Raw genomic sequence first — 123,458 nt, 5'->3', positions numbered from 1 at the left:
CTCCTCCAAGGCTCCACCCCCACGGAGCATGGACGGGACTTTCCACCAACATACCAACAATCGTGAGTGCCACTTCGGCCCAGCTCTCTGTGGAGCTCCAGGGGTCTGGTACATGCCACCTCCTGGACATCTCCTTGGGGGACATCGACAGGCTCCTCACACTTAAATATTCAACACCCAATACAGCTTTGCTTTCTATCAAATGCATCAGCAAACTTCTAATCTCCAGTCTGGAAACTTCAAAGTCGCCTTGACTCTCCCTCTCCACTTCTTGTATCAAGTCTGTCAGGAAGGCCTGTCAATTCCCACTCCGTAACTCTTACATCCACCCACTCCCTTCATTCCCGGAGCCTGTGTTTCCTTCCCTGCCCTGGTGGTTCTCCAGACCCCATCCCAGTTCAAACCCTCCCTTCCACCTCCACCCTGTGCCTATTGCCACCTTTTCTTAGGCATCTAGCTGGTCGTGTAACTCCTCCTTGAAACCCTTGCATGGCTTCCCAGCTCCCTAGGATGAAGCCCAAGCTCCTCAGCCTGGCATTTGAAGTATCTCATGGTCGACCCTGATTGACCTTCCACGTGGGGCAGCCTCTGGTCCCCAAGTACACGTCAGTGCTTCCTCCTCCTCCACTTGGTGCATCCTGTCTCCCCTTCCAGGCTGACTTCCCTCTCCTCTCCCTTTTCTCTGCCCACTCCAAATGCCGGTGCATTCTTCCTGGGCCAGTTCTGCACGCACCCTGCCCCGCCCACAGGGGACAGGGTAGGCAGGAGGGGTCACTGGGTTCTGGACTGAGTAGCCTTTGGCCGTCTCTCTCTTCCCTAATTTGCCATCTGTCCTACCATCTCACTCTCCTGCTCAGGTTTGTCTTTGACTGGATCACATTTTCCTCAAGGACAAGCCGAGGCCCCTTTCACCTCGGCCCCTGTCCCTAGCCTTTGGACGGCTTCACCAGGTACAGGTGAGAAGTGCCGACGGAGGAGAGTAGGAGAGAGACAGCTGAGTGTGGAAATGAGATGGTGTACTTCAGAGCTCAACGCAGGACCACACCACAGCGAGCGGCAGAGGCTGCAGGTGGGCGTGGGGACACAGGAGAGGTAGAGGCAGCGGCCTCACTGACCTGTGGGAGCCCACCCCCACCCGGAGCAGCCTGAGACCATAAAGTGTGAAACAGCCCTCAGTTCTCCAGGGAAAGCTGGTAACTGGCAGAACATGAATTTCACAGAGGGTTGGCCTGTAAAGCCCTGGGTGACGCCCTCTGGCTGGGGGCCAGGATGGGCCCACATCTGGGCCTTGGCAATGGGGTGGGAAGCTCAGGGAGACAGTTCAGTGCTTCCCCGTCTCCTCCTTGGTTAGGAAGCTGCTACCTGTAGCTCCAAGGACAAGGGCTGGAGGAGTACCATGTCCTTGGCACAGGCCTGGCATAGTTCCCTGGGCTCCCATACTAAGCACACCCCCATCACACCATGGGCAACAAAGCTTTTGCTGACAAAGAAACAAAAGGCTACCACAGCCTCCAGACTAAAGTGGAGCAGCTTAAACACTGCTGGAAGGTGGCTTTGGGGACCCAGGACCCAGGGTTGAGTCTGCTTAAGGTTCCAGATCAGTCAGAGCTGCCCCATGAGGGAAAGGACGGCCCCAGGTGAGAGCAGTGAGCTCCCTGTTCCTGCCGGGCAGTGGATGGAGCAGTGGAACAGATGGCAAGTTTAGGGGGGGAAGAGGCAGCTGAAGCTTGGCCCCTCAGCCCAGAATCCAGTGACCCTTCCTGTCTACACTGCCCTGCGGGTAGGGGGGGGGGAGGCTGAACTGGCCCAGGGAGGGTGGGCAGAAAAAAGGAATAGGAGAGGGAAGTCAGCCAGATACTTGGAAATGCCTTCTGGCTAAGGTCAAGGTTATCTCCAGGGATATGAACCAGGCAGCATATGATGCAGCAGACTCCAATCCCTCATGCTCCAGATGGGGAAACGGAGGTGAGAGAGGCCGAGTAAAGGGCAGGGCTGGGCTTCGGACCGGGGACTTTTAGCCACTGCCCCACCAGGCCACCTTCTCCCCTTTGTAATCCTCCACCTCTCTCTGCTCTTCCTCCTCACCTCCCCCAGCTGGGCAAAGGCCCAGGAGAAAAGGCTGTGGATACAGCTTCTGACTCTGGGAAGGAATCTCTGGGAATGCGATTTCAGAAGGGAGAGGTCAGGGCAGAAGAGGCCCCTGTGGCCGCATACTCTGGGGAAAGTTTTGCTCTCCCTCAAGCCCTGGGCCCAGCTCCCGCCCCCACCCCTGGCAACCCAGAACACCAGGATCCTCCTTGCCAGGAGACCCTGAGCCACCCACTCATTCCTAATTACCTCTCCCCCTTTAAGTCTCTGCACCTGGTTGGAGGGGCGGGAGGAGGTGTGATTCAGTGGGATAAAGGCAGCTGCTATATTTGAATAATTACATAAGCCAGGAGGGAGGCAGCTGACGTGTGACTCTAAGATCAGGAGGCAAGTTGAGGCTGGCTGGAGGCAGAGCCCCCTCGCTCCATCCCCAGGCTGCAGCCCGGGCTCAGACCTGACTCTAAAGGGTCCCGGGGATTACCAGCCAGTTTCTGCACTGCCAGACGGCAAGGGAGGTCTTCCTTAGAACTAACCACACGAGGCTCTGTTCCCTCTCCATCTTAGGGAAAACAAAAAGAAAGAAACCTCCTGGCTTCTAGCAATTCCAAGGTCAGACCTAGACTAAGCCCCAGATCTTCCCTGTGAACTCTCTCCAGAAGGAAAGACAGAGCTGAAGGGACAATTTGCCACTAGAATAGGAAAAGAGTGCCTGCCGGGGAGGCGTGAAGCCTTGGCTTGACTGTACCATCTGGGGAGGACCTGTGTTCCTACGCCAGCCACCCCACTTACTCGTTACCTGATACTGTTTCTTTCACCTGTAAAATGGGAACAAACGAGGGGCTTCCTCATAGGGTTGGGTTTAAGGATGAAACAAGATGACACATGCAAAGCCTTAGCCCAGCAGGTGGTGGGTGCTTCCTAACGGTGTATCAGTTTCTATCATTATTGTTTCAATGCTAAGATCTGGCAAGAGACCTCCCAGGGCAGGATCCCGTGTTGGAATGGCCTCTTTGACCCAGTGGCTGCTGACCTGGCAGCTAGGCCAGACTTGCTGTGTGGCCCTGGGCAAGCCTCTGCCCTCTCTGGCCCGCAGTCTCTAGATGATCCCGCAGGTGTTTGAGAGGACTCACCCCCTCTCCTCCATTACTGACTTAAGGCATCAGAAGCTGCAGTGAAAGTAAACTTGGCCAGGGCGGGGTGTCCTGGGGGTGACAGGAGGTGGAGGCTGGTGTGGCAGCCAGCGCTGGGCAGCAATCAAGGCCCCCCTCCACAGGGCCTCGTGGCAGCTCCTCCTAGGGGACTATGGGGCCCCTCCCAGGAGAAGGCAGGCTGTGCCCACCCGGGCTGAGTTGCCATGACACTGGTCTCCATGGTGCCAGGCACACAGCCCTCCCCTCACTCGGGAGGAGGTACAGAAAGTGGCAGGAGCTGAGGAGGTTCGGACCCTGAACCCCTCAGCCTGTCCCTCTGTCTCCATCAGCTCCTGCGAGGTGCCGGTCCTGGGCCCCTCAGGAGGAGGAGCGGGGAAGGGCAGTTTCCACCACAGAGGGTCGAGAGTGGCAACGAGAGGACTGAGGGACTGCTGTGGAGGGAGGCACAGATGGGAGTGCAGAGAAGTGGCAGAGGGAAGGGTAGGAAGAGCTGGGGAGACAGGCTGGAGTGGGAAGGTGGGCGGTGGGGGAGCACCCCCATAGTCAGGGAAGGGAAGCGCCTCCCAGGCTGACAGGCAGTGGGAGGCACCATCCAGCCCACCTCTTTGGTCCCAGCATTTTGAGGTGGGTGGCAGTGGGAGGACAGAGTGGAGAGGAGCAGCAGGAGGGAGGCGGGGCAGTTTTCCTAGAGAGCTTTGTGTGTGGGGGCGTTCACACATGTGCAGTGTGTGTGTGTGTGTGTGTGTGTGTGTGTGCAGGCTGAGGTGTGCAGGCACGTGTGTGCCAGGCAAGTGTGTGTGGCACATGTGCGCCTGTGCTACTGTGTCTCCAGGGTGATAAATACAGCAGTAGGAGCTGTAACCAGGGCAGAGAAAGTGCGGAAATTTCCACAGGCTGGAAGTGGCATGGGAGAGGGGACAAGCTAGGGCTGAACCAGCTGGAGTGACCAGGAAGCCCTTTCTGTATATGCAAATGACCAGAGCACACATGCACGCATGCACACACACCCTAATGCACTCAGTACAGTAGAAATAAAGGGCAATCCAGAAGAGCTTCCTGGAGGAAGTGTCATTGGAGGAGGGATTGGGAGGTTCATGCCAGCTGTACTTACATGTGTATGAGAGAGACAGACATTCCCCAGATTAGGGTCTCGGTCACTTAGGTCACAGAGCTGGCTAAAGGAATAGGAACTGCTCATTTTTCTGGTGGCAGAAGACTCCAAGGAACCCGTTTGACTGCATTCTGGTCATACTTCAGAGGTGGGAGGTACAGGCAAAAATCCCAACACCAGAGGCATGAGGGACAGGCCCTGGAAGGCTCCTGGGGGCACTAAGCTCCAGCTACAGCAGGCTGTTCACTGCAGAGTGACATCGCTCTGCCTTCGGCTCATGCCACTCCCTCTCCTGGAGGTGTCTTTCCCTCCCAACTCCACCTTCAGTAATACACTTGTTTTTCTAGCCTGACCTCACCCATGGAGTCTTTCCTGATCAGTACCCCTCCCCAACAGAAGGACCCCTTCCTTCCCCCACACCGTAAACTCACCTGCTCCTGCTCTGTGTTCAGCAATGCTCTGCACACAGTAGGTGTTCAAGAAATGCTCATTGAATGAAAACATATTGGGCCTGGAGAGGATTCTGGATGTCATGATGTCCCCCCAGACATATTTGGGAAGGGATTATCAAAGGACAGTGCTAGGTACTTCCACTTATTGGCTCGTCTATCCTCCCAGATGAGGATAGGTGCAGGCACACTTCCACTTATTGGCTCATCTATCCTCCCAGATGAGGTAGGTGCAGGCACACCTCGGAGATATCGTGAAAACAGCTCCAGGCCAGTGCAATAAAACAAGCTTTGCAATAAAGAGCCATAATCTTTGCTGGTGGAGGGTCTTGCCTACAACTTGCAAAAAGCACCTCCGTGAAGCACAGTAAAACAAAGCGCAATACAGCAAGGCATGTCCCTGTATCAATGTTTCCACAGCACAGACGAGAACACGGAGGACCAGAAACCTTGGGAACCAGCCACATCTCCACAGCTTGTGGGTGACAGCATCGGCATCCCCACCCACTTCTCGGAAACAGTCAGCTGTGGACAGGAGGCTTGGGGGCTATCAGAGCATGGGGGCAGGAAAGAAGACCCCTTCCAATCTGGCTCAGGGGGAAGAGAGGAGGGAGAAGGGTCCATCTTCTCCTCTCCTGCCCCAGATTTCCTGCAGAGCCCAGCGGACTCCTGAGGCCCAGGCGCCCTTGATGGCCGCTTTGCAGAATGGGCTGGTTGAGCAAGGAGATGAAAGAGAGACAGCCATCCTACCCATCCCAGCCTCCTTTCCATCCACAGTGCCCTGACTCACCACAGCTTTCTCGCCCAGGGCTCCCCATGGTCCCTTGCAATTAAGCCCAGACTTGAGCCGACCCTTGAAGGCCAGTCCTCCTCCCAAACACCCTACCCCACACCTGCTCCAAGTCCCACTGCTGCACATGCCCCAATCTTCAAGGCCAGCTCAGCGGCACCTTCTCTTACAGGAAGCCCCCCACCTCTCCCAGAGCTGCTCCCTACACCTCAGCAGGTCCAGCTCTGGGCTCCTCAGCCATTCCCCATCCCTCCACCCAACCTCACACAACATGTGAGCCAACTTCTCAAGAGGCCCCATCTCTAGGAATCCTCACGGCAAAGGCCAGCAGAGCCTCTTGCCCAAATCCGGCCAACACTGCTGTCATTGCCATAATTCACTCAAGTCCAGGCCCTAAAAGCTCCTGATGTCAAGCAAAAGCACCTGAAAGTCCTGACAGTTTAGATCCCTTTCCCCAGAGAACAAGTGGGGCCACTGATGAGAGCGAGCAGAGTTGGAGTAAGATGAGGAGCTGGAATGAGCAGGTGGGAGACCACCCCAAAGTGGGGCAGTGGGAATGGACCTCAGCCCAGGTTCAGGAGAGCTGTGTGACCTTGGGCAAGTCGCCTCCCTTCCCTGGGCCTTACTTTCCTCCTCTGCCAGGAGGAGACAGTGCATAGAGCACAGGCACTGACCCACAGTGGGGGCTTCTAGATCCCAGGAGTCCGAAGCACCTCCCTGCACTGTGGTGCTTCTCAGAATATCATCTTGGGGTCAAAGAGAGGGACAGGTCCCACCCCACAGTGGGAAAGAGCAAGACCTGAGCCAGGATGACCACACTGAAGCCCCTTAGAACCTGTTCTGAGACCCAGCATTGAACTGTGGCTGCCCCCTGGTGGCTCAATGAAGTCACTGCAGCCAGCCCCTCAGCCAGGGCAGGGACATTGGCAATTTAGCAGAGGGGTGGACCCCAGTCTCAACCACCTTCTCTCTGAGCCTCAGTCCAAGGTCAGATCCAGGGAAGAATCCCAGCCCCTGAACATCTGGACAAAGATCTGCCCTGCCTGTAGGTGCAACGTCACCTGGCCTAGGACAGGACAAGAGTCAGAGACTCAAGGGGCTTAGGCCCAGCCTGTGAACTGGCCAGGGGACCAGTTCCAGTCTCCTGGTGTCCACCTCCCCTTCGCAAGGAACAAGGAACCTGGATCCCAGGTTCCCAGGATCTGCACCCAGGCCTCCCTACAGAGCTGAATCACATGAGTCAGAAGTCATGTGACCCATCTTCCATCTCTTTGCCCAGCCCCACTGGCTGAGACTGAGGCTGGGAGGTCAGCCTGTCTGCTCGCTGGGCCCCTGGAGAGAGGCCGGTAATGAGACCAGGCAGAGGCAGGAATGTGGTGTCTGGCATCTTCCCAGGGAGTCCCAAATCCATCTCTGAATGTCTCCATTTGCCAGGGCCTTGTCTTCTCGGAGGAAATGACCCGGCGGTGCCCAGTGAGGGCAGCTTCCCAGTGGGAGGCAGGGCCCACCTCTGGAGGGGCCGGCAGGAGGGCCAAGAGTAACCCGATGCTCTTCTTCCTAATGTAACAACGCTCCTGTGACCCTGTGACCTTGTGTCTCAGAGGAGGTGAGGGGCTGCCCCGAGTCACTGACTGGCCGCACTCAGGCTCCTGCTCAGGAACAGGGGGCTCAGTCCAGATGGGGGTCTGTGCTGGTCGGGGTCAGGACCGGTACTCCCCACCCAGCCGCACTGGAACACAGAGGGGACGGCGTGGAGTCAGGCTGCGGCTCCGCCTGGGGCAGGGGAGAGCGGCTGAGCAGCTCGGGGCCTGGGGCAGGAGAGCGGTCCTGGGGGTCCCGGGCTTCAGGGCAGCAGCACCCGCCTCTGGGCCTCCGGACCTCTCCCCACACCGGAAACCCCCAACCAATCACAGGCCTCACAGCACCATAGAATAAAATATACAGATATATTTATATTATCAAAAAAAGGTCCCCAAAGTGGGGAAGGGGCACCAGGCAACCTGGGCCCTCCCAGTCAGCCCAGACCAGAAGGTGGGCTGAAGTCCCCGAAGCCCACTGCTGGCCTGGAGAAAACTACCAGGAGCTTCCTCCCACCCCCGCTGAGTGTTCCTTTAGAGCATCGGCTTTCTGCTGTTCTGGGGTTTGTGGCAAGGGCGTGTGCTCCCTTCCAGCGGGGGCCCCAGAGCCTTGAGCCTCTGAAAGGATGGTGTTCCCCCAGAGTTCCTGACTGGTGCCCATCTCTCCAATCTCTCAAACTCAGGGTGGGTGGCCCTGGTGGGGGGCAGACCAAGCCAGGGGGCTGACACCTGGACAGAGCAGGTGAAGGGTTCCTCCTCAGGCAGACCCTGCTGCCCCCACTCCCCAGCCGGAGAACCCCTCGCTGCAGTCTGGATGTGGAATGTGGGGTGCCACTTCCTCATGTGCCCCTGCGGGCTCACGGCAGGCATGCAGGGCATGAGGGTGTCTGAACACGAAAGCTTCCAGGCAGCAGAATCCCAGAGCCAGGGGCCGGCTGCTGCACTCACGCGTTTCTGAGGAGCTGTAGGGAGACACAGAAGCCCAGACTTTGTAAGCACTTTGTGCGGGCTGATAGGCGCCGCGCGGACAGGGGACTCCCGTGACCATGTGAACCAAAGGGGCCTGTCAGGGCTCCTCTGGGGACACAGGAAAGGGCCCAAGAGCATTCGGAGAAGCGAAGACTGAGTAGGTGGGTCGGGTGAAAGGCGGGCTCCAGCCCAGCCCCCAGCCCCCTGCCCACAGGGACGGAGGGCCACTCACAGAAAGGGGGTCCGCAGCAAAAGCAGCCACGCTCCGGCGCATTTCGTTCTCGGTGCCGCGGAGGGGGATCAGCGACACGCTGCCCAGCCGGACCTCAGGCACTGCCCGGGACACGCGTGAGGGCTCCGAGGGCCACACCAGGCCATCGTGCTGGCGAGGGGAGGGAGGGAGAGGGACATCAGGACCTGGGCTCAGCTTCAGCCCAGACACGGGGCTCCAGACCCACCCTCTCTTCCCAGAAATGAGTCCGGCTGTGATCCGAGGTGACACCCTCAGCTTTGATCTCGGCGATATGAGAAGCAGCTGTTAAGAGAAATGACTGCATTCCTGGCAACCCAGCCAGTTGTGTTACCCAACAACTGTCCAACACCCCCCCCCCCCCCCCCCCCCCCCCCGCCCCAGACACGCCGCGCTCCAGGAAGGCAGCACGGAGAAGCAGCCTGCCCCTCCCACCGGAGCCGAGAAAACTGCTGAAGCTCCTCTGTTTCCCTGCAGACCCTGACTGCCGAGAGGGCTCAGCCCAGGCCTGGCACACTTCTGCCTCCCTTCTCCCTAAACAATTCTGAGCTCTCGCATAAAAACCTCCGTTTTAAGTCCACCCTTCTGCCCCTGCTCCAAGCCCCCGGGCGGCCCCCTCACTGGCCTCCTCATGTCCACGCACCGCCCAGACGTCCGTCCTCCCCGCTCGCCACACCCAGCATGCACCCACAAACCCAAACCTGCACACCACTCTCTCTTGATTAACACTCTCCCTTAAAACTGCCGCCAAGATCGAGTTCTGCTTCCCCAGCATGGCCTTCAGGGGTCTTTGAGATTTTCCTCCTGACTCCCTGTCCAGAGCCTGGCTTCTCCCTTTGTGGCCCACTGGACAACCGGCAGCTCTCTTGCCACACCTCTGCGTGAACTGTCCCCTTTGTCAGAAGCCAGCCCACCCCCTACCTTTGCTTGAACATTCCCCCATCCCCCGCAACACCCTCTCCCCAGTGCCCTCCCCATGCACCCAACCAAAGGCAGGGGTCTGCACCCTTTGTTTCTAGCACGCCTGGCTCTGGGATGGACCAGAGTGGGCATAGGGAAGGGTTTGAGGAGTAAAAAAGCAAACAAAATGAATTAAAAGCAACTCAAAATTTCCTTGAAGCAACTGGTAGCCTGAACAGGGAAGCAGCAAACACCCCTTTCCTCACAAGCAGTGCCTCCTGGGACCCGCCCACACCCCACCCCCGTGCTCTGCACCAGGTACCTGCACGAAGAGGAAGGTGGCGAACCACTCCCGGAGCTCCATCTGCGTCTCACAGCAGAGGTACCTGCAGGGCGAGGTTCGGGTCTGGATGTCGCCAGGGCCCTGGCTACGCAGGGAACACCCTGCCAGGCTCCCCAGCCCAGGGTCTCGGGGCAGACTACAGATCCAGACGGGGGGGGGGGGGGGGGGGGGGGGCACTCAAGGGGGATGGGCTACCATCTCTCCCTGGCCTGGGGTCTCAAGATGGGGCCCTGGCTCACCACTGCTGCTTCTCGTGCTTCTCTGTCTCGTGCACCACAGTTAAGCCCCAGCTGCAGAGGAGGGGTGATGGGTCACTGGACAGACCCTGGAGGCCTCACAGCCCAGGCCCCCGGGACAGAGCCGGGAAGCATGGGGCAGAGCTGGGGCCAGAGCCCAGGGCCACTGCCTCTCCTCTCACAGCCCCTACCTCCCTCACAGCCCCCCCAGACCCAGGGCTCCCCCACTCCCCACCCCACCCCACCCCATCCCAGGCCTGCCTCGGTCTCTCAGATAAAACCACGCACAGCCCGCAGCTGAGAGGAGAAAGTTGGAACACCAAGCCTGGTGGCTCCTTAAACTTATAACAATAATAATGGCTATGTATCACTTCTCAACTTTTTTACACACATAAAACCACCCTTTGAAACAACTATGCCATTATTTCCCCCACTCTACAGACATGGGAAGTGAGGCACAGGAAGGTGCCAGAGACAGCAACAGGGTTTGAATCCAGGCCAGTGGTCCCCAGACGGCAGCAAGCATCCCAGTTCCCTGAATGCCTCATTCCGGCACAGACGGCCGGCCCCACCCCTGGACCCACAAGTCCGCAGGTCTGGGTGGTACCCGGGAAGCTGAGTTTCTCCTGTGTTTCCAGGTGCCCCTGGTGCTGCTGGCCGGGGAGACCACACCTTCAGAATGACGGAATCAACCCGTCAAGGTCAAAGCCCCCAGGGCGAGCCTTCCCCCAGCTGTCCCCGTAGGCCCCAGGTCCAGCTCACCAGGTGGGCGGCCGGAGCTTCTTCTTCACTCCCAGGTACACTTTGAGGCTCTTCACGGGCCACTCCTTCTCTGGGCGGTGACTCTGGGGGCCAAAGAGGTCAGAGGGAGAAGGCACATCGCCCAGTCAGGATGGGCTTAGGGCGCTTTTCCGACTAGGCACCTGCCTCCCTCCGGCCTCCCTCGGCCCTTTTTGCATCCCAGCACCAGGAAACCTCCCAGACCAAGCCCTCCCCGTCCACACTCCGGCCCAGTAAAGCCCCCAGGCCTCTCCCCCTGCAGCAGCACCAGACAGTCAACCCTCAGTCCCCGAGGCGGCCGTGCGTCCCAGTCCCGGAGGCAGAAGTCTGGCACCAAACTGCACCAGGGTGACATCTGGGAGCTTTGGCTGGTTGCTGGCGCCTGTCTCAGGTTATTTACCCCTCTCCCGCTCCCTGCCCCGCGGAGGCTCCAGGGTTGACTGTGCGAACAGAAAGCTGTGGGGCCAGCAGTCACTAGCTCTTTGGTTCCATGAGGGGAAGGCTAATGACTCAAGCTGAAGCGGAACAGCTCTTCGGTAGACCAAAGGAAGAACTTCCCGAAGGTCTAGGTCAGGAAGCGAGAGACCAATGTACTGGGGAGGGGCACCAGATGGCTGACATGCTCACCTCTGGCCCCGCCTCTGCACATGGGTCTGGGCTTGGAAGGCGCAGGCTGGCTCAGAGGCAGGGGCGCGGGGGCAATGACCCCCCACCAAGGAAGAGGTTGGTTGGAGGTCAAGCTAATGAGCCTTCTTCCTGCTCTGGAAGCCACCTGCTTGAAGCCCTGCCCCCACCAGGCACCCCAGAGCCAGCAGTGGTGCTGGGGTGAATGGCAGGGTAGGGGGACTCACTTACAACCAGAACTGGGGGTCAACGGTTGAGCCATCTCCACTATGTTCCCTACCATTGCTCCTGGCGCCCCCAGGCATGGCTCCTCAGCAAGGACAGAAAGAGGGAACTAGGGGAGGGCAGGGATGGTGGAGAATTTCGGGAACTGGCGGGCTCCCTGTGAGGCCAGGAAAGGATGGGTTGCCTAGGAACCCATGGGGACTGCACCCTGCTGTTGCCCCAATCCCCCCTAATGACCAAGGCACTGACAGTGACACCCTATGTATCCTGCACATGGCAGCTGACCTGATGATGGTCATGTGCCCAAGAGGACCTGGAGCAAACCAGGTTGTAGGCAAGGAGGAAACTGGGTGGGGAGAGGGGTATCAGGGCTGCAGATGCGGGAGGAACAGGTGTGGGGAGACTGAGATGAGGAAGAAACCTGGGCGCAGGCTGGCAGGGAAGTGAGGCTGAGAGCTGAAAAACTCAGACTGCACGTTCGAAGAAAGCAGGCAGCGGCACGGTGAGACTGAGACGGGCTGTGGAGGGAACTGGCTGCAGCCCCAGGCCACGGGCACGGCAGAGGAGAGGGTTCGGAGGCACCAGGGGAGGGGATGGAACTTGGGCTTCAGGCTCAGGCTGTGCGTGCCAGGGGAAGCGAAGTGGAGGCAAGGAGTAAAGCCGATAAAGAGTGAGAGCAACAGGCCCGTGGGTGTGGCAGGAATGACGGTTCCAGTCGGGAGTGGAGAGAACTGTGGGAACTGAGGAATTCAACCCGGGCTGTGGCTCCTCGAGAATCTGAAAAACAACCCCAGGCCTCTGCGTCCTCCAGCTCCCGTGTGCATGGCACACGCGTGGCACATGCACGGCTGAGACGGGAAGGCTGAGGGGGTCTGGGCGGGGGTAAGGGGAGCCTTAATCAGTGTAATCTTCTCTGGTCCCCAAGGAGTTCTTTTCTAACCAACCAGCTCATGTTTTCAGCATCTCTGAGGTCTGAGGTCATTAGCAGAGAAGGAAGTTCACCCTTTGATGATCAAAGACATCTGCTAGAACCAAGATCTTTCTAGAATGTGTCTTTCCCAGGTGCCTAAGGGTCTTTAAGGATGCGAGACTCCCAGGACAAAGCGAGGGTTCACATATCCTGAATACTGAGGATTGTCTAAATTGTTCTGTCCTGTTGCTCCATACACCAGCAAATACCAAAACTACCAGCACCTCGGCAGCCAAACACCCCGTCCTGGGGCTTCTGTCAGGCCTGAGGGGCTGGCTGCCAGTGGGGCGGGCACCACTCACCCTGCACTTGTCAGCCCCCCGCTGCGGAGTCCTTCCTTCCTATACTTCAAGGAATAAAAAGCTCAAGCTTTGATGCTCACAAATCTGGGTCTGAAACCCAGCCTGACCTGGAGGCGGCCTCAGGCGCGTCACCCAAAGCCTGCTCTCTAGCCTGTGCAACGGGAACAGCACCCCTCCTCCTAGGGCGGCAGTGAGACTGCAAGTCCCAGTAGGCTCAGGGTGGTTCCCCAAGCCTGGCTGGACAAACGTTCCGTCTTTCCTTTTTGTAGCTCTCCTGCCTTCTCTCCCCCATGCCTAGGGGTCAGCTGTTGCTTCCCCAGGTGCCTTAGCCATCCTCCCGCCCCCTGTCCACACTCATGGGCTTGGTTAGCTCCAAGGGGCTAGTGCCCCTAAAGGGAGGGGGCCAGGGAAATAATACCCCAGGACCCAGGGGGACTGATTGGAGGGGTGGACAGACTCAGAAGGAAGGGTGTGATCACAGAAGGAGGCAAGGATGGAAGAGGAGGCATTCCCCAGAAGGGTCAGCAGAGGCCCAGGATGCATTAATGGAAGTATGATGTGCAAAGAGAGGGAGGCAGGGTCTATTCTATCTGCTCTGCTTCCCCCACGGCAGCCAGGCCTGTCCAGTTGTTCTCAGGAGACAAAAGGGCAGGAAGGGCTGGAGACACTGGTGGGGGTGGGGGTGGGAGCTCAGGCTGGTCTTCTGGGCTTGGGAACACATTTCTGCCGTCTGTCTCCACAGGGCATCTATGTCCTGTCACCCCTGAGGCACAGCTGGGACCCACAGGGGTGTCATATTTTCGGCTGAATCTGAGTGGGGACCTTCTCCTGGGCAGAAGGACCCCTGCAGGCTGAGCACAGCCGCATGGGAGGAGTGGACCAGCTCTCCTCTCCCAGGGTATGCAAACAAGAGCTGGCCAGGGAGGCGGACAGGCTTGGAGACTAAAGCCTCTGCAGCCCCACGCTGGCATTTTAAGATCAGGACAGTGGAAAGGACATTCTGACAATCCTGGAATTCTCTCCAGGGTTAAAAAGAAGTGGCCAGGGGCAACAGGAGATGAGGATCGGTACTCTAATTCAAACCTAGGAGCCTCCATTACTGGCCCCACAGCCACCAAACTGAGTCCTTCGGAAAATTCTAGAGCATCATATTGATGGGGGCTCCCACCTTGGGAAAAGGAACTTGGGGACAGGCTTGGGGATGAAGGGCAGGAGCCTAGGCCACAAGCCCCAGGGTGGGGCCAGTGCTGACAGGCAAGGGGGCAGGGAGCCACGCCTGGAGAGGCCAGGAGCTCTGGCTGTGTCCCTACATTCCCACCAGGCTCCCTTGGCCCCCAGGCGGTGTAAGGCAGCTGGCAGTTGGCCCACAGCTACTCACGGTCTCAGGGACCCCGTTCCATGTCCTCTGGCTCTGTTTGATAGAGGATCAGGGTTACAGAAGAAGGAGGCCCGGGTCCAGGGCCAGGACGGCGTGTGGTATGGGGCGTGGCAGGATGTGGATGTGTGTGCAAAGGATGCTGGGGAATGGTTGCCAGGATGGAGCCTGGAGTGGGCCAAGAGGGGTATGGCCCGAGAACAGAAAGACACACGTGGGCCACAGCGTGGGCTGTCACCATGCAGCATGTTCTTGCGCGTGCCGTAAGGCACAGGCACAGGTGGGCAGGCACGAGCCTGGTGTGATGGCACCTAGGTGCCAGCACCTACCGGGACTACAGAGCAGAGCAGGGCGGCCACCCTGGCCACAGCGTGCACATCCCTGGGCGTCTTCAACTCTGCCCACTGCCGTGTTGGCCCAAGACCCCCCACAGGGATGCCCCCCACCGCACACCCAAGGGAGCATCCGTGCGTGGGTGTCTGTGTGCACTCAGGCACAGGTGCCCGTCGCGAGGCAGGGCCCAGCGGCGCCACGTACCCGGATCTCCTTGTACAGCCGCAGGTAGCTGCTGTTGAGGATGAAGTAGCGATCGTGGAAGCCCCCCGAGGGCAGGCCCAGGCCCAGGAGGCTGCGGTCCTCCCGGAACTTCATCATGCCGTGCTTGGTGTCGCCCACGTGGCTGGCTGGGGGGGAACTGGAGTGGGCATGGACTACGCCAACCCCTTACCAGGGGCCTGACCCCCAGGGTAGGGTCCAAGATGGAGGAAAGTCCCCATCCTGCCCTGGCCTCCGAAGGAGCCTGCCCATCTGGCACCCACCGCCTGAGCTGCTCTTCCCCGACCCCACCAGGTTCCACCCCAGCTCTGAATGGAGGGACCCCCAGCCTGCCCGGCCCTGCAGGCACCACCTGCCCTGGCACAGCACCCGGCCCAGCACAGCACCCAGCCCAGCACAGCACCCACCCCGGCACAGCACCTACCTAGGTACAGCAGCATGGCCTCCATGGATGGGTGTTTCTTCACCACCAGGTAGCTGTCTGTGCCCAGCCCGTGCAGGATGGGCAGCACCTTCTCCGCAAAGTGCAGGGGGCGCTCTGGGGGGAGGTCACACCCCGTCACCAGGGCCACACCTGCCAGCAGAAGCCGGCACAGGGACACCCACCGCCCACTCTCGCCACCCACCGGCACCACTGCATGTGGCACTGTGAGCGCCTTCCCATGCCCGAGCCTCAGGCACCACGCGTCCTGCCGGAGCCAATGCTGCTCCGACCCAGGGCGTCCAACTGCAAGCCAGCGAGCTTTCCTGTTGTCCTCAGGAGGGCACTCGGCACTCCCCACCAGCCCCACCCACCCCCCCAACACCACCTGCTCCCTCGCAGCCCCCTCCACAGGTCGAATCTCTGTAATGCTGTCCGTCTCCAGCGCGGCCCCCGACCATGTTGCCTCTTCTCCTCTGACGACCACTGTGGCCTTCAAAGCTGCCCCCTGCCTGTGCTCTCAGCCCCCTCTTCCCATCTCTCTCCACCTAGCAGCAAGGGGCCATCTTTTCCAACTCCCCATCACTAACCCTCCCCTGGCCTCACACTGTTGCCGAGGCCCAGGCCCCAGGTGGCCGCCTCTGCCCCTGCGTCCCAGCCCCACTGGGTGCCACCACCCGCACACCGCCCCGACATCCAGCTCGCTGAAAGGGCGCTGCCTCCGGCCATCACGGGGCCTTTGCCCATGCTGTTCCCACCGCCTGGAAGCACTTGCCACCCCCTCTTCACCAAGTAACCTCTTTCCTTCCTTCACAGCCTAGTGCAGGGACCCCAGAGCCGGAGACTCGAAGTTCCGGGGTGGCCCTTGTCTGCCCAGCAGCCGACACAGCCGTGGCCGTGCACTTCCCGACGTGGTCGCAGGATTGGAGCGTCTACTCTGCACCACACTGACCCCAGGAGGGGAGGGGCTGCCGCCTGCCTCCGCAGCCCAGGGCCTGGCCCTCCTCAAGCACCACAGCACAGGAAGAGAGACCCCCGCTTCACTGCCGACAAGGCAACCCTAAAATGCCTTTATCCCGGCTCCCTTTACCATCACGGCCCCTTCACGATGCCATCCCAGCTACCCCTCCCTGCACCAGCAGCCCGGCCACCCCTCTGGCACGGCCGTCACCGCCCTCTACCCCCTTCACCGCCAACAGGGTCGCCTGCAGTTCCACTACCAAATTCAGGGTCACTGCCCTTGCCAGCAACATCACTGCCCCTCACACCTGGGAAAACATCCTCGTGGCTGACACCATCTGCCCCCTCTGCTGTCTCTCCAGCCAGCAGCACTACAGCCGCGACCTCAGGCACCGGCGGGACACTGTTAGCGCCACTGCTGACCTCCCGGGGCGACAGCAGCATTCGTCATCCACAGCCCCCTTCACCGCCACTGTCCCCACCCTTCAGGGTAGGGAGGGGGTCAGCCTGGACACACTGTCTTGCACTGAAGCCGGTGAGCACCCACCTGTCTCCTCCCGCTCATTGACCTCAAAGCAGGTCCAATAGTCCTTCTCCCTGACGCTCACGCTCCTGCGGTCCAGGATCTCCAGGGTGAGCTCCTCGGCTGTCATGGATGCCGGGATCTGCAATGACCAAGGAGGTCAGCCTCCCCTGTCCCCTGCCCCCACCACCCTGTGGTGTGATCCAGGGGCTGAGCCCACCCCTCCCAGGGCCCTCTGGAGTCTTGGGGTGCAGGGCTGTGTCTCTGAGTGGTCCTGACGAGATGTGTGGGGAGACAGAGAAGGGACAGGCCAAGTGCTGCCCGGATGCCGGGCCCCAACCAGGCTCCCTTTGGGACGGACGCTCTGTTCCCCAGCCCCCACCTTGATATGCTGCTCAGCCTCTGCCTTCTTCTCCTCCAGGTACACTGTGCAGATGAAGTCACCGGCATGCTGTAAGGAGAGAGGGCTGGATGCCTGGGAACTGGGTGCAGGTGGATGGCCCGAGGTCCCCACCCTAGGCCCTGTCCTTCACCTGGGTCCCACTGGCAGTGCCAGCCACACGCATCTTCACAATGGCAGTGATCTCCTCTCGCTGCTTCCTCAGCTCCTCCTCGTCTACCTGGGGAGGGGGAAGGACAGAGACAGACGGTCACTGCCGCCCAGGACGCTCAGCCCTGCCCTCCACCTCCCACTGGCGAAGGACGCACGCTGAACACCACCACATAGTGGCTGATGAGGTCTTCCACCACACGGCCGGCCTTGTAGTCCTGCCCGTCGGTCTGGAAGAGCGTGGGCCCGAACACAATGGCCAGGTTGTGTGTGTTCATCTGGTTTGTGTCTGAGAAGCACTGGACGCTGGACAGAGAAGGACGGAGTCTTTGAGTAAGGAGTCCAGCCCAGAACTTCCCCACCTCATCCTCCCGGTTCCTGACAGGTCCGAGGCTGGAGTGAGCCCACGAAAGGTTCTGGTCGGAGCAGACTGCTAATTAAGGGGAAATGGGGACAATCTTTGTGGCCATGTCTTGGGTCCTTGGAAAGAGTAGGGCCAGAGAACTGGGAGACCTGGCCAAGGTCCCTGGCCCCTAACCGAAACCCTCCCTCCTCTCCCAGGTGCAGAAGGTAAGTTGTCAGACACAACGCCCAGGACTAGGGCACATCATAAGTCAGCACTCAGTCCCCAGGCCCACCTGCTTCCCAGGGGAGGCAGGCAGCAGGGCTGGGCGTAGAAGAATCTTCTCTACCTCCTCCCCCCAGAGCCTCTCAATAGGACCACTCCTCACCAGTACAAGTGGCTGATAAGGGCCTTTACTGTGGCCCGGTTGACTGGGGGCAGACGTGCCAGGAGCTCTTGGTACCTGGAGACCTTCTCTTCCTCATCCTCAATCTCTGGGTGGGGGGAAACAGATCAGGTCAGGTCTGCCCATCCACCCCTCCATCCCAACCCTCTGGCTGTTCCGCCCGACACCCTAGGGAACAGTACTCCCTGATCCCTGCAGGTCAAATCCTACCAGGCACTCAAGAGTTGCCGGCTATGTATGGGGTGGCAACAGGAAGGAGAAACAGGAAGGAGGGACAGGACCGGAGCCTGTCCACTGGGGCATGTTTAGCTCAAGTGCACAATGGGAAGGGGCCAGAGTGCTGAGACGGGAATGGCCAAGTCAGGGCACTGCCCTGGATCTCAGGCTAGACACGATGCAGGGCCCACCTGAGGCCTCCAGCCAAGACAGGCGCTGGGCTCGAGTGAAGAGCCCGTCAGGCAGGTCTCGCAGGAAGCGTTTGAGTGCGGAGGAGACGTCGTCCACATGCTGCTCGCCCTCCTTGAGTCGCACAGAACGCGCATCCTGACGCAGGCTCTCCAACAGCCTCTGTGTCTTAGAAGTCTGTCCACACTTGCGGTAGATCCCCTCGGAAGTCAGGCCTGGAGAGGGGCGGGGCTGAGCTGGGGGCGTGGCAGAACTGAGGGGCCTATGGCATTGGTCATGGGGCGGGGCCTCGCAGCCCCTTTCACAAGGATCCTGGGAGGCCAGGCTTGGCCTCTAGGGGAGGAGATGAATGTCACCCCGGGCGCACCAGAGCCTGTGTCACGGGGGCTCACCGCACTGCGTGATGTAGTCCACACAGCGGTACACAATCACTGGGATGTCCGAGTCCCCCAGCTGCTGCTCCGACAGTGTATCCCCAGAGCTGGCCGCTGCTTTCTGGATGGCTCCCAGCCAGCCTGTGAAGTCCAGCCGCCGCTCTCCCTGGATATACAGTGTCCTGGGCCCGGGATAGTCAGTCACTTGAGGGTCTACCGCTGCCCTGCCCATCCCAGGCTAGTCTGACTGCCGCAGGCTTCTCAGAGCCCCTCAGGGAGGCCACGGCTCACCTCCTGCGCTCCACCAGCACCAGCACCTGGTTCTCACCGTCCCCTTGGATGGCTGTGGAGGAGCCGGTAGAAAGAAGTGACTCCCAGGCCTTGTTCATGATCCTCAACCTGCTCCCTCCTGAGTCTCTCTGAACACACACCCCTGAACCCACCCACCAAAGGCAGGGCAGGACATGAGAGGGCAGGTTGGCTACTTCTGACCAGGCCAGGGTAGTATTCAGACCTCCAGGGAGGGGCTGGGGACATGGGAGCCCAGGATACGGTCAGGGCCCAGGTCTGGGTGCACGCACAAAGCTCCTGCAGTTTCCGCAGCTGCAGTGGCTCCTCACAAGTTCCCTCTGGGAAGATGGCACGGAGCTCAGAGCCCGTGAGGGAGAACCAGCCCTCCTGGGGCCGCTGTAGGCTCAAACCAGCTTTGTAAGGTAGGCGCCCCAGCCGCTCAAAATCCCGGGCCAGCAGATCCTCGGCCAGGGGAGGCACGAACGCCTGGTGGGGGAGGCCAGAGATTGCATCAGCCATCAGCATTGCCAGCCTGGACACCTCTGTCCTTGGCTTGTGGGTGGGTGCCCACTGCCCACACAGCTGCCTCCTCTCCTCTTCAGGGTAGAACCCAGCAGAGTGAATGAACTTGAGTATATCATGCCCCACATCATACCCACTCAGGTGTTCCCTTCTCTGGGAAACCTTCCCACATGCCAGAGAGGGATGTCCCTTCTCCCCTTCTCTACACCCCCAAGGTTCCAAAGCATCCTCCCTCTCTGTTGTAGTGCTGATTATATGTCACTGCTATCCGGACCCCATGTGTCTGCCCCGTCAGCATGGCAGCTATTGAAGAGCCAGGGCCAAGACTGATCCATCTGGGTCCACAGGGCTCTGAGGAGCGACTGTCAGGAGCTGCACAGACGACTGATCGATGAACAAGGGAATGATGAAAGAGTCACAGACCCTCAGCGCAGGGGACCCCAGAGGGCACCGGGCTCCAGTCCCTAGGCCAGAGCGCTCCTCTGCAGGCTCCTTGCCTCCTTCCTCCAGGACAAGGAGATCACTCCCCCTGAGAGCAGTTCCGTTCATCCTAAGATGCTTGTCACTCGTTATCAAACATGTATTGAGCACCTACGGAGTGCAAGGCTCACATAGTTGAGACAGGGCTCCTGACCTCCCCCCGGAGTGCTGTGGATGATGGGAGGCCCTTGGCCTGAGAGCCAGCACTGTGTCGACTGCCCTCCATCCTGAGGGAGCAGGGATACATGGGATCCACCAGGAAGTCCCACCACACGCCCTGTAGGACTCCCTCCATACCCTCCTGCTAACCCAGGCCCACCTTAGCAATGCACTTGACCCACTCACGAGCCAGATCCGCACTCTCCAGTCCAAATAGGTATAGTCGCTCTCCCTCTGTGTACACCTCAAAGGTGTGCTCAAAGCTGCAGATACACAGGCCAGGGTTCAGGCCCTCCCCATCCAGCCCTGCCCTCCACATCCCTGGTGTTCTCTGTCCCGCCACCCATGACTCTCCTTGTGAGCACCCTCATGTGGCCCCCTAAGAGTTGGTGGGAAAGCCCTGGGCTAGACCCTCAGGATACTGGCTCAGCCCCTGAAGAGCCCTCCCTTGCTGTGTGACCCTGGGAAGGTCCCGCCCCTCTCTAGGCCTGTTTCCCTGTCTTCCCAATGGGGGCAGGGGAAGAAGGGTTGGACCTTACAGCAATAATAGTCTGTGACTGTGCCCAGGGGTGCTCACCCATGGAAGTCAGGAGGGGGCACTGCCAGGCACACAATCTCGCTGGCCCGAATCTCCCCGTTGGGGGTCACTGCCCGTTCATTCTCATAGTAGCTCAGGACCCCGTCGCTAAGGACACACCAGCGTCGGCTGAACTCTGGGGAGAAGGTGGTCAGGGGAACCATGATGGAGCCACCCACCCTCACCTGAAATCCACCTCTGCGTCCTCCCTGGGCTCCCACACCCACCTGATCCACGTGCTCTTCATTCCAACTCACAAGCGCCCACCCCGTTCCACCCTCCTCCCTGCAGCCCCGCCAGCCCATCCAGCCCACGCCTCTCCCCTGGACCACTGCAGCGGCCTCGTCACCGGTCTCGCGCAGCTTTGCTTCTTCCAAGATTCAAAAGTGATCTAGCAGAACCCGATTCTGTCCTTCCTCTGCTCCAAACCCTTCCATTACCCACCCTCCTTGTCCTCAGGACAAAGTCCATGCCCCTCAGCCTGGTATTCAAGGTCCTGCCGGGTCTATCTGTTCCCACCTCTCCAGCTCCTCTTTGACCACTCCTGGCCACATGCTCAACCTCCCTGCTTTTGCTCATCCTATTCCCTCCCCACACCTTTTATCCTTCAAGCCCTGTCCAAGGCAATTAGAACCCTGGCTGAGTAGCTCCGCTGGTTGGAGCATCATCCTGATACACCAAAGTTCCAGGTTGGATCCCCAGTCAGGGCACATACGAGAATCAGCCAATGAGAGTAGTCCGAGGACTTCCAGTTAAGACGGTGGCAGAGGAGGCAAGATGACAACTTGTCTCCTCACACAACCACATAAAAATTACAACTAAATTATACAGCAACCATCACTCTATCACTCAGAACCACCAGAAATCAAGTTGAATGAAAGTCTGACAACTACGGAATTAAAGAAACCACATCCACATTCACTCAGACCGGTAAGGGGGGCAGAGATGTAGAACGGGCTGGCTCCACGTCCACATGTGGTAAATAACAATTCAAGAGGGATCTCTTAGGACCGAAGAGTCGCAGCCCCACACCAGGCCCCCCAGCCAAGGGTTCCAGTGCCAGGAAGATAAGTCCCCACAACTTCTGGCTGAAGGGCCTGAGTCAGTGGAAGAAACTGCTGGAATCCCAAATCATTCTTCTCTAAGACCCCCCACACAGACTAACTCAGATTTATTCCCTCTGAGCTCCAGCACTGGGTAACAGGTCCTAAAAGGCAACAGTGGCATACAGAGATGAACCGAAGTGTCTGGCATTAAGGCAAAAGCTGGGGGACAGGTTTCTCTCAGACAGAAAGGCAGGCAAAGGCCATTGTCCCTTTTCTGGACCTTCACCCCACAGAGCCACAGAGCTGGCAGGCTGGTACCAAATGTGAGACTCCATCAACCTGGCTCACACTGTTTGCCTCACCCTGGAGGTCCCCCAGGACTCTGTTCCACCCAACTTACAGGTCCACCCAAACTGTTAACCATGGCTTTTCCATACGAATGGTTAGTCTTGGTTCATGCTTCACAACTTCCTAAATACTATGAAAAAAGCAACAGCTAGCATCAGTGAGCCCCAAGCCCCTGTGCCTCTTGCTAAGAGGCCCCAGGCCCAGCACTAGCAGCAGCCAGGCTAGATTCACAGCTTGGCTTTGCCTGGGAATCTCCAAACCCGGCACAAGTAGCGGCCATTTCAGATGGCTTTATAGCTCAGGCAGGGTGGCCCCAGGCAGACCACAGGTAAGGGCTGACCTTGGCATATACCACCTGAGAAACCCAGGCCTGCACATCCAGTGGACAGCTACAGATCATGTCCGAGCACCACCACGCTGCCCCTGCACAGCTGATCCTCCACAGAGGGTGGAGGTTGGTGGTCAGTGGTCGCAGCCAGTCCTTGCAGCTGCCTGACCTAGGTAAATCCCTCCCATTGATTTGCCAACAGCAATCAAGCCTCAACAACAAGAGAAGGGAGTACTCAGCCACACAAAGAGCACACCTCGAGTACCCAACTTGGGTGATAGGGGAGGCTGTGCCACTGGACTCTATAGGACACCTGCTACATTAGGACACACTACCAAGGCATGGAGTCTGAGCAGCTCTACCTAATACATAGAAACAAACACAGGGAGGCTGCCAAAATGATGAGACAAAGAAACATGGCCCAAGTGAAAGAACAGATCAAATCTCCATAAAAAGAACTAAACAAAATGGACATAAGCAATCTATCAGTCTGTCTATAAGCAACCTGCACAGTTCAAAACACTGGTTATAAGGATGCTCAAGGAACTTAGTAAGAACCTCAACAGCATAAAAAAGATCTAGTCTGAAACAAAGAATATGCTAATTGAAATAAAGAACAATTTATAGGGAGAACTACAGTAGAGTGGATGAAGTCGAGAATCAAATCAATGATACAGAACACAAGGAAGCAAAAAACAACCAATCAGAACAAGAAGAAAAAAGAATCCAAAAAGCAAGGATATTATAAGCAACCTCTGGGACAACTTCTAGCTTTCCAACATTCACATCATAGGGGTGCCAGAAGAAGAGAAAGAGCAAGAAATTGGAAAACTTTTTGAAAAAATGAAAGAAAACATCCCTAATTTGGTGAAGGAGATAGGCAAGTCCAGGAAGCACACAGAGTCCCAACAAGATGGATGCAAACAAGCCCACATCAAGATATATCACAATTAAAATGCCAAAGGTTAAAGTTAAAGAAAGAATCTTAAAAACAGCAAAAGTTAGTTACCTACAAAGGAGTTCCCATAAGATTGTCAGCCGATTTCCCAAAATAAACTGCAGGATAGAAGGGACTGGCAGGAAATATTCAAAGTCATGGAAAGCAGGGACCTACAGCCAAGACTACTCTACTGAGCAAAGACATTTATTTTTTTAAAGATTTTATTTATTTCTTTTTAGACAGAGGGGATGGGAGGGAGGAAGAGAGAGAGAGAAACATCAGTATGTGGTTGCTTCTCATGTGCCCCACACCAGGGACCTGGCCCACAACCCAAGCATGTGCCCTGACTGGGAATCAAACCAGCGACCTTTTGGTTTGCAGGCTGGTGCTCAATCCACTGACCTACACCAGCCAGGGCAAAGATATCATTTAGAACCAAAGGGCAGATAAAGAGCTTCCCAGACAAGAAAAAACTAAAGGACTTCATCATCACCAAACCATTATTATATGAAATGTGAAAGGGACTTATTCGAGAAAAAGATGATCAAAACTATGAACAATAAAATGGCAATAAATACATTATCTCGCAACAATTGAATCTAAAAAAAAAAAAAACTAAGCAAACAAAAAGAACAAGACAGAATCATGGATAGGAAAGCTTTGATGGTTGCCAGATGGGAGGGGGACTGGGGGAATGGGTGAAGAGGTGAGGGGAATAAGAAGTACAAAGAGGTAGTTACAGAATAGCCATGGGGATGTGAAGTACAGTACAGGAAATGGAGCAGCCAAAGAACTTATTCGCATGACCCATGGACATGAACAATGATGGGGGAATTGCCTGAGGGGATGGAGGGTGCTGGGTGGAGGGGGGTAACAGGGAAAAACTGGAACAACTGTAAAAGCATAATCAATAAAATATAATTTTAAAAAAGTATCAACCAATGAATGCAGAAATGAGTGGAACAATACATCAATGTTTCTCTCTCTTTTCCTGTTTCTCTAAAAATCAATTTTAAAAAGCCATAGGAAGCTTTCTATGCATCTCTCCCCCTCCTACACCCCATCCTCCTTTGCCAGAAGCACCCACTGTGTTAAACTCTGCCTCTTGAATAGACACTTCTCCAAAGAGGACACACAGGTATCCAATAGACATATGAAAAGTTGCTCAACATCACTAATCATTAGAGAAATGCAAATTAAAACCACAATGAGAGATCATCTCACACCAGTGAGAATAACTATTATCAATAAATCAACAAACAACAAGTGCTGGCGAGGATGTGGACAAAGGGGAAGAACGCTTTTGCATTATTGGCAGGAATGCAGACTGGTGCAGCCACTGTGGAAAGCAGTATGGAGTTACCTCAAAAAATTAAAAATGGAACTGCCTTTTGACCCAGCAATCCCACTTCCGGGAATATATCCGAAGAAACCCCAAACACTAATTTGAAAGAACATAAGCACCCCTACGTTCATTGCAGTGTTATTTACAGTCACCAAGATATGGAAGCAGCCCAAGTGTCCGTCAGCAGATGAGTGCATAAAAATAACTATGGGACATTTACACAATGGAATGCTACTCAGCTGTAAAAAAGAAAATTTTACCCTTTGCTACAGTATAGGAGGACCTGGAGAACATTATGCTAAATGAAATAAGCCAGTCAGAGAAAGACAAATACCATATACTTTCACTCCTATGTGGAATCTAATGAACAAACTGAACTAACAAGGAATATCAGGACAGACTCACAGATGGAGAGCAGGATGACAGCTGCGGGGTGGGGAGGGAGTGGCGGGATTGAGCAAAAAAGGAAAAAGGACTCATGGACATGGACAACAGAGTGGTGATTGTAGGGGGGAGGGAGGTATAAGGGGGCTAAATGGTAATGAAAAAAAATACAATACAAAAATACTAGAAAGAGCCCTGGCTGGTGCAGCTCAGTGGACTGAGTGTGGGCCTGTGAACCAAAGGGTTGCAGGTTTGATTCCCAGTCAGGGCACATGGCTGGGCTGCAGGCCATGTCTCCAGTGAGGGGTGCAAGAGAGACAACCACACATCGATATTTCTTATTCCTTCCCTTCCCTTCTCTCTAAAAATAAATAATAAAATCTTTTAAAAAATACTGAAAAGAAATACAAAATAAAAATAAGAAACCTCCATCTCTTACAATGGCCCTAAGGAGTTTAATAAGATTCCATAAGGAACAGAAATAGGAATCTGGGCTGGCAAAGGCAGGAGAAAAGAACAGAATGCCAAGGCCATTCAGATGCATTTAGCTCATAACACTGAGCTTTGCATTGGCTCAGGGCTTTTGGGTACCCAGGACAAAAAGGATATCTCAGGAAGTTACATAAATGACATCATCAGCCAGAGAGAGGTAGACTTGGACAGTGCCCCCGGGGCAGTGAGGTGATGCACCGCAGAGCTCCAAAGAAAGCTCTCTGGAATCAGAGGGCCTCATCCGGGAATGCTGAGAGAAGCAGTGTCCCCACAGCAGATGCTGCCTCCCCATCCTGTCTACGAAAACATGGCATCGCCATCTGAGGGTGGCTGTCCCAGAACCAGCCCCCCAGGCAGGGCTCCATCAAGGAGAACCAGCCCCGCCTCAGGCACACTTTACCCTGCAGACATCTGACCAGGGCCACTGCGTGCTAGGCACTGTTCTAGGCTCTGGGGGCCTAGAACATGGGGACCAAGAGGAGCGTATGTTTCAGCAGGCTCAGAGAATCAATAACAGACCTGCAAACAGAATAATGTTAGATAAAGGGCATGAAAGGAGGGTAAAAGGAGGGTGAGTAGGGAGTGCTATTTCGGATTAAATGGTTGGGGATAAAGTCTCTAAGGAGTGACCTTTCAAACAGAGACCCAACTGAAGCAAGAGATTAACCATGCAGGTATTTGGGGAAAAGCATCTGGGCAGAGGGCACAGCGATGCAAAGCCTGGTGGGAGTGAGTATGCAAAACTGAGAAACAGCAAGGAGGCTGCAAGGCTAGAGTGGAGTGAGTGAGGGGGTGGGGTCAGGAGGCAATGGGGTGGGGCAGTGACAGGAGGCCCTTGTGGGATTAAGGACTGGAATTACTCAAAGCTGAGGAGCAAATGGGAGGTGGAGATTAAGAGAGGGGTGGTGCTTTAAGCTTAGTCCTCAATTGTCCCAGCATCTACCGGCTCCAATTACCAGATGCCCACCCAGCACAGGGCCCATACCCAGTAGGTGCTCAATAAAGACTTCTTAGCCTAAAGGAAACAGGCAGTACTGTGCCCCACACACATCCTGACCATCCCATTTATTATGTACCAACTGTGTACCAGAGACCATATCCAGGAAGCCCTCCAGGGTGATAGCCAGAGTGTACATGGAGCCCTTGTGAGTCCACCAACCTGGCCAGCCCTGGCTTCTCCGGCCCTGCCGCCATGCCAGAATGCCACCTTCCCAGGCACCCACCTTCCCGGGCACGGCGGTCCTGCAGCAGCTTGCCAGCAGAGGCGGTTTTGTAGAGGAAGCCGCTGTGGCTCACAGTTGGCAGGACAATTGAGTAGTGCTTTTCCAGGGGCTTCATCAAATCCAGCCGAGGCACCTCTTTTGGGAAGCAGGGGAGAATGGTTGGTCATGCTTGCCTCCAAGGGCTCCTCCCTCACCCCACCTAGGCTGGGCACCCAAGCTTGCATTTGAGTCTCCAGGCCCAGTTCCCCTGACTCGCACCCTCGGGCTCTCACTGCCACATCCAGGATTTTGCCGCAGCCATTCTCCACCTCTCCCCACATACCCAAATTCCACCCTGCTCCCAAGGCCCAGGTCCAGTACCAGGAAATCTCCTGGACTCCCCAGTGCGGCCCGGACCACCCTCCTCTCCCTACTGTCTGTCCAGGCAGAGAGCCAGGACACTAGAATGACTGGGGCCTCGGGCAAACTTGATAACAATCCTCAAAGGGAGGTTATCCCAGATGATGCAAAGCCTAAGGAAGCAGCCTGGCTTCAGCCTTGCTCCCAGCGATCCCAAAGCCCAGGCCAGCTTGGGTGGTCTCCTGTGCCTCCCTGGACACCTGGGCTCTCTCCAGCCCAGCATGCCCCACCCACCCGTGGCCCTGAGCCCAGAGCCCTGGCTGTGGAGCTCCACCCTCAGTCCTAGAATGTGTCCCCAGAGGCCAGCCCTGGGCCATGACCAGCAGAGCTCACCCCCACTGCTCCCTCCTCACCCACCCCACGAGTGGGAGCCAAACGTGACCCAAACTCAGCAGCCGGGGCTGCTCTCATGGGTCACCTGCACACAGAGAAATGCCACACCCACCCCCAGCACACACACAGCAACACAGACTCACTCTACACACCCCCCTAAAGCCCTCGGCGCTGAAGGCCCACACTGCAGGTCAGGGAGGGACACACAAACACACAGAGATGCAGCAACAGAGACACAAAGGGCCACGCGCATGAAGGGGAAGCCAGATGTACCACCAGACACGGACATGCAAACCCAAACACCCCAAATCACACAGGTTGCTTCAGGACCCTTGAGGAGCTGCACTTACAGCGCCACGGCTCACACTACGGCACGTAATCATGCCTCACAGGACAATACATAGCCCCACGGGCCCCTGGCCGGCATCCCCTGCAGAGGACCAGACCCCGGCAGCAGGGAGGCCCCATCCCTCAAGGAGGACTGTCCCACCAGCTGCTCACCCGTGGTCCGGTTGTTCCGAAGGAATTCCATCTGCAGTGTCTGCCCCGCCTGCTCTGCGAGAGCCAGGGGTGTGGGGGCCTCAGGGTCCCCTGAGAAGCAGTTGACCCCAGCGCCACAGCCCAGGAGTGCTTGGGTCTCAGCCAGGTCTGTGGTGGTGACTGCAGCACACAGGGCCTGGGAGTGGGGAGAGGAGGGAGGAAGGGTCAGTCCCAGCAGGAGTGGGGCCAGTGGGGGAGGGGGCAGTGAGGGGAGAGGTAGGAAGAGGAAGGAGGCACCCAGGTCTGGGGGCCCATCTCACACTGAAAGGAAGAAGAGGGATGAAGAAAAACAGAGAAGAGGGGAGGAGGAAGAGAAAAGCCAAGGGGAGAGAGGGTGGGCAGGGGTGGCCCAGCAGAGGCCAGGGTCCCACCAACCCAGGTCTCACCCCTGCTGGCAGCCCCCAGGACCCTGTGAGCTGCCAAGCCTGCTCTCTAGAGGATCTCAAGCTCCCTCTGCCTTGTGGAAGGGCAGAGGGGGGTGCTTTGTAACTAATTCCTCCCACATTTGAATTCCTCGCCGCCTGCCCAGCCCTCCCAACCAATGGGAGTTGCCGCCCCTCCTAGCTGGCAAGTCAAACTGGGCTGGACTGGGGGCTGGACGCCTGGGGGTTCCTGGGAGGTGGAGGCCTGGCTCCCACTGGGCTTCTAGCTGGACTGAGCCTGCCTGGGCGGGGCTGCCTTGGGGGAGGGGCCGAAGGCCAACCAGAGGTCATAAGTGGCATCTCCCTGCCTGGGAGCTGGCTACCTCCTGCTTGGGCAGAGCCAGCCAGGGCCTGGGGCTCGGCTCCCAGCCTGTCAGGGTCTGGGGCCCAAACAGGGCCTCATCTTGAGTCGGGTGTGGATGGGGGGGGGGGGGTGGTCAGAGCAGCCAGCTGTTTTTCATGAGCCTGACAGGAAATAGCATCCCCATCAAGTTCACTCCTTTTGGCAGGATACAGAAAGAGCAGGACAGGGTGCGGAGACAGAGGAATCAGCTGGGGAGGGAGGCAGACAGATGCTGGGGACATGGTCTTGGTCCAAGGTTCAGGCCTGGCTTCTCCTTGCTTTGCCCCAACTTCCTTTGTGGCTTAGGTAGGGCCCTTCTGTCTGGGCCAGCTCATCACTCAGAGCTGGTGGAAAAGATGGGCTGTGACAGTGAGGAATGTGGGGACAGGAAGAAAGGAGGGGGCTTCAAAGGGCACAGTGTAGGGAAAATGGGGTGCTTTTAAGGGGATGCAGAGACCCAATGAGCTGACCTCGTCCAGTTCCTCCTGGTTGCCAAAGAGTGGGTGGTAGCGGCGGTACTTGCCCTCCAGGTATTTGGCCTCCAGGTGGCGCCGCCGGGCAGCAGGGCTACTGCTGGGTTGCAGAGCCTCACTGGGGGGCACGCTGGCTGCCCAGAAGTGGTTCCCAGCACCATTGCCCAGCTGTAAGAAGAGCTGTGGGTGTGAGCAAGAGGTTAGAGGCAGCCTATGACCAGGGGCCCCATGCCCTGCAAAACTTTATGGCTGGGAAGCCAGGCCACCAGCCCCCTCTCTCATCCAAGAAGCTGAGGGGCAGCCTGCTTGTCAGTGGCCTTGGGCACTCCCTTATCAACTCCAGACCTGAGCCCAGTTCCTCAGCTCTCTGACAGGACCGGAGGCAGACAGTCTGACAGGTGAATACCCCAGGCCTGGCACCTGGTCCGGGGACTTGCTGTCCCCCCCCCAGTCCCACATCTGGAATTCTGTATTCCTTAGGCTACCACGTCTTGGGGGTGGTGACTGACCTGTCAGCCAATGGGGTGGGCAGGGGTTTTGGAATCGGCTCCCCTCCCTGGTATTCCTCTAGGACATTCCATGGGGCTGGGCCTGCAGCTCCACCCCAACATGCCCCAGAATCCAGCCACATACCCCTGCTCCTGGCCCCACAGGACTGAGCCCCAAGATCATCAGCTGGGCTCCTGCAGGGGAAGGGGGCAGGAGCGGACTCCGGAGCAGTGCAGGGGTCTAGCACTCAGGATACTAGTTTATTCAGTCTCTCACTCTGCTGGTTATCTGTTCCACCGCCATTTCCTGCCCCACCCCACCGCTGCAGCTTTGTCAGGTCTGTGTGGGGTGCTGGGGTCACAGCAGAGAAAAGAGCAGAAACAGCCCCTGCCGCTACTGACTCACTCAGTAACTTCGGCCAAGTCATTTTCTCTCCCTGCGATTCAGTGTCCACATCTGCAAACTGGGAACTCCAACCCCAACTCACGGGGGATGTGACACTCAAATTGCTGTGAGCCTGCAGCTCGGCCGGGGCTGTCGGGAAGGCCCGGGTCCGGCCGGCTGTCTCAGGTCCTGCCCTGTAACTACTCCACACAGCAGTGCCTGGGGACCCCAGCACAGACGGGCGTAGATGAGTGTGCGCCCCTAAACGTACAGGTTCACATACTAAACATACTGGCGCACGTGAGGAGAGATGAAGTAATTATTTTAGGTTTTGCAGGACACCAAGTTTCTGTTGAATCGTCTTTTTACCCTTTTTTCAAACCCTTTAAAACTGTAAAAACATCCTTAGCTCACTGGCCAGTTTGCGACTGCCAAAAATCGACTTTTCTAAAATCCACACCCACTAGATGATCCCAAAGGTCTCTTCTAGTTCTAGGATGCTAGCATCTGTGAGATGAGGGAGAGGGGCCAACAGCAGCTGGACCCCAAACGCAGGTGCCAAGCGGGGTTCCCCCACCTCGATGAGCGTCTCCGTCCACACCTTCCTGTCCATCTTCAGACTCCGCACCTTGGAAATGCCGGCGCCCATGCCGCGGTGCTCCCCTGTGGGCAAAGGCTGGGCTGGGTCCTCTGGCCCTCTCCCTCAGGCAGCACTCCCGTCCCCTCCCCCGCCCCCCCGCCCGCCCCCCACACCCAACCCCCAGTGCTCATCCAGGGGCAGGCAGGCAGAGGCCACAGGCAGGACCCAGGGGCTGGGCCTGCAGCTCCGCCCCCACACAGCTCCAGAAACCAGCTACACGCCACTGCTCCCTCTGCACCACAGGGCTGAGTCCAGCAATCAGCCCCTGGTCTCCTGCAGCAGCAGCCCCCTGCCCCTACAGCCAGTCTTGGCTCCCTGCAGGCCACTCTCCACACAGCCCAGCAGATCTCTTTAAAATGCAAATTCCCACCCTGGTGGTTAGAGCATCTTCCCACCCTGATATTAAAAGGTTGCTAGCTGGTCGGCAGATCCAGTCAGGGCACATTCGGGTATCAACCAACGAATGTGTGGGTGGGTGGAATGACAATCTCTATCTCCCCCATTCCATGTCTCTGAAATCAGTTTTAAAAATGCAAATTCTACACGCATGCTCTTCCTCTGGGGAGTAGCCAGCAGCATTTTCCTTTTCCTCCCCTCACCCCAACTTTTTTCTGCACAGGCGCCATCTCCTAAACTCTAAGGCAATGGGCATGTGGCAGCTTGCCCCAGGCTGGTCCCCTGAAACTTCCCCTAAAACCCCCTCTTCTCTGACTTCCCAGGGAGCTAAGGCAGCCCAGCCCAGCCCAGCCCTGTTGCTTCCTCTATGCTAAGCCCTTCCTTGTTTTACTGTCCCCAGCTTCAATGAATGTATCCTAAAAAAAAAAAAAAAAAAAAAAAGCAAATTCCCTTGCTTCAAATCCCTCCGAACCCCTCCGATGGCTCTGCCAGATTGGGTCTAAATTCCTTACCTGTTGTTCCTCCAACTTCATCTCATGCTTCCTCACATCCCACTAAGCCACACTCTCCTCCCTCTTCTAATCCCCCCCCCAGCACATTCCAGCCTCAGGGCCTTTGCACTCACAGTTCTCCTGCTTGGACTCTCTTCCCCCATCTCACCAGGGCCCCTCCTGACATTCAAATCTCAGTGAACACAGTCACCTCCTGAGAGCGCTTAGCACAAACATATTTGCTGCCCTGCACTTGTTATTACCTGATCCCTCTATGGATTTGTGTATGTTTTTCAGCTTCTCCCTCCTAGAGTGTAAGCTGCCTGAGAGCAGGAACCTCGATTGTCTGCTTTAGGGACTAACCTCAGAGCTCAGGACAAAGCCTGGCACATGGTGGGCTCTTAGTAATAAATCTCCGTGGAGTAAGAGGGGAGGGGAGTCAGGGCTGAACAGCATGCAGCCTCACTCAGCTACAGGGCCCGTGAAGGACCGATGGAGAAGGGCGGGGGCTGGAGGCACTAGGTGCCCGGAAAGGCCTGGCTCTGGCTTTGGCCTCACCTCCTCTGCGTCTGTCCACCCCAGTCGGCCTCACCCTCCGTGAGCTGGTCCCCGATCCAGTCATTGCTCTTCTGCACCCAGACCTCACAGCCCAAGGCCTCCTGGACACCCGCCCGCCCGAGAGGCTTCAGGGTTTTTCACCAAACCCAGAAACTCCCCCAAACTATTTCTCCTCCTGGATCCCCATCTCCAGCCACCCAAAACTGCCTCCGGGACACTGTTAGCTCCCAAGGGTGCCAAGTTCCTGGCACCTGACACGGCACAGACCATCAGTAAGTGCTGGCTGAATAGACACATGAATCTCGAGTTCCACTCTCTTTCTTTCCCCTTCTCCTCACCTAAGTTGTCAAGGGGAATTTTTCACCATAGATCCTAAACATCTCTTGGATTCTCTCCATTGCTTCCCCAAACCAGGCCTTTTTTCTCTCTCTCTCTCTCTTTCTTTCTTTCCTTCTCTCTCTCTCTCTGTCTGTCTCTCCCTCTCTCCCTCAAACTCAGCTTCCAAAGAGCCAGACCCCCCACCCCCACCACTGCTTCCCACCCGCCCCCAGATGAAATACCAACTCCTCCCTCCTCCTAGCCCCTGCCAGCCCCTCCTGCCTGGCTTCCTTCCACCCCTCTGATGGGAGAGGGATGCTGGACCCCAAGAGGCCTGGGCTAAAACTAAGACTCACTTACTTGCCAGATGACCCTGAACCAGCCATTTTCCCTGCCTCTCTGTCTGTGCCCCAGTGCCCCGCCCTTGACGTGAGAAGTTAAACCCCTGCCCTGCAAAGTAAGGACGGAGCTTAAACCCCAGTGGGAGAGTGGGATGGGCACAGGTGCTCGGCACACGAGTGCAACCTCAGAAACAATCTCTACTATCTTCACCCCAGCCCCTCCAGCCAGATGAGACCACCTACTCCCAGACACAGGGGCCCACCAGCCCCATCATGCCTGGGCCCAGACGTCCCCACCTCCCACAGACCTGCACAGCGCTTGCAGATGACGACACAGAGGTTGATGGAGGCCCAGTCGGGCTGGGCAGCCCCGCAGTCAGCACAGAACCTGTTGGGGGCCACGGCCCAGATGCGCTCAGCCACCTCTGAGGTAGACAGGGCCTCGGCAATGGCTCCCTGCATGGCCTCCAGCCACTGCTCCTTCTCCTGTTCTGATTCGGCTGAGAAGCTGGGGACACAGGAATGGGGGAGGGAGGCCAGTGGACAAGGGCTCAGAGGGATCTGGGGGCAGCATAAAGGGGCAGAACATGAAGTCGAGGGGGACAAGTGTTGGGGGCTCATGGTCAGAAGAGGGAGGCATCCTGGGTCTGTGAGGAGGTGGGCGTGGACAAAGGCAAGGACAGCAAGAACCTGAAAGATGTGTGAGGGACGGGGGCATCCCACAGGGACTCTGGCCCACCCAGGGGGCAGAACAGGCTGCTGGGAAAACATGATACCTGGGCTGAGACTTGACAGATGACAAAGGTCTGGCCAGGTAAAGAGGTGGAAGGACATTCTAGACAGAGGGAACAGCATGTGCAAAGGGGCAGGATGGCACATGGGAAAGCCCAGGACCTGTGGGCAGGATGGGCAGACTGGCAGAGAGGGGCTGGGAGAGAGACGGGCCAAGCCTGTGCTAGGCAGACGAGCTCAAAAGGCACCCACAGGACAATGGAGAAGTGGTGACGGGTTTTAGTGGGAAGGACAGAAGGGAACAGAGATGTCTTCCACTCCGGCTCTTTCTCTCCCTGTCACCCTGGAGTGGCATGTGCACATTGAAGATTTGACTCCATCTGTGACCCCCACCATGTCCAAAGAAGACATAGCTGCTACAGATACAATGGATGTTAACACTGCTTTACAAGGGGTGCCACAGGCGACCCTCATCTACAAAGGCCTAGCAGTGGAACCTGCAAAGCTGCTAAGGCCTTAGCCAGGTGCTAAGCCTGTCTGCACGCACTTGCCTCCAGCTGCATGAGCAGACGAGAGGGGACAGCAGGGTGAGTGGGTTGTGCAGGAAGCCAGTACAGGCAACTCTGGGAGCAGTGTGTCAGGGAAGGGAGGGCAGTGATGGCCAGTGGGCGGGGGGAAGGGAGGGAGGCTGATTTCTTAAAAGGAAGGGGTCAGAGAAGACAGGGAGTGGAAGTAAATGATCAGCAGGGGTGGGCAGGGCTAGGAAGGGAGGAGAAATCCATCCTAGAAGAAGGGGCAGCTTCCCACACATGCAAGAAGCAAACAGTGGAGGAAGCACAGACAGGTGTGCGACAGAGACTCACCTGAAGATTCGGTAGGGGGTGGTGAGATCGAAGCTGCGCCGGTCCACTTCCTTCACGTTGCCCACGCTCATGTCGATGAAAGTGATGCCGATGCCCAGGTGGTACTCCTGGCAGGCAGGTGGGGAGGAGTGAGGGCATGGCCTACAGGATGGAACTCAAGGCCCAGGAAGGGGAAGAGAGGAGGGGAAGGTGGTACTGTAGGGACTAGAAAGTGGCTAGGAAGGAGATTAGGGAGGGTTCAGGAACCTGGGCATGGGAAAGTGGACCTAGGCTCAGAGGCCAGGTAGCAACAGGATGAGAAGAGGGGCAGGCAAAGGTCTGGGCTTGGGCAGAAGAGGGAAAGAAAAAGGATGGTGCTAAAGACCAGGTGGGCAAGGGACAGGCTGAGGGACCAGGTGGGCATGGGGCAGGGGAGAGGTGTAGCAGCCTAGCCCACCCATTCTCACCTCCAGGTTCTTGTAGAGTTGCACTTGGTCCCCAACCACTGCCACATACAGTTTATTCTTGAAGCCACGTAGCTCCAGGCTGCCAGCACGGTCAGGCGGCTCTGAGCCTTGAACACCCGACAGAGAAGCACTAGGCAGCCGGGCATGGGCACGCTGCTCGATCACTGCCTGCTGCAGGGCCTGCATCCACTCCTTCCGCTCCGCTGTGGGCACAGGGGAAGGAGTGAGCCAGAGCCCAGCTTGGCAGGAGGCCCCCGAAAAACAAGCAAGCCTGCCCAGACCGGCACACCTATCTGTCTATCTCTGAGATCTCAGACTTGAACAACCTCAGGCTCCAGTCCTAGCTGTGACGCTTAAAACTGGGCAAGCCGCTTCGCTTTGCCCGTGTGAGCCGGGTTCCCCCTGTAAGTGGAATGTGGTTCCGAGGGCTCGTTGGGTGCTTCAAGCACAGAGCCAGCCAGAGGGTGTCCCCTTTCACTGCCCCCCACCTCACAGAGGGTGACTCCTCTCCGGGCTTCATGCAGGGGAAGCAGAAGCGCCCTGGTTCCCCAGCCCTTATCCAGCCAGACTGCCAGCCTTCTCCCTGCCCCTCTCCCCACCGTCACTCTCTGCCCGGAAGGCAAAGGTCCGGTTGTTCGTGATCACTTCGAACTTCTGGTCCCCGATGGCAGTCACACGGGAAATGCAGGCCACAGAGATAAAGCGCTTAGAGTAGGCATCCTGGGGAAGAGAGAGGAGCTGTGCTGCCAGTCTCCCTTGAGTCCCTCGACCTCAGCTGAAATGAAGGCTATAGCCCCATCTCCCACACGGACAACCCCTATGCTGGCCGTGACCGCAGCCCACAGCTGGCCGATGGGCCAGAAGAATACAGGTTAAGGAGTCAGACTAGAGCTTGGTGAGGACTCATCTGGGGAGGGACGCTGCCTGGGTTCAATGTTGGGCCAGGCTAGAGCAGGGGATTTGCATCAGGGACTAATACAAGCCTTACCTTGTTACTGTCAAAGTACCGCAGGTAATTGGCATCCAGTCTCACCCATCGCTTCTGATATATATATGATCTGGAGTGGCAGAGGCAGAGGGACAACGGAGCAAAGGACTGGGCATTAGGGGAGAGACTCCAGGATTACCCCAGCCTGCTCTGGCAGCCACATACAAAGTTAGGAAGAGCCAAGTCCAGGAGAGGAAGGATCCCAAATGCTCACTAAGATGGACTTTACCTACAGCAAGACTGACTGAAGTTAGACTCAAAATAGGACTTCCCAGTATTAAAGATAATAAAACATAGGTCTTGTGGCAATCATCAGCGGTTAGAGTCGGCATGGAGGGAGTCCTGCTTAAATAGCTCTGGCCCCCCTGGTTTTCGGGTCCAGGACACCGGGATACTAGAGCAATCACACGCCGTGCAGAGCACTAGCAGGACCCAACAGGCCTCACTCACCCCTGTGGTGGGTTCTTGTCCAGCCAGCCAGCCTTGATGGCCTGTGTGGTGGGGGTGGGGCCCCCAGGCAATCGGTCCATGGGGTGGGGTGGGAGCTGGGGGATCGGGAGGCTGCCGGGCAAGGACGAGCTCAGGTTGCTGGTGTGCCATCCACCGCTGGGAGAAGGGGACAGGGAATGAGGGGGGACCACGGTGAGGGCCTCGGGGAGTGGGGGCTGAGGAGATGGGGGTGCTGGGTGGGACAGCCACCCAAGAAAGGTAGACACTCACTTGGGGACACCCTCGTAGGCATGGTCATCCTCTTCTTCATCCCCTTGGTCGTCCCCCGACAGCTCCTCCCCCTCGCTCAGCAGACTGGCCACACGCACGGCACGTGGGACTGGGTTCACTGGAGGCTCCTCCTGCTCCGCCAGACCCACTCAGCGTCATGCTTCCTTCCAAGCCCCAGATAATACCCCCCCAGAGGCTGCCACGCCCCTCCTGTCCACTCCACTCCGGCCCCACACAACTTAGCACTTTCACTTCCATTTCCTCACACTCCCCGCTTCCCACTGGCAGGCTGCACAGGGCCCCAGGGAGCCAGGGCCACACCAGGCCCAATCTGAGACAAAAACCCAAACAAGCAAACAGAAAGACTCAGGATGGAGAGTGAAGACACTCCGCGGGGGGGGGGGGGGTGCCACAGAACACAGAAAGTGAAACAAAGACGGTGGAACAGATGCCCTGAAACAGCTATGCTCCGAACACCAAGGGAGAGAAAAGGCCACACACAGCCACCCAGATGCAGCTGAAGACTGGGGCTGGAGCCACAAGCAGACCCCCCAGGTTTCCGGCCCAGCACTGGGACCTGGGACCCTGTGCCTGACCCCTGACCCTTGCATGGCAAGACAATGAAGAGGGGAGGGAACTCTCCTGGGACGGTTGCCCATGCCCTATCGAGTGGTCCCCAGGGCCTGAAAGGCAGCGGGCAGCCCCCCACCCCCCGCCCCCACAGGCAGCAGACAGCCCAAACCCTCGCCACCACCTGCCCCACCTTGGTCATCGTGCCAGCTGGGGCTCCTGGCCCCTCCCCTGGGGCCTCATCGTAGTCAGAGTCATCTGGGGAGAAAGAGCGGTGGGGGAGGCTCAGAAGCAAGGAGCCTGGCTTCCTCGCCCCCAGGCACCCGGGACTGGCATCACAAAGGCCACCCTCAGCCCAAGAGAGACACCCCACAGCCTGGCCTGCTTAAAAAAAAAAAAGAGGCACAGGGGACAGGAAGTGCTATTTATACTCTTAGGGCCGCACAGGACGGCACTGGGGTGCCTGGACACCACAGGGAGGTCTGAAGGGCGGCAAGCTAGGGGGTCGGGGCGGGGACTGTCTGAAAAGGGCTGTGAAAGGAACATGAGTGAAGAATCAGGAGGAGCAGATGATCTGAGGGGCAGCAAACCAACCATGAGCACGGAAATACCCAAGGACTGTGAACCGTGGGCAACGCAGAGAGTCTGCCACGTGCCCACGCCAAACAGTCAGTAGGCCAGACAGGTGGCTGCTGTCTCTCCTGGAGAAGGAAGAGAGGGATGCTTACCTGTGCAGGGCCACACGGCGGGTCGTTGGCAGGGCCCGACAGAAAGGGGAACGCACACCCTGTGTCCTCGAAGACACCTCGGGGGCCAGAGCCCAGGCGCCCACCCAGGGCCCGGGGCCCGGCTGTGGCACTCACCAAACTCTGGGAACAGGCGAGGAGGCTTTGGGGGAACCTCTGGGGGGCTGGGAGAGGGGGGCTGGGCGGGCTCCCGGGGGAAGCTGTCCGGGGGCTCCTCGGGTTCTGGCTGGGGAGAGGGTGACGGTGGCGGTGGCGATGACAGTAACTCCTCCTCCTCCTTGCAGGGAAGGCTGGGAACAGACGGAACATTGGGCAACGAGGGATCAGTCAGCTCAGCGCCGCTGAGTCACCGAGGGCCTCGAGAGAGGCAGGGCCCGGCTCAAACCCACGGCCCGGCTCACCTGAGCTCCGCAAAACTCACCGGCTCCCCAAACTCAGACGGGCTGCCTCCACCCAGCCCTCCTCCACTCATCACCACCACCCTGCCCCCGCCCCTGCCCCAAACGCTGCAAGCCCCCCAAGGCCTACAGCTTGGCTGCATCCCTGTGACACCGTCGCCTGTCCCCAGAGCTCCAGCCTTTAGCCACACGCGCCCAGCGCCCACCGGGTCCGCACTCTAGAAGAGGAAGGCAGACCAGAATGGGTGTGGGTGATTTACATCCTAGCCTGGGGAGGCAGGGAAGGCTGGAAGGCCTGAAGCTTGAGCTGAGCTTTTAAAGATAAGAAGTCATTTGTTGGCAAACAGCAGGGGCGGGGTGGGGGTGGGGGAATGAAATGGGCATTGAGGCCCAGGAGCAGATCAAAGCCTGGGAAACCAGGTCCTGAGGCCCTGAGTTGTGGGTCTCTCTCGTCAAGACCACCTTCTCTCTCCTCCCAGACACAAATGCTCACTACCCGCAGACGCCCTTGGACCTCTCCAGCTCGCCTGGTCCCACCGCACTCCTCTGAGCACCAGCTCCTCACCTCTGCTGTCAGCCCCTGGAGCCCTGCCCTGACTCCCAAGGCCAGGTTCAAGGTCCCCGGGCTCCCCCAGGCACAGTGCTCCCGTCCGCCTGCCTCGGCACAGATCACACTGCTCCCTGAAGGCTGAACGCATCTCTCTCTGGCACCAGAGAGGTGGCTCTGAACCCTGCCTCAGCCCTAAATTCCGTGTGTCGTAAGTCCCTAACTTCTATGAACCTCATTGTCTTCTTCCGTAGAGCAGGGACTGTACCTCCAACCTGGCGGGAGGAGTGGAGGATTGACCAAGTCAAGGAGTGTCATACAGGAAGCACAGGGACCCCCCAGCTGGCGTCTGCGCCCTGCAGCCCTGGCCCCACCCACCATCTGCGACCGTCCAGCCAGGCCGGGCCGAGGAGGAGCACCGCGGTGCACGGTGCATGGGCAGCTTTCCCCTCCGGTGACTTTCAGCCTGGCTGATTGCCTAATGTTCCTGGCAGTGACTGACAGTGTGACTACTACAAAAGCAAGGGAGGGCTGGAGTGTGACCATGACGCTGGCCTTTCCTCCTGCTGCTGCCTCTCCCGGGAATACCCTTCTCCCTGGTCTCTGGCTAGGGAACACCTACTCTCCTTTCACTCCCAACTCAGGTCCCCCTTCTCTGAAAGCCTTTCCTGACACCTCCTGCATGCTCCCCCAGTCCCTGCCTGTGTTCAAATAAAATGTTTAAGTGTCTCCCTCCTTTGTGCCAGGCTGTGCTGGCATCTAAGCCAGAACCTGGCCCCCGAATCCACAGTCTATGTGCTTCTCAGTACTCGTGGCTACTTCCATATCACCCTGCACTCAAATTGTCTCCTCTTCTCCATGTGTGGGCAAGGAATGATGGAAACTCTTCCTTTCTGTGTGAGAAGCTGACCCCCGCTAGCTTCCTCACTCTGTTCCCCTAGAAACCTGCTAAAGGTGGCAGGTCACTGTGTTCCGGGCCAACACTGCCTTTGGCAAAGGCGGCCAGAGTGAGGAATTGCACTGGGCTGGGAGAAACTTAAACGGTCTCCACCCGGTGAAGAAGCAGGAGCCTTGGGCCTCTCTGAGTGTGGTGGCTGGTAGCTGGGCACGCCCCATGCAGGGTCCTGACACCACCCCCGTGGGGGGGGGGGTAGAAGACATATTGGCCCCTTGGGGCAAGAATTTTTAAGTCAGGGTGGCTCCAACACCTGTCCACTGTGAGTCTCAGTCCCTCACCCCTGAGCTGTCCCCTGAAAGACCACAGAGAATGGCTCCTGGGCGGCCGTGTGGGCAGTGGCAGTGATGCTAAGAGGACCCCACAGCAGAGGAAAACCTGTCAGTGGCCTGGTGGCCAGCTGATCCCTCCCTATATGCTTCTCGGGGAATCTGATGCCAAGTGGGCGTATGGTGGTCTTGAAGGCATCAGTGTTCAGCTGGACCTGAGGAGACCCACTGGTAGGTACTGCCCAGGCTATCTCCCCCACTTGACCCTGAGTCTCTTTAAGGCAGAGGCTGCACTGGACATGATTCTTTATCCCCACAGCCCGGTACAGGGCCTGGCTGAGTCATCAATAAGAGCATGTTGAATGGATGAATGGGCAGACAGGTAAGTGGATATGGTGTCCACGAGGAAGGGAGGAAAGCAAAGGAAAGGAAAGGAGGAATGATGACCGAGAGACTGAGTCCCTGCAGGCATGACCTGCAGTGTGGCCGCAGCTGGTCAGGTATAATGCCCTGGGAGGGCCCTCAATGGGCAAAGCAATCTGTCACACACAGCCTCCCAGACTCCAAGGACCGCGCCCCTCCCCTCAACCCTACCCTGCCGCCGCCGAGGGCCGGGGCTGATGAGCTGAGAGCAGAGCTCCCAGCGGTGGGGCCAGGACCAGTCAGGCTGGTGCAGGGGAGATGGGGACAGGTTCCGCCCCTTCTAGCCAGGCAGGGCTGAGTGGGCCTGGCTCCCTGACCTCCCCCAGGCATGAGGACCAGCACTGAGGGGAAGGTAGTGGCAACAAAGCCCCCTCTGAGCCCAAGCCACCTCGGGCCTCCTGCCTCTGGCTCCCAGTCCTCCCGTCACTGTCCTGATCATCTTCAAAAGACCTGACCATCCCAAGGCCTCCCCAGCATGTGGGCTCCTGAGGCAAATGCCACACTACCCCATTCACTATGGTGGGCCCAGCACTCAGCAGGGATCAGTAAACAAGTGAAGACCTAGATTAATTCATTTGTATTAACGTGTGTATGTGTTCCTAGCCATCTTCTAAGTACTTCACATGAGTTCATTCATTTACTCATCACCAGAACTCTCTAAGGTATGGCTTACTGTCCTCCCCGCTTTACAGATGAGGAAACTGAGGCTCCGAGACACAAAGTAATCTGCCCTGCATCCCGCAGCTGGAATTAGACTACCCAGGTAGCCAGGTAGTCTGGCACCGCAACCTGCAAGCTCAACCACAGCCAGGATCCGAGGGCTTCTTGAGGCCGGCCCCTCACACCCCACCCTGACTCAGAATCTAAGCTGCTCTGGGGCTGACGTTTGGTGCCAGAGGGGATGTGATCACAACTCTGACGACTGCTGTGACCCTGGAAAGAAGGGAGAAGGGGACAGGTGCAAAGGGATCTTCTTCTGGCAGAGCCTTTACAGGAAAAAGACTGTGTGCCAAGACGGTGGGAACAAGGAGATCCTTCATGAACCTCCATACTTCATTCTAGCCACCTCCTCCAGGAAGCCTCCTGGCTGACCCCTGCTTGCCTACCACAGGGAACCAGGCCATGCTGAGTCAGGACTGAGCCCAGAAAAGGAGAAGTGGAGTCCGGATGGTACAGCAGGGGATGGGAAAACCCCAGGGGAAGGAGCAGAGGCCACAGAGTGCTCTTTCCCCAGCTGGAGTCCTGGCCATGCAGTGCCTGCATCTGATCCCTCCGCCCCAGCTCCAGCTCCAATCTGTAGCTGAGGCCTCGCCGGGATGTTTCCCACTAACCTGTGACCAACTAGACGAAGAGATCAGCCCCAACCCTAAGCATGTGCTCAGCAGCCCTACCGCCAAGCTTGTGTTAGAACAGCTTCCTCTTCCTCACTGCCCTCTCTCTACCATCTCAGTCCATGGAAAGCCCATCTGTACTCCAAAATACAGCTCAAGGGACCTGGCCTCTAGCAGCCTCCGAGGTACCAATCCAGAGCTGCTCTCCCCCTGCCCCCACCCTTGGCTCCCCTGCTCCTTCAGCCTCTTTCTCCTCTATCCAAGTGACACGTGGACCCATCTGCTCTCCCCTCTATGCCCACAGCAAGACTGGGCACTCGTGGACAGGAGTTGATCCACCGCAGTCTGGGCCCTCAGCCTAAGGTTTGTCTCACTGGATTAGGGCAAATTACACAGAGCCGCCCTTACACCTCGGGGTTGGGGCACATGTGAGGGACCCAAACCAGAATGGGTAAGAGCAGGGGGACCACACAATTGATTGCATAAACCAGAACATTCCTGAGGGCTAAAAGAGGCACTGTTAACAACCATGTCAGGGCACAGGTGTAAACAGGGCCGGTCTTGGGCAAAACGAGATGTGCGGCCATTCCTGCTAATAGAGCTTGGGAGCCAGGCGGACCTGGGCTTGAGTTCTGGCTTGACCACTCAGCAGTCTGAGACCTCACAAAGCAGGTCACTTCATCCCTGAGCTTCAGTTTCCTATGTGGTCTGCTTTCAGGGTTACTATTGATCGCTCAGGAAGGAGAGCCACTCCCATATGTCACCAGCACAGATTTCTCACCCTGGCTGTCGCTGAAGGTGGCTCAGGCCCCACAGGCTGGGCCAGGAACCCACCTGCTTCAGAGCCTCCTTTTCCAGGGCGGCGCTTGGCTCTCCCTTCACATCTTTCTGTCTATATCAATCTCTAGCAAATGGAACCAGGTCTCACCACAAGTGCAGGTGGGCCACAGAGCACGCGATCTGACTACCTCAGGCTGGCCTTGAATTCTTCTCCCACTCCATTCCAGCCATCCTTGCCTGAGCTGCATTGCACAAATGCATACCTCCAGGTCTTTGTGTGTGCTGTTCCTTCCACCTAGAATACCCTTCCCTGTCCAGCCACCTCCTACTCCTCCTTTAAGAGATCCAAATCCTCCTCCACTTCATGCCTCTTCTCATGCCCCAGGCTGGGCTGGGGCCCCCTTGGGGCTCCTCTAGCCTCCACACTTCCGGTCACTCAGTAGAGTTGTGTCTGGCAATATCTGCTTCACTGAACTGAACAAGGACCAAGGACCAAGGACCCAGGCCTACACCCTGTCCTGGAGTCAGGACCTTCTCCCTAGAGCCTCACACAGGCCTCAGAGGGACCCAGGCCAATCCCAGCCCCTGGACTCCCAACAGTAGGGCCAAGAGATGGGGTAAGGCCCAGTGATCTGGGCACCCCTGTCTCCTACCCTGACCTCCCCTCCCTACAAGGAAGCCTTCCCAGCTGCCTGCTTCCTCATTTGGTCCCTGGCTGCACAATGCCCAGGCCTTAGTCCTTCGCTTCTTACTTCCTCCACACAGCTACCCCTGTCCTTCTTTCCCCATCGTGAGGTCCAAAGGCCACCGCCTCCAGCATGGTTATGCTCTGTTAACTTCTGCTCAGGCCACAGCACAGAAAACCCTGCCCAGCACTTCACTTGCTTAGACGTGGTATCTGTAGCTTTCTCGCATGCTGTGAGCCTCCTCAAACTGAGCCCTCTCCATGTGGCAGCGCCACCCAATGCTGAGGGGGCTTCGGCAAGAATGCTGAGTGACTGAGAGTCACCATCCCCTCATGTGCAAATCACTGGAGAAGGTTAGCAGTTCCCTCACTTTTCCACAGAGCAATGCCCCATTAACCTGGCATCTATCCTTGCAAGTAAGGCTTCACCCAGCTTTTAGCACTTCTCCCTGGAACAAGAGCTACCACTTGCTAAGTACCCACTATATGCCAGGCATTCTGCTGGGGGCCTTTTTTCATTTAATCCCCGCAATGACCCAGATCATCAATTTCACTGTGCTCAGACATGACTCCTCCTCCAGGAAGTCCACCCAGCTGCTCCCCTCTCTAAGCTCACACAGCCTGTTGAGCCCTTCGTGGCTCATCTACCACCAGGTCTACCACTGAGCTTCCTCACAGGCCAGCCCTGCTGTCTGGGCAGGAGGAGGCGGAGGCCTGGGTCTGCATTGGTAGCTCTATGTGCTTCCCAGGCCTGGCCCTATGCTGCCTCCAGAGGGTAGCAGGGGGAGGAAATTCAGCCCTCAAGGAGCTCACACTCTACTGAACCCCTTCCCCTATCCAAACTGCCCACCAGGGCTGGCCTGGCAGGACAAAGGGCAGACACCCGCTGAGCCCTGTGGAAGATGAGCCAAGGGGGCAGGGCAGGGCTGGGTGCACCGACAGGACCTGGTGAGAGGCATCTCTATGTCCCCAGTGACCCAAGCACAGGGAGCAGGGCTGCTGAGTGCATTAGAGAACCACAGAAACTGTGTGTGTGTGGGGGGGAGCCCTGACTCCCAAAACACAGGCACTCACCACACTACCAGCCCTGGGGAGGAGCGGTAAGGACCAGACCAACCAATTGCCAGCCCTCCACAGGTTTCCCTGCCATCCTGAACTGGGGCAGGGGGTGAGGGGTAGGAAGGGCAAGGGTGTTCAGGCAGGAGCTGCCCAGGGCCACAGCACCCTTGAACTTGACTTTGAGAGAAGCCCATTTAAGCCTCCTGAGAGAACCCTAAGTGGCATGCCGGGAGCTAGAACTGAGATCAGCGCCAAGTCCCTAGAGGGCAGAGGCCCCACAGGAGAGCCATCTGTGTGGCCTGGCAAACAGGTTCCGTGGGCTCCCAGTGGACCCGGGAGACAGGTTTACAGAGAGATGGAAAACTGGAAAGCCCAAGGCATTGTGAAGGAAGAGGAAAGGGGAGAAAAGGAAAGAGCAGGAGAAAAACCAAAAATGTGGAAAAAAGGAAAGAGAAAATTTGAAGAGCAAAAAGAGGGAATGGGGAGGAGAGCACCACAGGAAACAGCGCAGAGGAGACAGGCAGACGAAGAGGGGCTCCTGCCTCCACGGGGCCCTGCCCTTGGCAGGGGCCGCCCCTCCCCCCAGCTGCCCCTCGCTCACCCTCAGACGCCTGCCGGGTCCTGAGGACTCCCACAGCTTTGGCCAGGTGGGGCCAGCATGTGCCCAAGTATGTTGTGTGCCTGCCCCGGCAGCTCCCGGCCAACCTGGGTTGGTCTCGCAGAAGCTTGGCACCTGTTCCCTGGGTGTGTCTGAGACTAAATCTGGGTCCAGGTATGGCTCTGCGTGCCTGTGTCACTGAGTGCCTCTGATCACTTGTGTGAGTGTGTGTTTCTGTGTATAAACTGTGGATCTGTCTCAGAGGAGTGTGTGTGTGTGTGTGTGTGTGTGTGTCTGCATCCAGCCCTGGTTTCCCTTGGCTTCCTGCTCTCCGCTTCCCCCAACCCCTGCAGCCCTGGTCAACACACACTTCCTGAAAACACTGACTGAGAAAGAGAGAAAAGTCACCCAGAATCCCCCGGGCCAGACACTTCCTCCCGCCCCGAGGCCACCCCCCTCCAATCCCCACCCCAGGCTGGAATGGAACAGACCACCCCAGTGTCATCTAGCAGGGACTTACTGAGTGGACGCCCAGGAAGCTCTGGCCCTGGCTGGCCCCTCCCCACCCCCAACAAAGAAGCCTAGAGAGGCTGGGAAAGAGGCTCTTTGAAAGGAGCAAGTTCTGCCACGGCAACAAGTGATCAGCCTTCAGGAAGACCGGGGATTGGCTGGTCTGTGGGGCAGTCAAAGGCACAGGTAGGAGGCCCTGCAGTGTTGACTCCAGATGACAGCTGCCCTCTCCAGGCAAGTACTCCATCTTCCCCAGGTATCTCCAAGCATCCAGTATCAGGGGAGGAAACTGAGACCCAGATCAGTACAGGAAGGCTGATCAGTACAGTCACAGAGGTGAGGTGACCCTGGAACCCTGGATCATAACTGACCCCTGTGTCACTCTCAGGGAAGCGGGCTCAGAGGGTTCACATCAACGAAACTCAGAGCTGGATAGACTGGGCCCCCAGCCCTAGAGCAGAGTCTGAACATCGGCTTCCATTGGTGGGTCTACATAACTCTGAGCAAATTTCTCAGCATCTCTGGATTCATCAGCAAGTTCCCTACCAGAGTCTGAAATAAGCCTGTGGGGACCACCCAGGCCAGACAGAACGGTGAGCACAATTCTAAGAGTCCTGCCCCAGTTGAAGCCAGGTGGACAGGACCCTGCCCCTGCTGGTTTTCTGCCTGTCTCCTCCGAGGGCCTCTCCCTTCTGAGATGTCTGGACTAACGCAGGTTGGGTGGTGGGACAGCACCTGGCGTGGTGAGCCTAGCACCCTCTAACCCTCTCGTTCGGTGCCCCGCGGGCACTGAGGGCAGCAGCACAGGGGCTTACCAGGCTCTGTCCGCTCACTCTCACAACAGACACTTTCTCAGTGCCTGTCAGGCACCTGGCACTGTTCCAGGTGGTGGGGACTCAGCAATACAGAAAACCAAAAAGGCTCTCAGCTCTAATGGAGCTGATGTTCCCGGGGACTCCTCTTGACCTCACCCGTGCACATGTACACATACATGCTGGTTCACACCTTATGATACATAAATACCACACTGGCCACTCCACCACCCACCCAGAAATGAGCATTCAAAAATGGACTCACGCTGTTGGAGTTCTCACCCCAGGAGCACGCACCAGCATATGCATGTGCACGGGGGCCTGGGGAACTCACAAGGCACCACCGAAATGGTGAATCAGGATCACATACCACCTCCCTTAGAACCTGTCAGATGTGCAAATACAGACACATGACTCCCCTGACAGTGTGCACAAACATGCAGACCTAGGGACGTGCACGCACAAACTGGCCAGGCACGCCCTCATACGGAGTCACTATCTGAGGAATATACACATGCACACACAGCATACAATTCCCAGTTCCTCTGGGAGCCTGGTGACGGGCTGCAGTTAGGCAGAAGTGTTCGCTCAGCCACCACATGATCTGATGTAAGCGGCCCTAAGATAGAGTGAGGTTCCCATCACCAGAGGGTGTGAGTGAGAACAGGAAGTAGGACTTTTGCAAGAGGGGCAGGACAGGTCAGGCTGAGCAGTCTCCCACCACGCACCGTGGAGCCTAGGGTCACAGGAACGGGGCGTGAGGGGATGGGATAGCCAACCAGGCTCCATCCTGGCTCCTACCCTGACCAGCTTGCACCTGGTACACATACGTGAGGCTCCATCTGCCGTGAATTTTTCTACCACTTTAAAGCCTCTGTACAGCCTGGGAGCACTAGGAGCACAGGTGCCCACAATTCCCGACACCAGAGGCCCCAGAACACAGGAAGTCAGGCTTGGTAGCCCACCACCATCTGCCTTAAGGAAAAGCCCCAAATTGTGAGGAGTAGTTGTTTACGGATTGTCTCGGCATGGACTGAACTTCGGGAATGACCGTCTCGCTGCAAGGAGCCAGATTCCTAACCATGGACACATGGCCTCCCCCGCAGCTTGGCTACATGGCAAACTTCAAACAGGCTCTGAGAGCGGGGGCTGGCACCCTGGGGAGCACACAGACTTTTACTGTACCCAGCAAGTCTTCTGAACTCAGCGATCAGCACCAGAAGGACCATGACAGGCCAAGGAGGAAACCTGATGGGGAACCAAGCCCAGAGGGACAGCTCCTAACAGGAGTCACAAAGTTAGCTGGGCCTGCCCCAGGGATCCCGCCTTCTAAGCAGGAATCCAGACCTCCACCACTCCACTGGGGGTTTGCCTGTTCAGCCTTTGTGAACTCCCCGTGAACAGGGCCCTACTTCCTTCCCTTGTTTACCCATTCCTATGCCCCCAGAGACAGACACACAGACACCGCAATCCTGATGATGGAGTTGAAGGAAATACAAAGTACTCCTGCATGCAGGACAATAGCCACTAGAGGGCAGAGTAGCACCAAGAAACTCCCATCTCGGCTGGGAGTCAGGCTCCTCCTGGGGGACCCTAGCACCATCCCCAGTTACATGAACCAGGGGAAAGCCACAAACCCTTCCTTTGCTTCCACCAATCAAACTTCAAAACACCACAGCCTGTCTTGCCTTCAAGGCCCCTTACTCAACGCCTTTCTCTGGGTGGGGAAAACCTCCCAGGCCCTCCCCACAAAGGCTCCCTAAGCATGAACTTGCCATAGATCTAGTCAGTGCCCCCCTCCCTTCTCTGAGTCTGTTTCTCTGCTTGAAAACAGGACACAAATCCCCCAGAAGGCTTGCTGCAGGGATCAAATGAGATCATGTAAGCAAAGCACTCAGCACAGCCCAACAATAATACAGGGGCCAGGAGACCTCTCACTGCACATCTCTTCCTTTTCCAAGAAGTCTTCCCAGATTAGGCTGACTAGGTCTGAGTGCTGCAATAAATCTCCATTACACCCCTGAACACATATCCAAGCCCATATGGGAATGCTCCCTTCCTGGGTGGGCACCCCAGCAAAGCAAGAAAGGGAGGGCACATGTGAAGGAATTTTAAATGAAATGTCCACAGAAATAGGAGGAAACAAAAAAAAAAAAAAAAAAAAAAAAAAAAAAAAAAAAAAAAAGAATACCAGGAGCCAGGAGGGGAGAAGATAATTCTGAGGAGAGCAGGTAGGCTGAGGCCAGAGAAGCGTCCCTAGGGTTTGGTGGCCTGTGGCAAGAGCAGTAAAAAGAGGAAAGACGGCGCACAGCACCAGACCCTGGGCCGGTGCTGCTCCCTGACAAGCTCATCACTTGAGACTCCCCGCTTTCTCCACATGCTGCCTCCTGACTCCAGCACGTACCCTCATCACCCACAGGGTTTCACACACAGCAGGCCCCAGCCTGAACTCTAGACTTCCTCCTGTACTAACTTCTGTCTCTGGGCCCCCAGATCAGTGATGGCACCGGTGTCCACCTAAGACAGAAAAGACAGAAACCTGGACACCCCCCTGTGGCTCCCCATGCCCTCTCCACTCACACCCTGGCTGTCCTCAAGCCCTGTCCACTCCAGAAACCACGTCTCACTCCAGTCTGCCTGCTTCTCTCACACAGCCTGAGTGCCCCCCCCCCGCCCTGTGTCTCATTCCTCGCCTCAGTCCTCTCCCAGCAACCTCAGCAGTAGCCAGAGTCATCCTTTTAGCACTCAGCTTTCATCAGAGCATTCTGCTTAAAACCCCCCAGGCTGCCCACCTGGCCTTCGCAGCACATCCCACCAGCACCATTGACAAGCCTCACCCTCACTCGCCCGACACTTCAGCCACAGCGTCTGCCCAGAGTAACCCAGAAGGTGCTTCCTACCTCTGAGTTTTGCACACGCTGTTCCCTCCACTGAACTGCTTTTGTTATTACAGTGCTCAAAGCCACAAACTCCCCTTCCACCCTCCAGGATCCTTTGCTTGTGTACCTCCCATCCGGGATGGCATCCACTCACCTCACAGGTGGACGGGGGGACCCAGTGCGAGGAGGCACAGGTGGAACACTTAGCTCTGCCAAATGCCGCTTGGCAGGCAGCGGGGGCAGCACAGGGTTTGGGACGGCTGTGGATGGGGCAGAGAAGCAGGCAGGAGGAAGGCAGCTCCTCCGGGGTGGGATGGGGGGGATGGCGGGTAGTCCCTCATCTTCTCCAGCTGTGGGCAGTGGCTCAGGCGGAGTGGTGGGTGCAGGGGGTGGGCGGAAGATATGACGCTTCATGGGCACGGGCCGTGGGGTGGGGCGGGGGGCCGGGGTTGGGGGTGCATTGGCACGGAGCAGGCCAGCCAGGATGCGGCGGCGGTGGCCCGGCAGCAGCACGCCCATGGCCACCAGGCGAGCATCACTGAGGCCTTGGCAATCTGTGGCCCGCACCAGTCCGTAATGCTCGAAGAGCCCGGTGTACTGCTCCAGGTGCAGGGCCTGCAGCCACTCAGCCACCGACAGTGCTGCATCCCCCGCCTCTGTCATGGTTCCTGGCAGTGGAGGCCAGCCAGCAGGGCTCTGCACAGACCTGGAAGAGACAGACGGGCACGGGTCAGAGGCAGTGGCATGGCCGCCCGGGTGCAGTTCCCCAACCAGCCTCCTTCTGTGGCTCTCCCATGCCATGGGCTCAAGGTCTGTCCTTGAGCTTTCTCCCCTGTGCCCCATGCGCCAGGCAAGGCCAAGTACTGCCGGGACTCTGGACACAAAGGCTTTTCCCTCTGCCTGAAACCAGCCACCCCCACCCCACCTCTGTGGCCGCCTAGCACTCAGCTCATGTCTCCTCTAGGAGGCCCTCCAGGACCTCCTGAGTTGGTACCACCCTTCACTCCTATCCACAGCCTCAGCTACACTGAGAGGCTGGCCAGTGTCTGTGTCTTGCACACACACCCTTGTGCCCCCTGCAAGACCCAGGCAAGGTCCCAATTCCTTCTGAGGGCCAGGTACCAGTTAAGGGCCAGGCAGAGTGGCTTAGTGAGTACAGTTGGGATTGAGAAAGATCACTGCTGGCCCAGGCTAGGGGCCGAGCCTCACCGCATCTGCATGGCCTTGGAGGGAGCAGGACGCTCCAGGAGGTGAGTCAACCCAGCACCACACAGTCTGATGTGCGAGACGGCCCTGTGAGTGAGCGACCCCTCTCACCACCAAGGGGGAAGAGGAGTGATGTATGGGAAAGGCCATTCACTCATTTGTTCATCCAAAATAGCCTTGCACTGGGCAACGGGGACTCGGGTCCCACCCCTGCACTCGAGAGCTCCTGGCCTGGCCAGAGCCAAGAAACAGATGACGTAAAGAGATGATGATTAACAGACCAAAAGGGAAAAGTCATGTGATCGCCTCCACAGACACAAAAGAGGCACACAGTAAAACTCAACACCCAGTGTACTTAACAAGTAAAAATAGAATGGTACTTCCTTAAACCAAAACCCAGCATCTTGCTTAATGGAAAAGCAGTAGAAAAACTTCCATTAAAGTCAAGAATGAGACAATGTTATCCATTTCACTACTACTACTATTAATGTTATCCGCATTGCTCTGAAAGTTCTAGACACCGAAAATAAATAAGAGATGGGGTAAATGCGGACAACTGTATTTGAACAATAAAAATGTTTTATTAAACATTTTTAAAATATTTATTTATTATTAAGTAAATAAATAAGAGGTTATAAAGACTAGGAAGAGATAAGTGATCTATTAGTTACCAATAACATGAATTTTAAATTGGAAAATCCAAGAAGCTCAACTGAGAAACTATTACAAACAATAAAAGAATTTAGTAAAATAGTTGGGTTCAAAAATAAGGTAACAGAAATCGATACTTATAACCAATAGCCAGGTAAAAACCAGGATGAAAGGCCCTGTTTACAACAGCATCACAAAATCTAAAACGCCAATAAACTTAAGGAGAAGGGAGCTCTGCGGGTGGGGGTGGGGGGCATCTGGAGGGTCACTAGGGGCAGAAAGAAGACCTGGACCGGCGGAAGCACACAGTACGCACCAGCACAGAAGACGGCAGAAAGATAGCAATTCTCTCTCATTTACAGATCTGCACCATCCTATTAAATACATACAGAATTTTTTTTTTTTGAGTTAGACAAGCTGACTTGAAAGTCAACGTGAAAAAACAAACAAGCAGGAAGATCCTGGAAAACCGTGGTAGTGGGGGGTGAGAGAGAGGAAGGGTGATGGGTGAGAATCAGCCTCACTACCTAGTACATACAGCGTGTGAAGCGATGGTAATGCACACAGTGCGGGCGGCCCTCTGTACTTTCCATCCACAGCTGGGAGTCCGCAGACACAGAGGACTGACTGACTGTGTGCACTGATCTACGCTATTTTCAATAAGAGACTTGAGCACCCGTGGACTTTGGTATCACAGAAAGTTCTGGAACCCATTCCTTGGCGGTACCCAGGGGTGACTATAACTGTACATGTTACGAGCACCTGGACAGATAGATTAAACAGAACAGATAATTCAAAAACAAACCCAAATATATATAAGAATGTAGCATACAATGAAATGAATTCAAACTAGATGGATTATTAAGTTGTTGAGATACCTGTAGAGCAATCTAGAAACAAACTAAGTTGGACCCCTCCCTACCTCACAACTTAACTTACAACAGGACAAATTACAGAAGAATCCAAGATTTGGTTATAAAAAGAACCATAAACGGATTTTAAGAATCATCTCAGAGAGCGAAAGCCTTTTGGAAATGACACAGACCTAGAAGGATAAAGAAAGAGGTGAAAAATTCAACTATATAAACATCAAACATTCCCACATGATAAAAAACACCGTAAGCAAAGCCAAAAGATAAATGACAAACTAGGGGCAATCTGCTGTTCATATCCCAAACATAGTTTCCCGAAAACTGAAAATCGCCTAAAAATAGGAAACAGATCAATAACCTGAAAGAAAAATGAGCAAAGGACATGGACAGAGGAATCCACAGAAAGGAACTATAAATGGCTCTGAAACAGATGAAAAGAACTCCACTGCCCACACGCAGTGGCGACAGGCAGGCTGGATGCCCCCCGGGAAGGGCAAGGCCACAGCAGGTGGGAAACCCCAGAGCTCCTGCCCTCGCGCCCGGCTGTCCCCGGACGCTCACCCCACAGTCACACTGGCACACACCCAAAGTGACACTTACAGACAGTGTGGCTATAACGCCGTGCAGAATAACAAAAGGGCAGAGACTGTCAAAACATCCATAAAACAGAGAACAGTTAACTAAATTACAGTGCAGTCATACAGAATACTGAGCTGCTATACAGCATGAGGAAACTCCTCCAAAATATGCTGTTGGTAAGTGACTAAAGGAAGGCACAAAACAGTGTGTATAACATTCTGCCTTTTATGTAGGGGAAGGAAACACCAGGGGAGAGGACAGAACAATGCGCATCCAGTGGCAGATGCGCACGAGCTCTCTGAAAGGTGCAGAGCACACCAGGCGATGCCGGCTGCCTGGAGGAGGGGGAATGCGGGCCAGCAGGCCACAGGAGCAGGCGCACAGCCAGGCTGCCCTGGGCCTGAGGCTGATACAACCCAGGGGTCCTCTTTAAGAAAAAGAATACCAAGTATCTTAATTTGTCATTTCACAATATATATATCAAATCATTGTTATAATGCCTGAACCTAATATAATGCTATGTGTCAATAAAATCTCCATGAAAATTTTTTTAATTAAAAAAAAAAAAAAAGAATACCTTACTTTCGTACAGATTTATAAAAACACACGACTGCAGACACACACGGGCGGGCCCCGCCCTGGAAGCCCACCTCGGATTGGTGGGGGGCCTTTCCACTCCACATATTTTTCCATCACCTAAACTCTGAAATATGTGAATATTTTTTAAAAGGTTAATGAGAGCCCCGAAGGAAGACACAAACAGAAATACACTGGATGTCTTGGATAGGCCAGCTCTCAACATAAAGCCATCGGTTCCTCCAGAGTCAAGCTACCTCTGGAAGGATGAGGGTGGAAGGAAGGGGAAGGGACTAGTCGAGGAATATGTGTGAACGACCCATGGACATGGACATGGGCAAGGACCGGGTGGGGACTGTCTGTGGGAGGTGGGGTAGGATGGGATGGGCAGAAGACAGCAAAGGAGAAAAATTGTGATAACTGTAATAGAACAACAATAAAATATATATTATGAATGAATGAATAAATAAATGAATAAAATTTCCCAGTGGCAAAGTCTAAAGTACATGTAAGCCTGGACTGATGTGGCTCAATAGGTTGGGTGTCCTTCTGCAAACTGGCAGGTTGAAAGGTCACCAGCAGGATTCCTGGTCAGAGCTGGTTGCGGGCCAGGTCCCTGATCGGGGGCGTGTGAGAGGCAACCAATGAATGTTTCTCTCCCTTTCTTTCCCTCTCTCTAAAAATAAATAAATAAAATCTTTTTTTAAAAGTTTAAAAAATAAAGGGCATGTCAAATGATACTAAAGATTTATCTGTAAGTGAAAAAGCAAGACGCAGAAAAGTGTTTTATGATGTAAACAACTGGGTAAAGAAAAAGAAAACATTTATGAGAAAATGCTCATCATCCCTGGTTATCAGGGAAATACACATCAAAACCATAACGGGCGTCACCTCACACCTGCTGGAAAGGCTCCTCTCAAAAAGACGAGAACGGCGCGTCCTGGAGAGCCCGTGGGGAGAAGGGAGCCCCGTGCACTACACTCCTGTCAGGACTGTGCACTGGTGCAGCCACCATGGAAAAGAGCACGGAGGTTCCTCAAAAAATTAAAATAAGACTACCGTATGACCCTGCAATTCCTCTTCTGGATATTTACCCCAAAACATGGAAACAGTTATTCGTAAAGACATAGGCACCCCTATGTTCCCTGCAGCCTTATTTACGATAGCCGAGACATGGAAACAACCTGTATGTCCACCGACAGGGGAAAGGGCAGGGAAGGTTCGGTGCTTCTGTACAATGGAATGTTACCCAGCCATGAAAAGCATGAAATACTGCAATTCGTGACAACAGAGGAGGATCCTGAGAGTATTATACTAAGTGCAAAGTCAAAGAAGGACAAAAACTGTACAATTTCACTCACGTGTGACATATAAAACAAGTAACAACTAAACTAACAAAGCACACAGAAACAGACTCGGTGATACAGACAGCAGAACGGAGGTCACCAGAGAAGGGGGGTGGCAGAGGGTGAACTGGGAAAAGGGGGAGAATATAAGGCAATAGAACAAAACTAGGCTTGGGGTGGTGAGCATGCAACAGAGAATACAGATATCAAAATACAATGTTGTACACCTGAAATTTATATAATTATAAATTATTATACAGTTAACCAATGCTACCTCAATACCCTTAACTTCAGAAGCACAAGAAAACACAGGTGTAGCACCCATACACAGAAGGCCTCCGATGCGCTGCGTGTGTAAGAAACGGCCTTTGTGGAGGAGTGGGCACTGGCAGCTGGGAAGGCAAGAGAGGGAAGGTTTCCTTTCACTATATCCTGTCTCTTTTCAGTTTTGTACCATTTTTCAAAAACAGAAATACAGTTCAAGAGAAAATGTGATCATCTGGAATGAGAAAGAGACGGTAACTCACCAGGCACAGAAGGAAATCAAATAAGCAGATACACATCCACACACCCACAGACTCATCCCGAAACCCCACCCCCCCACTGGTCCCCGCACCACCACCACCTGTTCCCCCCCACCCCACCTCACCCACCCTTGGAAGTCTGCCTGGGAGGCTCTTCTCAAAGTCTCTGGGCCTCACCCCTCTCTCTGCCTCTCAACCTGCTTTCAAAATGGGAAACGGGCCCTCAGGTCTTGCCTCCAGTAAGCCTCCTCCCTGACCTGTGTTGGGGCTTAGCCCGCCACACCCAGCCCACCCCCCAACCCCAACTCACCTGCTGGGCTGCCCAGGACACTGGTCCTCCCGGAGGGCGCAGCTACTCTGAACAGCAGCTCATTTTGGCCTGAGGCGGAAGCTGCAAGGACAATAGAGGAGAAAGTCCATGAGGCAAGGCCCTTTGGAGCTGGGAGATGCCAAGAGGAAGAGGAGGGAGAAGGGGATGGGGAAGGAGGGTGGAGGGAAGAAGGCGGAGGAGGAAGGGAGAGAGGGAGGGGGAAAAGGCAAGAGAGGGAAGGGAGTGAGAGATGGGGAAGAGGGCAGAGGGGGGAAGAGGAGGGGAGGGTGCAGGGAGCCTAGTGGAAGCCAGGGCCTTCTGGTGGGGCCTGAGGAGGCCAGCAGACAGGCCTGCCCAGAGGTGCAGGCCTGTCTTAAAGGGGAGTCAAGACTCCTCACTGCCTGGCCCTGCCCCAGGGCCAACGGTAGGGAGCAGGGAGTGGGCTGTGGTAGAAACTCCTGGCCTGGCCAGGAGGCTGGGCACGCCCCCAGAAAGACCCCAGGGAGGAGGCGCACACAGCCCCACGACTCAGGAGGCAGTTCCCCACAACACAGGGCCTGTCAGAGAGGTGGGAGAGCCTGGGGAGACCCAGGGAGGCAGAACCCTCTCCACTAAACCTGGAGGTCAGGGGATGGGGTAGGAACAGAGGGGCTGCAACTGAGGCAGGGGCATGAGACCACAGAGGCCAGGGGACAGGGGTCAAAAGAAGCGTTCCCAGCCCAGAGAAGGGAACAAGCCATCCCTGCAGGCACACCGCCAGCCAGCGAGGACTGCCGGGCTCTGTTTGGGAGGGGGTGGGGCGTGCAGGTCCTGGGCAGAGCCACCTTCCCGGCCACAGGGGCAGGGTCAGCGGCAAACTGCTAGGCTCTGCACGATGGCTTTGTAATGTACTAGTCAGGTATTTATCTCAGGTGGACTCAACCATTATCTCTCAGGACGCAGCTAAAATAGGGGTATGTTTCAAAAGTGAATATTTTAAAAATAAATTTTAAGTAATTTGTACTTCAGAAAGAATTGGCAAAAAATGGTAATGCTACTCAAATGAGAATTTAAAAAATAGACAACATAGTCCTTCCTGTATGCCAAGTACCTAAGCACTCTGTATCAATTTGTTTAATCCTCATAGCAACCGTATGAGGTACATACCTTATACCATCAAGATAAGGAAACTGAGGCACAGAGAGTTTAAACAGCTTGCCCAACATCGCACAGCGAGGACAGGGGCAGTGTGAATACAGCATGGACCCACAGAATGAAGTGTGCCGTCTCAAACACACCCTGGAGACCACCGGTCCAGACGGACGTGTGGGTAAACGTGCCTCGCCTCCTCGCACAACCACAGGCAAGAACACAACTAGACTAGAAAACGAGCACCACCCAGAACTCTCAGCAAGTCAAGCTGTGTGGAAGTCCAACAACCCAGGATTTTAAAAGCCACACTGACACAGATGGTAGGAGTGGCGAGACACGGAGACACGCAGAGAGGTGCAGCGGTGTGGAGAGGTGCGGAGTGGAATGGAAAGGGGCAGAAACAGGGAAGGGTGGTCCCACATCCGCAGGTGGGGGGATAAAAATCGGGAGGGATACCTTAGCAGTGAGGGATCCCAGCCCCAGACCAGCCCAGGGTTCCAGTGCCAAGAAGATAAGTCCCACAACTTCTGGCTGTAAAAACCAATGGGGGTTGGGAGGCCAGAAGAAACTGCAGGATTCTCATGAGACTCCTCTTTTTTTATTATTTTATTTATTTATTTTTAGCAGAGGAGAAAGGAGGGAGAAAGAGAGGGAAAGAAACATCAGTGTGTGGTTGCCTTTCACATGCCCTCTACTGGGGACCTGGCCTGCAATCCAGTCATGTGCCCTGACTGGGAATTGAACCAGTGACCCTTTGGTTCACAGGCCCATGCTCAATCCACTGAGCCACACTAGCCAAGAAGAAACTCTACAACAGACTTAGGACTCATGCAGACCTACTAACTCTGGCATTCAGCACCAGGGCAACATCTGGAAGGGCACCTCTGGCATGTGGGCAGGAAGTGAAGTGACTGACAACTGGGCAAGTGCCAGGGAGACAGCTTCCTCCCGGGAAAAACTCCAGAGACCAGGCAGCGGCACACTCTTCTCTCCAAGCCCTCCCCCACACAGAGCCACAGAGCAGTGAGACAGGTTGCACCACCCTGGTGATTACCTAAGGCTCCACCCCATACAATTTACAGGTGCCTTTTGTATAATAGGCCATGCAACTAAGACAGGGAGTCAAAGCAGCTCTACCTAATACACAGAAACAAACACAGGGAAGATGCCACAAGGAAGAGACAAAGAAACATGGCCCAAATGAAAGAACAGAACAAACTCCAGAAAAAGAACTAAACAAAATGAATATAAGCAACCTGTCACAGATCAAAACACTGGTTATCAGGATGCTCCAGGAACTCACTGGCTACTTCAACAGCATAAAAAAAGACCCAGGCAGAAATGAAGTTTGCATTAAGTGAAATGAAGAAAAATCTATAGGGAACCAACAGTGGAGGGTATGAAGCCAAGAATCAAATCAATGATTTGGAACACAGTGAAGGACAAACCATTCAATCAGAACAGCAGGAAGAAAAAAGAATAAAAAAAAAAAGGATAGGCTTAGGAACCTCGGGGACATCTTTAAACCATGCCAACGTCTGAATCATAGGGGTGCCAAAAGAAGAGGAAGAGCAAGAAATTGAAAACTTATTTGAAAAGCATAATGAAAGAAAACTTCCCCAATTTGGTGAAGGCAATAGACATCCAAGTCCAGGAAGCACAGAGAGTCCCAAACAAGAGGGACCCAAAGAGGAACACACTGAGTCACATCATAATTAAAATGCAAAAGATTAAAGATGAATCTTAACACCATGCCCTTTTCCTTTCTTGGAGAGTGAATAAAAACTTTACTCTCTACAAAAAAAAAAAGAGAGAGAGAGAATCTTAAAAGCAGCAAGAGAAAAACAGACAGTTAACTACAAAGGAGTTCCCATAAGACCGTCAGTTTATTTCTCAAAATAAACGTTGCAGGCTAGAAGGGACTGGCAAGAAGTCTTCAAAGTGATAAAAAGCAAGCACCTACAACTTAGATATCCAGCAAAGCTATCATTTAGAATGGAAGAGCAGATCAAATGCTTTCCAGACAAGGTAAAACTAAAGGAGTTCATCATCACCAAGCTGTCATTATATGAAATGCTAAAGGGAATTACAGTATATAAGAAAAAGAAGATGATCAGCCCTGGCTGGTGTGGCTCAGTGGATTGAGTGCCGGCCTGCGAACCAAAGGGTCACCAGCTCCATTCCCAGTCAGGGCACATGCCTGGGCTGTAGGCCAGGTCCCCAGTAGGGGACACTCGAGAGATAACCACACATGTTTCTCTCCCTCCTTTCCCCATTCTCTAAAAAATAAATAAATAAATCTTAAAAGCAAACACTTTAAAAAGAAGAAGATGATCAAAATGATGGACATTAAAAAATGGCAATAAATTCACAACTATCAATCTCTGAATCCAAATAACAAACTAAGCAAACAAGCAGAACAGGAACAGAATCATAGATGTGGAGATCATTTGGAGGGTTATCAGCTGGGAGGGGGCAGAGGGACCACAGAGGACAAGGTGCAGGGATTGAGAAATACAAATTGGTGGGTACAAAATAGACAGGGGAGATGTTAAGAACAGTATAGGAAATGGAGACGCCAAAGAACCTACGTGCACAATGCTGGACATGAACTAAGGCAGGGGACTGCTGGAGGGAATGGGGGTACCAGGTGGAGGGGGGCAAAAGGGGAAAAACTGGAACAACTGTGATAGCATAATCAATAAAGTGTATTTTTTACAAAATACACACTGGAGCTCTGACTGATGTGGCTCAGTGGGTGGGCATCACCCTGCAAACTGAAAGGGTGCCGATTTGATTCCCATCCAGGCACGTGCCTGAGCTGCAGGACAGCCAGGTCCCTGGCTGGGGACCTGCAACAGGCAGCCAATCAATGTTCCTCTTGCCCATCAGTGTTCTTCTTAGTACGGAACCCCCCCCCCCCCACACACACACAAGAATATAAACAATCTCAATAATTTTTTCTACTTATTTCATAATGTAACAATATGTTGGCTATTTGAATAAAATATATTATTAATATTAATTTCATGTTTCTTTTAACACGTACTAGAAAATTTTAAATTGCACTTGCCTCAAATTATATTTCTGTTGGACGGTGCAGCTCCAGACTCTTAACCACTCTGCTCACTGCCTCTCAAAAATGACAATTAACACTAACTGAGCAACTGAGCCCCTGCTATACAGGTTGGTTCGATGTGGACTGCCTGATGATGACCTCAACCCCGCTATGGGAATGACCAGGGCTGGAAAACAGGAAACCACTTCCGATCTGCAAAGGGCTCAGCCCCATCCTGGGCCTCTCTCAAGTTCCTACTCCTGCACCAGAGACTTCAGGCCAAGGTCAGACTCAGCAACTCCGCACTTACAACCCTCTAGGATAGCTCCATTCCAGACACTGGGAGCAGGAGCCAGACCTCAGATCTGCCCTCCAGGAACCTCAGGGGGTGAGGGGTGGGATCAGATATCACCCAGCCAGCAGAAACAGCCCACGGGGCCCTCACCAAACCAGGGGTCAGGGAAGGCTTCCTGGAGGAGGCAGCTCCTTAAAAAAAGAAGTTTGGAGCAGTGCCCTGCTGAGCCATGCCACAGCCTGAGGCAAAGAAAGAATCAGCAATACTGAACTTCTTTATTTAAAATTTGGATATTTTGTTTATCTTGGGCTTTTTTCATTTAATATTGACTTTTAGAAATATATTACTTATCTTGATTACTGAGTTCGTGTGTCCCCTTCCTCCACGGGTTTAAGCCCTTCAGCTGCTGTGGCACATCACTGAGTTTCCACCCCCAGAGAGGCCGGGACCCAGTCAGAGGGGAGTGCTGTCCTGTTGTGACAGCATGGCCACAAGCTGGGGGATTCTCCTCCATCCCCGTCCCAGAGACCCAGCGCTTGGGACTCAACACCCCTCCATTCCACCCTGCGCCTGCCTCTCCCCGTCGCCCTCCAGCCCTCCTCTGCTGTGCCAACCCATCCTGCCACTGCTCAAGGCCTCCCACAGTCCCCGTGCCCTCAAGTCCAGCCACTGGGACTGTCATTCGACCTGCTCCAGCCCTGACATTTACAGATGCAGAAACAAACACCCACAAGGAGGAAGTGACTTGCCCAAGTTGCCTGTGACATACCCCAAGCCCCAGCCAGGCTCAGCTGGCCCACAGCATCCTCCATTTCGGGGTGTTTTTTTTTTTTGCAACAGGCACCAGCTTGGTACACAGGAGCCCCCGAAAGTTTCTTCACCTTCAGGTACTAACTACATACTGCCTCCTCCAGACAGTTCTCCTTGACTGCCCTTGGGCTCTTAGGCCTCAGAAACTGGGCCATGCAGCTCAGAATTGCTTCTGTTCTATCTCTGGTTGTTCTATTTGTGGGGGTCTATCTCCATCCAACCCCTAACCTGGCCTGGGGTGCCCTGTGAGTCTGCACCCCTTTATGTGCCCCCTGCCTCCACAGTAGAGCTCAGGACCTGACTAGGCTCACAGGGCACTCAGTCCCGAGGCAAGTGAGGGTCATCTGGAGTCTCTAACCCTTTTTCAGGTCTGGCCGCGTCCCTCTTGCTGGAGCCACAGCGGTCACCCCTCTGTCTCTAACCACCACTTTAACCCCCAAGGGCAGAGTTTATAACCCCCAAGGGCAGAGTTTAAACCCTGTCGCCCCTTCTCTGTCCCCACGCGGCGTGTCACCAGCGCCATCCCTGCCCACTGCTGAAGAGACACACCAGTTCTGACAGGCCAGCAGGAGGGCGGCCCAGAGCCTTCCTCAGGGACAGGCACACACCGTTTCCTTCATTCACTAAGTGTTCACCTCGCACCCAGCCGCTGCCAATTTCCACCTTCATCTCAGTCACCCTCGTAACAAGCCCAAGGCCTGGTATTTTCACCCCATTTCATGGAGATTGTGTGAGATGAAAATCCACCCAGGGCAGGTGCTAAGGGCTAACAGGGCCCGTAGAGGATGTGACCACTGCCATCCGGTGAGGCGGGCAAGGCTTCCAGAGGGCACTCCTGAACGGGCCTTGAAGGGCACAGAGGAGTGTGCCCTTCCAAGCAAAGGCGTGCCCTTCCAACCGCGTGTGCAAGGCCCAGGGATGGGTTAGGACCTGACAATGTGGCCACTGGGGGTTTCAGTGGGGCAGGAACAGAGAATGTGGAGAGACAGTAGTGACATGCAGAGAGGTTTGGAGACCCTCCCTCGGGTGTCCACGCAGCCTGCTGACCACATGGATGACAGCACCCGCTGCATTCTGACCCGCACCAGTGGGTCTGGCCTAGGCCAGGGCAGCCTTGCTGGTCCCAAGTCCTTCCACACTCACAACTGGAGGCCCCGCAGCCAACACCCTGCCTCAGCTGCATCTTCAGATCACCCCTCTACACTGAGCTGGGCTCTGGGTTCAAGGGAAGGCCCACAGTGTGGGGAAGAGGAGCGGGGGAAGGCAGGCTCAGGGGTCCAGACCTGAGACCTGAGCTTACCCACCCCCACCATTTTCTCCCCTGCACATCCCCCACCCCAGGCAGGCTGAGCAGGGACCCCAGCGTCCAGACCTCAGGAAACCCCTCAGAGCTCCCCACACAGGAACTGAGGGCCCCACCCATTCAGCTCTGGCCAGGCCACACCCCACCCATACCGCAAATGCACACCTCACACCACCAACAGGGACACACACCTCCCACCGGACCCAGCAGTCACACAGATTTGCACGCATGCGCTCGAACACACACACACACACACACACACACACACCCCCTTCATTCCCCACTCTCCCCACCAATAGCTGGACTTCGTACAACTGCACCAGGCACCCCGTTGTCCATTACTCCCCTCCCTCCAGCCCAGTCACCAGGGGATACCTATGGGCAGGGCCACCCTCAGTCTGCAGGGTGTTCTCAGGACTCCACTAACGGAGGCAAGGCACCTCGGAGACACTTCCCTTCCAGATGAGGAACTAGGTGGGGCTGGGCTCCCAGCCCGGAGGGTGCAGAAGGGGCTCCTGCAGCTTTGCAGAAGCCAGCTCCCTGCAGCCCGGGCGAGGCAGCGAGCAGGTGCACAGCCGCCTGACCCCTGGGCTGAGAAGCCCATTTTCTGTTTCTCAGGGACTGGAGGCAACTGCAAACTGGTCCCAGGGAGGCCCCTGCCCTGCCCCAGCCCCGAATCTCTGCCCTGTACCAATTTTCTGCCCCATCCCATCTGTGTTGTGGCCACAGGTGTCCCAGGAGCAGTGGGGGAGGTCAAGAAGCAGCCCTCAGGCCGGCGAGGACTGAGTCGGGGGCCCCCAGGGCCTAGGCGCATAAAGAGCCACATCAGTGGCGTGGGCACCACTGGCAACGCCCTGGGCTCCAGGCCAGAGCCCCCTCCCTGCAGAACACAGGGCCAGTCCCGCTCCAGTCCTGGCTCCACCTCCTCGTACCTGAAGCCCTGCGCAAGTCAGGTCACATTCTGAGCCTCAGCTGCCCCCTCCACAAAGCAGAGCTGTCATCCAGATGACTGTGACATGTCACCAGGTGTGTACTAGCAGACACGTTGGTCATCTGCTCTCTCCTACGCTGCTAAGACAGACACTTCCGGTTCCTAGCCCCAAGGGGCCCTTGGTGTTGATCTTGTAGCCAGGCTCTAGTCTGGACCCCCTCAGCACCCTGGAGCTCTCGCTTACCCCAGACACCAGTGATTACACCACACCCTGTCTCCCGCCGTGTTCCCCCGCCGGGGTCCAGGACCAGACACCCCACTATCCCCTGGACCTCTTCCTGGGTGGGCTCGGGCACCACACAGTGCCCATCCCACACTAAATTTACCAGCTCCCCTCTCCGGATAAAGCAAGGCTGCCTCCAACCTACACAGGGCCACTGAGCAAATCAAAAAATGCCTCTTGCCTCAGGAGCCCCCCACACCAGGGCTCCCGGGAGGCACCCCCGGGTGGTGCACAGCATGTACACCCCCACACGGCAGGCTCGGCGATGGGCAGGGTATTCTAACCACCTCCTTGGGGCAGTAAATCGAGTTTTACCAATGACCAAAGGACATCAGAGACTAAGTGCCTCCTGGCTGGTGCGGCTTAGCGGACTGTGCGCTGGCCCGGGCCTGGGAACCCAAGGGTGACCGGTTTGCTGTCCTACCCGGGCACGTGCCCGGGTCGCAGGCCAGGCTGCGCAAGAGGCAACCAATGGATGGATGTCCCTGTCGCACACTGTTTTTCTCCCTCGCTTTCTCCCTCCACTCCCCTCTAACAGTAAATAAATAAATAGAGAAACCTTAAAACAAGAATAAGACTCAGTGACCGTGGACACCCCTGACCTCAGTCTCAGGCCTGGCCCTCATTCCCACCCTAGTCCCGAAAGACTGCCACTTCCTGCAGCCTTCAGGTCTGTCCTGCTCCAAGTCTGTGCAGCTGGGAATCACTTTATAATTAGAAGACAAAATGAGAAAAGTATTTAAGTCTGTTAGAATTGAGTTTGTTCCTCAAAGTGTTATTACAAAGCAGCTTTGTGATTTTAGATACAACACGAACAGACCACCAAGAGAGCTGCTGTAAGCAAAACTGCCGATTCCCTGGAAGGGAGAATGAGAAACTGAGACCCAAAGCCTGCTCCCACCCCCCGACCAGCTCACCCTCCCAAAGGTCTAAGGTGCAGTTTATCAGGTCTCCGCACCGGGGACCCAGGGGCAAGGACAAAGTGGACTTTCAAATGGGAACCGGGCTGAGATCCATCAGTAAACACAAGAGCCTCTGGGTCCCTGCAGTCTGTCCTGTAACAGTTTCTGACCCCACCCCACATCCCCCCAAACCCCACCCAGGAGTCCCTCATGCCTGAGCCCCACTCGGAGAGGGTGAGACAGGGAGTAAGGCGTAAGGATGCAGTGCGAAGGTCTGAAGTATCTCGATGGCAAATAAACGACACTGAAAGTCACATGGTCTGGTTTCTAGGCCTTGTCAAAGAGTCTGTGACATCTGAATCCCCCTCAGCCCTACCGTGGACCCCCCACCCCCAGATGGATCACTCGGGCCATGTCCTGGACTTTCCCCTAACTGCCGCCTCCTTACCACGACGCTGACACTGACACATTCCCTTCCTCTCCATCCCCACTGCCCCCGTCCACCGCAGGCCTCCCCAGTCCACCTGGACCCCTTGGCTCTCCTCCCTGCCTCCTGCCCTTCCCCCACCCGCAGCCAGGGCACCCTCTAACCTACACCTCCAACCTGCCACAAGGCAGAGTCCTAACTGGAACCCTAAACCCACACCCCTGACTCACATCCATCTTTCCCCATGGCCCCCCCCCCCGCCCCCACTCCCTCTTCAGGCCTCACTCAGGCCCTCCCACCTTAAAGGCTGACCCAGCCAGACCCACAGCGCCTGTGGAGACCTGGGGCACTCCCACCAGGAGAGCCCGGCTCCGCACTGGCCCTGCACTGGCCCTCTGCCCTCGGTCACAGACACACCCTATTGGGCTGGGGACTTCCCAGGCAGGGCAGGGAGTGCCTCCCCAACCAAAACTGCTGGCCAAGGGGAAGCCTGAGGTGTTCCAGGTAATTGCGGGAAGATCCTCCTCTGTGACCACTGCCCCCTTAACACTGTAAATAAGGCAGAAACAGGAAGAAAGAGGCTAACCACAAGGGGGGTGGGAGTGCACTGCGGACAACAGACTCCCAGGCAGCAAGAGTGGACAGTACCAGAGCCACATGCCAGACCCCCCCTGCCCACTCACCAGAGGAGTTGAGGGCCATCCCTGGCCCTGACAGGGGAGGGGAAGAAGGCTGCTGGACTCCACCCTCTGAGTGACCAGGAACCTGACATGCACCCGCCTGGGAGAGAGACTTGGAGGAGCGGCCCAGGAGAAGAGACCTGAACTCGTCCTCTCCCTGAGTGGCCCCTGAAACGGAGAAGCCGGAGCCGGAAGATAAGCGGCCCCACGCTCTGGCACCTGAAAGGGGAAGCGGCTATGCTGGTGGGTGGAGGTGACCAGATGGGCGGGGGCAGGGCCAGAAGGGAGAGAGGGAGAGGGGACCAGCCCCACTGGCCCAGCCTGCAATTAGACGTGTGACCTCAGCCTCCTCCGCAGGGTAATCAGACAGCGGATGGGAAAGATCCGGATGAGGCCCCGCCTCTCCAACTCAGAGGGAACATTCTAACCCACTTATCATCCAGCCTTACCTGCTTAAAGATCGTGGTTAGGGAGTGCTTACCACCTACCAGGCATGTGCTAAACACGTTACATGGATTGTTTCACATAATTCTCCCGGGGCGTCCAAGCTTGTGGCGTCTCTGGCCCACAATGGAAGAAGAGTTGTCTTGGGCCACGCATTAAATATACAAACACTAACAAAAACTGATGAGCAAGAAAAAGGTTTTAAACAGGCTTACTATTTTGTGTTGGGCCACATTCATAGCCACCCTGGGCTGCATGTGGCCCGCGGGTGGCAGGTTGGACACCCCTGCCCCGACAATCTGGAAGGCGGATGGTTTGCCCAAAATGACACGAGCCAGAATCAGACCCACGGGCTGCCTGGGCCCTGCTTCCACTCCATCTCCGCAGAGGGCACCAGACAGGCAGGGAGCGGGGCGGTCGGGCAGGCTGAGAGGGCCTGGGGGGCCACGCTGAGACACTCTCCCTTGCTGACCAGGCAACAGGACGCCATGAAGGGCGGCAGGGTGCCCCAGACCACACATGGGGTGACAGACAGGCAGGCAGGCAGGCAGGGGTTCCTCCTGCTGCGAGACTTGGAAATCCATGGCTCTTCGGAGTCCATTTCGTCACCTGCACAACGGGGATTGTGGCAACTCCACTTTGCAGGCTTGTGAGGAATAAATGTAGGCCCTCGAAACAGATCCCAGTCTGACCGGTCATCACTCCCGGGGACGTCCCACCTGCCCCAGAGAGAACGCCAAAGCCAGCACAGGCATGGCCCACCAGGCCAGCAGCTCCGTCCCTGCCGCCTCCCGCCCCCCTGCTGTTACTCCACACGCCCCACCTCAGGGGTGGGCCCTGGGGCTCCCTCTGCCTGGAAGGCTCTGGCAGCCACCAATGTGACTCACTGCCACACTTGCCCAGCACCTGCTCGAACACAAGGCCTGCCTTCCACGGCCATCCTCCCTAAAAAGTGCCCCCACCAGTCCCCATCCCCCGACCCTGTGCCATTTCTCAGCATCCCACTCACCACTACTGAGACACTGTATTCTATATTTACTGTTCACTGTCAGTCTCAGCTGGAGGGCCGGGACACTGTTTCATTCACAGTTCTGTCCCCTGTGGCTAGCAACGCCCAGCCACAAGGAGAACGGACGAATGGAAATCTACAAAGGCCTGGCTCACTGGGGTCAGGAGCTTGAGTTGGGACTCGGGCCTGTGACATGGGTAGGGAGGGAAATGGTCGGCTGAGTCAGGTGTCAGAGATTCGATTCTGAGAGCCCTTGGCACCCTCCATGGCTAAGCCTGACAGGTATTTCTGCCTTTGAGGCTGCCCCAGCCACTTCCTGCTGTGCTGGCCCATAAACACTGCTGGGTTGGGGGCCCCCTTGTTCACAGGAGAAAGTGCTGATTCTCAGACCCCCAGAGCTGCCCACCCCTACACTGCCCCCCAGACCAGGTCGGAACTACCTGGACTTCCAGGAGATTCCAAGACCAACACCCCCCGCCCCCAACTCAAGGCCTCTCCACTGCTTGCCTACCCTTTCCATAGCTCCCCATCACCCACGGGGGTTCAAAGGCCTCCACCCTCTGGCTCCTGCAGCTCACTCCTCCTCTCCTGTCCCATTACCCCCAGCCTCACTGCCTGGCTCTTTACCTCCAAGACTTACTTGGCTTACACTATTCTCTCTGCCAGGACCTCTCCACCCCACAACCACCTGCTCCTTAGGCATGTAGGGACCACCTAGTCTAGCCTTTCCCACTTTCAGAAGGGGAATGGGAACCCCAGAGAGAGGCAAGAACCTAAGCAGGGCCATCCAATAAGTCAAGACCAAGGCCCTCCCCAGCCCCACCCCAGCCCCCTGCTCCTTGAAAGAACCGAGAGGGGGAGCTTCTCTCAGGTGACTTCCCAGATACTGAAGCAACCCCCTCCTCCTAGCACATTGGCCAGGTGGGCCCTGCACTGATAAATGTGGGTTTTCAGGCCACAGGCCGTAGAGGCAGGTAAGTGTCCTAGTTCACATCCTGGAACAGAACCACCAGACAATCACCGGATCTTCAGCCTCCCTGGGCCTAGCAGGCCCATCTTTAAAGCTGAGGAGAAGACAGGGGAGCAGGAACAGCCCCAGTCTTAGGGGAAGGGTAGGCCTTTCACTGAGGCTGTGGCACCAAGCAAGAAAGGCCCTGCCCCAGAGCTGCTCCGCTGTCCTCTGACCCTCTGACCAGGCGCAGTCTCCAGCCCTGCCCTCAGGGCGGTCCCTTTCCCCCACCAGGCTCGGGAGGCCTTTGGGAACAAGTTGTTGCATTTTACCGCAGGCCCATCTGGAGCAAGGGCCCCACTCAAGTGGGTGAAATCTTCACCCAGCTCACCTACCAAGGGCTAAAGAGCCAAGCACTTCCTCCCCCCACCCAGCAGGACATCAACTGCTGGTCACACCCACACACAGGGAAAAGCACGGGACCTTCAAGGGTATGTGTGGACCCAAGAGTGCACAGGTACATGTGCGCGCACACACACACACACACACACACACACACACACTCACAGTGCCCCCAAAGGGCTGTGGAGTAGGAAGGGGCTCCTTGAGCCAGGACATCGTCCAGGATGGGGTGCATCTCCTTCACAGGAGGCAACAGGCCTCCCCTCCAGGGACAGGTCCCCCTCTACGCCCAGGGCTCTTTTTGGGCAGCTGCTGTGCCCACAGGCCCAGTGGGCACCAGAAGCAGCTGGGGCAGGTGCTGTGAGACACTCGAAGGCTACAGGGCTCTGGGCTCTGTTCGCTACTCCAACCCCCAAGACTGGCCCTGGGCCTGCAAAACCACATCCTGTCCCCAGAGGACTGGTTTTTGCCCAGCAGTGTGGCCCAGACCTTGCTCTGTGACCCAGCCAATCACCAGCCCTCCTGGGGAATCCCATCTGTCAGTCCTATCCTGGTATCCAGGAAGACAGTTCCACCACCATCGAATGAAAAGGAGGCTTGGCCCTGTCTGTCCCCTCCCCACCAGGTCCCTTGCAGGGCCTGGTTCTCAGATTTCTTGAAAGCAGGCAGTTGGGTATGTACACTGGGGTGGTGAGTTAAGAGAGCACACACAGCCTGGAGACCGACTCGCCCCCCAAGCGGCCCTGAGGAACTCTCCAGTCCTCACCTGTGTGGCGCCAGCTGACCAAGGTGTGGCAGAGTCTACCTAGCTCTCAACTCAGGGTCCACCCTACCCGATTTGAGGGTTTGAGAGTCATACCACAGACTCATATGATGTGAGTAATTTGAGACTTGTAGAACCTAGAATTTTGGAAATTTGGAAGCTGGGAATCGCAGGCACATAAAACCTTAGAATCCTGAATCCCTAACACCTAGGATCTGACTCAGAATTCTAAAATTGCAACTGCTCCATATAAGGAGAGGGAGGGTGAGAGTGGAGAGGCATGGAGAAGCCCCCCACCTCAATCTGCCTCACCTCTCACCTGCCCTGTGTAGTGGGTTGCTGTCCACACCTGGGGCTGATGGACCTGGGAGGTTCCAGGGGCTGCTGCTCCCTCCCTGAAGCTCCAGGGAAGCCGAGTCCACTGGAAATAAGTGACCCAAGGCCTTTCGCTGAGCCGAAGGTCAGGAGCATACCTACCATGAACTCCTGATTGCAGGCCTGACTGTAGGCAGAGCCCCGGCCCTGCATTATGGTAGGAAGGAGGGGAAGAAAGAGGGGGGGGTGCCCAGGGGCAGGGGGATGCCCTCTGGAGTGGTAGGGAAGGGGGCAGGGGGGACTCAGGCACCTGGGGAAGAAATATGCAGTGGTAGCTCAGCCCTGCTGCTGCCCCCTCAACTGCCGCCCCCCACCACCATCCTGGACGCGGACCCACCCCAGCATGGCCAGGAGGAGGGATGCCAGGCTGCCCAGGGGGCTTGGGCAGTTAAGATTCCAGGTGACCTCTGTCTCTCTGCCCTGAGAACAGGGACAAAAAGTGGCTGAGAGAGGTCCGAACCCTCCTCTTCCTACCACCTTTGGCTCACAATCTTGACCCCCACAACGAAGATAACAAGATAACGAAAGGTGAAAGATTTCACCACAGCCCTCCCTCCTGGGGCGGGCTCTCTGAGCCCTGACTCCTCCTCTGGACCCCTGTGACCCTGGGCACCACACTCCTGACCACAGCTGGTCTCTGCTTCTTGCCCTCTTAGTTCCGGAACCATTTTTTCTAGGTTTGTTCAATTAGTCACTGACACCCAGCTGATCTCAGGCACCTTGAGCAGAATCAGGCCCCTGGTTTGGTCAGGAAGAAAGGCTTGGGCCATACAACAAGGAAGGTAGGCAGTGACTGAAGGCACCTCAGGGTGTCAGAGTCTCAGAAGGCCCTGATCAGGCCTTAGGCAGGGGGGTGGAATGCAGGCCTCGGAGCCCCCCGCCTGGCTCCCAGCCCCAGCTCTCCCCTTTCCTGGGCTGAATGACCACACATGCAAGTCACTTAGTCCTACTGATGTCAGTGTCCTCATGAACAAGATGGGCTCTGGGAGAACCGCTGCATTCAGCAAAGTCAAGCGGACAGGATGAGAGCAGGGAGCAGACCTCAGGGGGAGCTCATCCTAGGGCTGGGCCCACAGAAGCTGAGGGCTTGACGGCCACCAGCTCAACCTGCAAGCAGGGGGCCCTCACAGGCATCCCATCGCCACAGCTGGTCACCAGCAATGTCGCCGGAGCAGGTGGCCCTCCAGTCCCTGCCTGCCACCCCGACTGGGGTGGGACCCAGGGTGGGACAGGGTTTGGATCCCCTCTGGGCTGCAGTGGGAGCAGCGGGAGCAGCACTCAGGGTTCTCTCTCTGAAACAAGAGAAACCCAGGCTCAGAGCTCTACTATGGAGCAGATAATCCTACGCAAATCACTTAACCTCTGCGGGGCCTTAGTTTCCTCATCTGTGCAGTGAAAATGGTAAATGAAACCATGACATAAAATACTTAGCTCAGTGGTCCTAGCACAGAGTAAGCTTCCGAGAAACAGTAGCTACCACTACTATCATTACTACTATTTTTTTTAAAGACTTTGTGTATTTAATTTTTAGAGAGAGAAGAAGGAAGGGAGAGAGGGAGAGAAGCATCAATGTGCGAGAGAAACAGACTGGTTGCTTCTCACACATGTCCAACTGGGGACCTGGCTCATAACCCAGGCACGTGCCCTAGCTGGGAATCGAAGCGGCGACACTTCAGTTCATAGGCCGGTGCGCAATCCTCTAAGCCACTCCAGCCAGGATTCACTACTACTATTTAATAATGTGGTTATAAAACTGATAGCTTAACTCCACATGCCCTTCCAGCTACTCGGATTGTCCCAATGGTTTAGGACGGATGTCCTGATTATGGAACAGACTTTTCCCTTCTGGACATACTCCAAAGGGTGAGCTGGAGAGAAATTCCACAGGAAGGTCATGCAGAAGGCCAACCATGCACCGCCCCCCACCCCCAGGCTGTCCCTGACACCTGGGTCGGCTGCCTCTTTGGGCTATGACTGTCCACTCCGGAGCCCTGGTTGGAATGCACAGGTCTGGGGCCTGACAGGGGTGAGGTTCAGCGGACAAGATGTCCTCTCTGGGCAGGGCTGGGGGCTCTCAGGAGTCAGCAGCAAGCCCTGAGCCTTATCAGGAGCACACTTATAGGGGATCTCTGAGGACCCCCATATCCTTTTGCTGTTCAGACCATGGGAGTGGCCACCCTTAGTGCAGAACCCCTTCCTAAAACACCAAAGACCCCTCTGCACAGGGCTGTGGAAGGAATGAGTCTGGCCTGACTGGGACCAGAGGAGGAGTGACAGGGGCTGCCCAAGGGAGTGGATTCTGCTTCTGAGGGAGGGCCCAATCTGCTGGGCTGAGGTCACACCTTGCTGCCTTGGCCACCACCAGGGGAAAGCCCCTTACTGAGTGAGACCCTGGACTGAGCTCATGGGGTGAGGTCAGACTAGGGAAGGGAAATTCAGGCCAAAGCAGTAAACAAAAGCTTGGATCCTGATTCTGCCTCTATCACTTCTTTGCTGTGACCTTGGGTAAGTGACTTTGCCACTCTGTGCCTCAGTTTCTTTCTCTGTAGATTGAAACCTAACTTCCAAGATTGTTTGGAGGATGAAACTGGTTAACATACATAAAGGTGCCTGCGTCCTGGTTGGTGTGGCTCAGTGGACCGAGCATCAAAAGGTCAAGGGTTCGACTCCTAGTCAGGGCACATGCCTGGGTTGCAGGTCAGGTCCCCAGTTGTGAGCGTGCGCAAGGCAACCAGTAGATGTTTCTCTCACACATCCATGTCTGTCTCCCTCTCTTTCTCCCTCCTCCCACCCCATCCCTAACAGATAAATGAAATTGTAAGAACAAGTGCAGCAGTGCTGTGTGCATGTTCACTGTCGCTGTCATTCCAGCTGAAGTCATTACTCAGCTCTGAGTGTCTTCCCCTTTTACTGGAGTTTCCAAGATGGGCCAGACTAGGAGTCAGGGTCAGTGTGGGCTTCCACCACAGCTCTCTGTGTAACCCTGGTCCAATCTCTGGCCTTGGCCTCAGTCTCCCCATTTGTGAAAAAAAGCTGGGCCAAGCGGTCACTGACTGACCATGGCCATATCTGCTCCAGCCTTCCTCCCACCTCATTTCCTCCTTCCTTCTCCATTTCCAGCTCCTGTCCTATTGCACACCCCCCGCCCCTCCCCCGCCGCCACTGCAACAGAAACCTTGGAAGCCTAAAGCAGGTTAAAAGGCACAGCTGGTAGGCAAGGGGTACCAGACCTCAAGCAGCCCAGGGCCCATCCCAGGCCTCTAAGGGTTAAGATCCAGAGTGAAGGGGGGTGGGGGGAGGAAGAGGCAGGGTCAGGGCTAGAGCCCAGGGCCTGCCTCCCCTCCCCCTACCTTGGGAACAGAAGCTACTTGTTTGGGCATCAGCCGGCTGGCTTTGAGCTTGGCCAAAGGGAGAAGGGGATGGAGAGGGGAGAGCCCCTTGCCCCTCCCCCCAACCCCAGGGAGAGTAGAGGGGACTCCCTTCTTCCAGCTGATGCCCAGTACTGGGCTAGTCCATCACCAGTCCCTAGGACTCTCCGAGGCCCCTTACCCCTCTGAGCTGACCCCTTCCCCTAAGTTCTGCCTTTTCTTCATTCAAATACTCACTGCTGGGGGCAGGATTAGACTCAGGCCCAGCTCCGGCCCAGACCAGGCTCTTTTCGGAGCATGGGCTTACCAGCCCATCCTGCAGATGGGGAAATGGAGGCTCTGAGGAACTGAGATGTCTGGGGGTGTGCAATCACATGGGGTGTGGTAGCAGCACAGACACTGCCCCAGGTCCCAGACATTCCCTTAGCGCTGCAGGCCCCTTCCCCGCAGCGCTCCAAGGAGGCCCTTGCTAAGCTGAGCCACTACACAGCACTGAAAAGCTAGGCAGCAATAGGGCAGCCCACTTCTGAAGCCCCAAAGGATCTGGGACATTTGGAGGAGAGAAAACTTTGGGGGTGGGGGAAGACAAGCAACCTGCACAAAGGGCTGTGGCTTGATGTACAGACAAGCATGACTGGACCCTGACAGGTGACGGGGGTGAGGCTGGGACCAAGCAGGTAATGCCCCAGTGAAGCCTGGGTACAATCTGAGCCCTTGGTGGCCTCTGCCAACTTTCACCTTCCCAGTTGTCAGGACTCTGCCTGGGACAGGCCCCTCTTGCCCTACTCCAGTAAGCAAGTGGCAAATGGGGAAGCAGAGTCCCCAGGCCAAGGTCTGGCCAATCCCAAACCCGCCATGGGACAGGGGGTCAATTCTCTCTACACCTGGCCCCTGACACCCCTTCACGCCATACCCATTTCCGTGCCGTTCCTCAAATATTCCGTGGAAGTTCCTGCCATTGCACAAGCTATGTCCTCCTCGGGAGGGTCCTTATCCTTGTGAATTGCCACGTAACTGCTGAGGACCATTCCAGTCATCTCCTTCCTGGACCTCCAAGAGCTCCAGTCCCTGATCCTCAGTGCCTATCTGCATCTGTCTTTGTGACTCTTCCAGTATCCTTCTACCCTGTAATGAGCTTACTGGGAGGTCTCCCCTAGCCTGGGCACTATCTGCTGTCTGAGGACAGGCATCCTGGGTGCCTCTGTCTGGACCTCAGTGCTCACGCAGTAACCCGAGTACCTCTACATATCTGCCTGACCCTGCAGCCCTCCCTGTCCCCCAAGCCTGAGGATGAGGGAAGGCTCCCAGGGCAGGAGCTTTGGGGGATGGTGTGCATACGCCAGAAGCCATACGGTGATGGCTTTTAACCTAAGTTCCCCCGAGCACCAAAAACACCTCTGGCCATCTGGGACTAAACACCCACACCATGCCCTGCAGGCTGAACTCCAAGTCTGCTCTCTCCAGTCCCAAAAACCCACTGCTGCCTTGACCCCATTCAGTGTGAACACAAACCTCCTTTTTCCAGCAATTGGGCCAGGTAGGGGCTCTTGGGAGTCCATGCCACCATTTACTGGTGGGGAATTGGGGCGCAGAGACCGGAAATAGTCTTCCCAAGGTCACTGCCCAGGTCCTGGGCACAGGGTCGTTGCCATGTGCAGAGCTGTAGGGGTCCCCGCTGTCGACGAGGTGGAAGCCTTCATTTCACAAATATGAAAAGCAAGGCGTCCAAGGAAGGGCTGGCTCCGGATCCCGAGAGCCTTCATGCCATAGGGCTGAGGGCTGGAAGCTCCCGGTCCCGCCGGTTCGCCCTCTTGCCTACAGTCTGACCAGACAGCGCACCTTGAGGAGGCGATCCTATCCCCACCACTGAATAGCAGAACTGAAAACACAACCCGAAACATCCGCGGAAGTAGGTGCCGGCACAGAATCATCGCGGGGCCTCGGCGTTCCCTTCTGCGGAATGGGAAACTCCGGGCCACACTTGGGGAAGGAGCGCAACGGGGAGGTCCCGGCAACCACACTGACCTGTTCTGAGCGAAGACTCTACTCGGGGACCCGGCGTTCCGGAGCAGCCACAGACTCAGCCGCACCAGCTAACTCGCGGCCTCAGGCCGGGCGCGCCCACCCCCCCGGGTGCTTCCGTCCGCCCCACGTGACGCCCTAGGGAGGGGAGGGCGGGGCAGGGGCATGGACACGCCCCCTCTCTGACCCGGCTCTGTAGAGTTCCGGCTCGCTCAGCACTAGAAGGGTGTGTATGTCTCGCTGGTTCCTCTTGCTGCTACTCGGAGGTCCGTTTCTGTCTCCTGAGGCTCAGGTTCTATCTCCACCCCCACCACCCTCTGAGACTCCATCACTCCAGAGTCTCCCCGCCTCTTGCTACTCCTCTTCTGGTGACTGTGCCCCAGCGGAATGAGCCACACCCCCCTCCCAGGAGCCCCCACCCCCAGGGTGTGAAAGACAGTAGAACCTAGGTCTCTAACCTTTTCTAGGAAGTCCTTCCCCACCGCTTTCTCTGAGGCTACCTCACTTCTCTCCCTGGGCCACGCCCCCAGAGGCGGGGTGGTGGGGAACAGGCCCGCCCAGAGTGCCTAAAGATCCTATGGCTGAAGGCTGAGACCTAAGGCCCTGGCACACAGGCACCTTCGCTGGCCTAAAGAACGGGATATTCTCTACCACTCTGCAGGCACACACACAGATGACGGTCCTGGGCAGGCATTCCTGGTTCCTGTGTCCGGGGCACTTTTGGGGCCAGCCAAGCCAGAGATCTTACTCTACCTCTCCGAATGCCCTGTGGACACATTTGGAAGAACAGCCCTCGCTGGAGTGGGACATGAGGGTTTACTCATTGAGATTGGGAGTCATTAATTCGAGTACCTACACCTACTGCACGCCAGGCCCTGTGCTGAACAATTCACTCCTTTTATCTCAATCCTCCTCTGCTTGAAGGCAAAAATCATCACTGCAGGTTATGGATTAGAAAATGAGGCTCCAAAAATTTCCCCAACTTACCCCAAATTACAAAGCCAGTATTGGGCAAACCTGGGGTTGGAACCCAAGTCTTGGTGAGTTATAGAACCTCCTGCCTCCCACTGGCCCTTTACTCTGCCCCTCCAGGAAAGTCCACTACTCCGTCTTCCTGACGAGGCTGAGGCAAGTTGCTTCCCAGGAGGGAGGACGGGGCCATACCTCGGAGAGAACTTTCTGGCCCCAAATTCATATCAGGTGCAAAAATTCTGGGGAGGGCAGAGCACAGGGCCCTTCTCCCAGCCTGACAGCAGGGTTGTCCCTCAGGCAGCAGAGGGCACCTGGGGGCCACAGAGAACAGGGGAGACCCAGGCATCCTTCTAGACTTCAAAGCATCAAGGTAGAACACAGGAACAAGGGCCTGGCATCCGACCACTGACAGGGGATTAGGGGCCCTCATCCTTTTTGTTACCACAGGCTGGAGGTCTTTTTTTAAAAATTGATTTGAGAGAGACAGACAGACAGAGGGAGATAGAGGGCAAAATGCCCACCAATTTGTTTTTCCACTGATTTACGCATTCACTGGTTGATTTTTTTTTATGTGTCATAACCAAGGATTGAACCCAAAACCTTAGCATATCAGGATACTGCTCTAACCTAATGAGCTATGTGGCCAGCCCAGAGGTCTTCAAAATGACCTAAGGAGGGCTCAAATAACAGGGCCTGGTCCCTTCAATGCACTGGAGTCTGATGACTCTCACCTCAACTCCAACCTCCCTCCTCCAGAACATATTGCCCCAACCTCAGCCCTGTGGTGTGAGACCCAGGGACCTCTCCACCTCCCTTCCCTGATGCCTGGAGAGTGTCAGGCCCCCAGCCCACACACTGAACCCTGGGAGGCTGAAGGTCACAAAGTAGAACCTCCCTCCCCATAGAGCTGAAGGTCACATGGAAGAAGCCCACCCTCTGACCCCTGCTGCAGGGCCTCTAAGCCAGATCTGCTCCTTCTCTCAGAGCAGTGAAAGACAGTCAAATAGCCTGGAGAGAATGGCAGAATGAACATGCAACCAGGACAAGTGGCTAGAAAGAGTGAAATAATGGCCCAGCCAGTGTGGCTCAATTGGTTGGAGCATTGTCCTGTGTACTGAAGGGCCTTGGGTTCCATTCCTGGTCAGGGCACATGTCTAGGTTGCAGTTCAGTACCTGGTTGGGGCACATGCAGGAGGCAACCCATCGATGTTTCTCCCCCTCTCTGGAATCAATAAATACATATTTTAAAAATTATAAAAACTGCAGTGAACTACTGAATAGACACAAAGGGAACAGAACAACCCAGCCCTCCACTTACACATGGGGAGATGAGGGGATGCCTAAAGGAGCAAAGGTCAGGGGATCAATGAAAGCATTAACAAAATGAGCCGTAGAACAAGGGGGCCAAGGGCAGCAGGCTGGCCCAGGCAGGTGGGGAGCAGGCACTGCGACGAGCCAGTTGAGGCTGTGGGATTGTTTATTAGGGCTGTGCCCAGCCAGGCCGCAGCGCCAACCTAGGCCTGAGCCCAACGTCCTCAGGAGGCGCAGGGGATGTGGGAGGGGAGAAAGCGCGGGAAGAAGATCTGCCACCCCCGGGCTCTGCCCCATCTTGTCTCAGTCCCTGTTGTGGTTCCGGGCTCAGGTGAGCGAGGTATCATCGTCGCTGCCCTCTCCGCCAGCGCCACCCATCCTCTCCTCCCGACTCTCAGCCACCGCGCTCTCATCGATATTCTCCAGTGAGTCCGCATGCTGCACCGACAGCTCTGACAGCGCCAGGCTTGGCAACGGGCTTTGCTCCGGGTGCAGCCACGGCTTGAAGTGAGGCTGATGCTTCTGCTTCCACTCAGGGTACTTGACGCACGCCTTGTACATCTTCTTCATGGCCTGTGGACCCACAGCACTGCTGAGTCAGGTGAAATAGCGCAGAACAAGGCACGCCCATGTCCCCTCCTCTGCTGCCACTCAGCCCCAGCTCTGAGCATTCAGAGTTCTTGCCGGTTTCATAACCCCGCCCCCAGCCCTAACCACACCCCCTGACTCCCAGTCTCCATCTCTGACTCTACCCTTGTGGCCCCAAACCCTCTCCACCAACCTCCATACCCCCCAAAGTCCCAAGGCCACTCACCTTGGGAGCCAAGAACTGAGAAGATTTATTCACCACCCACTTGGGTAAGGAGCCTATGAGAGCAGAACAGGGTAGTTAGAAGAGAGGGGAAGAAGCAGCCTCAGGGACCTAGCCCCTGCTTCCAGTCTGGGGTTTCCAGGGAGGCCACCCTCTTCTCCATAGGGGTGGGGGATGAGATAAGTCCTACAAGACTTCATCATCCTCACTCCCTCTTTCCACCTCGGACCTAGGCCCTCAGGTGCAACTCTTTGTCCCGCCCTCTTCTGCTGAGCCCCAGGGGGCTGCAGGGAAGAAAACCACAGGGTCCTAGATAACGGATGGGTTGAAATCCTGACCCATTGAGCTCCTGTCAGTTACCTCCACTCACACTAACATCCTTCTCATACCCAGCCCCTCTATGGTGAATGGTCCAGATGCTTAGCCCCTCCTTTGCCTGTCCTTCCACGTCCCCTGCCCCAAGAAGCCTACCTGCTACACAGGCCTCATGGCTCAGCACCCCAGCCTGGCCTGACTTGGAATCCACAGCCCAGCTCTCCACCCTGTCTCATTCCCAAGTGTCCGCTCTGCCTCTGACACCCAACACACTCACTCAATGAGATGCTGGGGAGCCTGGGGCCTGGGCACTTGGCCTTCGGTGGGGTTCAGAGCATACCCAGGCAAAGGTGCTCAGGGCCTACCCATCCTCCAGCCACTCATCCATTCACTCACTCCACATTCACTCCATGATACCCGCCCTGGACCAGCCCTGGGGACCCAGAGAGAAACAGACTATATGGGAGGTTCAACCGTACACCAACTGCTCTGCTAGAGGGGCACGGGCCCACAGAGCAGGGAGCCATGACGCCTCTGGGTATCAGACAGAGGAGGAGACACCTGAAGTAGCCCTGAAGGGATGAGGAAGGGAGGACAGGTGTTTCTAGGCTGAGGGACAGGTCTGCCTAGACAGGGAGATGGGAATGTGTGCAAAGGTGTGAGGAGGACCCAGGAAACTGGGAGGGGGCTTAGACTCTCCACTCTGAGGGCAATGCAAAGTCATAGGAGAAATTTAAGCAGAAGAGAATCATGAGGAAATAAGTATTTTTGGAAAAATGCCGCTGGTAGCTGTACGGACAGACGAGGTGGATGAGTATGGAGAGGAATGCCAGATTCAGGAGCTATTTAGGGGTAGAATCAATAAGAATTGGTGACTAGGTTTGGAAGCTGAGAAGAGGGAGCCTCGCAAGACCCCAGGTTGTTGGCATAGGTGACTGCAGGGGAGACTCAGGAGAAGAGGCAAGTCAGGAGGGGAGATGGTGAGTTCAGCATTGGACACAGGTCCTAGAAGACATCCTGAGGGGCATGTCTCGGAGGTCAGTGGCCACACGCATCTGAGCCATGTGCTCAGCAGGCCCCAGAGCCTTGGGAGTGGCAGAGCCTTCCCAAGGGGAAGAGACCTGAGGCTGGAAGATCCAGGCCTCTGGGAAGGGCAGAGGTTGGGAACCAGCAAGACAGCAGCCAGCGAGCAGGGAGCAGGTCAGAGTGCAGGGGTGTGGGCACCCGGGAAGACAGCTCTAAGCTTCATCATGGGGCAGTGGCAACCACCTTAGCCCTTGCTTCTCAAACCACTGTAAAGTCTCAAACCTTGGTTCAAATGGTGTTTTGGATCTTTGCCCCAAAATACAAAACAGCTCCTAACAGAGGCCTTTCTGGATCCTGAGGAGATCAAGTCCCATGCCCTGCAGTATAGGGGAGGATACCATGGTAGTCTGCCAGGGCCAAGCCCTCACCTTTGGGGTCCACCTGGGCCAGGTAGGTGATGACGCAGCTCTTGGGCCCCGTGCTCTGGATGAGGTAGCCCGTCTGGATGGACACAGCCCGGACCAAGTCTTTTCGAGGTGGGTATTTCTGGGGATGGAAGGCACAGGGAAGTAAGACTCAGGGCGGGGGCAAAGGAGGTGTCTTTGTGAGCACATACACACACACAGTTAGTTCACACCCCTGGCGTCCACTCCAGGCCTGGCCCATTGCTGGGGTGAGGAGAAAGGGAGGAGTCAAACTAGGTCATTCTTACCCTTCTTAAGCTTTCCCTGTTACCCTTTGGGAAGACCCCAGCCTGGGGTCAGGGTTTATGAGCACACAGACAAGCACACACACGCATGTGCACACACACACACTCTCTCTCATCCTTGCCCAGACTGGCTGTACCTGCCTGTCCTGCCTGTCATGGAGATCGAGGCAGCCCAGCCTCAAGGAAAGCCGGGAGCCCTGCCCTCACCTCTTGCTCCCCACTTTCCCAGCCAGGCCAAGCCAGACTCCATCCAACAAAATCCAACCCATTCCACCCACAGTGATGGCCCACACTGCCCTCTCCTTAGCTGCTTGAGAGCCCCAGCAGGGAGACAGGGCCATTATTTTCACTATATCAGAAGGAAACAAGCCCTGGCTGGGTAGCTCAGTTGGTTGGAGCATTGTCCTGATATGCCAAGGCTGCCGGTTTGATCCCCAGGCAGGGCACATACTAGAATCAATGAATGAATATATAAATAAGTGGAACAACAAATCGAGGTGTCTCCCTTTCTCTCTCTCTCCTTCTCTTTAACACTCTCTAAAAATCAAATAAGAATAAAAAATAAAGAAAAAAAAGAAGGAAACTGAGGGCCTGTGGGAAGTCACAGGGAAGCCATGGCAGCAACCGGGGTCCTCTCTGTGTGCAAGGCCTGCAGGGCCAGCCCTGCCTGGCACCTTCCCCTGCCCACCCAGCAGGGAAGGCACATCAACTCACTGGATGTTTGACTGAGTAGTTCATAATGATGTAATCAGTGCCCATGGGGAGCCAGGAGCGAAGGGTGATGACATCACGGTTCTTCAGGGGCTTTGGACACCTCCCTGTGGAAGGCAAGGGACAATTCAGCCAGACCACTGGCCTGCCTGCCTGCAAGGGAGGGCACAGCAGAGGCCAGAGCCACAGGGATGCCTAGTTAACTTACATCTCCCCTGGACCAAACAGGTACCCCCCCACACCAGACCACAGTCCCAGACCTGGAACTAGGAAAGAGACAGAGCACAACCCTCTCCCCTCCTGTCTCCAGCCATCCCTGCTCCTCACAACCTCGCACAGTCCTTACCTTGCTGGCCTGGCCTGTTCGTACGTGTGAGTGTATAAGACAACAGGACTATTGTGGTGTGTGTACATGAAAACATATGGCTGCAAACATGTGGCAGATGGCTGTGGGTCATATACGTGTGTACCAATGTATTTGTGTGGACTGTGGACACATGAACATGGGAGTGCACATGTGTTTGTATGTGTGTGTATGTGTGTGTATGATGTGTGTACTCAACTGTCTGGGAGTGGACAAAGATGTCAAGGAGGGCAGCCCTACATCTCAGCACTCAGGTCCCTGGGCAGCCTGGCCCTGGGAGCCATCACCAGGAGGGAGACGGGAGGAGGCGGCTGGGCTGGAGGTAGGGGCAGCCTGCAGGAGGCGGGGCAGTGTGCCGGGGCCTGCTCACAAGAGTAATAGCCCACGTCGGCATTGACTGTCAGGCGAGCGATGTCGAAGGTCTCAATGACATTGCTGTCCCACTTCTTTCGGTATTCAATGTCGTGTAGGACATCATAGAGTGTCTCGGCTGGCACATCACGGCACTCCATCCGGCACTGCAAGACAGACACGTGGGTTGTCAGGATCACACAAGGCTCAAAGCCCTGGTACCAGGGGACCAGAGAGCAGACGGGCAAAGCAGAGAGGAAAAGAGGAACGGGAAGCATCAGTGACCTCTGAAGCCAGCATGGGCTCACCACTTGCTGTGAGTCCTGTCCAACCCTCCCAGAAGCCACCTGTGCCAGGAGACAGCAGCCCCTGTTTCCAGAGACTATCTCCCCCATCCTAGCCCCCACCAAACCTCCCCATTTGTCTTAGTTTCCTCCTCCAGGGAGCCTTCCTGAATTACCCAGCCAGACTTTCTGGACTCCCATACACTGAGTCTCTGTATATCTGTGCCCTCTTGGACCCTTGACCTTCACGGTTGGAGGCTCACAGCTGATTCAGCACAGAGGCTGGTATGGACACATGTGAAATGAAATGAAAGCATGAAGGAACAAACGAATGCCTAAATGGCTGATTTCCTTCCTCCATGGTTCTTACTTATCACCAGGCCATACTATTTGTCCTCCCTTCTTTTTTAATCCAATAAACATTTTTGCTTTTTAAAAAATTATTTTATTGTTGTTCAAGTACAGTTGTCTGCATTTTTAAAAAAAATATTTTGATTTCTTATTACTTACTAAACCTGTCTTCAAAGAGCTTTCCATCCAGAGGAGAAAAGAGCCAAGGATACCTTTTTAAAAATTTAGCCCACATAACAACTCTGCCAAACAAGAAATCCAAGGAGGAAACTGAGGCTCAGAGAGTTTAAGTGAGGTAACCTGCCCAGGGTCTGCCGGCTGGTAAGCAGCAGAGGTAAGGGATTTACTCCAGATCACGTGCCTGGAAAGCGGGTGAAAACAGAACCACCTCAGGGTTCTCCGCTGCGGACAGACACATGGACTGTCAGGGACACGCCAGGCTCAGAGTCCTGGTGCCAGGGGGCCAGATTTGGGCTCAGCAAGAGGAAACTCAGTCCACAGCCTTGTTCTGTAATTCCTTTACCCGAAAGCCCAACCCCCAGAATCAAGTTCCCCTCAGCAAGGGAACAAGTTTTCTTGCAGTTTAGAAAGGTCTCCGGGAACTGCATGTTTAGATGGTGCCAGGGGAAGCACACACACTATGAGGGAGGGTCACACCGCCTTGCCTCGAATCTCAGGTTAGGCCTCGGCACCGCTACCCATGTGAGAGGCCACAGGAAGGACACATCACCACCTACTGGGGGTTCTCGGTACCCATGAACTCATCAAGCCCTGCACAGACTTCACCTTACAGAAGACACAGAGGACAGAGGAACAAACTAAGTGTCACCATGAGAACAAAACCAGGTGGTGAGACATTCTGCAGGGTCACTGGTCCAGTCTTTTCTACAGATCGTCGTAAGGAACTAGGCTAGACTAAGAGACTCAGAGGACACGGCACCAGACAGAAAGTGTGGTCCTGGTGTGCATGCTGGCTGGGACCCAACAGCTGGAAAGGACAGATCTGGGACAACTGGAGAAATGTGAACATGACCCGAGTATTATATGTGCCAAAAACTGCTGAATCAAAATGGTGGAGATTGCTGCCTGAAAAAAAATATGCAAATCACACACCGGAATGCGTGGTGTGATCTCATTTGGGTGGAGGGTAATAGATGCACAGAAAAAGCTCAGGCATCACAATCGCTAACATGTTAACAGCAGTGATCCCTAAATGATGAGAATATGGTGTTTATTTTGTTGGGGTTTTTTCCTGTTTGTATTTCTAATTTTCTAAAATGTATAGCACTGCTTCTGGAATAAAGGAAAAAAATTAAATAAAAACGTCCCCCAGGGAGTTGTCTCTGGAGCATGCCCACATCCTTCTCTCTCTCAGGCGCATAGCTTTACTTTTCTTCCCTAAACTCTGAGGGTCCCTACGAGACTTGCAAGGGAAGCAGCGGGCAGCAGCAGCTCATCCTGGGCTCACCCCCTGACCCTGTCTCCAAGGCCCCTTTTCTCTGACCTTGTAGTGAGCTTACAGCAGCCCCACCTCAATTTACTTCTTTTTATGTTTCTTACGATTCGAAGCACAGCTCCGCTGCCCAGGCTCTCCTGTTGCTTCTTCTGCCCTAAGCCTTTCCTCTATTTCACTGTCCCCAGCTTTAATAAATGTACTCGCAAAAAAAAAAGTTCCCTCAGAGATACTGAGAGGTGCACTCACCACTTGCCAGGTACCACCCTAATAGGTGCTTTATATACATTACGGCATTTTACTCTTACAGCAACACTCTAAGGTAATAGCCCCATTTTAGAATTAAGAAAACCAGAGTTCAAGGACAGACTTCAGCCTGCAAACACTCTCCCTCTGTTTGCTTTCCTGCTCCATGAGGGGGCATGACTAGATCCAATCATTGAACAACCTGGTTCCCGCCCTGTGTGGACAGCAGAAAAGCCAGAGATGAAACTGGGGCCTGTCCTTGAAAGGCTTCCAGTGGAAACAGAAGACCTACTTGAAAGTGAGGAGGTTCCCTAAACTGCCCAGTGGGGGCACAGAGGAGGTCAGCTCCGTGGGGTGGGTGAGGGGCCAGGCTTCATGCAGAAGCTTAGTCTGGACGGTAGGTGTCTGCCAAATGGCCCTGGCAGAGGGAGCACCCAGGGAGCAGGCGCAGAGACAGATGAGAGGGGGCCTGCAGGGAGCCGGATGAGCTCCATTCGCTCCAGTCCCCGTGGTGTGGTATATAGCCCAACACTCAAAAGGCCCTGGTTCCAGGTCCCCTTGGGGAAATACGTGATTCTGGGGCTGGGTCAGAGTGAGTATAAGATGAGCCTGGAACACTTTATGGTGCTAAAAAGGACCTACCCACAGAATGCCAGGGACCTCGCCCGGAGGACACGGAACCAGCACAACGAGCTCCCGTTGGTTTAGGTGGCCAGCTCATCAGTGCGTGTCTGGCGCTTTCCCAGTGCTCGCTTTAAAGTGCGCGTCCTGGGAAACCCCTCAGACCAGGGCAGACGAGGACAGCCGGCCGCCTCCCATGGGCTAAAGACGGGACATCCAGGTATTAAAATAGATAATAATGATCGTAACAAATTGTATTCCAGTGAATAAAATAGGGAACCAAAGTATATACAGGTGTGAATAAATAAACTGAATGCTTAATCAGGGTATTTACATAGTTTCAAGGTACCTTCCCATCAAACACTGATACAAAGGGAAAATAAGTAACTTCATGACAGAGAAGCCTGGCAGATCCCACCTTAATCAAGCGATCAAAGAGAACGTCATAGTAACGAGCATCACTACTAACGATCAGTAAGTGAGCATCATCAGTGCGACCGGGTGCCGCGGGACAGGACACAGCGAAAAGAATATAGGCACCACTGACGCGGCATTTCTGCCAAAGATGGATAAATCTAATCATAGGGCAAGTCAGACAAAGCCAAAATGAGGAACTTTCACAAAATAACTGGCCTTTAAGTCAGGGTCATAAAAGCCAAGGAAAGACTCAAGAGCTGTATCAGGCTGACTCATGAAACTAACGAGACTAATGAAACCTGAGTGCGTGAGGGCATGAGTGCGTAAGTGAACAGCGCGATGGGAGGGGCACAAGGGGGGGAGGGGCACAAGGGGGGGAGGGGCACGAGGGGGAGACGGGAGAGGGAGGAGCCCGCAGAGGCTGACCTGGCATCACCGGGATATTCCAGACAACCTTCTAGTCAGCAGCCATGTGGTGGTCCGGGTGCCGCACCAGACACCCAACACACATTCACCCTTCACATGTGCGAGCGGTGTCATGCCTGTGCTGCAAAATAAAACCACTGAGGTACAGGAGAATGAGCGACCTGCCCATGTCCGGCAGCCAGAAAGCGGCCTAGCAGGGATTCAAGACAAAAACAGACCTTCCTGGACTCCTGACCATCAAGGAGCACTCAGGTGTGGCTCCTGAGGAAACCAGAACTACTCTGAATCCAAGTGGGGAAGTTGGTTTGGCTTTGCAAGTCCTCAGATGTGTTATGCTGGACGGCGCATGCGTGGGGGGGCCATGCAGCAGGATGATACTCTGTGGGAATGCCTCTTCCCTGAGGCCGGCCCCAGGACCCCGGGGCCCAGCCACGGCCACTGCTGAGTGCACACTGAGTAGGGGCCCTCACGGCTGGGATTTTGCCCATTCTCAGTTGGGCCATTGGACCAGAATTGTTGTGGTTTCGGGACCAAAGGCCTCCCTCTGGCACAGCAGGCCGTGGGCGGAGCACGCATAGCCCCAAGACAGACTGGGCACCTGTCGAGAGTCAACTCTGCATAACATTTTATCTTCAAGATACAGATGGAAACTTCAAAGGTTTCCCAGCTGGTGGCAGACTCTCAGGGAGGACGGCCCTGTTGGGGCGGGGTGGGGCGGGGGCACTGGGAAGGTAAGAGCCCTGGCCGTGGTGGCCTTCCAGGTGGGGACACTGAGGCCTGGGTGGCGGTCTACAGAGCAGAGAGTGTCCGTGGGCTCCCACAGCCCAGAGCGACTGGCCTGGCTCCTGACCCAGCTCTTTCCACAGCCCCAGGAGGCCAGTGCGGCTGCGCCGCCAAGACCAGTAAATTACATCTAGCATTGTTCTTGCCTGCAGGGCCAGCTGCCACATCAGCAAAGACAAGGTGTAATTCTAAGAGGCTTTGGGATGCATGTGTGGGGGTAGGAGTGAGTTATTGGAGAGCACCTGGTGGATGGGGCCCATGCATGGAAAGCACATCCATTGGGCCCTGGGCAAGTCCATCACTTCCGGTGAATACCTGGGAGCTCCCCCTGGAATCCAGAACTAAAGGGGAGGAGCCACACTGGGCTACAAAGCCCTTAAAGCCTGGTTACAGCAGGGAGACTGACAAGCAGCCATTTCACAGCTGAGAAAACTAAGGCCCAGGGTAAATACAGACTGTGACCCCTGTACTCCATTCTCTCCAGACCTCACAGAGGGGAGAACTGTTACTGCCCGGAGCCCCTGGTCCCACCCCAGCTCCCAGCACCCTGAGTCCCACAGAGCCATGAGCAGAAAGCACTGGACAATCTAGGCAGGCCATCAGGGAGACTCCTGCAGACTTTGGATCTGGCAATCCCAGGTTCTGATCCTCTCCTTGGGCACAAGATTTAACTCTCTTGAGTCTCAGTTTCCTCATACGAAAAATGGGGATACCTGCCCTGGCTGGTGTGGCTCAGTGGATTGAGCTCAGGCCTGCGAACCAAAGGATCACCAGTTCAATTCCCAGTCAGGGTGCATGCCTGGGTTTTGGGCAAGGTCTCCAGTAGGGGGTGTGCGAGAGGCAACCACACATCGATGTTTCACTCTTTCTCCCTCCCTTCCCCTCCATAAAAATAAAATAAATTAAATCTTTTTTTAAAAAAGGAAGAAAAGTAGGGATACTAATAACCTATGGCATGGGGATGTTGTGATTACATTCAATGAGATAATTTCCATAAATACTAAAATATAGTAAAGAATACTCAAATATACATAGCAAATACTCAAAACAGGGTAACTGTTATTGCTCCTGTGGGCTCCCTCAAGCAGCTGTTCACCCTCCCACAGGCCAGGACTAGGTCACACGTGCGTCCTTTATTTTGTGCCCTCAGCACCTCTCTTGCCTCACTCTGGCCCTGCCCCTCCATCCATCCACTCACCACTTTTGGGAGTCCGCTTCTTGCAGGCCTGCAACTGGGAAGCGTGGACCCAGAGACAAACCGGACCTGGGCCCTGCCCCAGAGGAGCCCCAACAGGTGGGTGGTAGGAAAGACACAGACACAAAATCCCCACAGAGAATGTGCAGTGTTGGGGGATGGCGGGCGGAGGTGAGGGAACCATGGGAGCAGAGGGTGAGGGAGTCTCAAAGGAGAAGGAGCTGAAGTTTCACAAGGGGACAGGACACTTCAGACAGAGACTGGTGGGTTCAAAGGCCTGGAGGCTTCACTAAATATGTACAGAGCAGGGCCCAGGGTCGAAGCTGCATCTCACTCTCCCCCTCCCCTCTCCCCTATCCCTAGTGGGCACTTCTCTGGGAGACTTCCTAACACTTAGCCTTAGAGGAGGGTCTCCATGGGAGGAGGGAAGGGGGGGCAGCGGTACCGCCCAGGACCCGGGGAGATGGCTGACCTGAGAGAGGGGGAAAGAAGTCAGTCAGGTCACCCCCATGGGGCTGTGGTATGGCCTTGAGGGCCAGAGGCCAGGGCAGTAACAAGCAAACTGAGACGGACAAGTGAACTTGAGTCTGGCTCCCACTCCGAGACCTCACACAGCAGGTCTCCAGTATCCCTGCCCACGGGCTATGTGGGGCACCTGGCATAGTCCCTCCCAAAGTCCCTCCTCCACCACGACTCTTTGGGTTGCACTGGGGAAACTGAGGCCAGAGAAGGGTAATGGGGTCATTTGGGTTCAACCCCTCAGGCTGTGCTGACTTCTCCCCATGCTGCATTTTAGCAGTTTGGTAAAAGGAGTAACAGGCAATTGCCCTTTCCCAACAGAACCATATTCAAATCAGAGGAAGTCCTCCTAGGCACTAAGTAACAACTCAATCCAGCCCCAAGCAACAGCCACAACCTCGATAACCACTACCATGTGCTCAAGTCACTAATTTATTATCCCACAAAGGATACAGCAGCACAGACTGTGCTGCACTGGGCTACGGACCCCACAGGGGCTAAAATTTAGGCCAGACCACCTCTGCCAACTGTTACAGACACCAAACTGCATCCTGTGGAGAAACCATCTCTTACCGTCCCGGTACCCCCAGTGGGTGTCATCATTTCCATTTTACAGATGCAGACAGTGAGGCCAGAGGGTCATAATGACTGACCAAGGCCACACGGCTAAACAGTGACGAGGCAGAGAACCAGAGCCTGCATGTGCCTGACCCCAAAGTGTCAGGACATTCTGCCACTTTCATCAGGGAGCAAGACTGGCCCGGCTGCAACTGGAGACTGTCTGAGCTAACTGATGGTTATTATGCAGTGCTCACTGAATTCAGAGGGCTTGCTCACCAGGGAGGCGAAGCCCAGAGGTTCTTCGTCTGAATGAGGTCACTGACTCCTTGCTCAGACTTCACTGGATTCAAAGGCAGGGCTGCACTTGCCCAACCCCCAGCAGTCCCAGCTCTGCAGCTCTACCCCTGGAAGCCCCTCTGAGAACCTTTCAGCCATGGCGTTGCCCCGTCAGGCCTGGCCAGGCCCCACAGGCTTACAGTCTACTCAGCAGTTCCAGGAACTGTCTGGGTTGGACAGGCCTCTGCCCCGGCCACATCCTGCCTGGGGGGCCCTGGCTTGGGCAAAGGACTCCAGCTCTGTGTCCCAGTATCTCCATCTCTCACACAGAGATAATCCTCCCTTCAGAGTAGAGCTGTGAGGATTAAATGAGGCTTGGATGTAAAGCCTCAGCAGCTGCCCTTCCTCCAGCCCCGACTCCAACAGCTTTCCTGACTTCTCAGGCCCTGCTCAGGGGACCACGTTCCTTATGGTCCCCAAAGGGCAGCCAAGATACACAGGGACAAGGAACAACATTAAGAACAACAAAAAAGCCCCCTCTCTCTCCACAGAGCAGACCAACAAGGAGCGGGTGGGTGGCCTTCTTATACCAGGGCCCAGTACAGACCCCCTCCCCGCCCCCCCCCCCGCCCCCGACACACACACCACCCTCTCCACCACAGCCAGACACCACACCCCCTCCTGTCCCACGGGGGCTGAGAGATGCTGAGACCAGCTCCAGGGACCCCTTCTCCCTGCCTGCTCTGGGTTCTCCACCCAGGGCCTGCTCACTGCCTGCTTGCTGGCTTCAGGGCCCTCCACTCTGCCCTTCCCAAAGCCCACAGGGCCAGCACTGAGACAGGCTGATAGAGCCCCTGCCCTTGCTTCTGGGTTTCTGGGGCCCCTAGAAGGGAGACCCCTCTCAGACCTTCCTCCATGCCCTCTGATGTCTGGACAGCAGCACTCGGGCACTGACACCGGAGTTAGGGGAAGCAGTGGTGGGGTGGGGGCGGGAGGAGAGCGGTCTACTGATACTCCCAGGACCTTCCTTCGCTGGCTCCTTTCCTATTTTGTCTTCAAACTTGGCCCGGCTGACCCCTGTCCAGGCAGCCTGCCCTGTCCCTAAATTATGCAGGTTGGGCTGGGGAACCAGCCCTCCAGCCCCATGCCTGGCTCCATCAGCACACACTGGATGCACTGATGCACCTGCAGTGCCGTGGCCCCTTGTTCACCCCCACATCCCCTGGGCCCCGCACAGCTTAGCAAAGACCTGTTGCCTGAACAGTAGACTGGACAGGTGAGCCAATAAAGAGGCAGTGCCCGTGGGAGCTTCTCTTGACCTCCAGAGTCAAGAGTGCTGGGGCTATGGAATTCGGAGAAGAGTTAGCCTGACTCCAGGATGCTTGTGAAAACCCCTAGGGCACTTGAAGCTGATTACCACTTCTGCCATCATCCTCACAAAATGGGGTGTAGGGCTAAGGCATGTCTGAGACAGATCCAGGGGCAACCCCAGGACTTCGTTGTAAGATCTTTCATGGTTCTGATAGTTAAAGAAAAGTAAAGTAAAATTGTACTGAGGTACCAATTTATACTTAGTAAATTAGCAAAAATATATATAATACCCCCTGCTTGTGAGGGTGTGGTAAAACTGGTACAGTGAGTGACAGCAAATCTGGGTTTCACTATCCTGAAAAGTACTCTGGCAAATATATATTTTTTAAGATTTTATTTATTTATTTTTTAGAGAGGGAAGGGAGGGAGAAAGAGAGAGAGGAAGAGAAACATCAATGCGCAGTTGCTGGGGGCCGTGGACTACAACCCAGGCAGGTGCCCTGACTGGGAATCGAACCTGCGATGCTTTGGTTCACAGCCCGCGCTCAGCAAATATTTTTAAAATAATAAAAATGTATCTTTCACCTTAGTTCCCGGGACCAGGACCAAAAATTTATACTCAGGGAAAAAAATACAAAATAAGAAAAAGTACTGTTACAATATTCATGAGGACATTATTGTTCTTGTAATTAGCAAAATGCCTCGTGTGCTGGAGAACGACCCTGCCCACCACCCCCAGCAGGGCCTGGCTGAGTCAGAAATGACACATGAAACCCACGTCTCCATGGTCAGCTAATATTGGGTAAAGGGGCAGGAGAATAAAATGGAGTACAAATAGCCTCTTCAATAAATGGTGTTGGGAGAACTGGTCAGGTACGTGCAAAAATATGAAACTAGACCACCAACTTACCCCACACACCAAAATAAACTCAGGATGGATAAAAGGCTTAAATGTAAGTGTGACACCATAAAAGTCCTAGAGGGAACACAGACAGGAAAATCTCAGATATCCCACGCAGCAACACTTTCACTGTGTCCCCTAGGGCAAGGGACATAAAGGGAAGAATAAACAAATGGGACCTCATCAAAATAAAAAGCTTCTGCATGGCTAAAGAAAACCATCGAAATGAAAAGGGAACCAACCATATAGGAAAACATATTTGCCAATGACACCTCAGACAAGGGTTTGGTCTCCAAAAGACAGGGTCTGGCAGAAGTAATGGCTGCTTGAGTATGGTTGAAAAGAGTAATAATATGGGTGTAATAACTTATAGTTTTAATTTGAACATTTTGTCTAAAATGGCATATGATATGCTTGGATGTGATACTATTATGTCACAGAATTACATGCTTGTGATGTTGTGATTTAAAAGGGGCATTATTTGTGCTGGCTATAAAGAACTCATATGGCTCAATACCTGGAAGACAACTAATCCAATTAAAAAATGGGCAAAGGACATGAACATCTGGGCCCTCAGAGGGCCCAGAGACATATGAAAGGATACTCAGCATCACTAATCATCAGAGAGATGCAAATTAAAACCTTAATGATACCACCTCACACCTATCAGAATGGCCATCATGAATCAACAAACAACAAGTCCTGGAGAGGTTGTGGAGAAAAGGGAACCCTAGTGCACTGTTGGTGGGAATGCAGACTGGTGCAGCTGCTGTGGAAAACAGTATGGAATTTCCTCAGAAAACTAAAAATGGAACTGCCTTTTCACCCAGCAATTCCACTGCTGGGATTATACCCTCAGAACCCTGAAACACCAATCCAAAAGAACCTATGCACCCCAATGTTCATAGCAGCACAATTTACAATAACCAAGTGCTGGAAGCAACCTAAGTGCCCATCAGTAAATGAGTGGATCAAAAAACTATGGTATATTTACACAATAGAATTCTGTGCAGCAGAAAGAAAGAAGGAGCTCCTACCCTTCGAGACAGCATGGGTGGAACTGGAAAGCATTATGCTAACTGAAATAAGCCAGGTGGTGAAAGACAAATACCATATGATCTCACCTTTAACAGGAACCTAAAGAACAAAACAAATGAGCAAAATAGAACCAGAAGCATGGAAATAATGAGCAGACTGACCATGACCTGAGGGAAGGGGGAAGGCGGAGAGGGAGAAAGAAGGGGGAGGGTCTAGTCAGGGAACATGTATGGATGACCCATGACACGGACAACAGGGAGGGGACGACTGTGGGAGGGGGGTGAGGGGGCAGGGGAGAGCCATGGGAGAAACATCAGGACAACTGTAATAACACAACAGTAAAATATAAAAATAAATAAAACCTAAACCAAAAGTTACAGAAAAGGATGACACATCCCCTCAAGAATTGCTGGCAGCTATGGAGGACTGTGGGCTCCCCCAGCGGGGAGGCAGGGGCAGGCGCCGAGCCGGCTCTGAACCCTCAAAACCCAGGACAGGCTTGGCAAGGAGTGGCTGCCAGAAATGTTCACGAATTAATAATCCTTCAGCAATGTGAGAAACTTTCACAGATGCAAACTTAAATGAAAAAAGGAGAATATAAACCTCTATCTCCCTGGCTGGCGTAGCTCAGTGGATTGAGCACGGGCTGGGAACCAAAGTGTCCCAGGTTCGATTCCCAGCCAGGTTACATTCCTGGGTCGCAGGCCATAACCCCCAGCAACCGCACATTGATGTTTCTCTCTCTCTCTCTCTCTCTCTCTCTCTCTCTCTCCCTCCCTTCCCTCCGTAAAAATAAATAAATAAAATCTTAAAAAAAAAACAACAAAAAAAACCTCTATCTATGCCATAGTCCAAACCAGCAGTCTTCAACCTTTCCATCTCATGGTACACATACACTAATTACTACAATTCTACGGCACACCAAGACATATATTTTTTGCTGCTCTGACACCAAGACATATATTTTTTGCTGCTCTGACAAAAAAATTTTTGTTCATTCACAGCAGACAGCTATTGTTGTGCTGGCTGTCATCATTGTCTTATTTGACAATCTCAGGGAAGAGAGGTCAGTGCCCCTGACTAAATAGTCAGATACTGCATGTTTCAGAAATTCTTGTGGCACACCAGTGTACGGCCGCACACTGGTTGAAAATTGCTGGTCTAAACAATGTATGAATTATCTACACCCTTGAATGAGAGCTAGAAGGAACATAGAAAAAGTTTCACACAGAAATTAAGGCTCTGGGTGATTTATTTTTCATTTTTGGATTCTTGTTACTGTTGATACAATATAGTTTATATAAGACACAGAAACTATATATGAATTTTCTTAAGTTTGGAATGTTGTCCAGTTGCCCTGGACAGGTGGCTCAGTTGATCAAGCATTGTCCCATATGCCAAAATGTCACAGGGGTGATTCCTGGTCAAGGCACATGCCTAGGTTGCAGGTTCGATCCTCAGTCAGGGTCAGGGCGTATACAAGAGGTAATCGATTGATGTTTCTCTCTCACATCGATAGCTCTCTGTCTCTGTCTCTGTCTCTGTCTCCCCACCCCCTCCATCCCTCCCTTCCTCTCTCTCTCTAAATCAATAAGCATGTCCTCGGGTGAGGTTAAAAATAAAAATAAAAATAAAATTAAAAAAGAATATCCAGAATCTCAAGGTCCTTGTTCCCTGGACATGGAAGCCAGGACTCAGCTAAGATGGGGCCTGAGGCTGCCCATGCTGACGCTCAGTCACTCTGGAAAGGCTCTGCATTGCATGGCCATGCTGGAAGTGGAGCCAGGGGGCTCAGGGCCCTTCTACCCTCCGGCCGGGGCATAGGCATGACAACCCTGGGCAGTCGGGGCAAGGACAGGGGGGAGCTGGGGCTGAAGGTTCAGGGAGGGGCACCTACGTGGAGTCCTAAGGGATGAAGAGAAAGCAGACAGCACCCACATGTTAGAAGGAGGAAGAGACTCCTGGCAGAGGAGCTGACGTGAGCCCAGGGCCTGGAACAGCCTCAATGGGATGGGGGAAGGAGAGGGCTCACACAGTTCCATGAGGTAACCTGAGTGAATGCGGATAGAGCTGGAGGAAACAGAGCTGTCCCTTGGGTGCCTCAGACTGTTCATCCTTTCGTCCATTCAGCAAATGTGAATAGTGTGCCAGCTCTGCCCCATGCTCTGTGATAGGGGCTTTGCAAATTCACCGAGTCCTACCCTCTCAATTACCTAGGAGGGAAGATTATGCCCATTTACAAACAGTGGCTCAGAAAGGTGAAGTGGAGGAACAACCTGGAACCCACTGTGACCCAAAGTCTGCCCCCAAAGCTGTTCCCCAATAACCAGGCTCTGCTCTGTGGAGGACCAGGGAATCTCAGGCAGGCCAGCCCCTGGCCAGGGGAGGACTGTCCCTGGGGCTTCCACACTAGGGGCGTGGCTGTTGGGGCTGGCTCTGCCTGCAGTGGGGGCAGCCGGAAGGATACAGAGAGCACGTGTGGTGTGGTGGGCCCAATGCAGGGTCTCCTTCCCCCACCTCAGGCTCAGTATTCCCACTTGCAAAATGGCTAGACGAGTCCTGCGGCCCGCTCTTCTGAAAAGAAGGAGGTCTAAAATCAGATACCCCCTGCCCTGGCCACTGTGGCTCAGTTGGTTAAAGCATCATCCTGCAACTGAAAGGTCGCTGGTTCACTTGCTGGTCAGGCCACATGCCTAGGTTGCGGGTTCAATACCCAGTTGGGGCACAGGCGAGTGGCAAGCGATCCATGTTCCTCTCACATCAGTGTTTCTATCTCCCTTCTCCTCTCTCTCTCAAATGAGAATAAAGTAAACCTTTAAAAAATAAAATAATATACCCAACCCATCTTCTCCCCAAAAGTGGGGCCCATCTGAGACTCTGCGGGGCATGGGACGCTGCTACATTGCCCCAAGACAGAGCTCCCTGAGTCTGCTCCTGGGTCTGCTCAGGCAGACCAAGCTGGGCCCTCTGCGGCTCTCCATCCAGGGCTAAATGACTCATGGCTGCTCGGCCTCCTTCCTTCTCCCTCCCCCCACCTCGTCTACCTGGACCCCCATCCCCCAGGCTCCCGAGCAGCAGGCCCCAGCTCTGCAGCAGAGCAGTGAGGAACATCCTGCTGACGTCTCAGAAGCTGACCTCCTGGTCTGGAGCTCCAGTCCTGGGGGAGGTGAGGAAGCCAGACAGAAGAGGGAGAGCTGAGAAAAAGCAGAGAGTGGGTGGGCCTGGAAGAAAAGGGAGGGGGTGACAAGAGACCAGAAAGATAAGACAAGGCCAGGCTTACACACAGACATCAAGACAAAGACAAATTGGATAAAGGTCCCCCTGGGCTGCAGGGGTCCCTTCAGGGGTTCCAGTGGCCTAATGTCCCCAAACCTCTCTAATAAACTCCAGACTGCTTCTTCAACAGCCTCCTGGGGATCAGCCCCCGGACAGCGCACAGGCCTCTCATGTGCACCGTGTCCACCACTGTTGTCATGTCTACCCCAAGGCCTGCTCCGCTCCCCTCCTGTGCCTGGAACCCAGGCAAGGTTCTGGACTCGTCCCCCACTGCCATCCCTGGGACTCCACTCAGCCAGGGCCTTCCCAGCAGCTCCTCCTCACAACCCCAGGCAGGCCTCGCCACCCTTGCTTGGAGTACTGCAGACACATCCTCATCTCCTGGCTCCCAGGACTATCTGTCCCCTGCAGCCAGGGAGCTTTCTGAAACCCAGAGCTAATGATGGCACTGACCAGCCTGAAAGCCTCTGCTGCCTCTCTCTCTGCCTTCAGCAAACCCTCACTGCAAAGCATCCTCCTCGCTCTGACTCTGGCTGCACTCCTTCCTTACCCTTAGCCCGTGCCTCTGCCCCTGGGAGTCTACCTCCCTGAGGGACCCACCAAGACCCTCTCAACTTGCTGCCTGGCTCCTGCTGGCCTCCCAGTCCCTCCCCCCCAGACTCCTGCTGCCCCGGTCTCCCCCAGCCTGAGCTCTCACAGAGGGCTGTCACATCAGTCTCTCACTAGCACTGGAGAGCAGGGCCTGGGTCCAATCTGTGTCTGGTCCCCAGCAACAGCATAGTAGCTAACAGGGTATGTGGGAGACATGAGAAATTTGTTGAATGAATAAACAACTGGGACAGAAAAAAAATGGGGGAAAAGGATAAGGGATTAAGGCAAAGGCAGTACCATCAGAGACAGGAATAGGAAACATACCCCTCGGAGAGATTCTGAGACCCAGAGAGAGGCCCAGAGGCCAGGCCAGGAGGCTGGATGGGGGCAGGGAGGAAACCTCCGCAGAGTCAGAGCTGCACAGAGCAGGGGGCAGGAGCCGCCAGGAGACAGCTGAGGAGATGTAACTGGATCAGAGACAGCTCTGCTGCAGTGAGGGGGTGTGACTCACACGCAGAGTAAGACCAGACATAGAAACACACACAGTTTCACACTCAGCGGCACACACAACCTCACAGGAGCACCAGCATGTGTTCAATAAGGACACAATCACCCACAACCCAGCTCCACACAGAACGCCCACACACAGAAGGCCAGACAACCCCCATCACACTGTCCTGTCCTCAAAGCACACAACCACCATCTGGTGTCTTATTTACTTACTGCTTGCTTCTGTTTTGCTTATCTCACCCTCAAGATGTAAACCCATGACAGCAGGGCCTAATCTGTCTGGTTTGCCACTAAGTTCCTGGATATAACACAAAACCTGGCATATAGTATGTGCTCAATAAATATGTATTGAATGACTGAATGTTGGAGAAACACACAAGGAAATACCATCCCCTCTGGTTGTCAGGCTCCACCTCATCACCTCCCTGGCCCAATACCAGGTCCCACGCAATCTGAGAGAGTCCAAGGACTGAGAAGGGGGATCCTGGAGGTGGTAGAGGGGATCTCAGGGAACCAGGGGAAGATGGAGGATGTGCAATGAAAGGATGAAACTAAATAGCCTGGGCACTGCATGGGTATTCACCCCTTCACTCCCCCTGTGTATCGGGGTAATGTGGGGTGTACATGTGCAAGCATTGTTCTCCTGCCCCAGGACATAAAGATTCTAGAGACAGCACAGGTAGCAAGTACCTACCTGACTGCACGGAGCCCAGGCTGAGAGAAAGAGAGGTAATAGTTAAGCTAAAGCCCCAGAGAACTGCTCCAGCTGCTCTGTGCCCCGTGCCACATGCCACCTGCTCCAGGCTCTCTTTAATGACAGGTGAGAAGAGCCTGCATTTGGCATGGGACCCACCACTAAATTCTGGACCCACTACTTTTTTTCCACTGCCTGTGTTTCTGAAGCTCCAGGGGCTCCAGAGTATCAACACCAGCCCAAGCATGCCAGGAGAGATAAAGGGAGGCACCTCGAGCCTGCCACCTGGTCTGAGCAGCTTTCCTCCCACCTGTTGCTGGAGCATGCGCATCTGTCCAGGTCAGGGGTCATGGCTGGAATAGGGTTTCTATCCCTGTCTATGTCGGTGACAACCTGGCACCCAGGCCTGTGGCCACCAGTCTCTCAGGAACAGGCTAGAGTGGCCCAGGGAGGTCCCAGATCCCCAAAGAGTGCCAGATGCGTGGGGTCATGGTGCCTCAACTCTGGCTCCAGGTGGCCTAGCCAGGCGTGGGGACGTAGGGGAAGAAATAAGACCCATCTGTCTCTTGGACTCCCTCCTTTCTCTTATCTCCTGAAACTTTAAAGACTTTCAACTGGAAACTGAGCTGAGGCTCGTTAAAATTTAAAAGCCAGAGCCTGAGGAGCTGGGCATGGAGGGCACAGAGCCAGCCTGGCGGCTGGGGGCTCTTCTAGCCCCAGGGGACACCGACTAGAGGCACCCACCCCACCCCCTGCCCTACTCCCATTCACAGGGTTCTTTGTCCCCAAAAAGGCACCAAGGGGGCTGCACATCTACACCTCAACCTGAACAACACTCCCCAACTGGCACACTGCAAAGGGCTACCCTGTGGCCGGCATGTCCCACCCTTTGTCTCTCCCAGCTCTCTCTCTCTGGATGCAATCCCTTACTACTTTCTAGCAATGCCTCCTTTAGTGCAGGCCTCGGGCCCTCTGTCCAGACGATACAGCAACAGCCTCCTCCTCCCACGGCATTATGTAAAATCCTCCCCTGAAACCCCAAGAGCTCCAGGATCCAAGTCCTAGGGGCCTTCCTCAGTCTAGCTCTCTCAACACCTCCAGCCCCAAGATCCGAGCCCCACACCAGTCGCCTGCAGTTCTCCTAACGCACCGCCCTGTTTCCTGCCTCCTCCGTATAGCTGTTCTTCTGCACGGCCAGCTCCCAGCACTATCAAACTGGTATGCCTCCTTCTCCACCCAGTTCAAAAGGGACCACCTGAGTGTTCCTTCTCTGTGAAGTCTTCCCAGGCCCCCAAGGCTGATTCAGAACCCCGCTCTGGGTCTCCACAGCTCCCGTGACAAGTGGCAGCCGCAGCACCCAAATAGGGAGCTCCTTGAGCGCAGGGCTCAAGTTTGATTCCCCTCTCTGTCCCCAACCTCCAGCACAAAGCCAGGCAGAGGTGCTGTAAGTGAATGCCCATTAAATTTGTGAGTGAACAAATGAAATGCCTGGGACAGGCAGGGCAGCACTGCCATCCACATTTGACAGATGAAAAAGTAAAAGCCCAGGCAGGGGGCAGCAACCTGCCTATGGCCATGGGGCTGGCACTTTGGACCCAGTTTTCTCTTACTTACAGCCTCAAACTGACCCACACACCTCCTCCAGGAAGCCTTCTCTAAAGCCTCCAGCCACTTCTGACCTTTCCCTTTCTGAGCATCCTCCCCCCCCGTCCCCCCCCCCCCGCCCAACACACCTAAAGACTGGCAAGGCCTTAGCTATCTGCCCTTACTCTGTGTCCACAACCCCTTACCACGGCCTAAGGCCAGGATGGCCTCTACAGACCACCTGCCCAGCAACTTCCTGTAGAAATGGGGAAATTGAGGCCCAGAGGGGACAGAGGCCCACCCTGCACCTGAACTCACCGAATGCAAAGCCCTAAAACCAGACTAACTCCCAGCTCTGCCACCACAGATAAGAAAACTAACTCTAAAAGGTGAAATGACCCCCAAGGTCACACAGCAAAGATTGGGCTCATGCCCAGCTGGGTCCCCTCCAGGATGCCCTCCTGCAGTGACACAGCACAGCAAGACCCAAGTGAGCAGAGAGAGAAAGTTATGAGCCACCAGGTCTTGGAGACAGAAAGGCCTAAGGGAGCAGAGAGATCTCAGCCTTAGAGGTCTCAGCCTTGAACTCAAGGACCTGGGTTCTGATCCTGCTTCAGCCACTTTCTATTTGGCCTTGCCCAAGTAAATTCCTGCTCTGAGTCTCAGTTTCCACATCTGTTTGATGGGCTTAATAAGACCTATGCCACAGGACAGTTGTGAAGACACAGCAGAAAGACCAAACACCTGGCCCCACTCCTGCCCCCACCTTCCTCATGACCTTCTGAGTCCCACAGACTTGTACAAGTGAAAAGGGCCCTTGGAGAATCCCTGAGATGACCCCTGACCCCTCATTTCAAAGGCAGAGAGAATAAGGTGCCGAGAGCTGACAGGACTGTGCACTGGCTTGAGAGCTTGGGTGGGGGGTGGGGAGCAGGTGGATAATGAGACAGGGCAGTGAGGGGCTACTGGAGCTTTCTCCAAGGGGGAAGGGGAGGAGCCATAGGACAGGCAGTCAGAGAAGACAGGTCCCCGCTGCCCAGCTTCCTATGGCAACAGGAGCCTCAGGTTCTCAGCCACGCTCCTCCAAGAGATCACCCACCCCTACTCCAGCCACCGAGCCCCTCAAGCCCCTTCCCACCCAGCCCACTCCTGCCTCAGGGTCTGCCTGCTCCAAGAGTAGACAGGGGTCACTTGGAATTGTCAACCCTTTCCCCACCAGGGTCTGAAAACCTCTGAGGACAAGGGCCAGATCTCTTCCTCTGTCTCTCTGTCTCTGTCTCTCTCCCACACGGCCAGCCAGGTGCCAGGCGAGGCGCACAGCAGCACTGGAGAGCCTGAGCACAGCAGCACCGAGCAGGGCTGGGCAGGCCATGTTCCCTCTGGCTTTCTGTCCCCCATTCCTCATTCCATTCCCACAGGCCCCGGCACAAACACTGCCGGGGCTGTTCAGAGGCTCTTGGGGCCCAGAGAGCCCCATGACACAGAAAGACAGACAGCTCAGAGAGGGGCAGGGATGTGCCCACTGTGACACACACAGAAGAGGACAGCACAGCCAGCAAGATGCCAACCTCTTGCCCAGCTGGCCCCGACTGACTGACAGGCCCTCTGGACGCCTGTCTCTCGCAGCACTACCGGAGTCACAGGGAGCCTGGCCTGGGCACCGAGAGACCTGGGTTCAGGTTCCAGGCTGCCCTCTGCCTTGGACCAGGATGCGTGTTCGACATCTGCCTCTGGGACAGGGCCTGACCTCCCAGGAGGTGGCGTCTGCCTCCTCTCCAGTGCCCAGAGCACAGCGCAGGCCTTGGGCCAGGCCAGGCTGGAGGCCAGAGGGAGGGAAAGGGCCTCCAGCAGCCCCTTCCCGTTGTCCTGGCACCGAATGCTGGGCCCAGTGCCACAGTGGCAACCAGGGACCTCTGGAAACAGGGGTAGGAGGAGATAAGTCAGGAGCGTGGGGGAAGGGAGATAAGATGGAGAAAATCAATCAGGTAGACAGACAGTTGGATCCAGATCTACACCCCCACCCCGTGATTACCAGTACAGGCCCGTCCAGGGGCTGCTGGCTTTCCCAGCCCAGGGGGCGGGTGGGCCTAGAAAGTGCCCCCTGAGGGAGGAGGGAGAGCAGGCAGAAGTTCAACAAACACCTGTGATTGAGTTCCAGCCTCCAGGAGTGACCCAATCAGCTCTGGGACTTTGGCTTCAGACCTGCTGTGTGACCTTGGCAAGCCATGCCCCTTTCTGTGCCTCAGCTTTCTCATTTGTCAAAATAGAGTGGGATGAGAACACGGTGTCCTTCACATGGTAATTGATGGGGTCAAATGCCATAATGCTGACTAAGATGTGAGCCCAGGCAGAGAGGGGCAAGAGGCTCTGGAGCCAGGTGGACCTGGGTTCTACCCAGCTGCCCTGCAGCCTTAGGTCAATGTCATCACAGTTCTCTGCCTCAGTTTCTTTGTGGCACAGAAACGAGCCTACCACTGCCCACGCCTAGCCTGAGGGTACATTAGACGCTGGAGAAAAATGCTTGGCTCAAAATAGAGGCTCTTAGAAAGGGTATTCCTGAAATTTTAGGGGTGAGCAGGTCAGGGACTTCTGTCCATCTCCCAGAGGTCCACCTGACTGTGCTGAGGGGATCAGGAGTGGGGTACATGACACCCCAGTTCTGCCCAACCTACAGCCCCCCACCCTCACCCCACTGGAGGGAGCAGATCTGGAGGGTAGCAACTGGGAGAAAAATAAGACAGAGGGCTAAGCTGAGAGGCTGGATATCTGGGTTCCAAGCCCAGCTCTGCTGGAACTTGGCTATATGACACTGGGCTGGCCCCTGTCCCTCTCTGGACCTCGGCGTCCTCACTTGCACCCCAGTGAGGGGGGAGTCTGAAACAGGGGATTGCCAAGGGCCCTTCGGCACCTCCAGTCTCTGCTCAGTCTGAGAGGGAAGAAGGGTCAGGGTCCTGGCTGCTAGGGAGGGTGACTGCCCCAACCACAATCCCGCAACACCCTGATTTTTCCAGGTCCCCTCCGCCCCCAGGGAAGGCTATTGGACAAGTCTGAACTGTAGTGGTGGTCTGGCCCCCAGACCATCAACTCCAGTCCTGAACCAGGTTGGTTTATTCATTAACCAAGGCAGCTGGAGGAGGAAGCTCCACCCTGTTGACACAGGGTGGGAGTACTAGACTCAGTTCAGATCTTCCCCTTCCCCCCTCTGGAGAGCCAGCACAGTGAGGAGACTACACTCCCCACCCTGCCATGCAGCCATCCTTGAGCTTTTCCCAAGTCAAGGTCAGGAAAACAACCTTGTTCTCACAACAACCTTGTTCACCTTTCGTTCAGTTGTTCAATTTGTTCCTTTCTTCATTCCGTCCTTCATTCAACCAACATCCCCGCTCTGTCTGTGTTGGGTGCAGGAGACACAAACTGGGATAGGACCTATTCCTTGTCTTCAGTGAGCGCCAAGCTGGCATGTACCAGCTGCCCTCCCCTTCCCTGCGCCTCAGGCTCAGACACAGGTCAGGCCCCCAGGCAAGGTCCTCTAGCCCACCATCCTCTAGTCCATGGTCCTCAGGCCTGGGTAGAGAGTCCCACAGGGAAAAGCAGATTGCAGAGGGTCATAGAAGGGAGAAGGAAAACCAGGGAGGGTGGCCAGAGGGCCACATGGGGACAGATGGACGAAGCTGTAAATGACTAAGATAAAGGGATCAGAAAGGCACAAGGTCAGAGATGAGACGACGGAGGGTCAGACATCTCTGGGGATGAGACCGAGATGTCTGAGCTAAGTCTGAGAGAAGGGCCCAGGCAGGAGGGGCTGGAGTGCGGGAAGGGCGGGAGGTCTGAGTCCAAGGCCCTGACCCACCATCCCTTGCAACAGGAACACATACCTTCACAGTTCCAGAAGGACACAGAAAGGGAGAGGCAAGGGAAGGGGAAGGGAGGTAAAGGGCACAGCCTACTGCCAGGAGCCCACTGCAGGGAGACCAACCCCCTCAAAACGTGGCACTCACACAAGGCCACATGTGCTAGGGGCAGCGACTGATGCCTCTGGACCGGAGTCTTCACCAGCCTCTGCCCTATCTAGTGCCCCAGGAGAGGTGGGCTCATGGGGTTCCACACTCTAAGCCTGTCCTGATGAGGCAGAGAGAAAAATCATGGGGCTATGAGGAACGGGGCTGATGGCTGCGAAAGGGCTGATGTGCTCCGCCTCTTCTTGCCTCCCCCTCACCCCCCAGCTCACCCCCTGCCTGGCCCTGAGTAAAGCAAGCACATCCAAGCCCTGCCTTCAGGACCTGCCAGCCCCAACCCTAAGTCCCTACAGGAGACTCAGGGAGCAGACAGGGAGGGAAGGGGGAAGAGCAGGGCACCAGGCAGGAAGGAATCAGGTCCCTGGCACCCAAGTATGCAAAGTAGGGAAAGAGACCCAGCTTGGAATGAGAGAACCAGGGAGAGACGGCTCAGTCTCCCACCTTGAATGACTCAGATCAGGTACCAGGTGAAGGCTAGTGGGGGCAGAGGGGTCCCTGAGGGAGTCACTCTCCTGGATGGGCCTGGCAGCGGTCCACGTCCCTGGATGAGGCAGGGGCATGCAGAAGCCTGGGTTTAGCTTGTTGAACTACAAACCTAGTCACACCCCCTCTCCAGGCCTCAGTTGGCCCATCTGTGTGATGGGGGCTTATAGAACAAACTGTGCCTCCTCCCGGTTCCTGGCAAGAGGCTTGTTCTGAAATGCACAAGCAGGTGTCTGTGACTCTGAGGGAGGACCAGGAGAGTCCCTGTCGGAGGCGGTGAGGCTGCACGTGCAGGAGCGCAACCCTACCTTGATCTTGTGCAGGGTCCGATCCATCTCCACAGCCTGCACCCACACAGACACACCGGCCTTGCTGTAGGTCAGGTTCCAGCCCGCCTCGGCCTCACACTCTGACCGGAAGCTGCGGAAGTCCTGGTCGTCGGGTACCTGGACGCTGTCGCGGCCCAGGACCGGCCGAGGCCCCTGCGGCTCTGTTGAGGCCGCCGACTTCTCCATGGAGAAACCCAGGGCCCTGGTCCTAGTCCAGCTCTCCTGGGTCCTCCGCGGAGGTTCCAACTACGTCGACGCGGCTGCAGATGCTGACGCCACCTTCCTGGGACCTGCAAGACCGGTTTGGGGACCGGAGTCAGTGCGCTAGGGGCGCGGGTGGGGCTGTCCGGGGTCCTGGGCGGTGGAGAGTTCGAGATGAGCAGGGACTGGCCCCTGGGGAGAGCGAACCGGCGAAGAGCAGTCACTGGGGGCATCCCCAAGGAGCGACCCCAGACCTCCCTGGGGCTGGAGTGGGGGCTGCGTGTCGGGTGTGGGGGGAGGGGCTGCGAGAGCCCGTCGGGTCCCGGGAGAGGCCAGGACCGAGGTGACGGACGGTCCGGAGGTGTCCGCGCGGTGCTGGCCGGGCTGCTCAACTCACTCGGGCAGCGGCGCCGGCGCGGAAACTGCGCGGGGCGGGGTGCCCGCGGGGTGGACGCTCGCCGGCCGGCAGCTCACCTGTGCCCGCTGCTCCGCCGGGGCCGGAGTGCGAGCACCGCCGCAGCCTCCGCGCCACCGCTACCCCCGCGACCCGGGGCCACGCAGGGGGTCTGGGGGGAGGAGCAGTGGTCCTGCCGCTCGGCCTGCCCCGCGCCCCCCGCCCCGCGCGCCCCCTCCCTCCCTCCGGGCAAGGCTGGGGGCTCGGGGCCACCGCTCGCTGGAGCTCGGTATTTTCCAGGCTGCGGAGGTATAGCGGACGGAGCTCGGAGCCCCGCCCCGCCCCGCCCCGCAGGGTCCTAGCGCCCTCCCCGCCCTCCGGGAGGGGACCTGACCTGGGCAGGACCCGTTCTCAGGCAGGGTTTGGAGACAGGGCGGGGAGGGGCCAAGATAGAGTGGGCTCTGAGAAGAGGGGCATGAAGGCGCTAGAATAGAGACTCTGGAAGGTAATGGTGACCCCCTTCTCTCCACCCACCTCCCATACTCACAGGTGCACAACTCCGCAACGACCTACTTACACACAGGCATGCTGACTCCAGAGCACAGAGAACCCCGGGCCAAACAACACCCCAGAGACCCAAGGATGGGCACACACCCCCCACCACAATCAAGAGCAGCTCAGAGGTGCCCACAGCTTGCATTCCTGACCAACCACTAGCCGAAAGGTTCACAGGCTGGCAAAATCTCCGCTCCCATCTGGGAGCTTTAACAAGGCTACCCTCCAGCCTGAGACTCTGGCCCTTGTCCATCACCACCCCTCCTGAGCACCCATGTGCGTGTCCACACACCTCCCATGGACTAGACTAGGCTTTCAAAAGCCTCTGGCTCCAGAGCACTGGGGCTCCATGTCCCTTGCTAGGCAGAGCTGGCCATGCTCCATAGCCATGGGGAGATATGTCCACCAGCTCTCCAGCCACCCCTTCCAGCCTGGGAGGCTGCCATCTGCCCTCTGGGTCCTAGTGCCAGCTCTGCCTCCAGCTGCTCTGTGTGAACTGAAGTCAATAATTCAACTTTTCTGAGGCCTGGCCAGTGTGGCAGAGGGCCCAAGGCTGAATATTCACTGACCCCAGTGACTGTCCCTTAACCACAGAGTGATGGGCAGCTAACAGGGCCCAACAAGTGTCCACCATTTGCCCAGTGTCACACAGTGAGTACATCCTACTTCAGCATCCTGTCCAGAACCCAGGTCTCAGCCTCCTCCCATCACAGGGTTCTCTGCTCTGCTCTGGCTGCCTATCTGCTCTGGTCCTTAGTTTTCCATCTGTAAAATGAGGCAATCAGAATGTGTAACCTCCTAGCCTCACCATTCTAGAGCTCTGGGATGGAACAGCTTCTCCTAAAGTCGCTAGAGGAAGATGAGGAGTTATCACAGTGGGTTCAATGGGTTCGAAAATACAGGTGTCTCTTCATGAGGAGCTTTGGGCTTTGAGATGTTTCAAAAGTGGTGATGGTCAGCAGGGATGGGATGACAAGTGACTCCTTGCCATCACGTCCCTTTATAGATGGTATTCTATAAAGGAAATCCTGTAAAGTGAGTTTTGGGCCCACAGTGAGACTTTAGATCTGCAGTACGGATGGCAGATAATCACCCCTCCCCTCCTAAACCACAATCTTTAAGTGCGTGGGAGCGGGTGGCAGGCGGGCTGGCTCTGGTCTCAGGAGGCTGGGGCTCTGGCTCTCACTGTGTACCTCCTCTGCCTCCACCCCAACTCTAGGCAGTCACTGCCCCTGCCCTGGCCTCGCTGGTTTTGTCTGAAAGCTTCACATTCGGGCTCGTGGGAGACACCAAGACACGTAAGCAGAGCCTGCTTTGTGAACGGAACGGTAGCCTCTAGGATCTGCCATGAGGAAAACAGAGGGGAGCACAGGCCTGGTGGCTGCTGCCTTCCGAGGGCCCCAACAACACACATTTTAGCTGTCCACAGGCACCAGGGCAGTAAAATGCTCGTGCCTATCACCCAGTCCAGGGTAACAGATAAGGCAGGCTGGCGTGACAGACAGCAAGAGGTAATAATGAGGACAGGCTGACAGAAGGGCTTTCCCACACCCAGAGAGCTGCCAGTCTCAGGCAGACAGGGAAATAGAGACGGAAATACCATATCATCACTTAAATCCTAACGTAGATTAACCAAGAATGATTTTCAGTCTTGGGTCAGAAATGGTGGGTGACCTGGTGTCCCTGGGCTTAGATGGCCACTCTCTGGGCTCAACCCTGGGTGCTAGGCTCAGGCCATGCTAACTGGCCAGTAGACAGAGGGGCATCACTCCCCATCCTACTCATCAATAATTTGTTTTTGCAAGCACCCCCCTACCAGGAATTTGGATGTCTCTGGCTCAGGGGTTTTGACAGCTTCCCAAACATGCCAGGATCAAAGCAGATTCATATCCTGTCTCAAACACTCCCAAGCAGCTGAAAGGATCTGCTCAAGGACCGAAGAGTGAACCCAGGAAAGCTGGGAGGGGCCATGGAGAAGGAGCCTGAACAGGAGTCCTAGGCCTCAGCCAACCCTGCTTCCTATCGTCTGGCAGTCAAGTGGTCTGTGGACCTGGATTCAAATCCTGACTATCCCATTTCCTACCTATGTGACCAAGGGCACGTGGCATGTCCTCTCTGAGCTTCTAGAATAGTAATACCTACTTTTTTGAGAATTATTGCAAAGAGTGGTAGTGTGTCAGTTTCACCCCCAAATAAATAATCAAAAATATAACTGGGGGTGGGAGGCAAGATAGTAGGGAGGAATAAACTATTCTAAAATGGCAAGTTTTCAACAGGAAGTGTTAAGGTAACAACATGTAGGTATGATGGTTAAGATTCTCATGAAAGGTTAAATCAACTGTGGAAAAGGCTGACAAAGTGTGAGCCTGCTGTGCCCCTCAGCCCTGTCCCAGCCACTGGCCCCCTCCACAGGAAGTGGATGGAGGTACCCCTTGGGCCCCCAGGACAAGGCCCAGGTCTCTCTTTTGTCTGGGTCCCACCACAGAATGGGCATCACCAAGCAGGAGTCAGAGTGGGCGTGGAAGGCAGGAGTGTGTTCCAGAGGAGAAGGTGCTTAGAAAACTGAGAGGTGGCAGGGGAATGTGAGGAACTATTACCTAGGGCGCTGAGCAAGCACTGGGTCTTACGTGTGTGCCTCACAGAGAGAGTAACTGAGTCTCCTGGAGGCACAGGATGCTCCTGAATCACACAGCAAGTCAGAGTCTATATGGGGGCCTCTGGTGCCTCAGGTTTGTGAGTACTGGAGTGGGATCGGGGGCTCACTTGGAGAGATTCTCGCCAGACTTTGCACACTGCCCCCTGAAAGCCAGTGGAGCAGGGGCAGGGCAGCTGCTGGAGCCATCCCCGGCCTATTCCCCAGCATTCCCTTCAACTCCCTGCACTGGGTCCCCATCAGAACTAAAACCTTCAGACTACTGTCCTTCGGCCCCAGCCCCTCACTGCCCAGAGAGAGAAAAAAGGCCCAGCCAGCAGGGACAAAGCAGAGATAAGAATCTACGGCTCCCAGCTCTTACACTACCCTGGGGGTGACCTTGACACAGTCACCACCCTCTCTTTGCCTCAAGATTCAGCCCCAGGGCCACCCTCTGCCCAGTGTCCCAAGCCTTGACTTGCTTCAGGGTACCCCTCCTACTCACCCTCTAGTCGGACGGATGGCTGGCTGCCTCCATCTCCCTCTGGAGGTGAGGAGAAGGCCCTCACTGATGTCCCTTCTCCCCCTACCCCCTCCTCTGGGGAAGCCCTTGCCAGTTTGGGTGGAGAAAATTTCCAGGTTGCCTGGAGCAACAAGGCAGTATCCTAGGAGGCACTGTTCTAGAAGGTTGGGCAGTGACCTGTGTGATGTCACCAGGAAGTAGCAGAGTGGAGAGCAGTTTCCATGGGCCCCTGGGAAAGGCACAGGGCAGAGCACTCTGAGGCCCCCAGGGCTGGCTTGGCCTTGAGAAGGATACTTCCTTTACAACCTGGTGGCCGGTGGCAATGGGCTCTGTGTCCTAGTCCCTTCCTGAGCCGGATCTAAGTGTTTGCTCAGGGTAGGTCTCCTGCCCCTGCTGGGCCTCCCTCAGCAAACAGCTCAAACCCTGACTCGAGACAGCTGCAGGAGCCTGAGGGAGTTACAGAGAGGCACACAGTCACGCACATCCTCACTCTTCCTGGAGACTCTGTCACAGCCAACATACCATCCCACCAATGTCCTGTCCCAGTCCCACACAGCCACACACCATCTCAGTCTCTTCCTTAGCCACCCAGCCAAAGGTGGGCGTGCTTGGGCATGCGAGGTCAGCCGGAGCTCTCAGGAAGTAGAGTCACCAGATAAAGCATTGGATGCCTAATGACATTTGATTTTCAGATAAGCAAAGAATCATTTTTAGTATAAGTATGTCCCAAGTATTTGCTAAATCTGGCAGCCTTACACCTGAGGCACTGCCATAGCCACATCACAAAGCCTTGAAGCACTGCTCGGGTGCTCACCAGTCCCCTCATTGTCCTCTGTCGCTTGTGAAGGGAAAAAAAGGGGTTCTTCTGTGGACAGTAAACTCACAGGGTGATCAGATTATATGTCATGGTGCTCAGTCATGCCCAGGCCCATGAATTCTTTAGTGAAAAGTTTTGAGCCAGCCCTGTCCATTGTTCCTGTGCATCTAGGCAAACACACTTTTGAAATGCCAGACGTAACACCCTGAAAGCGGGTGTTAACCCTCAAGAGAGCACTGGTCTGCTAGCTGTTCTGTAACCCCACCCCACCTTGCTTTCGCTAGTCTTCCTTGTATCCACACCTACTTTCAAGTGCGTAAGGGAAGCTGCAAAACTGTTATTCTTCAGAGTGTTTGAGATCTTGCTCCCCAGCATATGTCATCAGTTTAGCTCAAATAAACTCATAAAAGTTCCCTCTGGGCTTGGAGCATGTGCATGCAACAGCAGTGACTGTATGCATCCCCAGGGCAGGGGACGTTTCTGACCTTGTTGCCTCACCTGTCCTGGGGATGCAGAGACAGGCACAGCTGTTGAATGCACCTGCCTGCAAGCAGTCTGCACATCCTCTCTGGAGAGGCACTGGGCCAGAGCAAGAGGCTCCCACACTCATTGGCCTGACCTCCACAGCAACCGCAAGTGGAAGGTCAGGCAGGGACCATTAGGCACCATTTGACAGAGGAGGCGAGTAAGGCCCAGCAAGAAACAACCTCTCCTTGATGTCCCAGCTTGTGGCACCCGGGGCATGAGGCAGTAGGGGTGTGTGGGAAATCATGTTATGCCTTTGCGGGTGAAAAGGGAGTTCTGTGGAAAGTAACCTCACAGGGTGATTCGATCATAAATTCCTAGTGGGGCAGGTCGTGGTGGGTCGTCTCCCCAGAGTCTGTAAATTCTTCAGTAAAAGGATTGTCTTTGCTTTAAGCGAGAGCATCCATTGTTTCCCTGCATCTAGCTAACACCTCTTGAAAAGGCCTCTCTCTTCAGGCCCCTCCTCCTGAAGCCGACCACCGGCAGGAGAGCGCATAATTAACTGTCCTGTATCTCTGTCCCCACCGTGCTTTCTGCCACCTTCCTTCAGTCCTCCTCATGTTCCCGCCTTAATTTCAAATGCACAAAAGAAACTACCAATCTGTCATTCTCGGAGCATTTGAGATCTTGCGTCCTGGCAACTGTCATTTGTTTTGGCTCAAATAAACTTATAAAAATTCTCTTTGTGTGTGTTTGCATGTTTCTTATGCTCACACCTGGACCATGCTGCGTCCCTGGGAAGGTCCAAGCTCCTCAAGTGGGACTCTTGGAGGAGCTTCTCGCCTCAGGAGCAAATGGCTTGGGCCTTGGGGCTTTGGAGGTGGATCCTTCACCCCTCTGACCATCCAAAGGGTGATCCTAAATGCTTCCCTGAGGCTCCTCTTGTCCCAGAAGGTAGAAAATGACCTGAGCTAGGGTGCTGAGCGCCCAGCCTTAAGATTGAAAAAATAAGAAACCGTAAGAAGGAAGTTGTGTGGGCTGCCAGAAAAGGGGCCTGGTCCCAGGGCTGGAGTCCTGGTCCTGGTAGAAAGGCCAGACAACCTCGTCCGGGAGGGCCTGGAGTCAGGCAGATGGACTGGGAACATCTGACAGGAAACTCAAGGGCTTTTGGAAGGCTGCACTGACCCAGCAGCAGCACTGAGTTCCTGCAGGCGGCAGTGCCCAGCAGATGTCATCAGCAGGGAGACCCAGAGTTGGGGGAGGAAGTGTGGGTGTCCAGCTGGGCTTGGGGCCCTCCCAAAGCAGAAGTCTCCATGGCTCAGCTCTGGGCCTTGCCTACCTTGTGCAAGGTCCTGCACCTCTCTAGGCGTCTTTTTCTGTCAGATGGCGATGCTTACGATGCCTCCACACCCCTCCACACCGGGGCAGGTGGGAGGGCTCTGTAATGGGGAAGTCCTACAAGATGGTGGGGTTATTAGTAGACTCCTCCCTCCCCTGAGCCAGGTCGCCCTGCAGGATGGGAGGGCAGCTCCCAGGGCTCTATCCTGCAGGGGCTGGAGGGCAGGAGGTGGGGGGAGGGTGGTAGAGGAGGCAGGACAAATTTGGTGAAATCCCTTCTCTGCAGTCCAGCGTAATGGCTAAGAGCTTGGGCCAGGGAGCTAAATGGTCTGGGCGAGAACCTCTCGCTGTGCGATGCAGAACACTGTACTGATCTCTCTGTGTCTCAGTCTCCCGTTTCTAAAGCGAGTAGACTAGTGGGGATTTACATCATTGCAACTCGACAAAGCGAGCTCATGCACACGGGTGCTCGGCTCTGTGCCGGGCACGCACCGAGTGCTCCGTAAGCGCCATGGCTGCTGTCAGCTCGCGTCTCCTGAGCCCCCAACCCCCAGGCCTGGCACTGCCGTCAGGTTGTGCCACCACATTAGTCATCTTTAAGCTGCCATTACTTTTCTTGTATCTCCCCATATCCTCTGACATAAGCAGGTTGAGCTTGTCAAGAGAAGACAGAGCTTCCAGGCAGACTACCTAAACCTGCCCGCTGGAACCAGATAATCCGAGGACCACAACTAAGAAACCAGACTGAGAAATTTGCTCCAGAACAATCCAAGATGGCACCTGAAACCCCTTCCCAAGGGACCTCTGATGAACTTTCCTTCATTAGTACACTAAAAATCCAGGGGTGGAGATCTAACAAAAAACGAGACATGAGGGGTATGGCTGGGCATGTTCCGTGGGAACAGCACCTGCTCCCTAGGAAGTCCGAGAACTCTCTGCCCCTTTCTGGAAAATCTCTGCCCCTGAGCCCTCCCAACTCCTCCCCAGACCCTTTAAGTCTTAGATTGTTCTAACGCCACAGAATGAGGAAAAGCACAAGATCATTTTTCTCCATTCCTTAGTCAAAAGATACAGTTTCTGATCTGTTTTACTGAACATAGTTCTGTTCTGTCAGCACAAGCGACAATGGGCAGAATGACCACAATTTTGAGTCCCTGAGCTGCAGGGGTTGGTGACAGCCTTCATGCCCAAGATCTGGCCTCTTTTGACCTGGAAACAGTACCTCCCCCTTCTGACCTGGAGGAAACAAAACAGTATGGGTTCACCTGGTTGAGCATAAAGCAGACCGGGCGGGGGCGGGGGCGGGCACTGTGACGTCTTGTGCTCCTCCCTTACCCCCAATTCCAAACAGATGTCAAAAGACCTGGACGGTCCCCTTTGAGAGGTCTTCACTCAGTGGCTCCTTGCATCTCCAGAGCCCCCTCAGTGTCTAACAGCTGGATGCTGGGACAGCAGCAGGACACACGAGCTCAGCCATGCCCCAGCAGTGGGCAGGACAGTACTGAGATGTCCGCTCTCCAGGGGCTGGTTCCCAAACGGCTGGTGTAGGGAAGACTCGACAGGGGCTCTAAGACTGGGACCGTGGTCTCTGCTCTGTGTCAGGAATCCTTCTGGAGCCAAATCCACATGGGAGTGGGCCTGGGACAGGCTCTGCTTTCCCATGGGGCATGTGTTGGAAAACTCAGAGCCCGTGAATTAAGAAGATGCAAACGATGACCTGCTGAATGACGGAGCACAAGCCACCCACACTCGGGTGGCAGGATGCTCTCTCAGCATCAGAACTCCTGACTTTGGAGAAGTGAAAACCCCATGGTCCTTTTGATTTGAAGGCAGTTTCAATCCTTTAACACAAAGGAAGTAGTCACAAGATTTATTACTTACAGATCCCAGAAATGAGGGAGCTCAAGAGGGGAAGAAGGGCAGTCCCCTGTCCCAGGTCACGAGGGGGCAGGAGACAAAGAGTTGGGCAGCAACAAGCACCCAGCAGAGGCACTAATTTTTTCACAGGCTCAACTCTGAGTGGTCATTTAAAAATGTGCCTGGAAAAAGCGAGGCAGGAACTTGTGGCAGGATCCTAAGCTCAAGTCCTTATTTAAATGTCCAGATTCTGGGTGTGAGCAGGGCTGACACACTGTAAAATGCCTACGCAGCAACCCGAAATGACTGCTTTCTCTTTACGGGGCACTGATGTGCAGGCGCCACCTGCCAACCACTGCCCTCGGCCCCAAGGCCCTGGGTCAGCAGCATTTCCACAGGGCTCCCTGGGGGAGGATGCCTCCTTCAGCATCATCTAAATTTAGGACTTGGGCTCTGTGACTCATTCTTGAATCCGTTTTGCTCCCCTCCTCCAGGATTGTGCTCCCACGGTATTTTCATCCTCTGCTGTCTCAGACTGATTAATAAGGCCCGAGAATCCCACGGCAGCTGCCACACCAAGGAGAGTTCCCCGTCCACTCACCCAGGTCAGCTCTGGGCTTCTCTCTGACCAGGTCTGTACTCTGCCACCCCTTACCTTTCCAAACAGCCCCCTCTAACTCACCACTCCCCGACCAGAACCCACCCAGGTGGCCACACTGAGGGCTGGCACCAAGCAGGACTGTGGGGGCAGCAGGGAAGGAGAGATGAAATGAAGCCCTACCCCCTCCAAATTAGTTGCCAGGCAGAGTATCACTCCCACCTTACTGTGGAGCCCTTGGTGAGTTCTTGGCCTCTCTGGACTTCTCTTGCCCCCTCTATAAATAAGGGGTTTGAACCAGACCTCCATCATAGAGGCTTTGGAGCACAGTGACATCAGCACTGAGCCTGACATCCACCTTCAAACAGGGGGTGGGGGGGTGGGAGGGTGGTCAGGGGCAGGATATCTGACCACATTAGAGGCCCGTGTCCCACCTAGGCCCCTCCCCAGCTCCCCCTTTCCTTGTGCTCTCTTCAGCAGACACACAGGCCAAGCCCCTGCCGGCAGCCTCTTTTTGGCTTCTGCCCTGCTGGGAGGAAGGGCTGTGCATGACCCCACAGCCTGAAGCAGCTGGAAAGAGCCCGGGGTCTGGCTCTGGTCTGACTGTCCAGGGCTCGGATGTGCAGCTTAACACTGGGCCTCCGGCTGTGGGGAAGGGAATCGTGTTGCACGTGGAGGTGTGAACAAGTTTAAACACTTGAGGTGCCTGTTCCCTGCCAGTTTCCCAGTGTCAGAGGGAAAAATGGGGATGTGAGTTTCCCCTTGACTCCCAGAAATATAGACTCCCGGGGCATGAGTGTAGGTATCTGAGAGGTGAGCAGACCTGGGGCTGCAGCATCCCCACCCCCACTGGGCTCTGGAAGAGCGCTGTCTGCTGCTAGCGTCAGCTCTGTGCCCCCCAGTCACTATGGTGGCTAATGTTTACTGAGTTTGTACCACATGCCCAGTGCTGTTTTATGCACTTTACAAGTCTTAACTTCTTTAATTCATAGTTATACATCAAGGCAGCCCTGGAAAAGGTTTCCCACCCACCCCCCCACACACACACGCTTCACAGAGAGGGGTAGTGACTCACACCAGGTAACAGCGTGAAGTCACTGGGAAGGCTGGTTAAAAGCTAGATTCGACTACAATCCTGGCTTCTGTCTGCTGCCCCAAGGAAGCTCTTCCCTGAGTATACATTAGAGACTCGATAAATGTTTGATGAAGATGTTTGATCACTGCCATGTAATGGAAAGATCTCTATCCTAGTTCGGCTCTACCCCAACTCCTGTGTGTCCCTGACAGAAACCTTTCCCCCTTTAGCCTCAGTTTACCCCACTGACAAGTGAAGACTGAGAGAGTTAGATACTGGGTGTAGGAAGGATCTTGGGTTTCCATTTCTACACACCTTTGCCTTTCATGACCTGCCTGAGGAGGCCTATCTGCAACCAGACCTCAGGGTCTCCCAGCCCGTCCCCCTGTTATCTCCAGAAACTCTAAGTATAGTCCAGAGAGAAACACCTGGGTACAGCCCAGCTCCATCACTTCAGGGACAGAGAAAAGTTCATTTCTCTGGTGGGCAGCTGCCTGATCCTGAGGGTGGCACGGTGTGCCCATAGTGCCACCTGGCTTGCTCACCTGACTGGGGGCAGTAGCTTCTACGGTCTCAGCTCAGTGTACATTACTTCCTCTCCTCATTGCTCAAGCCAGCCCAGGCATCAACTCCAGCTGCTGCTGGCCCCAGCTGGAGCCACCCGAGTGCCCAGTTGCTCCCACATTCAGAAACAGAGCACAGCCCTGGCTGGTGTGGCTCGGTTGGTTGGGCAACTTTGCACAAACCAAAAGGTTGTGGGTTCAACTCCCAGTCAGGGCACATGCCTGGCTTGCAGGTTCAGTCTGGGCATGTGCAGGAGGTAGCCGATCCATGTTTCTCTCTCGCATCAGTGTTTCTGTCCCTCTCTCCCTACCTCCCCCCCTCTCTGGAATCAATAGGAGGGAAAATTTTTTAAATAAACACAGCCCAATGCCTTCCTATTCCTTTCTACTCGAAGTCTGTTCCCTAAGAACTACCCCCACATATGTCCCACCTGGGCTCCTCTCCTTCCCTTACCTGGGCCACTGTCCTGAGAAGCAAGGTCTGTACAGCTCCAGCTATGCTGTTCTCGTTCTCCAGGATTCTCTGGATCTTCCTTAGCTTCCTGCCTCTTGGTAGCCATCTCAACAGAACAGGGCCCTCCTCCATTAGGCCCAGGCTGGGTAGAAGGATTGGAACTGGGGCCTCCCTCAGACCCTCAAGAGTACAGCCTGTGTCTCTAAGACTGCATCCAGCAAAATCACTGGGTGAAGGGAAAGGCTCCAGGACCGAAGGCAGAAGAGCTGAGCTTAGCCTTTGCTGACAGACTGTTGAGACCTGGGCAAGCTCCTGCCCCTTTTGGGACCCTCAGTTTTGTAATTTGTAGAATGAGAAAATGGGCTCCTCAATCTACAATCACCTCTCTATAATATTTTGCCTTTATAGACAGCTTGGGAATTAAGTGTCACTCCTGCATCCAATTTGATCCTCCCAGTAACCTCTTTCCATTTACAAATGAGAAAGCTTAGATCCCCAAGGAACCAGAATTACCCAAGGTCACACAGCGAGTAGGTGGCCGAGCCTGGGCTAGAGTGTGTGAACCGTGAACCATACCTGGTCCTTCTAACTCCATGATACTAGGACTCTGGCTGTGGGACTTTCTCTCACCTGTTATCCAATCTGTAACAGGGCTGGCGTGAGATCAAATTAAGAGGGACAACACAGGGGGCCGAGCTTTGCAAACCATAAAATACAGGACAACGGAAGTAAGACAAGACCGCTGTGTTACTATTTCTGTTATCTTGGCTAAGGCGCCCCCTAGAGTCCTTCACCAGTCGTTCCTCTAGCGCAGGCGCCCTTTGGTGTTTACAGAGGCCGCCAAGTTCTGCATTTGCGCCTGCGCTTCCAGCCAAGGGCCGTCCATTGGCCCTCAGGCTGCATGCTGTCCCACGCTACCCCGAGTAGTCTAGTGAGCTCCCTGGAGCCCCTATTGGCTCCACTTCGGCTGACGGGTCCCCACAGCCTCGGGGCGGCGGAGATCTGAGGAGTGGCAGGAAGAGGCACAGCGCTGTCACTATACTCCTCTTCCGGGACTCCACCATCGCCGCTTCGCTGAACCTCGGGCGCTGATTCTGGCGCCTTCTCCTCACAGACCTGGCCGCCACAGTGAATTGGAACTGGCTGCTGCAGTGAATTGGGAGCCGATGCGTGGCCACAGGGGAGCCTTAGTTCAGGGCTAGAACCTTTCTGGTGTTGAGCTCTATAAAAACTACATTCCCCAGAAGTCCAAGAGCCAGAGTCGCAGAAGGGTTCAGGGCATGATGGGAGATGGAGTTTGGGGACCTTAAGCAGTGGTGTCAAATTCATTTTCACCACGGCCACATCAGCCCTCCAGGTTGCCTTCAAAGGGCCAAATGTAATTTTAGGTCTGTGTAAATGTAACTACTCCTTAACAGTTAAGGGAGAGCTCGGTGCTGCTGCTGGGTAGAAACAAGGTGCCTGGCAGGATAAGACAAGGTGGAGGGCTGGATTCCGCCTGCCGGCCTTGTGTTTGCCACCTCTGCTGTAAGGGTTTGTGCTGGCAGGGAAACCCTTAAAGCTGTTGAACGATGTGTTTTGCTCTTGCTTGAGCCTGTGTGTTTGAGGCACGCATGAGTTACACAGTAGCTATCATAGGAGGAGAGTAGCATTGTTAGGGCTGTTTATAAAGAATACTACTAACTACCTATATGGACCTCCCACAGGTTTGCCACCACCACAACTCCTTGGAGACACCACTCAAGGGGTATCACGGTTGCCTGGGACTCCAATTCTCTTCTGTTGAATATAACTTTTTGTGGTGATCAAAATGTCCTAAGTCTGCACCGTCTAATGCGGTAGCAACTAATCTGTGACTGCTGAACCCTTGACATTGGCTAAGTGCCATGGAGTTATAAAATTTTTTTATTTAATTGATTTTATCCTCAAAATAATTTAAATTTAACAAATCACTTTTAATTAAATTTTAATAGCCATTGGGTTATTTAATAGCCATTTGGCTTATTTAATAGCCAAATAATTAAAATTTTAATTACATTTTAATACCCCATTGGACAGCAGCACAGTATACTAGACCTCCTAGCAGCATTGAGCACTAACAGTCATCTTTCTGCTCTGTGAGACCTACACTTCAGTTTTCTTCCTGCTCACTCACTGCTCTTGTTCTTTGCAGTCCTCTTCCACTATTTGCCCTTTTTCATTTGTCCTCTTCCTGAGTCCCCCCACCCAGAGTCACGGAGCTGGCAGGCTGGTGCCACACCTGAGACTCCATCAATCTGGCTAACATTGTTTGACCCATCTTGGAGATCCCCAGAGATTCTGCCCCACTCAACTTACAGGCCAACCCTAACCGATTTTCCATATGAGTGGCTGGTCTTGGTTCATACTACAAAGCTTCCTAAATCCTCTCAAACAAACAACAGCTGGCCCCAGGGAGCCTCAGGCCCAGCACTAGCATCAACCAGCCTAGAGTCATAGCTTGGCTTTGCCTGGGAATCTCCAAGCCCAGCACAAGTAGCAGCCATCTCAGATGGCCTTATAGCTCAGGCAGGGCAGCCTAAGGCAAAACACAGGTGGGGGCTGACCTTGGCCTGTACCACCTGGAAAACCCCAGGGCCAGAATACCCAGGGGACAGCTTCAAACTATGTCAGAGCACCACCACCCTGCCCCTGAATAGGTGATCCTCCACAGAGGGTGGAGGTTGGTAGTCAGTGGTCATAGCAAGTCCTTGCAGCTGATCGGCCTGGGTAAATCCCTCTCACTGATCTACCAACAGCAACCAAGGCTCAACTACAAGATGAAGTTGTACTCAGCCACACAAACAGTGCACCTGGAGTACCCAGCTTGGGTGATAGGGAAGACTGTGCCACTGGACCCTACAGGACACCTACTACATTAGGCCACACTATCAAGACACCGAGTCAAAGCAACTCTTCCTAATACATAGAAACAAACACAGGGAGGCTGACAAAATGAGGAGACAAAGAAACATTGCCCAGATGAAAGAACAGATCAAAACTCCAGAAAAAGAACTAAATAAAATGGATATAAGCAATCTATCAGATGCAGAGTTCCAAACACTGGTTATAAGGATATTCAAGGAACTCAGTGAGGAATTCAACAGCATAAGAAAGATTCACCCAGAAATGAAGGATGCACTAATTAAAATAAAGAACAATATACAGTAGAGTGGATGAAGCCCAGAATCAAATCCATGATTTGGGACATAAGAAAGCAAAAAACAACCACACCGAACAACAAGAATAAAAAAAAATTTTTTTTAAATGAGGATAATATAAGCAGCCTCTGGGAAAACTGCAAGTGTACCAATATTCCCACCATAGGGGTGCCAGAAGGAGAAGATAAATAGCAAGATATTGGAAATGTATCTGAAAAAGTAATGAAAGAAAACTTCCCTAATTTGGTGAAGGAAATAGACATTTAAGTCTAGGAAGCACAGAGGGTCCCAAACAAGATGGATGCAAAGAGGCCCACTCCAAGACACACAATTAAATGCCAAAACAAGACATTATAATTAAAATGCCAAAGGTTAAAGATAAAGAGAGAATCTTAAAAGCAGCAAGAGAAAAGGACTTAGTTGCCTGCAGGGGAGCTCCCATAAGACTGTCAGCTGATTTCTCAAAAGAAACTCTTCAGGCTAGAAGAAATTGGCAAGAAATGTTCAAAGTCATGAAAAGCAGGGACCTACAACAAAGACTGCTCTACCCAGCAAAGCTACCATTTAGAATCAAATGGCAGATAAAGAGCTTCCCAGACAAGAAAAAACTAAAGGAGTTCATCATCACCAAACCATTATTATATGAAATGTTAAAGGGACTTATTTAATATAAAGAAGAAGATCAAAACTATGAACCGTAAAATGTCAGTAAACATATCCATCAAAAATTGAATATAAAAACAAACTAAGCAAACAAGAAAAACAGTAGAATCATGAATATGGAGAATGTTTTGATGGTTGCCAGATGGGAAGGGGGTGTGGGAGAATGGGTGAAGAGGCAAGGGAATTAGAAGTACAAATAAGTAGTTACAGAATAGCCATGGGGATGTAAAGTACAGCATAGGAAATGGAGTAGCCAAAGAACTTCTACACATGACCCATGGACATGAACCATGGTGGGGGGTTTACCTGAGGGAGTGGGTGGTGCAGGGTGGAGTGGGCCAAAGGGGGATAAATCAGGACAACTGTAATAGCATAATCAATAAAATGTAATTTTTGCCCTGGCTCATGTAGCTCAGTGGATTGAGTGCTGGCCTGTGAACTGAAGGGTCACTGGTTCGATTCCCAGTTGGGGCACATGCCTGGGTTGCAGGCCAGGTCCCTGGGTAGGAGCATGCGAGAAGCAACTGACTGATGTATGTCTGACACCTTGATGTTTTTTCCCTTTCTTTCTCCCTCCCTCTCACTAAAAATAAATAAATAAAATCTTTAAAAAATAAAATGTAATTTAAAAAAACCTGTAAATTTACCTCAAGATAATTGTCACCAAATACTTGCATTTATCCAATCAAAATTGATACACAGCCTCCCCTGGTTGAGGATTGAACCTGCAACCTTGGTGTGAGACAATGCTCTAACCAGCTGAGCTGCCCAACCAGGGCCCTAGGTCATGAGTTAGAAACAGAAAATAAACTTGTTGGATTTGGAGAAGTGTTATACAGTATTTCAGTATTACAGTATTGGAAATACACACGTGTTTCCAATGTTAGGACATGCAGATCTGGCATCTTTGTATTTCATAGAATTCCAGCTTGTGGATGGACCTTGACTTATGTAACTGTTTGTCCTGGCACACACTGGAGTGCAATTGTCGGGTTCAAGGTTGAATGTGTTGGTCGGCGGGGAGGGAGAGAGAAAGGGAAGTGGGAGAAAGAGAGATGGCCAAAGTACCCTCCTAAAAAGTTAGAACGATACCCCCACCAGCGAGAGTGATGGATTTCATCTCCCCATACCCTGACCAACTTTGAAGAGTATTCAATTTCTTAATTTTGCCAATCTGATGAATGTGAAAACGTGACCTCTCAGTCATACTTTAACTTACACCTCACTAGTAGTGCATAGTTGTATTTTTTGTGGACTGTTTTCATTTTCTGAGAAAAGTTATTGCCCATTTTTACACTGGGTTTTCTGTTTTTCAGTTGATTTGTGGGAGTTCTTTATGCCTTCTGGATTTTACTAATTATCTATACAGTAGTCCCCCCTTACCCAAGGGGATACATTGCAAGAACCCCATTGATTGCCTGAAACTGGGGATGGTACTGAGTTCAAAATATACTATGTTTTTCTCTATACACACACACCTATGATAAAGTTTACTGCTTCTCTTTGGCATATCCAAACTGCCACCATTGCCACTTTTGTATTTGGGGGCCACTATTGAGTAAAATAGAAGTTACTTGAGCACAAGCACTGTGATACCTTGACGGCTGATCTGATAACCAAATGTCGCATGGGCAGGAGCCACATAGGGCACAGATGCCCTGGACAAAGGGTGATTCACATACTGGTGGGAAAGAGTGGGAAGGCACGAGATTTCATCATGCCATGCAGAGGCTGTGTAATTTAAAACTTATGAATTCTTTATTCCTGGAAGTTTTTAAAACATCCTCATCCAAGGATATGCCCATGGGTTCTAGAGAGAGGGGAAGGGAGGGAGAGAGAGAGAGGGAGAGAGAGAGAGGGAGAGAAACATGGATTGTTGCCTCTTACATGCACCCTGACTAGGGATCAAACCTGAAACTTAGGCATGTGCCCTGACTGGGAATCGAACCATGACCCTTTGGTTTACGGGACGATGCTCCAGCTAACTGAGCCATGCCAGCCAGGGCTGGGAGTTTCTACTTAATATTTTCAAGTAACTGAAGGTACGGAGAGCAAAATTGGGGATGGGTGACCACAGTATATGTTGCAAGTATTTTCTCTTCATCTATTGTCTCCCTTTTTACTTTGTATGTGGCGTCTTTTGCTTTTTTTGAGTGAGGTTTTTTTGTTGTTGTTGTTGTGGTTATTGTGGTAGTAAAACATATATAACATGAAAATTGCCATTTTAACCATTTTAAGTGTGCAATTCAGTGGCATTAATTACATTCACAACGTTTATGTAACCACCACTGCTATTTCAAAAGTCTTACATCAGCCCAAACAGAAATTCTGTAAATATTAAGCAATTACTTCTCATTTCTCCCTCCTCTCAGTCCCTGGTAACCTTAATCTACTTTCTGTTTCCATGAACTTGCCTGTTCTATATGTTTCATAAAGTGGAATCATACAATATTTGTCTTACTGTCTGACTTATCTCACACAGCATGTTTTCAAGGCTCACATATATTGCAGCCACATATCAAAATTTTATTCCTTTTTGTGGCTGAATAATGTACCACATTTTGTTTATCTCTTCATCTGTTGGTGGACATTTGAGTTCTCTCCATCTTTGACTCTGTGAATAATGTTATGATGAACATGGATGCAAATACAGACACCTGTTCGAGTCCCTGCTTTCAGTCCTTGTGGGTATACACCTAGGAGTGGAATTGCTGGGTTATATATACAGGGTCTGGTGCAAATAACATGCTTTTTTTAAAATTAAAGAATCTTTTATTACAAAATCATAAGCATGTAATTCTGAAACATAATAATATCACACTCAAGCACACCATATGAAATTTTAGGGGAAATCGTCAAAATGCTGTCCATTCGATGCAAGACATTCGTGTACCCTACCAACCACACTCAAACAGGAGTTCATCCTACATTTAGCGTTTTGAGAAACCATCAAACTGTTCTCTACAGCAGCTGCACCATCTTCCATTCTCACTAGCAAGGCACAAGGGTCCAAATTTCTCCACATCTCCCAAATAACACTTGTTATCTTCCATTAAAAAACAATTTAAAGCCCTGGCTGGTGTGGCTCAGTGGATTGAGTGCCGGCCTGTGAACCAAAGGGTCACTGGTTCAATTCCTAGTCAGGGCACATGCCTGGGTTGTGGGCCAGGTCCCCAGTGAGGGGTGCATGAGAGGCAACCGCATATTGATGTTTCTCTCCCTCTCTTTCTTCCCCCCTTCCCTAAAAATATATAAATAAAATCTTAAAAAAAAAAACCCAACAATTTAAAAAGGCTGACAGCTGCCCAGTGGGTGGGAGGGCTTTGGAGGGGTTGAGCAAAAAAAAAAAAAAGAAAAGACTCATGGACATGGACAACAATGTGGCGACTGCGGGGAGGTGGTGGAGGAAGGTATAGGGGGACTAAATGGGGATGGATGGAGACTTGCTTGGAGTGGTGAACACACAACGCAATGTACAGATGCTGTGTTGCAGAACTGTGCACCTGAAACCTATATAATTTTGTCACTCCAATAAATTCAGTTAAAAAATATAAACAAGTAAAAAAATTACAGACATGCCAGTAGGTGTAAAGTGGCATCTCATCGTGGCCTTAATTTGCCTTGCCCTGATGAGTACTGATGCTGAGCACACACTTTCATGTCACGTGTTTGTTGCCCTTGTGTATATCTTCTCTGGGGAAATATTTATTCAAATTCTTTGCTCATTTTTTGAATTGTGTTGTTTTTGTTGTTGCTGAGTTTTGAGAGTTCTTTGCATATTCTGGTTATTGGACCCTTATCAGATGTGTATTTGCAACTCTTTCCCCTATTCTGTAGGTCAGCTTCCAACTTTTTTACGGCCTCCTCTTATGCACAAGCTTTCTTAATTTTGATGAATTCCAATCTCTCTGTGTTTTGCTTTGTTGCCCATGCATTTGGTATCATATCCATGATATCATGGTCATGGAGATTTCCCCCAAGGCTTCTTTTAAGAGTTTTATACTCTTAAAAGTTTCAGCTCTTAACTTTAGACCTTAGATCTACTTTGAGTTAATTTTTGCACACGGTGTGAGGTAAAGGTCCAAATGTATTCTTTTGCATGTGGAAAAGCAGTTATTCCAGCACCATTTTTTGAAGGAACAATTCTTTCCCTGTTGAATGGACTTGGCAACCTCATCAGAAATCAATTGGCCATAGGCGTATGGGTTTACTTTCAGACATCAGTTCTGTGCTAACAGTCTAACCTGCCTTTCTGCCAATGCCCACTGTTTTCCCTGTGGCGCTCTGCAGCAGCATATCTCGAAGGGCGAAGTCCTCCAACTTTGATCTTCTTTTTCAAGAGCATGTTGGCCATTCAGGGCCCCTCACAATTCCCTATGAATTTGAGGATTGGTGTTTTCATTTCTCCAAGAAATGAATTCCTCTTGGGGAAATGGAGAAATTTTGATCGGATATAGTGTCTTTTATTGTTCAGAAGTTTTGCCTATTGATGTAGTTAAATTATCTGTCTTATCTCTTATGATTTTGGGGTTTTGCATGTTGTTTAGGGAGGTCTTTCCTATCCTAAGGTTATAAATAAATTATCCTGTTTCTAATAACTTTATTTCTTTTATGGTTATAAACCATAATATATTGTAGTCCATGTGGAATTTACTTTTTCACACAGTGTAAAGGAATCCAACTATATTTTTTTCTGGACAAATAATTTTCCTTATGCAAATTATTGAATAGACTCCCATTTTCCACTTTTTTGAAATGCCACCTTAATCACATATTACATTCTCACATAGGAGGATCTATTTCTGGTCTCTAGTTTGTTATTAATTTGGCTTATTTCTGAAACAACAGTACACCATTTTCATTATAACAGTCTTTTCCCTTATTCATTCTTTCTTTTTTAATTGTGAGAGCATGTTTATTGAAGCTGGGGGCAGTGAAATAAGCAAGGGGCTTAGGATAGAAGAAGCGACAGGACAGAGACTAGGCTGGGCTGCTTCGGTTGTCTAGAAATGTTATGGGAAAGAAGTGAGCCAAAGCCCTGGCTGGTGTGGCTCAGATGGTTGGGTGTCATTCCCTGAAGTGAAAGGTTGCTGGTTCAATTCCCAGTAGGACACATGCACGACTTGCAGGCCTGGTCCAGGGTTGGAGTGTGTGCGTGTGAGAGGCAGCAGATCAATGTTTCTCTCACACATTGGTGTTTCTTGCCTGCTCTTTCTCCTTCCCTTACGCTCTCTCTAAAAAAG

The 123,458-nt window shown here is 54.6% G+C and overlaps 2 protein-coding genes and 1 long non-coding RNA gene across 9 annotated transcripts; all 3 read right to left on the bottom strand.

Annotated features, from left to right (window-relative positions):
- Window positions 1-7,516: 7,516 nt before the first annotated feature.
- Window positions 7,517-74,576, bottom strand: ARAP1 (ArfGAP with RhoGAP domain, ankyrin repeat and PH domain 1). Of its 4 annotated transcripts, none has more exons than XM_028515346.2 (35): window positions 74,470-74,576; window positions 55,315-55,395; window positions 49,405-49,956; window positions 38,122-38,294; window positions 37,452-37,516; window positions 36,689-36,822; window positions 36,419-36,574; window positions 35,969-36,038; window positions 35,580-35,700; window positions 34,981-35,183; window positions 34,535-34,641; window positions 33,248-33,447; window positions 30,773-30,858; window positions 29,320-29,502; window positions 28,046-28,220; window positions 26,813-26,947; window positions 20,707-20,842; window positions 20,290-20,392; window positions 19,259-19,454; window positions 18,969-19,020; window positions 18,696-18,859; window positions 18,306-18,518; window positions 17,881-17,986; window positions 17,308-17,455; window positions 17,133-17,219; window positions 16,982-17,050; window positions 16,624-16,741; window positions 15,120-15,233; window positions 14,678-14,823; window positions 14,144-14,176; window positions 10,627-10,709; window positions 9,868-9,918; window positions 9,608-9,671; window positions 8,368-8,517; window positions 7,517-8,128 (listed from the first exon to the last, which is right to left on the bottom strand). In XM_028515346.2, exons 3-35 carry the CDS (start codon window positions 49,911-49,913, stop codon window positions 8,111-8,113), a joined length of 4,368 nt encoding a protein of 1,455 aa, XP_028371147.1. In that variant the 5' UTR covers window positions 49,914-49,956; window positions 55,315-55,395; window positions 74,470-74,576; the 3' UTR covers window positions 7,517-8,110. The 4 variants fall into 4 exon arrangements, with proteins under 4 accessions (XP_028371147.1, XP_035884749.1, XP_035884748.1 ...); XM_036028856.1 differs by lacking the exon at window positions 74,470-74,576 and adding an exon at window positions 73,957-74,258; XM_036028855.1 differs by lacking the exon at window positions 74,470-74,576 and adding an exon at window positions 65,138-65,281.
- A 2,321-nt stretch (window positions 74,577-76,897) lies between these two features.
- On the bottom strand, window positions 76,898-107,324 carry STARD10 (StAR related lipid transfer domain containing 10). Of its 4 annotated transcripts, none has more exons than XM_028516608.1 (7): window positions 107,189-107,324; window positions 102,881-103,191; window positions 81,056-81,203; window positions 80,325-80,428; window positions 79,330-79,447; window positions 77,564-77,616; window positions 76,898-77,322 (listed from the first exon to the last, which is right to left on the bottom strand). In XM_028516608.1, the coding sequence occupies exons 2-7, from the start codon at window positions 103,085-103,087 to the stop codon at window positions 77,077-77,079; spliced, it is 876 nt and encodes a 291-aa protein (XP_028372409.1). In that variant the 5' UTR covers window positions 103,088-103,191; window positions 107,189-107,324; the 3' UTR covers window positions 76,898-77,076. The 4 variants fall into 4 exon arrangements, with proteins under 4 accessions (XP_028372409.1, XP_028372410.1, XP_035884746.1 ...); XM_028516609.2 differs by lacking the exon at window positions 107,189-107,324 and adding an exon at window positions 104,344-104,448; XM_036028853.1 differs by lacking the exon at window positions 107,189-107,324 and adding an exon at window positions 103,577-103,776.
- On the bottom strand, window positions 91,777-92,371 carry LOC118501270. The gene is made up of 2 exons (XR_004903894.1): window positions 92,252-92,371; window positions 91,777-92,021 (listed from the first exon to the last, which is right to left on the bottom strand). It is a non-coding gene; the product is annotated as an uncharacterized LOC118501270 (long non-coding RNA).
- Window positions 107,325-123,458: the final 16,134 nt, after the last annotated feature.

The sequence above is a fragment of the Phyllostomus discolor genome, chromosome 6 (genome assembly GCF_004126475.2).
Source record: "Phyllostomus discolor isolate MPI-MPIP mPhyDis1 chromosome 6, mPhyDis1.pri.v3, whole genome shotgun sequence".
Classification (NCBI taxonomy): domain Eukaryota; kingdom Metazoa; phylum Chordata; class Mammalia; order Chiroptera; family Phyllostomidae; genus Phyllostomus; species Phyllostomus discolor.
Note: the sequence above shows the minus strand (reverse complement) of the source record. Positions and strands in the feature narration are given on the sequence as shown.

Bases quoted from the DNA above. Each gene is read 5' to 3' on its own strand.
- ARAP1 (XM_028515346.2), bottom strand. From the start codon at position 49,913: ATGACAGAGGCGGGGGATGCAGCACTGTCGGTGGCTGAGTGGCTGCAG. The intron at 36,039-36,418 runs GTGAGTGAGGCC...CTGCCACTCCAG, and splicing joins GACAAGAACCCACCACAGGG to ATCATATATATATCAGAAGC. The intron at 26,948-28,045 runs GTGAGCAGCTGG...GCTTCCCAAAAG, and splicing joins TCGGAACAACCGGACCACGG to AGGTGCCTCGGCTGGATTTG.
- STARD10 (XM_028516608.1), bottom strand. From the start codon at position 103,087: ATGGAGAAGTCGGCGGCCTCAACAGAGCCGCAGGGGCCTCGGCCGGTC. The intron at 80,429-81,055 runs GTGAGCAGGCCC...TGCCTTCCACAG, and splicing joins CGACGTGGGCTATTACTCTT to GGAGGTGTCCAAAGCCCCTG. The intron at 79,448-80,324 runs GTGAGTTGATGT...TTCCATCCCCAG, and splicing joins ACTACTCAGTCAAACATCCA to AAATACCCACCTCGAAAAGA.